A 121896-nucleotide genomic window follows, 5' to 3' on the forward strand; every position below is an offset into this window, starting at 1 on the left:
AGTCTTAAATAGTAGGTACTTAAGATAAGGTGTTGTATAGTAATCAAAGTGAATGAGGTTCAGTCGGCACGCGTTGATGTCTTTTTAAATTTTGTTTGTTTCATAGGAGTTTCTTTAGGAAATTTTGTTTTTAGGGTTCCGTACCCAAAGGGTAAAACGGGATCCTATTACTAAGACTCCGCTGTCCGTCCGTCCGTCCGTCCGTCCGTCCGTCACCAGGCTGTATCTCACGAACCGTGATAGCTAGACAGCTGATATTTTCACAGTTGACGTATTTCTGTTGCCGCTATAACAACAAATACTAAAAACATAATAAAATAAAGATTTAAGTGGGGCTCCCATACAACAAACGTCATTTTTGACCGAAGTTAAGCAACGTCGGGTGGGGTCAGTACTTGGATGGGTGACCGTTTTTTTAGATAATGGTACGGAACCCTTCGTGTGCGAGTCCGACTCGCACTTGGCCGGTTTTATTTTATTTATTGAACACAATGCGAGCTTACAGTTTGCAACCAATTCACCGACATACTACGAAAACGGATAAATTATCAAAAAATATAAGGATACATGCTAACTAATCAAGGATTAACAAAACGTAAATATTAAATACATAAATATACTATTTCATAGAAGTTTGTATATTATCATGCAATAGGTTACCCCTAGGTTGTGAAACGGACATGTACTTACCAGAACCACTTACGATGCAACCAAAAAAGTATAGTACAAGAAGAAAAAGGAAATGTTAACACGTCCTATACGGACAATACAATTAGTCTCGTTAAGTTTTTTAACATTAAAATAAACAGTTTTTGTAAACTACTCGTGACCCACTTAAAAGGCTGAAATAGACAGTTAAAAACAATCAATACAACCCATTTAAATGTGTAAACACAAAAACAACGCAAGCCGTCGGCAAAAATGCTTCCGAAACTATTGGCCTGGGATCATTTCTTGCTTCAAATGGGCATAAGTTCGTAGTGAATTGACAATTCAATTTGCCCATTTTTAAAGAAAATATTAAAGATTTTGGTGTTGATACCTCAGCATTGCAGCTTACCTTTTTGGGTTTTAAGACCCTAGTCAATAAACGCCAAAACTTTTCTGTCAGTTCCTTTCTAGAATGAATATGCCAATTATGTCGGGTTCCATTAACGCGGTACTTAGTAGATAAGTGGGAAAAAACTTAAAACGAGATCACGGTCATGTCAGAACCCTTGACGTCCCTTGAGACACGGTAGCGAGGGATCGTAGGATTTGTGAGAGTGCAAAATGGGTTCCGCGTCTCATATATAGGTATCTAGTCGGTTTCTAAAAACTTTAAAAAATGATATTGAGAAACTTAAAGATGATACATCTATTGCGTTCATATTTAATGGACTTTGCGTTAGAACTACCTACAGTTCAAAGCTGATGACATTTGTTGCCGGTCCGAATTTAAATAGTGAAAAGTAGACGTACCTACCTACAAAGTTCCTAACAATAATCAAAAATACCTATATCTGATAAAAAAATGTTACGCGGAAAATAATTGCAATTAATTAGACTCCTCTAGCCGCCCAGAGGCATTTGTTGCCGGTCCCATATTGGGATACCCTCCTCCAAGTAAGGGGGATTTAAATCTTCTCGAGGCAGGGGTTTAGGGTTGGAGCCGGTGTAGCTTTATTTGACGTTCATAAGCACCTTGTAATAATGGCTACATGAACAAATTAATTAATAAACTAACTTTATCTTATCTTTATAAGGTCTCCCAATCTAAGTATACTATTTTGAATACCTATTATTTATACAATTGTATTTGTCTTAGCAGGCATCAAGTCTGGCCGGCTAGAAGTTGGGCTTGAATGCCTTGCCTACGCAACCCCAAAAGCTAAAGTAACCGCATATAGATCTCCAAAGATAAGCGGTATTTAAAAAAGTGTCAAAGTTGTAAAAAGTGCAAGTTCAAAGCGTCGACCGACTGCATCCAATTACGCACAAATTGCTGGTTTCCTCAGGATATTCGTATTTTATCGCTATCGGGCTTGTTTGTATGTGTAGTAATTTTATGTTTGTTAATAATTCTTTATCAATTCCAGACGGTGGGAGATTTGTCACGAGCAGCGTCTTGTCACCACATTACACCAGCGGTGGAATCATGGTCGCATTTTTATCACATGTCACGCGTCACTTTTGCACTTACATACTTGTTAGAACGTGATAGGCATGATGACAGGTGATAATAAACTGACCATCTTAGCCCTACTGATCGTTAAGGCTCTCTAATTCTTTAAACACTGCATATGGTATTTCTATAAGAAAATATAAATAGGCAATTGACTACTAAACCAATTAATACAACAAGAAGTACCTAAATTCCCTTACCTGAAATAAAAATACAAGACATGAATGCACAAAATTATTTTTCTCTGGGATTGTCTAATTTTTTAAGAGCAGCCGCAATAAAATGATTTTACACAAGGTAGCAGAACGGGGTGTTAAACAATTGGCAATAATTTAACTTAATTAGATAATTACTGAAGAGATAAATCAACAAATACAACAATGTAATGTGTATGTGTAGTCAGGCAGATCGAGATTTTAGATTTTTCGTAGTTGGCGTAAGGCCCTCAGGCTTAGAACATTTAATAAACCGGAGTCGCCTTTAAGAGCTTACCCCTCTGCCGAAAATCTTGCACAGTTGTGCAAACTTTTGTATGGACTGACGTTTATCTGACATGGCTATCTGTAGGTATGTTACGTACAAAGCATGTACAAATAGCCATACATGTGATGTGCCCCTCCCCCGTAAAAATCGACTGTTTTATCAGGGGTGCGAAACTCATGACTTCGCTCAAACTCGGCTCCGCTCGGCTCAGCACTGCTCCGAGCAATTATTAGGGTTGGCACCACTTGACTTCCTTTTGCGTGCACGACCACAGATAAGATAATCATTTTATTTTTGACAACCCTAAATAGCCGAAAGGAATAGTGCCATATATTAAACAGAGACAGCATGATTCGACCCTGAACCGCTGTCAAACTTCGTTTTTGTAGGAAGTTTCCTTTCTGTACGGTAATACTATTAATTATTCTGTAGTTTTATACGGAAAATGTCAGCCAAGGCGTCTCCATACAGTTCTAAATATTGAAAACGGGGAGGGGGAGAGGCGTTTCCTTGAACGGCTTGGACAACGGTATCGGTTTCAACGCTACGTTCCGGCTGTCATCTTCTCTGTCAGACGCGGTAGGTAGCTACATAATACGGGTAATTTCTTTTTTACTTTTTTTTCTGCCGCCCACGACTTTGAACAGAAAGGCTTCTGTATTCAAACGGAGAGTGGTATGGGCGCGATTCGACTTAGCTGTTTTACGGTTCGTCACATTACCTTTTTTACAAATTGACCGCAAATATTTAGTTCGCATATGTTAGGGTACCTATACATATAATTTTGTTACCTACCACATGCATAACACAATATTCCGCTAAGTGTGCAATTAGCAATAAGCACTTGTTAATAATATCCATAGTGTTAGTAAAAAGTGTAAAAACTGGAACCTCTGAGAGGTTACCTCTCGCTCCAGGGATTTATGTTTTGCTCTATTAAGTATATACTATAGCATTAGGTCAAAGAGAATTCAGGAATTCTTGATTTATTCTTAATTAAGTATAGATAGATACTTTTTATTACGATATTGACGATTTGGAAATCTCAAAAAGGCGCAAATCCAACAGCTAAAATCAGATGAAATCTGCTCGACACATTTAAAACCATACAAGTACCACACAAGTGTACCTAAAGCAGGTAACGAAATATCAAAGCTTCCGAAACTCCAAAGTTCAACAAGGGCAAAAACTAAACACACCAATAAATATACCCAATAACCCCAATATAGCAATAAAGTATCGTTTGCAAAACAAACATTTTTTCCAAAGACTCCCCGGAGACGCGACCCACACATGCTTATGCGCGTTGCGCGCGCGACGCTTTGATCTCTACGCGCGCACTCCACTCGTAAATCTGCGCATTGAATCAATAACAGCATATCTCCTTCACCCCCCACAGACAGCCCTCAACTCTATCTAACAAGTAATAAAGTTCAAACTAGCATGGTCTTTGTTATAACTTAGGACGCTTTGTAACAGCTGGTCAGTAAATATTGTCGAGACAAATTTCGAACGCTGGGAATCATCAAGTTTACAGTTAAGCTGATTTGATTAGATTTATTAAGTGTTGAGATTATTTGATGAAAATTGGAACAGATTTCGTTAGGGTTTGAGCAGACTGGCGAGAAACAGGGTGATGTCTTCACATTACTACTGAAATTAACCTCTATTGCGATATCGGTGAAGTTTAATATTTAAAGTCCGTCTATGGGCTCTACAAATTTCTGTAACCCGTGGATTTAGTAAAAATACTTGCTTTATTCCACCTAATCATTTCACCCTGTCCTACTCTAAATATTTAATCTCAAAAGGTAGGTAAAGGTAAGGTAATGTAGGTAAAGGTAAGGTAGGTAATTAAATTATGCATGTTCACCAATATCAGTCTACAGTATTAAATTTATTTAAAATATACTCACACGTACAGATTACAATTTTATCGGGAACTAATAATATCTGATTTATCGCAATTAATAATATAATCTGGGATTTATACAAAGATAATTTTGTCAAGTAATTGTTTTTGTCTATCTTTATTATTCTTTATACAAACCTATCGTCATACTTTGTTATGATACTTGCCTATGATTTTTATACTAGATAGTGAACTAGTACAGAAATTATGTCAGTGGGTCAGTTGAGCCAGATATGTTTCTTGTATACTATAGTTAAATACCTTTATGTGTTTCGGCTCTCCTATACCACGATTGTCATTTTGTCGAACCATTCCTGACCATAATTACTTTACCATAATCAATGCGCCAAGATCTCATAACATATAACATGTTATAGATGTAGTGCCTAATTGTTTTCCATCGTTTTTTTCGTAAACGTTCGTATTTTGTCATGCTACTTTAGTCAACCATATTTTTTGTATATCGAGACCCACAGACAAAACATCCTCCAGACTGCGCTACCCCCTCTACCACGCATACGGTAATTTTACTCCACTATCGAGTCGAAAGTGTCTTTGTGTGACGTCCGTGTCTTTGAACAGACCAATCACGAAACGGGACTTCGCTCACCTCGTCCAGCGCACCCCCGCATTTTTGTCATCTTCGGTTGCTTGAAATAATTGCTCTAAACTCGGTCTAGAGGATCCCTAGTCTATGCCGAGACCTGACTGAAAGAGCAAAACACTTTCACTAGTATGTTTCCGTGAAAAAACGATGAGAGTAATCTGTAAGCGAATTCTGCACTCCACTTCGAGGGATTGACACTATATCATCATGTACCTAATATTTATAAAATAAAACAAGGAGTTTAATAAAAGGTAAGTATATTAGTAATTGCTATCATAGACATTATTTAGCCTACTTATTTTATTATATGTAAATTCCCTTACGCAGCGTACTACGTAGGCGAACAACACGCGTTCACGCGAAGCGAAGCGATGCGGCGCGGGGTGAATTAATCCTTTGATACCTAGCGTACCTCGTACCTCGTTGCCAACGTGAACGCCTTGGGCCCGCCGCGTCGCGTTCGCGAGTTGTTCGCTTACGCAAGATGCAGCGTTAGGGGAGACCGAGGTGAGTTGTGACAGAGAAGAGTTGTGACATCGTTCATTTTTTGGAATCTTTTAACTAAAAACAAGGTCGCATAGGCGCGCGTTTTTTAAGTAGTTCAAGTTACGAGCTGACAAACGCACACTGTTGCGAGCTCGCTAACAGTCATTAGATTCCAAAAAATCGACAATGTCACAACTCTCATCTGTCAAAACCCACCTCGGTCTCCCCTACTGTTATGTATATCTGTTGTTAACATCGCATATTGATCTTAAGCCTCGTTAGTCAAGGGTTCAGCTGAAGGTTGTTGGGGCTCGGCCTGGACCTCCTCGCTCCACGCTCCAGGGCAGTTGTAGTGGCGTCGCACGCGCAGGTAGTCCCAGTAGGTGACGTAGTCCTGCTGGCCCATCACTCCGGCCCAATCCTGAAACGCGTATTAGGAACGTAAGGCCAACGGGACGGGATAAAGACTAGCTCGTAAATATGAAGGGTATCTTTAAAAACTGATGAGATAGTTTCATTTTGATCCTCAAGAGTGGCAAAGCGGGACAGCACAGCAATATAATTATGCTCGTGAAACTGAGATAGGAAATGGCGTGTCAACGGTTTATACACTTTGTACTTTACTAAAGTAAGGATCAGGAGGAGTAGGCGACGTGGGCCACCGCCTTCGGCCTCGCGGTTTTTATATAATTCGGCCACCAGAGTGTCTCGCAAAATGTACTTTGCCCACATTTAATTTTGGTCTTGCGCCGCCAATGGTAAGGATGCTAAGCAGCAGGCACAGACAAAACATCCTCCAGCGTGAGTATACCAGCGCATACGGTAATTTTACTCTATGTTCGAGTCAAAAGTGTCTTAGTGTGACGTCCGTGTCTTTGAACGGACTAATCACGGCACAGGACTTCGCTCACCTCGTCCCGCGCACCCCGGCATTTTTGGCATCATCAGTTGCATGAAATAATTGCTCTAAACTCGGTCTAGAATTCTAGATGATTCCTAGTATATGGCAGCAGGATACTCCCTATCCGCCACGAGAAAAATGGTCATTATGGAGATAGATAAGGAATAGATTACTTACATACAATGCGACCATGGTGGGGCGTCCATTGACGCTGAATCCATAACCTCCGTAGTGCATGGAGCTGGCGTATTCGTAGGGTAACCCCAAGTTGCTGACTATGTTCGATTCGTACTTGTCGAAATTATGTTCCATGCCTGAAGCAAGTATTTAAAGTTAGTTACTCGATAAAAGTACTATAGGGGCAACTCCGAAAACAGGGTAATTTTGAAAATCGATAATGTCTTCTAAATCTGAAACACTTCATACATGGCAACATTTACCCAACTGAAACGCTTACCAAAGCTTTTTGCTTATTGTTGCTACAGTAGGTAGAACTTCAAGTTTTGTGCATAAATAGGTATATACATATTTTCAAACTTATCCCTGTTTCGAATTTATCCCAATGCACTTTAAATATAAGTTACGAGTAGGTATAAATGGTATAATAAGAGCACAGGTATGTGAGGATAGGAGGTAGGTTCGGCCAAGAAATCGGATTTCCATACCATTTCGTACGAAAGGCAGCCTAAATCCCGAGCAGCTGACGCTGTGATTGGATACTACTAGACAGGCCAAATATTGACTACTGTCTGTTGGTCTCTGTCTGCGCAGAAACAGGCGAGTCACGGGTTCACTAACCAGGCCAGATGTTCTCCCACATAATCCTGACGAAATCGTCCCTGTTGTACGTAGACTGCATGTGCAGGAAGCCCAGGATATGCCGCCACTCGTGCACAATGGTGGTGTGCAGGGAGCAGCTGGGCCAGGTCAGGTTGAGGATGTGGATACCGCGGGTGTACCAGTAGCAACCATCGCAGGAACAGGTGGGTCACAGGTTCAGAGTATAAACTAACCAGGCCAAATGTTCTCCCACATAATCCTGACGTAATCGTCCCTGTTGTACGTAGACTCCATGTGCAGGAAGCCCAGGATACGCAGCCACTCGTGCACGATGGTGATGTGAAGGGAGCAGCTGGGCCAGGTCAGGTTGAGGATGCCCACGTGCGAGTAGCAACCATCGCAGAAACAGGCGGGTCACAGTTTCAGAGTATAAACTAACCAGGCCAAATGTTCTCCCACATAATCCTGACGAAATCGTCCCTGTTGTACGTAGACTGCATGTGCAGGAAGCCCAGGATATGCAGCCACTCGTGCACGATGGTGGTGTGCAGGGAACAGCTGGGCCAGGTCAGGTTGAGGATGTGGACGCCGCGGGTGGACCAGTAGCCCACGTGCGCGTAGCAACCATCGTTGAAGTTCTGGAAGAATTGGAAATACTATTTTACGGGTACTGTTTCTCTTTATAGTTCTATATGATTTATAAAATAGAAATTGTGTATAAAATAACTGCCACATTCCACCACTGTGCGACACCCTGCGGGACATGTAAACAAGCATCAGTACAAAAATGCTTGTGCCGCATATTGCCGCACACTGGTGAAATCCTGCCGCGCCAACCATATTATTGCTTCTAAAAATGCAAAATTTCGTGCCGATGCACTCACCGAACATTTTTTTGTTAAAACTATGTAACTAAAAAATAACAATTCAAAACAATGATATCGGCGATCCCTTGCAACGCTTGCAACTCTTGCAAGCACAGCCGTCTTGCTCACGCTTACGCTCAGTGAGTGTACAATCTTGGACTCTGGTTTCGAAGGGAAAGCAGCTTCAATCAAACACCTTGTTATTATAAACAGAAGTATGTTTAATTTGGCACACAAATCGTCTCAATATAGAAAAATTAATTAAGAAATCTTACTCTCTTACAACCGTTCGCTAGTTCAAAACATAAAGAGCGACATCTATCGGGAAATTCAGTAAATAAAGTAAATAAGGCGTTTTATACATACCGCCCACCAAGGACGACATGTCCTTCATCATAACCGCCCACCTTGAGGTAACTAAGATAACTTTGAACTGAATACAAACAAATTTCGTGGATGCGGTTTTACTAAGTACAATTAACTTGAAACATAACATAAAACATATACACTCCTCAACAAAACATAATTATAACTCATTAAATATAAACAAGCACATATCGACAAAATGAAAAACTTGTCTATTCAGTTACTGGTAATATAATGACCTTTGAAGTCGGCCGTTTTATCAACGTATTTTTACATTTTATAGTTACAACTCTGGTTAATGAATCTGTGCCGGGATGTTTTTGCATAATTCTACCAAAAAACCACTTAGAAGGAGGAAGATCGTCTTCCTTCACCAAAACGACATCCCCAATGGCAGGTTCGGGAACCTGATGTGACCACTTATAGCGATGTAAATAATAGGTCAAATATTCGTTGGACCACCGACGCCAAAAGTTTTGCAACATATGCTGCGTCAATTGCCATCGCTTTAAATTGACAGTGTTTGAACCTTCAAAGTTCCTTTCCGGTACTGTTACTAAAGGCTCTCCTATTAAAAAGTGACCGGGGGTCAAAGGGTTTGGCTCATTTGGATCAGTATTCATAACTGAAATAGGACGCGAATTTAAGCATGCTTCAATTTGGCTAAGCAGGGTTGACATTTCTTCGTATGTGAGTGTCGAATCACCAATCACTCTTTTAATATGGTATTTAGTTGACTTAATGCCAGCTTCCCATAATCCGCCAAAGTTTGGACTTTTAGGTGGTATAAAGTGCCATGTAGTACCGTCTGAAGCTAAATTTTCTGCTATTTCCTGAATCATAGTCGATTTCTCAATATTAAATAATTCTTTTAATTCTTTCGCCGCTCCGACAAAGTTTGTCCCGTTGTCACTATGAAGTTCTAAACATTGACCGCGTCTGGATATAAAACGCTTGAAAGCTTCCAGAAACCCACGCGATGTCAACTCACTTACGATTTCTAGATGTATCGCTTTCGTGACCATACATATAAATAAGCAAATGTATCCTTTATATGAACGATGACCTCGGCCCTTCGAAGTCCTCAGATTGATGGGTCCTGCGTAGTCAACACCACTGCGAATAAATGCTCTGTCTGGAGTGACTCTTGCTGTAGGTAAGTTTCCCATCATCTGTGTTTGCATTTTGGCTTTATAGCGAATGCAGCGAACACATTTACGAATGTGTTGTTTTACCAAATCTTTTGCTCTTATTATCCAATAAGCTGACCTCAAATAGTTTAACATAATTCTTTGATCTCCATGGAGGGTGCGTAAATGTGCGTCCGCCACAATCAATTTTGTCAAATGTGAATCATATGGCAAGATCATCGGATGCTTTGTTTCTTCGGAATCTAACGTATTCTCTAATCGACCGCCAACTCGTAAAACACCGTTTTCGAGAAAGGGTGACAAAGAACGAATTTTAGAAGTCTTTGAAGATACATAGCCATTTTTACCAATCTCTTCTATATCATTTTTGAATTCTGCGTTTTGACACATTTTCACACAGTTTATGAAAGCTTCGTCTAATTCCCATTTCTGTAGATGTTTAGTGTGTTCTCGATTTCCGCATAAGCCGCGATGAATAAGAAAACGTCTACAATACGCGACAATACGAATAAGCTTGTTTAACGATGAATATTTATCCCAAATAGGTTCTTCCACAACTCCTAAATGAACCTTCGCTGATTTTTCCAGATTCGTTTCGTTGTCTTTGGGTTTGGAATAACTAATGACCGCGTCGTACAAAAACTTTGGGCCAGATTTCCACAAGTCATGTTCAATTAGTTCTACTGGTCGGATCCCACGAGACGCACAATCTGCGGGATTTTCTTTTGTTGAGACATGTGACCATTGAGATGAATCCATAGTGTTAAGTATTTCCGAGACTCTATTGGCCACAAAGGTTTTCCAATTACTTGGGTGTTTGTTTAACCAAGCAAGAACTACTGTAGAATCTGTCCATGCTTTTACATTGGGTTTGGGTATGTTCATAACCGTAGCAACTTCTTTCAGCAGTTTAGCTACGAGTACAGCGCCGCAAAGTTCCAGTCTTGGTATACTGACTTGTTTGACAGGAGATACTCTTGTTTTAGCCGCTACCAAAGCAACTTGAACTTCACCTGAAGCTTTTACTACCCGAAGATATACAACAGCTGCATAAGCAGCAGTAGCGGCATCACTAAAGCCATGTAACTCCACTAATGTGTCATTAACATTCATGTTCAGCCATCTTGTGATCCGGAAATCTTCAAGGTAAGTTAACTGTTCACGGTAAGTTATCCAATCTTTTAATATATCAGTTGGTGGCTCCTCGTCCCATCCTATTCCTGCTAGCCACAATCGCTGTATAAAAATCTTAGCTACTATGACACACGGAGCTAACCATCCTAACGGATCAAATAGACGCGAAACATCCGAAATGATTTTTCTTTTTGTTGCAGGTGGTGAAAGCGGCGGCAGATTTACTGAGTACTGAAATATATCTTCATCTCTATTCCAGGTAAGTCCTAAGATTTTTGTTACACTGTCCGTTTTTAATTCCAGGTTGTTCTTTTCTTCTTCATTTGCTATATGTTCATTTTCTTTTTTATTTATCTGATCTAACAACTCTTGTTTATTACTAGCCCATTTCTGTAACAAAAACCCTCCTTCGTTCATTAAGGCTTTCATTTCTTTGTATAGCTGCAATCCTTCTTCTATTGTTTCAGTACCAGTCATCAAATCATCCATGTAAAACTCTTTGTGAACTCTAGGTGCAGCCATGGGATATTTGTCTATATGATCACAAGCTACTTGATTCAACGCTTTCACCGCTAAATATGGAGCAGATGCCGTTCCAAATGTTACTGTCAGTAACTTGTAATCTTTGATTTTGTTTTCAGAGTTTTCTCTCCATACTATGCGTTGGAAGTCAGTATCTTCTTTAGCCACCCGCACCATGCGGTACATTTTGACAATGTCCGCAACTAAACAGACGGGGTACTGTCTCCAACACATAACGAGATGACGCAAATCTGGCTGCAAAGTGGGCCCTACCATAAGTAAGTCGTTCAGCGATATCCCTTTGTCGTCTTTGCAGGATGCGTCAAACACGACTCTTACTTTTGTTGTGGTTCGATTTTCACGAATGACAGCATGGTGAGGTAAGTATATAGCCTCCTTAAGTTTGTGGTCAGGTTCAGTCACAGGTATCATATGGCCTAGTTGCTCGTACTCCTTTATTACTTCAGTATATCTAGCTTCGAGTGTTTTATCCTTTTCAAACTTCCTCTCCAAACTGTGTAATCTTTTAACTGCGATCTCTCTTGAATTTCCCTTGCAGGTAGGATCATCGCGAAACGGCAATTTCACGACATATCTGCCCTCTTGGTCTCTCACTGTTGTAGATGCAAAAAAATCTTCGCACCTTTGTTCTTCCGTTGTAAACATTCTGGAGTCAACCTTCGGTTCTGATTCCATCTCCCAAAATCTTTTCAACATATCATCTTCATTCACCTGCGTATGTAAAACTGTCACATTGTTATTTGCACTGGTTGAACCGTCTGGGCCAGATATAATCCATCCGAGAGTAGTACACTGTAGCAGAGGAAATCCATTTGGGCCTTTGAGTGTTCCATCTGTAATTATCTTGCAGTAAACTTCGCCTCCTAGAAGCACGTCGATTTTTCTGGATATATTATAAGACGGATCGGCTAACGTTAGCTGTTTTTGTTTTAACCATCCAGGAAATGTTACTTGTTTGCTAGGAAGGTGATTGGTGACCTTGTTTAAAACATATGTCTTTACTACCGTACTAAATGTTGGGTCAACGAGCGATTGAATTTTTAATTCTACTATGTATTTAGGCACAGCAGAAGTTGGCTCGCCCCCTAACCCCGTAATTGAACTTCTGATGGGCACTTTCTTTAGCCCTAAGGCTTGTACCACAGCTTCAGAAACAAATGAAGACTGTGAACCTGGGTCTATGAATGCACGAAGCACCTGATATTCGCCTGTTTTGGACTCAGCCTTTATGAGGGCTGTGGCTAATAATATTTCTTCTTTCACTATCTCTGTCGCAAAACAGTTGACTATCGGTGTGGACTCATTTTGTGTGTTCTCTGTCGCGATATGTGTGGCTTCCTTCGAAACATCTTCAGCTGCCTGAACTACTTTCTTTGGATTGACAGTTGAAGATGAGAAATCCTTTTGGTGAAGCAAAGAATGATGCTTCCTTCCACAAACTCTACAACTAGTGGCCTTTTGACAAAACTTCACACCGTGGTTACCGCCTAAACAATTGTAGCACAGGCGATTGTTGGTTACAAATTCATGCCTTTTGTCAAAATCTTCATTTGCAAATTTTTTACAAAAACATAGCTTGTGAGCTTCGCTACAAAATTCACAAGCTAAAGCTGATGCGTTGGCAACATGAAGTGTTTGAACTATTATTGCCAGGTTTTGCGTAAGCATTGGGAGTCCTGTTGACGTTTCTCGGCTCGATGAATTCTAATGCTCTGTATCGACTCGTCAAAAAATCTTTGAATTGCTCAAAAGTTGGCAGAGCATCTGAAGCTGAGTTGGTTGTTACATTAAGCTCCCATTGCTTGCGCGATTCTGGATCCAATTTTAGCGTCAACAAATGTATCACTATTATGTCCCATGTGGAGACATCAATGCCTAAGTTAGACAGTGCACTTAAACAGTCTGTTGACGTGTCTAACAAATCCTTTAAAAAGGCGGGAGATTCAGAAGTTGCGGTCCTTTGGCTTAGTAAACGTTTTAAAATGCAGTGCGAAAGGTATTTTTTATTATCATACCGCTGTTCCAATTGGCTCCAACACCGAGCATAATTGGCATCTGAAACCGGAATATTGCGAAGCAACTGTTCTGCTTCTCCCGTGAGATAACTCTTAAGATACTGCAATTTTTGTACGCTATCTAATGCAGTATTGTTGTGAATCATAGACATAAATAAATCTTTAAATGTCATCCACTCTTCATACTTGCCCGAAAATTTGGGAATGCTTAATTTAGGAAGCTTTATTGAACTTATCTTAGCCGACACTCTTCGACTCGACGATCTTCGTTGGTGGCCTTTGATTGGCATGAATGAAAGCTTACAAATTCAGCTAAACCATCTTTAAGTTCACATCGATAATCAGTATATTCATCTTCTGTTTGGTCGTAAATGTCATTGATAATATAACCTTTTGTTTTCAAAAGTTCTAAATCGTAGGTACGCATTAACTCCTTGTGACCTAGTCTGAATTCCGACCAGAACTGTTCTAGTGTTTCCAGCCGACTCTCTATATAATGCTCAGTTATACGAGACTTAGGAGATTTTTTAAAATTAACGCGCGCCTTGAAAATACGACTGGATAAGTCATTTTGATAATTTAGTAATGTATCCATGATGTTATGACTTTTCGACCAAACAGTTTGAATTGAATGACAATCTAAAGTTAAATAAAAGTACTAAAAAATAAAATTTATAAATAATAACATTTTTGAAAATTTTACAAGTGTTTGAATTTTGATACACTTTGAGCAAAATCGAGCGTGGATTCCCCGTTCCAACAGGATTTTCTGAATTATTCTAAGTGTCTACTCTACTAAACTATTCTAAGTTAATATTCCATATAAACTACAGCCAAATATTTTCTATGTCCATGTAAACAATCGAATTCTTCAAAGTAAATATCTTCTTGTAAATAAAGTTCAAAATTCCATAGCAAAATAAACTGATATCACAAAATAAACAATTGCTCACAAGGTTGAAAATCTCTTGAGAAATAACTTTTAAAGTACTCACGGTTCGCACTTGACACAACTCACTGAACTGATGTGACGTCACACTTCGCTGAACTTCTTTTTCCAGTTGCTGGTACTAGATGTCACCACTTGACCTCTAAACTGCTGCCACTCGTATTCGCTTCCGTTTTTAGCTTCGGCTACTCGTTGCTAGATGGCGCTAGTAATCCCAGGTAGCTGGAAACTCTACCCGTCTAACCACGGGACGAAGTGGGTCCGCACTGAACTTTCAAAAAGCCGCTAGCTTATCCGATTCGAGGGACCATGTACAATCTTGGACTCTGGTTTCGAAGGGAAAGCAGCTTCAATCAAACACCTTGTTATTATAAACAGAAGTATGTTTAATTTGGCACACAAATCGTCTCAATATAGAAAAATAAATTAAGAAATCTTACTCTCTTACAACCGTTCGCTAGTTCAAAACATAAAGAGCGACATCTATCGGGAAATTCAGTAAATAAAGTAAATAAGGCGTTTTATACAGTGAGAGAGAAGAAACTGAACTCATGGCGCCTTAAATATTCTGTCAGTGTCAAGCCATTTCCGTCAGTAGAAACAAGCTGAAAATTTTAAAAATAGCTCGATAATTTAACAAGTATCATGTCCCATAGAAAATGTGAATTTCGCGCCTTTTTCTACTGAGAAAGACTTACGTTCTTTGACAGACTTTATATAATACTTACGGTAACACGGACGTAGTTTCTGTCGTTGTTGTTCCTGAGTCTGAAGCGGACGCAGCTGTTTCTCTCGATGGCCGCTATGCCAGCCAAGATGGCGTTTTGGGCGGCCTGGGCTGCAATAAACGCATATCTATTTACTAATATTTATATGCAAAAATTAAAATCTGAAAAGAGATTAGAGTCCATCACGTAGGTCCTATAGAAATGGTATACGCATGCCTCCGTGAGGGACAAAACATACGCAATGCGACACTATGATTGGTCGAATTTATTAAATTTGTTGCTCACGATAATAAGTACATACTCGGTGGGCAATAAAAAAAAATTGAGACTGAGGACAAACAATAATAGCGCTTTCTCTGCTACTCCTACTGAAAGATACGTAAGAACGGGATAGCGTTCTGTCAGTTAATTTTGGGGCGCTCCACGGGTTAAAGATCAGTTTTCCTAGGATAGCGGTGCCGTCATATAGCGGCCGTCCCCATACTAAATAATACGGCTAAATATGGATGTCGTAGTATTTGTAAGCAGACGGCCGCTAAATGACGGCACCGCTATCCTAGGAAACTAGAGCATTACCCCAAGCCAGTTGAATACTAGATTCATGATACTCACTGAAGTGCCCCTGCGCGAACTCATACACCACGACATTGTCGGGCCACTTGGTGTTCGGCCAGATGTACGCGTTGCGGCCGGCGGCGAAGTCTTCCACCATGCCCTGCACCTGCGCCTCGTCCAGCAGTATGTCGCCCTGGTACTTGCCGCTGTTCTCCCACGCCTTGGCGTGCGGGTTGGCCGCTTGGCGGTCTTCGATGCGGAAGCCAGAGTCTGGGTTGATTAGGTAAAATGTTAAAAGGAATATTCGAAAAGCTTCCTTTGCGTATTTTTTTCCATTGAAGATGAGACGATACTACAGAATAAATAATAGTACTAGATACTTAGTTACTCTAACAAAACGCGTCTGTTACGATCAGCACAGATATGGCCGCTAGGTGGCGACAGCGCCACGCGCGGCTTATGGCTTTCCCCAAAATTGGGGTGGAACGGATGTACTTTTTGCTACCTTAACAGGTTTTTACTTTTAGCAAAGCGCCAAAATCGCGGAGTGAGCCACGCCTGACGATACGTGCGAGAATCAAACAGTCGCATTAGGTCAAAGGGTTAAATTCAAGACGCGGAACCTACCCGTCGCTCAATAGTTGTAGCTGTCATAAATAGATAAGAAAAATGCAAAAATGGCGTCACAGAGGTTATATCTATCGAGTTAAGGGTTTGTTACTTAAAGGTACCTACGGGTCAATGCGGCCAAATCCGTCTACGAAAATTCCGTATGCGAGCGTAATATTTAGTTGCCTGAAAATAAATTACCTACATTTGATTTGACTTTGTTTATTTAGGTACTTTTTTTAAATCGTAAGCAATAGAGCACAATTAAAAGCAATAGTGTAGAGCGGCCAAATCCGTCTGTGGGAAATTTTGTACATGAGCGCTTTTTTTTAAACAATAGTACCTAGAGTTAGACCAAGAAAAGTCTGCAGCAGTGTTGATAGCCCACGCAGTGCAGGTTGTTATTTAAATACGTCATAATTTCACAGTAGTTTCACGTTTAAAATAACACTTGCACTGCGTGGGCTATCAAAATCGCTGCAGGCTTTTCTTGGTCTAACTCTACTATTGTTTGAAAAAAAAAGCGCTCATGTACAAAATTTCCCACAGACGAATTTGGCCGCATGGTACTTTAAAATGTAATCGCCTAGGCTGGTGGCTTTCATAGTTGCCTACTTCATCAACCTACCAGACTTGCCGCTTTCCAAGAAACTCCTAAACGCCTCGATCTCATCTCGAGACTTCGTCACGGGCGGGACCGCGGTCGCGGCAACCACCAGAAGCAACACACCAAAGCGCAACATAGTACCGGAATAACAAGTACGCATACACAACAGCCGTTTATATATGTTATCGTATGATTGATTTAACGATAATGTGATTAATTATGTAGGGTTTGTTACAAATAAACATTGTTTGATTGTTAAATTCACTCTTCTGACTTTGTCTTTGAAATGCTAATATTGGCAACCCTATTTTTCTTATAAGTAGGTATAAATTTCTTTTTGTATAATTTTTTTTTCTACAATTTTTGTGAATGCTCACGTAAGCTAGCAGGAGACATGTAACCTCTAAGAGTCATATAATATTTAAAATTATGCTATGGGTATTTCATATTTTATGTTCATCATTATATGGTCTTGATGGGTCTTTACGATCGTGTACGGGATTGTGCCTATGACGAAATTGGCCGCATTGACCGTACCGTAATACCTATATGCCTTCGTTGCTTCAAAATAACAACATATAAATTCTAAAATTATTATATTGTGGTACGTAGCTGTATTATATTGATACTTATGTATGGTCAGCCAAGAAAGTGGTCTACCACTTTTCGACTCTATCATCTGATTGATAGAGTCGAAAAGTAGTAGACCACTTTCTTGGCTGACTGTACCTATTTACCGCTTTAAAGTAGACTATCATGTTGTAACGCTTAAATGAGGTTGTGATATAGTTTTCATATAAGTTTGTATACCAAAAAACTGTTGATGCACAATTCCCTACCCAGTGCCCTAGTGGGGACCAAAAGTAGTGCCACATTTTACGGAAGGTACCTTAGAATATCAGATGATGATGATGATAAGAAGAACTACGTAAGTAGGTATTATAAATTGGGTGGGTCCAAAAATAATCCATAACTATTATAAGTAGGTACCTACCCCGTCATCAGTGGAGCAATCCATTGAAAATTAGCATTGGCAAAACTATCTAGTTTTCACAATATCCGAGTCTATATGCCGTATTCGAACTTCAAGATATTCACAAGAGACGACACGTATAAGATCCATACTAGATACGTTATAGTTTAGATATCAACTAGTTCTCTTTTGCAGCGCAATTCGGGCAATTAATGTCACTTTTACGTTAGATAGAGTAAGATATCTATTAGATGTGAATTAGATCTAACGGCTCGATTCTGAAAATGTATTAGATCTCTACGAGACCTCAACAAGTTACGATATGGATAATTTAAAGATATTTGTAAGATATATATGTCAAATTTGACGTTTCCGCGATTCTGGAGGTCCTCTTGAACGATTTCGACAAGATAGATATGTCAAATTTGACTTTTCCGCGATTCTGGAGGTCATCTTGAACGATTTCGACAAGTTATGACTTAGATATCCAAGTCACATCTAGTCAATATCTAATGTAAATCTAGTTGATCTCTATATCGTTTCTAGATCTTGTGATTATCTCGTTTCCCGAATAAGCGTGTCTGTCATATCCTGTGGAAATCGTTCAAGAGTATCTCCAGAATCGCGCAAATGTCAAATTTGACAAGTGAGATCTTAAACTCGTTATCGTATCTTGGTGATGTCTAAAATATATCTAATAGATGACTATTTCAAAATCCGAATCGGGCCCTATATCGATACCGCTATTGTACATTTCGTACGCGTTTGCGTTTAGTCTCATTTTGTATGAGATTTAGAGTTTCCAATACGTTCCGCTTGGCGCCCTGTACTGTTGAAAATCCCATTATAATTAAAATGAGACTTAAAGCAACCGAATGAAATTTATGCACACTAGGGGTTCATATAACGCTACGTCTTACGTAGGCGAACAACGCGCGAACGCGGCGCGGCGCGGCGCGGCGAAAGCGGCCGCCGCCGCGCCGCGCCGCGCCGCGCCGCGCCGCGCCGCCTGACATTCGCGTGCAAATCGCGCCGCACCGCGTTCGCAACGAGATCGCTTACGTAGGACACTTCTATGGGCATCAAAGGATTGATTTCGCCGCGCCGCGCCGCGCCGCGTTCGCGCGTTGTTCGCCTACGTAAGACGTAGCGTTACCCTTTGCGGGAGATAACTGTGGCCTATGGCGTCAAGTTCTTTTATTGATAATTTTAAAACAAAATTATAAGATTGTACGTCCCGTTTCGTAAATAATAATTTGTAAAAATGTAAGTGTTCAAATCAGTTATTGATTAATTACTCTAGATAAAGTAATTATGATAAAATGTGTAATTGAAGATGATGAATGAGACAATATCAAATTGATCTAAGTTGTGGTGCATTAGCACTGCTTTCAGAGATAATGCAATTCTAGAATAAGTAGATATACATGCGTTTTGTATGCTGTACACCTAGAGTAAATACGCGTTTACGTTAAGTGTCATTTTGTATGGGCAAAGACATATGTAACTTCGTATAAGATGAATAAAGTCTAAGGAAAAAACGTGCCTTGGAAATCAAGAAATAGTCATTCTCGCATAGATGGCGTGACAACACCGTTATTTATCACAAATCATTTATCCATATATATACATTTTTTTTGATAATTTTATACGTGTTTATTTTGAGTTTTAGTCGTGTGTCGATAGATGGCAGTAAATTTACAGTGACTACAAAATCTACTATGACAGGACCCCTCTATACTATCTATTCTCTTTGGTATGGGGTATTGAGATTCCAAAACGTTTATATAATATCTACGTTTTATATAATACGTTTTATATAATATACAATATAATCCCATGTCTGAATGAGACTTAACGCAAACGCGTACATCCGTCTCGTTATCAAATGAAAACACTAGGGGTAAGGTAAACGTACCTACTAGTGCTCGACATGCTAGTCTAGTGCTCAATAGATGACACCTTGCTGTCACCTCTAGTGACAATGACTGAATGAATGAAGTTTCAAAATGACATGTAGGACTGGGACCGCGTCGAGCACCAGTCAGTACGTTTACCTTAGTTTTATATTTATTATCTATGTAGGTACCTACTGCGAAAAAATGTTACCTACATCTCATGTTTCGTGTAATTTAAGCATGTCGTTTTCGTAACTTCGATTGTATGAGAGCGGCTTTTTCGCGGCGGATTCGTGTGACTTAAAAATTAACCCTTTTGGGTAAAGGGTAAAAACGAATTGGGTTTTAGGGAATACCTATGGGTATATACAACAAAGTAATAAAAATCAAAATATAATCCAAAAATTGTAATTACCTTTTTTCTCTATATATAAAAAAATATTTCCATAACTAAACGTTACAAAATAATAGAATATCATTACAATACTAAATTTAAGAATAACATTTTAAGCTAAAAAATAATTGGACGTTACCATTCTTTCTTTTCCTTAAATTTTTAATATAAAAATCTTAGGAGTCAATCATTCCATGCTAAATCTACATTATATTAAAGAATACAAAAATATTAATATAACCTAAAGTTACGTCTATCTTAACTTATCAGTTCATAAGTCATTACAGCTAAATGTCTTATTGTTTCGTTAAACACATAAAAATCTCAACGACAAAAGCCCTAAGTAAAAAAGAGACAAAATGTCATGCATCTCTCTTTGCCATCGGCAGTTCTATACATCTATAACTAGACCTCAGTAGAGGCATGAAGTGGCACATTAAAAATCTTAACACTAAACTTACCTGAGCGCTACTAAATTGAAGTACTTGTGCCCTTAAGGTGCGTCCACACCTGGCGAACGCGTCGCGCAATCGAGCGATTCGCTATTCGACATTCGCCAGGTCTGGACGCACCTTTACATTACATATACATAAACTATACTATCACTTTATTGCAAATGGAAATGATCAAATGCAAGCGCTTACATATAATTTACATCTATTACATACACTATTATTGTATGAAAATATTATTTTAAATAAGTATTGCATCGGTTTGCTCATAGCAATTCTAAATAGTCGGCAGTGTGGACTGGTTTATATATGTTCTTACATACTTAAAATACTTAATACTAAAAATAATACAAGCAGTATAAAAACAGGCCAAGCGCGTGTCGGCCGAAGGAAAGGGTTCCGTAGCTTCATACATTACGACACGGTTAGAAACGGGGGGTATATCAACTTTTTCTTGTCGCTCGTTGCAATGGCTACGGTCGCCTGAGTCACTCTTAAAACCCTTGTTTTATGATATTTTAAATAACCAAATATACAATTTTATGACAGTTATAAGCCCTATTCATTGGGTCATTTAGAATATTAGTAGAACGTAGCATAACATTTCTTCTAATTATTGTCGCCTGGCTGACGGGAAAAAAAGTTGATCCACCCGCCAAAAAAGCATGTTACTTTAATGGGCCCTTTTTTATGATATTAAATAAGTATTTCATGATATTATATTACTTATTTTATAGAGGCATAATTTGGACTGTCAAACTCTGTTGAAATTTTTGGGCTCATGCCTAACAGATAGAAACCTAAAAGTCACACGAGGGCCTGTTTTTAATACACAAAAAGCTGATAGACAGACAACAAAAAGCGGAAGCGTAAAAATATGGTCCCGGTTACCCTTCGGGTACGGGGCATAAAAAAAGAGTTATTCCCACCTGTTAGGTACCGCCAAATTGTCACCTATTCGCCATAGTGTTACCACTACCACCACCTAATTTTCCAGCTGTTCCCAGTGGTAACATATGCGAAGAGAGTTACAAATGGTAACAACTTGGTGGAGACATCCGGGAATAGCACATAAAAGCATGCTAATTAGAAAAATAATTCATATTGCACCAATCGTGTTACACACCGAATTATATTACACATAATTTATAAATTGGACAAATGCCCGAATATAATTGCACGGCGAATATATATAGGTGTATATAATAGATAATTATGCTAAGACATCCTACTTTAAAAGTATAACTGAAATAAGCAGCTACTAAAAGCATACAGTGCCCTCTAAGTGTGGTTTAAACTGAAAGGACAAGTATTATTTTTGAGATGAAGATTTTTTTAAGTGTCGTCATAACCGTGGTTATTCCTAAAAACAAATGCAACCTGAAATATAATCTCCTTGTATTATATACTATGAAATTAAACACATAAATATGTAAGCTTCATGAAACTTGCGTTAGGTAATAAATATCGTGATAGCACAAATACATATGTAACTGTATTTTAAAGGACCTGTCTACATATTGTCTTTATGTAAAATATAAGCTATCTAAAACATATCCTTTGTAAAAAAATAATTCATTGTATAAAAGGGAAGGTCAATTCTTTCATGTCACTTAGACTTAGATATGTCTCCTGGGTGTTATAAAGATTTCGTATGGGTTATTTCAAGGATGATCGTTCAAAATGTTTCCAACTGTGTTACTGTTGTCTCCTGGCTGACGTGGCAAGAACATCAAAAATTGTTGATCCATCAAGGGTGAAATTTTACTAAAAAAATCTTTGACTGCTCAATACCTGCAGATATCGCTTCAATTCGGATGTATCAACGTGTAAAATATATTTAACAAGCATGTGTAAAATCAAGAATTTATCTTTTATAATGCGCACATATGTCTGTGGGGTAAAAACTGGTTTATATGAACTGTATTCCTTGGGTTCCGTACGTAGGTCTAACAATTTTGTTTCTATTTGTTGCTTTATTTCATGTCTTAAATCTCTTTTAGACTCTGTTCGGAAAGAGAAGTGTCGAAATGTATCGGTTCCCATACATTTCACTTAATATTCGTTAAATGTTAGTAGTATATATGGGACGAATGCGTTATTTTTTTGAATAAGCACTAAAATTATACATGAATCCAAATAGGTTGTTACTGAGATAATTCGTCGTGGAAGAGAAAGAGTAGCAGTAATAACACATTAAGGTCAAATGGGGTAAGACAAGACAAACAGTTAATTTTACTCAGGGCAATAGTAACAGTAAGAGGATTCCCTAAAAGTGCTTCTCTCGCCCCAGTGTTTGTATCCCTCCCATCTGACCATCATAACTTTTCTCAGTACGGAACCACAGTGAGAAGTTATTATCTCATTAAATCTAGTAGTAAAACAGCAGCCTAATAGAACTACAGAAAGCGTACAGATTACATTAAGTATATGAGTTACTATGTATAGCTACTGTGAAGGCACAAGCCGGCTAGCCTTATGCCTGGGTTAACACATGACATATCTATACTATACTAAGTATGATACAAGGATGTATTACTACATAAAGCATAATAGCAAATATTAGGAAGTCACACTTTCAGATACAGGTGGATGGTCTTCTGGGTCACTCTGTAAACACTAGTTATATTAACAAATAATGCACTGCGATAATTATTATCTTCCATAATATGCCATCAACGAACAAGTAGAAGGTGGTACGATATGTCTTCTAACAAACTACATATATCACTACTGTCCCCTGACTGACGGAACAAAATAACACTAAGAAATAGTTGATCCACCCAGTATATGCCAGAATATATGCAGGTTCTTAATTATATAGTATGATATTAGATTATTGGCTAAGTTAGCGGGTTTTTTTTATTACTAATAGACCAGTGAGTGACCCTAATCACAAAAATTTTAAGTCACGACAGGGAAAACATGAGAATCACTGGTTCAGTTGTTGCTTACTAGCTATGGACTTCAGATATTTGGTGCTGATTTACAGTGTAAAATAAATTCAATATGTGATCTTAGAAGAATGAAATGTCAAGACTCCAGAAAATTCTATGCTTCAAAAGGAAATAGGTACTAAGAATATATGGAAAGACGGAGCGGTTGCTAAGCCAGAAGACTTGGAGGTAAATGTTTGACCTTTTAGGCGCCTTAGGCACCAAGTTGCTCACAGAGTCAAGAACGCACATAATACTGGAGTCAGTTATGTAACGCTGCCATACATGACCCAAAATTTTTTTATTAAGCTATGAGCTTCATCACATCTGATATTTGAGTAATTCTAAGCATTTCTAGCCTGGGAGGCAAAAAGAAGCGTGCGTCTAGTCGGGGAGGGTGGGAGATCTTTAAAATAAATCTATTATGATCCTGGTGGCTACAAGGGCAAATTTGGTATCATTTTCGTATAAACCAAAGACGTATAATTCATTGCTGATATTTGTTTTTTTCAGTTTCATAGTAATTTTACAAGAAAAACGTAAAAAGGTGAAAAATTTGGTTGGAGATTTTTGCTACGCAGAGCCGAAACTACAAAAGATAGAAAGTTGAAATTTGCACACTAGATTACATTTATAAAGTGTACAAGAGATAAGAAGCGATTTTGAGAAATTCAACCCCTAAGGGGGTTAAAAAGGGGATGAAAGTTTGTATGGGGTTCAAGTTTTATTTTAAGCTAGGAATTTTAAACTTCGTAAAACGATATATTATTAAAATACAAGTAAACTAATTTCAGCATTTTTGAAAATTCATCCCCTAAGTTGGTGAAAAAGGGGTTGAAAGTTTGTATGGATATCAAAAAAATTTTGGAACGCGGGACTTGAATCTTTGTATTTGGGGATATTATTAAAAGACAGGAAAAGTAATTTCAGCGTTTTGTAAAATTCATCCCCTAACAGGGTTAAAAAGGGGTTGAAAGTTTGAATCCATTACAAATCCGAGTAGACGCACATTTCTTATTGCCTCCCAGGCTTGAAATGCTTAGAATTACTCAAGGAACATATGTGATGAAGCTCATAGCTTAATAAAAAAATTTTGGGTCAACTTTATAACTGCCTCCGCTATAAATATCACGCGAAATCTTAATGTAACATTCGTGCTTTAATTAAGATTTTTACTAGCTGACTTGCACACATCAACTTAACGTGTGCTAACATTTTTAATATGATATGGCATAAAGCGTTCATAGCGTTAGTACAAGACCAGAGTTTTTGTTTCTAAGAGAAATAAATAGGATATATACAGATGTTCCTAATAGGTATAAAGCATTTAAAATTGCCAAACTAGCGAGGAATATGGGAAGGGTTTATGGCTAGGCAATATTTAGCATTTACTCATACTATAAAAAATTTACATACATACATTTTGACCGACAAAAATATAACTACAATAGTAATATTAATGTTTTCATCTAGGTATGTTCAGTCAATGCCTACTATTATATACATAGATAATGCACATAGATATTGCTGTATGATATGATTAGGTTATCGGGCCATTTTTGCAAAAATATATGCTATGTTATACTTAGTCTAGTATTACTTTAAAAATGCGAGGGCAAGATGCTTTTAAGTTAGATAGACATAATATCGTCTAAAGTACGTAATTCCCGTATAAAATGCATACATAGAGTGTGCCTGTCTAAGTATTTAACTACAGCCATACAAAAAGCAACGCAATTTACTACAATTCCTCCTTTACAAAACATAAATTTCAATAGACTGAATGACCAAATACATTTAGTTTATACACTTATATAGACACGTGCTATTACGTGTACCACTTTTTATATATTATACATCAATGACTATAATTTAAATGTTTAATAATAATCGGCAATTTAGCGGAATATCTCCTGTTGAAGTGTTGACTACAAATGTCTTTTACCGGAAGAAAACACGTAGAATTATTCAGAACAAGACCAACCGTACAGCTTGGCAAAAAAGAGTAGAAATTAAAAAGTGGCAACACTGTAGTGTCGTCCCTTTCAGACCAACTTATATAAGAAAACGGGACGACACTACAGTGTTGCCACTTTTTAATTTCTACTCTTTTTTGCCAAGCTGTAAATACACACTATAAAAGTTAGGCGTATTCCTAACATATTTAACAAAAGCTTGGTGTATCAGATATTTACTATTTATCGACCCTTGTTCAAAATAAAGACTTGGCTTAAAGGACTCGCATCCAGGCCATAATTGTTTAAAAAAAATCGACCCTTGTACTTATACAAAATAAATCGAATAAAAACATAATCGTTTAATGTTGTCGTTGCGTTAAATTGAAGGTCAAACGAGATGTTTTTAAAATGTTTCATGACAGGTTGAAGAATTTCATTGGGATAAAATGTCAATATTGTAGTAAAAAGTAAGATATATAAATTATTACCTTTGGTCCTAATAATAAAGATAACCTCATTGTTAATCATTAATAACAAAAAATACCTTATTTGGCCAAATTTCTTTATAACAAATGTATAGAAAATATCTTTAATGCAAAAATATAATGTAACAGGATTTTATTAAAAAAACTTTGCATTGTGAAATAATACTGAAAGAAATATAAATTTTAGTTAATACTTAGATAAATAATACGTATTTTTATTATTTAAGTGATGTGATGAAAGTCATATGACATGTGATAGTAAATTTATTGTATTCACTCTAATATAAACCTCAAGGAAAGAGTTATAGGGCTGAAAGGATAAAAATATTTAGTTACGTAAAGCATTATTAGAACTTAAAAATTAAGTTATAGCTGCCATTTTAATTAAAAGTAGGTATACGCTGGCCACGTAAGATAATTTTTGATATACGAGAATTTGATTTTTGGGATACTAACATGAAAAAAACTGAGTAAAATAGAAAGTGGTTATCGACATGAAAAAAAAACGTTTTGTAGATCAACTACACATAGCTATACTAAAACTATCATCTATACTGTCATACAAGTGATTATACACGCCAGAATTCTTTAAGGTTTTGGCAAATTATATATTCTTACACGTATGGCACTTAATAAATAGATATATGTAAATATTCGATTTCACCACACATATTGCAGCAGATAGCTTAATATTATATACGTATCAAAACATACGAGTATCTATTTAAAGTTTACCAAAATATCATTAGTTTATTTTCACATATATATACATAGCGCCATATATTTATTTTACAAAATGGCTAAAACTAATTTCACATATTCCGTGTGATGTGATTGTGAATGGCAATCTCAAGTAATAAATTGGGGCAGTTCACTTTTTTGTTACTTGTTGCCATAATTTCGCCTCCTGGGTAACACTTTAAAACCACAAATTTTGCTTTTTTCTATTAATAATAATCTTATTTAAGGTCATAAACTACTAATTATGTTATTATCGTGTGATACATCTTTTCTCTTGATTATACTATTGTCTCTTGGCTGACGGAAAAATAACAACAAAAATTTTTTGACTGGCCTAATACAATTCTGCATTTATTCGCAACAATAATGATATAAAATCTATAAATTCCCTGGTGGCTTATGCAGAATGACAATACAAATAAACTGTCTTTTCGTTGACTTATCATACATTCGCGCTGCATTTGTATAGTTAGAATCAAAAGTAGCGTATCAGGCTATGCGTCAATAATATCAATCATTATCTCATAAAATCTTAACGTAAAAGACGCGTTTCTATCAGTCCGTTTACGAAAAGGCAGTTAAGTGTTAACAGTGTATGTAACTGAACTAGAAATAGGAAAACTTGATGCCACGAAGGGCAACACTTATATGTTACAAGACCTGTGTTTTTTTTTAAGTTATAGAAATTACTTCTAGAACGGCTTGCGATTTTCTGTAATGAGCATTTGGACCCTATACTTTTACAATGTGGTTGACAACTGTCAAAGGTTTGCATAGATGGCGTCATCTTAGCTTGCCCCTTTTTCTATGAGATTTGGCTTAAAGAGCTGGCATCCAAAACATTAAAAAAAAATTGACACAATTCTAGGGATTTACGGGGCATGTTATGATGGCGCCATCTGTTTAATACTTTGACCGGCCAACCCCTTTACACAATCACCATAGTATACTTATAATAAGTAAATGGTTCTCGAATGGCATCAAAAGAACGATTTTAAGGACCATTTATGTACATAGTACGAGTTTCTTGCCATAAAGCTACGATTATAGAAATATGAACTACAATCGACTTTTAACTTTCGTGAGTCATACTTTAATAATTTTACGGTTTTATTCAAGTATTACTGGTTGCTTCAACGTACGGGTCTCAGTACTCTCCGTGCTTAAAAATGGAGACCTAGAGAAAACGCCAATCGAAAACTAAATAGAGTCGTACCAAACAAAGTCTGCAGCGGATTTGATAGCCCACGCAGTGAAAGTTTTATGTATAAAATGACACTTGCACTGCGTGGGCTATCAAAATCGCTGCAGACTTTTTACGGTCTGACTGTACGAGTAATGTATAGAAATGATGGCGCCACCTTCGCATCTGTCCCTTGTGTAAATTTCATTCGTTAGCGTAGCGTGACGTACGCGTTTGCGTCAAGTCTCATTTTGTATGGGATCATGAACAACACGCTAAACGGGATGTTGTGGAAACTCAAAATCCCATACAAAATGACACTTCATGCAAACTCACGTCACGCTATTAGAGTTAGACCGTAAAACGTCTGCAGCGATTTTGATAGCCCACGCAGTGCAAGAGTCATTTTAAACGTCAAACTTCTATGAAATTATGACGTATAAATAACACTTCCACTGCGTGGGCTATCTAATCCGCTGCAGACTTTTATTGGTACGACTATAATGCATTTTACACTAGGGGTTCTGATATATTTTTACTCTTCATTTGGCGTTTGCCGATTAATGATAGTTTTGGCATTTGGCAAAGCCCCTACCACGAATAAGGTATATTTTTTTATCTACCTCTTTATCACTCGAATATACGAGTACAAGAGCAATATTTAGGCAGATAACGAAATTACGATTTTCGTTTTTCGCGGTAGGCCCCCTGGTCTCTCCGAAGTATGTCGCATGATTAAAAATACGTGAGTTAAACTGTAAAATATTATCTACACTCGAAATAATTCCATACGATTCGTATTCGCCCCAAAATTCGTATATGTATGTACACAGCTGCTGTAGTGAATAATTATACTTTCCATTGTATTTTCACGGAAACGTACGAACGTGTCTTGCTATTTCAGTCTAGGTACAAAAAGTACTAAGGTTGACTGAAGTAGCATGACAAATACGAACGTTTCCGAGAAAGTACGATGGAAAACAATTATGCACTACGTATGTTCTATAGTATACTATAGTACCTCCGTACTATAGTATAGTATACTAGTATTAGAGTATTACACCGCTAGGGTCCGATATTGAGCAAATACCAGAGTGTACTGTCAGTGGTCTCCCCTTAGTAGCTCCATTAGCAGGTTGAAGCTGGGTCCGTCGCCATCTTTGCTTTTGTTCGCCGGGTTCAACATTTCTTTGCCGACTTGCATGAAGAACTGAAACGGGAAAGGTTTGATTAATTCACTGAAGTGGGAAAAAAAATATGATCGTTTAGAAAATCAGTTATTATGTGTTCCGCTCTACGTCCGAGATCTTGATTGAGAGTAACGCCTCCAGTGACCGATAGATGCCGCTAACGTCTATGTAGTCTATGTGCGGTGATTCTGATAAATTATAAAAAGCTCGCTATTCGGCGTTTTCATGTCAATTAAAAATATATTAAAACGGAGTATGATGATGATGATGAAATGCATGTCGGGCGAGTGTGTGTGTGTGTGTGTGTGTGTGTGTGTGTGTGTGTGTGTGTGTGCGTGTGTGCGTGCGTGCGTGCGTGCGTTCGTTCGCTCGTTCGTGCGTGCGTGCGTGCGTGCGTGCGTGCGTGCGTGCGTGCGTGCGTGCGTGTGTGTTTGTGTGTGTATGCTGCCTGCTGCAGCTCCGCTATACGCAGCAGCAGCTCTCCGAACTTGGCGGGCGTGTCGGGCGAGTGCGCCGCGGTGTACGCTTGGAGCGCACCTAACGCCTTCTCTTGTGGGGCGCGGACTTTCTCCGCTTACCTACTTAACTTTGACTTTGAAGGGCGAACTTGGCGATCATGTCGAGCGAGTGTGGTGTGTAGGTATGTATGTATGTGTATGTTACCTGGCAGGTGCGCTGCAGCTCCGGTATACGCAGCAGAAGCTCTCCGAACTTGGCGGGCGTGTCGGGCGAATGCGCCGCGGTGTACGCCTGGAGCGCACCTAACGCCTTCTCTTGTGAGGCGCGGACTTTCTCCGCTTCACGTAGCTCCGGGGCGTCTGGAAAGATAAGTCGTCGTTGAAATTGTTTTGTAATGCAGTCATGTGTCACGCATACTATTCAAGTTGATGATTTGTAGGCCTGTACACACCGGGTACCAGTGCGTAGACGTGCACGTGCGCGTAATGATATACAAACACACGGCACTACTTACACTTATTCCTTTTCTTAAAGTCATTCACGATATTCTCGTTCTCTTTATTTTAAATACATTCAAATTCAGTGGAATGTCCTACTACGACTAATTTTTACATTACTCCCACAACTTTGCAGTAGAAAAGTGATGCTTCTTTTGTTTTTTACTAAAACTTTCGTAGCAGGTGGAAATCCGTGGTCTACTGCCTACCCCTCCGGGAAATAGGCGTGATTATATGTATGTATGTACTCTTTCTTACCTGAAGTGAGCAGCACGATGACCTTGAGCGCCACGTACTCGTACCTGTCGACCCTCAGCCGCCGCAGGTGGTCCGTGAAGCTCAGCATACGCTCTATGCACGGAGTCAGGCCCAATCTGGGGACAGATGTCTCAAGTCAGCCTCATGTCTACAATGTAGGAATTCTTCCCCTGGATTACCCACTTTCTAGCACTTTAGCAGTACTACATTACGAGTAGTTCGCACAATTAGCAAAGAATAAAATACTAGTACTAGGTACAGAAGGTTCACTCTCTAACAAAACGCGTGTATTACGACAGATATAATCGCAAGGTGGCGTAAGCGCGAGCAGTCGTCCGTTCCATAGCGATGCGCGGGTACTAGGTACTACTGCTGAGACACCATAGTTTAATAAAACATGGTCTTCTCTTCCCAGAGTGACACAAGCCCACAATAACATTGCCACTTTATATAGCGCTATCGCATATTATCATATAGCGCTGTCGCATGATGACGTAGGCTTGTGTCAGTCACGTGACCACGAAAAGACGGGAAGAGAATACCAGGCGGAGTATATTATTATACCATGTGAGTCGCCAAAATTGGTTGGGACGCATGTACAGTCAACAACAGAGCTATGAATACAGGCAAAGTGTCAAAAATATGTATACAGTACTTTATTGCCTGTACATTAAGGTCGTGTATACATATTTTTGGCACTTTGCCTGTATTCATAGCTCTGTTGTTGTCTGTACTTGTCTCGACGCGACGTTATAGCGGAGTGTGACACGCCTGCTATTAGTAAGCTGACTACAACACTTACTTGGCAGCCTGGTGTAGCGTGATGCCCCTCCCTCCCCCCACGCGTACTTCCCCTGGGGTCCCCACACCGCGATAGCAGCAAGACAGTACTAGTAGCTCGCACCAACTGTTGATCAGCAAGCAGATCTGGTCGTCGATCTGTAAAAGAACGGATACTATACAACTATAGACCGGGAACGGAACAAAACGAACTATAGACCGGGCCGTGCCCGGGCCGAGGCGTCCGACATATCATCTTCTATGACGACTGATCAGTAATCACGTAGTGATCAGTAATCTCCGGCCTGGCCCCGGCCCGGTCTAGCGTGAGTCATCCTTAAACCTTATAGACGTTCCGGCAATACATTTACCGAAATATTCTTAAATAGCGGCAAGCTCTTGCACCACTTGACAATCTTGTACAGCCTATGGTCGGCAATATTGCACTCTTTGTATTGCCAGAGATGCTCCACATCCATTATACTAGTTTTATTACCCGCGGTAGATCAGTTGATCTTGTACCTAGGCAGCGAGGAAATAGGGCGAATGCCGCCTCCCTTCCTTGTTGCTCGAAGATTGTACATGAATGTTAAGTCTGAACCTAATAGACGTCTCTGCGGTATACTTACCGAAATATTCTTAAATAGAGGCAAGCTCTTGCACCACTTGACGATCTTGTACAGCCTATGGTCGGCAATATTGCACAGGTCCGCCAGGAAGTCCGGGCTCGAGTTCTGGGCCGTGATGCCCGAGGCGGCGAGTAAGGGGTTGGCCGAGGGGCTGCCCGTGGTCTTCCCGAGGCGGTTCAGCTCCGACTCGTTGTATTGCCAGAGATGCTCCACATCCATTATTTCCTGGGAAAAGAAACGTATAATAATGCATAGTTTAGTTCGATATACCTTATACTTGTAAAAAGGCAGGTTAACCATATACAGGGTAATTTTTGTACCGTTAGCCATATTGTGCGAGGTGATTAGGTAGGCCATACTGAACAACTTTTTCTATGGGACGAACTTCGAAATCACAAAAACTTTGTTGGCCGTTTCATACATTTTGGTCGAGTGGATGTCGACGTTTTCTATGGGAAAGCCTAATTTTTTTTGTGATTTTGGGGTTGGTCCCATAGAAAAAGTTGTTCGGTATTACCTACCTAATCACCTCGCACAATATGACTAACGGTCCAAAAATGCCCTGTATAATATTCTGCCGTCATTACTGTACGTAATATCAATAACCTTAATATGACAGTTAGTACTTCCGTTCTTCTTAGCCACCTTTCCCCTATAGTTGTATAGATATAGTAAATGAATCAAAAGTTACCTGCAATAACGGGGGAATGTCTGGCGTGAGTCGGCTGTTGCTGGACTCCCCTCGGCTATATGACCCGGGGCCGTTCACCTGCAAACAATAAATACTATTACTAACAAAATAATACTCATTCATATCTTTTATCTTTATATTATAACCTTCTTGGATGGCACGGATTGCCCGAAAAAATATATTAAAAAAAACAAACTCTAGGGAGTAAATACTGCTTATTATTTTCTAACCCGGCCGTTCGTGTCGATGTACCTTACACAAGGCACAGACACGCGCGGCCATGATGCCTCGGGCATGACACGTTTTGACTGACCGCGCAGCTCAGCGCGGCAATTTCCCGCGAGGCGGCTCAGTCTGTGCGAACCCGCATAGCGCCACTTGCACCATCCCACTAACTCCAGGTATAACCGGTTAAACCTGGTTACCAGTACAACTGGCACTGGCTTAACGGTTTAACCGCTTAACCACGGGTTAATAGGATGGTGCAAGTGAGCCTTTGTGTCCGGACAAGACTTACGCAAGTGAGGCTCGAGGCGTGGCGTAGCGTAGGAGGCACGGGTGCGGATAGTAGAGACCCGGTCGACACTGCTCCCGATAATGTGTACGAGCATTGGTACGTTGAGCGGCCGCCTCGGGTTCGATCCTCTCGTATGGCTGGAAACAAACAAAGTTGTTAGATATTTGAAGTTTAACCCTTTGCTATCGTGTGCGGCGTGTTTTACACCTTGTAATGCACAAAATTGACCTTTATCCGCGCGCGTCAGTTGACGTCTTTAATTGTCAAAGGGAAGCACATTACTCTTAATATTGACACTTAACTACGCATTTTGGTCATTACGACGTGAGCGAGTGACTTTAGTGCCATACCTTCAAGTTTCATCCCAGTGCCAAGACACTTGTCGAATCTACACGCCGGGCACTTTTTCCTAGTGGCCACCGTGACAGGACAACTGCCGCCGCGTAGACACATATAGTTCTTTCTGTTTTGGACGGTCCGCTTGAAGAACCCTTTGCAGGACTCGCAGGAGAATATCCCGTAGTGGAAACCGCTTATTTTGTCGCCGCATATGGGGCAGGGGCTGTATGAAAAAATAAGATATTATACCATCGTCCACATCGACAATTAACAATTAATCACGTTTACGAATATCCCTCAAAGGTGATTAGTTAAAAAACAACCTTAAAGTTTTGGCTACGTTGACTCAATATTCCGTCAAAGAGAACCGATGGGTTAGGGGTGGGCTCTGTGGTGTTCATGCTCCGTTTTATGGCAAATGATCGGCAATCACGTCATACGTTCTATAGAAAACTGACGTGTCGGGCGTCTGGGCCCAAACCTGGACCGTTTTATCGTGAACCATAGTTAACTTCTTATTTAATGGAGATATCGAAGCTAGTTTGTGTAGAACTAGCTTAACGCATGTTACATGGCGACCGCGCCCTTTACCTGTTAATGATCTGCTGATACTCTGATGGTGGTGTAGACGATCTTCTCATTATCCTCAATGTAGGCCGGCAACGCGGGAAACAGAGAGTTATGTTCCCGGTAGAGGCATATTACATGGCGACCCTTCCCTATACCTGTTAATAAGCTACTGCCTGCTGATGCCCTGTTCAACACCTGGTTACACCAACGTATAAACTGTCCTCTCCGGTATATCGTCGCGGAACAAGGGGTTCTGTTCCCGGTACAGACTTTACATGGCGACCCTGCCCGTTACCTGTTAATCAGCTGCTGCCTGCTGATGCCCTGGTGGTGATGTAGACGGTCTTCGCCCGTATCCTCGTCATCGGCCGGCGCCGCGGGGAACACGGGATTCTGTTCCCGGTAAAGACGTTACATGGCGACCACGCCCTTTACCTGTTAATGAGCTGCTGCCTGCTGATGCCCTGGTGGTGATGTAAACGGTCTTCGCCTGTATCCTCGTCGTCGGCCGGCGACGCGGGGAAAACGGGGTTCTGTTCTCGGTAGAGGACGTGCGGATGCCGACCCTGGAACGGTTTCAACGTAGTGTTATTTTCTAACTGTACGCGGTGTACGCCGTTTCCTGACTTTTCTAATTTGGTGTTTCTGGTGTTTTAATTTCCTGCATCTGGTACATTTCTAGGTACTAGAGGGATAGCTGCTACTGGCCACTGATGTTACAGTTGTATAGTGCATAATTGTTATCCATCGTATTTTCTCGGAAACGTTCGTATTTGTCATGCTAGTTCAGTTAATCTCAGGGGCCAAATTCGACATGTACAATTGTCAGATTTCGCATCCACGTCAAATCAACAGTTGATTTTATTGCATACTGAGTGTTGATTCCATCAACGGTGGATAATATCATTTGGTACAACCAAAACTCAACTCTAAACTAAGGGTGGTTCGGTTTGGTTTGCTTGTCACCCTGTGTGGATTGTTAATGTCAAATTTTGACATTGTACGTATTCGAGAACTTATGATTTTTCCCACATCAACGGGAGATCAACACGATACGTCAAACGTCGCTTGTCAAATAGGGGTCCAGTACTACTTTTTCTACCGAGACTGACTGAAATAGCAAGACACGTTCGTACGTTTCCGTGAAACTACGATGAAAACTATGCACTACATCTGTATAATATAACATGGATAGGTTATACTCATACGTAAGAAGCACAACAAAATATTATTACATAACCTACGAATGAATCTGTTTAGTTGATAATTTTCAAAATCCATTTCATTTTTGTTATATACACTCGTTGTTAAGAATATATTCATAAGCTTGTTGTATTGTATCTCTTCCTCGCTAGCACGTGCACATTTCTCGCTTGCCTAGACGCGAATCTCCATTCTAGTTGCTCTCCAGCAACTGTGCAATTTGTACAATTTAAGTGCTTCAATTTTTTAATGGCTATAACCTAGAAAATAGACCAAGAAAAGACTGTAGAAATTTTGATAGCCCACGCAGTGCAAGTGTTATTTTAAGCGTCAAACTTCTATGAAATTATGACGTATAAATAACACACTGCGTGGGCTATCAAAATCGCTGTTGAGTTTTCTTTGTCTAACTCTATCTGGAGTTATAATATCATTGACACTGATACGATAAGAAAAACAATTAATATACCTATGTAAGTCGCATATGTTAAATAATGCAATATATTGTCTCTCAATAGTTTTTTCGCTTCGTGACATACTTTGTTCGTATTTCGCTTTAGATCGAATGAAATTTGTAATCGCATGGCCAGTTATATGTGTACGGAATTATATTTGACTAGCGAGCCGCCCCGGCTTCGCACGGGTTACACAAAACTTTAACAGATAACACACTTAAACCTTCCACAAGAATCACTCTATTGATCGGCGAAAACCGCATGAAAATCCTTTCAGTAATTTTTGATTAATCGCGAACATACATACACACAGACGCGACGGGGGACCTTGTTTTATAAGGTGTAGTGATACAACACATCCAACCCATTAAGGCCTGTGCACACCGGCTTGCGTGCTGTGCGTGACGTGCGCGAGCGCTAAAATGTTAGAGCCCCACACGCACACGTCATGCAAGCGGTGTGACGTCTCTCATAAAGATATGTATACTACAACGCCGCACGCAGCCGGTGTACACAGGCCTTTAAGTGATGTAGAGAAGTGGCCCTAAAACATGGTATCAAGTTTTTTTTTTACTTTAATATCAGGATTTTTTAAATCTCTACCTATAGAACTTAGTAATATGTATTAGGTTTAGGTATGTCTAATTTAAGATCCTAGAGATAGTTCGAAAAGTGTAGACATGTTTATGATACTGACTATGTATGTATTAACAGTATGTGTCTTGGCATAAGTAGCTGTACTTAAATACTTGTTTCTTTGAGTAAAGAATAAAGTGATGTAAAAGTGGTCCATGTACAATCACCGAATGGTTTATCTAGTTTTATCTTGGTAACAATTAATTCCAAATAATTATAAAGCATTGTTGTATGTAGTATTTCAGTGAAATAAAAGGAAACATCATGAGGATTACGAACTAATACTAATCAAGTCTAGTTTACAAACATTATCGTCCATAATAGAATTTCGCAATAGGCAATATAAATCGTTTATTTTAACAAATTGAATAAATAAAATTGTATATCGCTTGAGCATTTATTTTGTGACAAACATTACTTAAGAGATAATATTGACACCTAATAAATTTAAAATATTCATGCATTTTCATTCCTAGAATACGAGTAATATCTAACATATTTTAAATAAAAACAATCGCTGGTGCATAATTCTGCATAAAAATTACATAATAATTTTATTTGCATACTGTTATATAGGTAAAATTTTTTGAACTGATCTTGTTCACTTACCTGTACTAACAATGGCATTGTTCTATTACAATCCTATTATCTGCTTTTGTTCTCGTAGGCGCCAACCAATTTACTTACAAAATAAGTTAGAAGTACATTGCATGTATATTGAATTCTAAACCTTATGTTGTGTTGAATGGGGTTAAAATGGTTTAAAAAGATAATATCATATTCAATCTTTTGGAAACTCACATGCACCTTAGCCACGACAGGTGTCGATGGCTGTTAAATGCAAAAAAAAGTTGGGTTAGCCATTATTTAGTTAGTGTATTTTGTAGTCTATTGTTTAAAGAAATAGAGTCGTTAATCTATACTAACACATGAAGGCGGTTATAATCTGCTTTTACTACGAGGGGATTATCCTAATTTGTGGTTTACCACTCAATGGTATTGTATTCTTGAGACTCTTTGAGTGAACTAGCTCAGATGACTTGATTCATACTATAATTGTGTCGCTTAACTTCAAACTCGGGTAAATCCATTGGACCCTCTCAGCAAATATCTACCCTATTACGTTTTCTTAGTACCAGAATCGCATAATCTGACAGATGGATTTACCCGAGTTTGAAGTTAAGCGACTCAATTAAAGTACAGTTAGTTATTAAAAAAAATCGCATTGCTATATTTATAGGTGCAATCAACATAAGGAATACTCAGGCGTCTGCCTAGAGTAGTAAAAACTGACAGCTGATGTAGATGGTACAGTAGATTGTACAGTCCGGTACATTAGTTTGACAATCCAGTTAAGTACCACAATTAGCGCTGTACTTTGAAATGTCAAAACGGCTACAATATTTGACTTTTTTTTGTCTATGGTAACATAATTATCTAGTCTGTAAGTGGTCTGTAAGCACAACAAGACAAAGTGTAAAGTAAGAACGCTAATCACAAAGAATTTCGTGCATTGACCGCCATTTCATATCTTTATCGCAAGCACATAGTGACGACCGATCTGGCCTAGTGGATAGTGACCCTGCCTGTGAAGCCGATGGTCCTAGGTTCGAATACCGGCAAAGGCATTTAATTGCGTGATAAACACATATACTTGTTCCTGAGTCATGGGTGTTTCCTATGTATATTAGCGAAATATTAATGTGTGTAGTGTACGTGTATTTACCTGGACAGGTGAGTGTGTGGGTGAGAACTCCGAGCTGTAAGAGTAACAGGAAGAGTGCGATGCGTCGCTGTTGTTGCGAGAAAGAGACGGGGTGTAGTGCCGCGACGCTCGCGGACTGGCCGATGGGCTGCTGTAGACACTGGAAAGAAACAAATGAATGTCAAATGGGCAGTACACAGACTAGGAATCCTCTAGACCGAGTTAGAGCAATTATTTCATGCAACCGATGATGCCAAAAATGCGGGGGTGCGCGGGACGAGGTGAGCGAAGTCCCGTGCCGTGATTGGTCTGTTCAAAGACACGGACGTCACACAAAGACACTTTCGACTCGAACATGGAATAAAACTTCCGTATGCGTGGCAGAGGGGGTAACGCGACTATGCTCAGTCTGGAGGATGTATTGCCTGTGGGTCAGTAGTACGTCTGCAGGTAGTACGTCTCGTACAGTCAACCTTAAAAATATGGATGCACAAATCATCTCAAAAATAGCTCTTATGTCAACGAATTAAGAACTATGGGACATATTTTTGAATAAGTTGGCTACACCTATATTTTTACAGTTGAGTGTACATATTAGAATCAAAGAAACTTTAACCTTGTTACTGTCGCCTGCCCTGCAATGTACAGCGAATTATAACTGTCTTACTATTGTCCACAGGATGTACACATTAGTTCTAAAACCAGTGCATGATCCGAAAATGGTTTATAAATTAAATAACTGTGTAGAAGTTATTATTACCGAAATTCGCGGTGAACTGGCATTAGGGATAACTCACGTTTCCGGGCCGGAGCTTCCAGCGCATCGTTTGAAGGCATCTCGTGATCGCCGGTCATGCTCATGTCAGTCATGTCATAGAAAAGTAAGCTCTGGAAGCTCCGGCCCGGACACGGCCCGGACACGGCCCGGACAGGGCTGGTGGTACCCATACCTGTGTGTGTACATGGAATGGACGGCGGAATCCGTGCTGGCGCTGGACTGGACTCGCGGCAGTCTGCCCAGCAGTGGGGAGCCGTGGAGAGCGCCCAGCAACTTGTCCATGCCCACTGACGGCTCGCATTTTAGCTCTGGAAAGAGACAAGATGATATTGACGACTTGTAGGTATTCTTTCATCAGTTCATGGGGTCATAATATAGGTATTGATAGCAGCGGCCGTAGCACGCAATACCGCTATAAATAGGTTTCTTGTCAAACACAGACTAAAGGCACATACATATATTTCCGCCACTTGGCCGTTCATTTTGGTGGAGATACAAGGATACTCGGTACCCACCTGACAACTCTCGACTCTCCTTCTTGATGGTGAGGTTCTGTATCTCCCCTGGAGGCTGCGGCATGGGCTGGGCCTCCATTTTGGCAGCGGGGGACGAAGGGCGACGCAGCGGGGCGCTCTCCGTTACTACCGATATCTGAAGCAAATAGGTTCAATATTAAAACAAGCTCTTAGGGATCATCCATTAATTACATCAAACATTTAAAGGGAGGGAGGGGGTAAGAAAATGTGACATATTGTGACATGGGGGAGGGGGGAGACACAAACTTTGTGACGTCACTTTAACTTCATCAGTACTTAACCGAAGATTTATTTAAATTATTTTATTCGCTGTACATTTAAATAACGCTGTTCAATTTTCTTTTCTAAGCAGTTTTGGGTTATAAAATTACTAATATTTATATCGTCAAAAACATTTTGATAAAATATTAATAATACTAAGGTATACTTACTTAATTCGATTTGGCGATTTCGTAGAAAAAATGTGACGTCACACTAGGGGGGAGGGGTTTGAGAAATGTGACAAAAAGGGGGGGAGGGGTCAAAAAACCTAGAAATTCGTGTGACGTAATTAATGGATGACCCCTTATCAATCATCACTAAACTTCTCACCGATGAAGCGCTGGTAGCCTAGCGCTAAGAACATGCGAAGTTCAATCCGTAGGTCGCAGATTCAAACCCGGCTCGTAATACAGTCATTATATGTTTTCAGACAAACAAATTAATATAGTTTTCAAACCTGTGTGACGTGATACGTCTAGGTGTACTGTTTAAAATGCACCACTCTCCCCCCCCCCTCCACCTGACGCTCGACCCCCCCCCCCCCACCTTGAAATGTGTCCCCGTTGGTAGTTTTTTGGCATTCTCACGAAAACTATAATAGATATCAAAAAAGTGTCAAGGACAGAATTAATCCTCATTAAATTTAGAACAAAAATGGTCTTATGTGTTTTATTATAAGTTGGACGGTATTCAAGCTATAAGTAATTATATAACCTTAAAATAACAAAATAACCATACTAGTATGACGAAATGCAGAATATCTTCAAAACGGCTAGACCGATTTTAATAAAATATACCTAAAAAATCACCGCAGTGAAGCCAGCTATCAAACAAAAGAAACTACATCAAAATCGGTTCATCCGTTTCGGCGTTACGAAGTCACAGGTAAACACAGAAATACAAATTTTTTTCAACTGCACCCAATAATTTTGTAAACCGATTAATTTTGATCAATTATTTTAATGGGATCATGTCCCTTGAGGTTTTAGCTTTACGAAAAGTTAAAAAACATGGAAAACGCCCCAGTATTTTTCAAATTATCGGCATTTTCCCGATTTGTGAGTGGTTTCGTGTTATCACGCGCACGAGTTGCCCTTGACCCCTATAAAACGGGGGGTAGGGGAGGGGTTGTTATCAGTCACTTATCAGAAGTTGACCGGTACACATATCCGCATATTTTCCCGTAAAGAAGACCTGTGAAAAATGGAAACCACTGAAGCTGAAGTCCGCCAAGTCGTCCAGCTCAGCTCCTGCAAGAGGGGCGTAGCCAACGTTCAGTAGCTGCCACGCTGAATTTAAGTCAATCTAATCTTTCTTAAGTCTTCTTCTTATTGTCCACTCACTGGCAGCCACTCCTCGTATCTCACGCAGACGCTGCTGAATGGCAACGCTTGTCAGGTGTCGATCTCGGAGAGATGTTGTGACAATGAAGCGGTCGTCCCTCTCTGATGTACACTTTTTGCGGCCGCTTCTTGGTCTTGAAGTAAAGGATCCAGTCCGTTGGAACCTCTGGTAAACTCTGCAAACTGTAGATTGACTTAAATTCAGCGTGGCAGCTACTGAACGTTGGCTACGCCCCTCTTGCAGGAGCTGAGCTGGACGACTTGGCGGACTTCAGCTTCAGTGGTTTCCATTTTTCACAGGTCTTCTTTACGGGAAAATATGCGGATATGTGTACCGGTCAACTTCTGATAAGTGACTGATAACAACCCCTCCCCTACCCCCCTTTTTATAGGGGTCAAGGGCAACTCGTGCGCGTGATAACACGAAACCACTCACAAATCGGGAAAATGCCGATAGTTTGAAAAATACTGGGCCGTTTTCCATGTTTTTTAACTTTTCGTAAAGCTAAAACTTCAAGGGACATGATCCCATTAAAATAATTGATCAAAATTAATCGGTTTACAAAATTATTGGGTGCAGTTGAAAAAAAATTGTATTTCTGTGTTTACCTGTGACTTCGTAAGGCCGAAACGGATGAACCGATTTTGATGTAGTTTCTTTTGTTTGATAGCTGGCTTCACTGCGGTGATTTTTTAGGTATATTTTATTAAAATCGGTCTAGCCGTTTTGAAGATATTCTGCATTTCGTCATACTAGTATGGTTATTTTGTTATTTTAAGGTTATACAAGTACTTATAGCTTGAATACCGTCCAACTTATAATAAAACACATAAGACCATTTTTGTTCTAAATTTAATGAGGATTAATTCTGTCCTTGACACTTTTTTGATATCTATTATAGTTTTCGTGAGAATGCCAAAAAACTACCAACGGGGACACATTTCAAGGTGGGGGGGGGGGTCGAGCGTCAGGTGGAGGGGGGGGAGAGTGGTGAATTTTAAACAGTACACCTAGATGTATCACGTCACACAGGTTTGAAAACTATATTAATTTGTTTCATTTTCCCATACATTGATTACATAGAATGACTCAATTATCGTACCAATGAGCTTTTCGGAACTAATGCCCGCAATGTCATTTGAGTTTTACCAGTCGCTTTTCGGTGAAGGAAAACATCGTGAGGAAACCGGACAAATCCCTCTGGGTTGGAAGGTCAGATGACAGTCGCCTTCGTAAGTAGTTAGTGCCTAAGTCTAAGCTTTCTTGGGATTAGGTGTTTAGCGGACCTCAGGCTCCCATGAGCCGTGACAAAAAGCCGGGGACAATGAAGAAAATGATAATGAACCGGTCCACTGATGACATCATAAGATAGTTTGCCCAACGCAGATAGTGGTGTTCACAGGTTTTTTTTTCGCAGATGTATGCAGATTGTGCTCTCCCGGAAAATTGCTTTAGACGGCAACCCCGGGCAGCAACAGAAGCAGGGCATCTACATGATATCCCTGCTGCCTATTCTTTCCAAAATGTCAAGGTGTAAACGTGTTAATTAGATTAAACTTTTGCGAGTGGTGAGTGAGATTTCTATATCACACTGAGGCTCCTCTGATGTGCCTGTATGGGCGTGTACTTGGTCCAATACATGATGGTCGTCCAGGCTTTGCAACTGCCCCGTTTTTAGCAGCCCTTTCGACCTTCTAACCAGGATGAACTACACCTTCAGTTGGTGATTCAGGCTCTGCTGCCCTATCTTTAGACTAGGAATTTCCAAGCTAGAGGAACTAGACTTTAGATAAGTAGGATACCTTACCCGGTTCATACTAAGGCTCCTCTGATGTGGCTGTATTGGCGTGTACTTGAGGTCCAAAACACGTTGGTCGTCGAGGCTTTGGAACTGCTCCGTTTTGAGGGGCTCCTGCTTAATGGTGACGTTGCGGAGGGTGTCTATGGAGTCCCGAGACGACTGTAGGTCCGGTGAGCTGCATGGGTCGTCTGGAAATAATTTAGGATATTGAGAATCGTGTAGTTGACAATTCTAACCCTAACAGGGTTCGTATCGTAAAACTTTGTAACCTCTTACAAGCCTCTGTCAAATGTTTCTTTCTAACCAATACTTGTATTTATAACCGGGTAAAAATGATCTAGTACTTTATGTACTTTTTATGTCAAAAATTTGTCGACGCAAACGCAGTCGGCTAGTTCAGTCGGCGTGCAGTTCCCATAAAAAATTGCTGTCTCCGTGTCCCCTGGCTCGTGTCCGCTGGACGACCGCTTCTTCTTGTTACGCATGTTTACCTGGTAACTATATAAAGGGTGACTATACTTACTCATGTTGACGCTGGTATCTATGACCATTTCGGAGTTTGACAGCTCTCCCTCCCAGGACATGGGCCGCTCCGTGTCCCCTGGCTCGTGTCCGCTGGACGACCGCTTGTTCTTGTTACGCATGTTTACCTGGTAACAATATAAAGGGTGACTATACTTACTCATGTTGACGCTGGTATCTATGACCATTTCGGAGTCTGACAGCTCTCCTTCCCAGGACATGGGCCGCTCCGTGTCCCCTGGCTCGTGTCCGCTGGACGACCGCTTCTTCTTGTTACGCATGTTTACCTGGTAACAATATAAAGGGTGACTATACTTACTCATGTTGACGCTGGTATCTATGACCATTTCGGAGTCTGACAGCTCTCCTTCCCAGGACATGGGCCGCTCCGTGTCCCCTGGCTCGTGTCCGCTGGACGACCGCTTCTTCTTGTTACGCATGTTTACCTGGTAACAATATAAAGGGTGACTATACTTACTCATGTTGACGCTGGTATCTATGACCATTTCGGAGTCTGACAGCTCTCCTTCCCAGGACATGGGCCGCTCCGTGTCCCCTGGCTCGTGTCCGCTGGACGACCGCTTCTTCTTGTTACGCATATTTACCTGGTAACAATATAAAGTTTAAAGTGACTTCCTATCGGAATTCGTCCATTAAGGAGATGAAAAAGGTGTCGAAAGTCAGTACAAGAGTGCGTTCGAAGGGTGAGTTAAGTGACGACTTCTGCGCAATCGAACTAGACTAAGTTAGAAACAAATGAGTATTGATGCAAAGTGACACACCAGTAAGGTGGTGGTACTAGTCCTCGACAATAGATGACACCCTGATGTCACCTCTATTGCCAATAACTTAAGTTTCAAGATGACATTTACTGGGACCGCGTCGAGCACCCAGTACCACCACCTTACTCCTAGTGTAAATTTCATTCGATAGCGAGACGTATTTAACGTATGCGTTTGCTTTAAGTGACATTTTGTATGGGATTTTGAGTTTCCAAAACGTCCCTCTTGGCGCGCTGCTCTAAATCCCATACAAAAATAGACATAACGCAAACACGAATGCTCGTCACGCTATCGAATGAAATTTACACTGGGGGTTCTGACATGTGCTTTTCTGCCGCAGCTACTCTTGACATAGCGTTCAGATAGTTTTGTCCACTTTGCCCTCTAAGCTACATAGATACCATCGCCCACACTGTCAACTGACAATTCGTAAACCTTATTCCTAAAGGCATAAGGCCTACCAATGGCCAAAAAAATAGTGTAGCTGTTTGTAGGTACGTGTAGAAACTTAGAAAGGTATTTTACCTCGTACTGGTGTTGCGAGAAGTCGATCTTGGATATCTCAGCGTCTGTGGAGTCCTCATCGTGGGGGTCCGAGGATACGCTGATCCGCACCCCGCTCGAACTATACGAGAATTGACCTGCAATTATAACAACACCTTAAAATGCAAACACATCTTAACAATTAGTCCAGTTAAAACTACAGCGATATAATTAGTATTTCTTCAACCCTTGGCCGTATTTAATGCAGGATGAGTATTGAAATCATACTACAAAATGGCAAATAAAATGTTGACGTAGGAACATGTGTAACATATTCGCTAACCTTTGTGTAACTTATTTTCTATACATCTCGCTCAGTACCTATAAGTCAAGCACACGCTAGCGAATGTGTCAGTGTCAGTGACAAGCTCGTGATAAGGCTACTGATGCCGAAATGTTTATCTAAGTATTTACCTATTCTCTTGATGAAACGTTAATATATTATTACCTGTGTAGTTATTTTATGAAAGAGCTTGCGTGATTTTACTAACTATTTGTACAGATTAGTACTTCCATCGTACTTTCTCGGAAACGTTCGTATTTGTCATGCTACTTAAGTCAACCTCAGTGCTTTTTGTACCGAGCCTGACTGAAACAACAAGACACTTTCGTACGTTTCCGAGAAAATACGATGGAAAATAATTATGCACTACAATGTAATTAACTAATTAGACTTCCATCCTTCAGAATCGCTTAAGGCCTGTGCACACTGGCTGCGTGTGCGTGACGTGCACGTGCGCGTGCGTCGTTGTAGTATACAGATCCTTATGAGAGACGGCACACCGCTTGCGTGACGTGTGCGTGTACGGGTCCAACATTTTAGCGCACGCACACGCGCACGTCACGCACACGCACGCCGATGTGGCTCGGCCTTTAATGTATCGTAGTGAAGTTATTAAGTGAATAACATGCGCCGTGAAACGTTAAGCGACCGGCCAATAAGTTTGATGACCGTCTAGCCGCTCAAACGAACTTCGTTAACTTCGCAGACGGGTTGGGTTGACAATAGCTGTATACGTACAGACATATCTGCCAGACAGATCTGTCAATGAGGCAGGTTCTGCGTCTCACATTTTGCTAAATGAGAGAGTGAGACGCAATGACATTGGACAAAGAAATTGGACAGGTGGAATACCACCCTTAGGCGGTATTATTCTGACGGAATACGCATCTGTTACAATGTGAAAAATAGTCTCATAGAAATAGACTTTACGGACCTGGGCCCCTATTCGGCATGCACAACTGTCAGATTTCGCGTCCACTTCAATTCAACAGTTGAATGAATCGCATGTTCATCAAGTGCGGATAATATCCTTTGGTACAACCAATAATTCAACAAATATCAAGTTTGTTTTATTACTACTTTAAGGTGTATAATGGTTTGGTCTGGTTGTCACCTAACTGTGGATTTCTAATGTCAAATTTTGACACAGGATTGTTCAGATTCAACGGAAGTTCAACGCGAGACGTCAAACGTCGCATGTCGAATAAGGCCCCTGATTTTGTTGAATTATGTTTTATCCCTTTCTTACAAATACATAAGTCTAAATGACAGATAAAGACAAACGATTATTAGCTAATTGTATTATTAGCTTATTTATTTGTTTTCTTACCATTGCTCGTCTCCGGCCCGGACATGCTGATCGTGGTCACTGACACATGCCCCCCCTCCACTTTGACCGCCTCCCCCTCTGTCGCCATCACTATTCAAACTACAAAATTCTTCCAAAAATACTTTCAAAAACGTCTATGAAAAATATCTCTCCGTGGCATCTTTCTTGTACTGTGTAAGGCAGGTTGCAGTCTTCGTTTTGTTACATGGTGTCACGAGGGATGGCTATACGTCGGCATTGTGGGGCTGGAAAGAGAGAAAAACTAATTAAGTCACATGGTATCTAACTAATTGAGCACATAGTAAATTAGTGTGGCATGTAATATAGGTATTTTTTTAGATAGCACAAGCCTAGAAGTCTATTTAATGGCTCCTCTACACGATGGGCCAGCCCTGGACCACCGAGATGGCCATGCGATGGTTGAGAGTGCGCATTCTGGAATGGCCCATCGTGTAGAGGAGCCATGTCCTAAACTACCAAAAAATGTCTACAAAAATTTCTATAAAAATTGAACTGTCATAAAGGGACCTCATCATGCTGCTGTCTCATCATACAGAATCATTGTTTTCTATACAACAGCTGATTTTTATTCGCGATTTCAGGGTTGGGCCCATAGTAAAGGTTTTTCAGTATGACATACATAGGTATTCACCCCTCAGAGTTCGGTCACTGATAGCTAAATCACCCTGTATAAAGTGTATATCAAAATGTCCGTCTACCAACCCGTCACACGTTTGTATTCGGAGGTTTCGACACAGTTTGAACACGTATGTGCGACCTTGCAGCTAGTGACGCGCCGGTACGAGGCAGATATCGATACTTACAAGCGTAACGGGCGTCTGGAAATATCGATATCGACATAATTTATACAAGTGTATAGTTTAACCCCCTTATTCATAACACTTTACGGGCCAGATTTTGTTAAATTATGTTTTATCCCTTTCTTACAAATACGTTTGTCAAAATGACAGATAAAGACAAACGATTCATAGCTAATTCATGCTTTGTAACGCGTTTATGAATAACGCCATATAAAATGACCATTTAACTATCATAGGTTAAAAAAAAATTACAATGACGGGGTGCCAATAGATATATTAGCAATGTAAATAAAAACACTAGTGGTTTCACGTGCTCCCTCACTCATACACATAGCCAAGTATTTGGTAGATGTCAGCCAGTGAGGTGATACAGATATTTAAGAATCGGATATCGATATTCGCCAGAAATCCTAGTCTCATATATATCGATAATTGCATTTAAAGCCACTTAGACGAAAGATTAAATGCCTTCTCCATAAATATAATAAATGTAGACCAAGAAAAGTCAGCAGAGATTGTGACAGCTCACGCAGTGCCAGTGTTATTTCATAGCAGCTTGACGTTCAAAATAGCACCTGCACTCCGTGTGCTATCAAAATCTCTGCAGACTTTTCTTGATTCAACTCTAAACACACAAGCTGACATTTTAAAATATGCTACATGCGGGTTTATATCAAATGTTACTTAGATATTTGATTTCAGGCGCTCTCGTGTTAGCTGTTTGATCATAGCAGCCATATCACAAATAATCCACGGTCATTTTTATATTTACTTAATGCAGCTAATCAGCGGACGGCGTCACCAGACTTGACAAAGTACGAAACACCTACGTCAGAGGAACATTTAAGTTTGCTAACATCGGTGACAACGCTGTGGCCATACGCTAGTATGGCCACGTCATGAGACGTGATGAAAGCCACATGACAAGAGCTGTACTAAACATAAGGGAGGGTAGCCGAGGCCGAGGACGACCCCTCACAACTTGGAGCAGCACCGTTAAAAGAGACATGGAGGCAGCAGGCATAGATAAAAGTATGACAGCAGACCGCATAAAGTGGCGGAATGGTATAAGGAGGGCCGACCCCAACTAGAGATGGGAATAACAATGGCCAGGAAGAAGAAGAAGAAGAGACTTAATGCAGCTAATCGTCACACCAATGTGAGACATCAACTCGAACACATAAACGATACGTTTGTACAAGCGACCTTGTCGGCCGCATCGTCAGCATGCGTAATAACCGATAGGCGAAGTCATTGGCACTGTTTACTGAGATAGCGGTTATCGCGGAGGCAGTTTCCTAGTGGCTTGTTTTGCTTGGGTAATGTGTACGAACATTAATGCAACTATTAATGAGTTAATTACAAATACTTTCATAGATAAGGTAAGGTCGTTAATATTGTGATATCGTGATAATACCGGTGAAAATAAGAGTATTAGCACGTAGCCTGTTTTATAATTTTCATAAGCATATTAAATTAAGTTAGTAGAAAGTATTTAAGCATCAATTTTATTAAGTTTTATGTACTCTTTCTTTTACCTAAGGACAACAAGTTGAAAAACCTGACATAATTTATCATACAGCACGATTAAATTACTTAGATGAATAAGTAGCACTAAATCTGTTTCTTTTAAAACAAGTATCTTTGGAGAAATATAAGAAATCAGATTTATTATAACCTACAGATTATAATTGCCCCAACTGGCACCCTTAAAATGTGTATATAGCCAGACCGTAAAAAGTCTGCAGCGATTTTGATAGCCCACGCGTCATTTTAAACGTCAAACATCTATGAAATTATGACGTATACATAACACTTACACTGCGTGGGCTATCAAATCCGCTGCAGAGTTTGTTTGGTGCGACTATAGGCTATGATGTTATTTATTGTCCGTATCACATGCAACAACAAATATACCACATTATAAAAACTGAAAAACGAGGAAATATTGAGACATATTTATTACGGTTTGCTATGTATTCTTAATTCCATGAACAGGGAATTGAAGTAATGTGAAACATATCGCAAATTTTACCTCTAGCCGCCCACACAAAAAGGTCTCCCCCCATTCCGTTGTATTTCTTTTGAATCTTCATTTTGGAAAAAAAAACGCTGTTATCTTGTCAAATTGTACCCCCTTCTTCATAAAACTAAGAAAAATCTTTCAAACCTCTAACGCACAGAAATGTCTTTAGGACTGATAGGTAGGGATAGGGCGCAAACGATTATCAACATTTCGTTAGATTTGACAGACACATAATTTGTAGGTGGCTCACTCCGCGATTTCGTCGCTTTGCCACAGGTAGCTAAAACTCCATCCGTTCGACCCCAATTTTGGGGTTTGCCATAAGCCGCGCGTGGCGCTGTCGCCACCTAGCCGCCATATCTGTGCTGATCGTGACAGACGCGTTTTGTTAGAGAGTGAGTCTTCTGTACCTAGTACTATTATTTATTCTGTGCTAGAGGATAAAATTTTATCGATACAGCGGTGTCGCGTCACTAGTAAGGGGCGGTGGGGAGTCGGCCTTCGAGATCCGGTTGTTCAGGCATTTCGCCTTTCGAGTCCGCTCGGCCGAGAGGTAAAAAATATCGAGTTTGCGGCCAGGCTTAAAATACATCGAAATATAGCGATAGGACACGTGCTGTTTTTAAAATATTGTACGTACCTAATACCCTTTGTGCTGACCAATTTTATCGAAATTAGTAAAGATGTTTCACTTCGCGTTTCATGTCAGGTCAACCGACAGGTAAAACATTATGTGCTTAAAATATATACTTCAAAATATAGCGGTATCGAGTTTTAAGGCCCCCTAGCCAAGTCGGCAGTGACCCTGCCTACGAAGCTGGAGGTACAATTCCCATCGTTACTCTATATATGTACCACAGCATCAAGTTACATGTCTATCCGAGGGATTTGACAAACAACATTGTAAACAGAAGTATACTTTCAGAGTTATTAAGGTAAAACGTTAAAATCCGCGCAATCGCCATATCTTCTGTCCCAAGTTTCGCGCGGCGCACCACATCTTTTATTTCTTTCTAATTTCCTGGCTTTACGAAAAATTTGGCAGTCTGAATCAATGGTATTAGAAATATAATTTTTGTTTCGTTTAAAATCGAACGCCACAAAACAAAAGCAACTCTGTTCCTGTTAAATAAGATTTAAATTGCATTGGAGGTAATTTGTAGTATTTTAGACCTTGGGACACTAGGGATAAGGAACCCAGAAGGCGAGTCTGATAGTATTAGGGCCCACGGGACGCTAGACTAGGATAAGGAACCCTGAAGGCGAGCTTGTCTGAAGTTGCAATTATCTGCTCCGCTAGATGCTATTAAAAACCAATATGGATTAAGGCCTTTATTATGAGATTAGAGATTACTTTCCGCTTGATAGTCTGTGAAACCTCTTTAGATATAATCTAATTAATTTTTACTGGAATATAATCTTTCCATTCTAGAGAAAGTATTTCATACTTATTTATTACTTATACCGTAAAACCACCCCACTCAACTATAATACTTCGTACTATACGTACGACTTTAATATCAGTGTACTTTTTGGATTTGCCAGAGCTTTTCCTTCCATTTCAAGAGCTACCCCACACTAGCGCATTTTAAGCGTCGGTGTCTAGTCAGCGGTATGAAAAATGGCGTCACTGCGCAGTTGTGCCAGCAGCAGCCAGCAGTTGACTACACGTCGACGCTCGGGACGCTAGGGCTGTGGGGTGGCTCTATTTTGTGTTGGGAAGTTGTGAACTATAGTTGCGTAGTCATACGGTACGTCTGACTGTATATCAGAGGGGTTTATGTATACTGTATATTGACTTACGGTAAACTGTATTAGGTACATAGGTGATTGGATTGAGGACTAACGATGTGAAAATAAATTGCATACATGAAATAAACCAGTAGAAAAATATTGAAAATACACAGACCACACTCATTTTTACAAGCTTTTATTTAGTTTTACCTGACCGTTGTCTGTCTGTGTGCATGTAATCAAATGTTGCAAGTTAAATTTGATCCACTTCCCGGTTTCCGATTGAGCTGAAATTTTGCATGCATGTATAAATCGGATGACAATGCAATATTCTGCGAGCTGATCTGATGATGGAGACAGGAGGTGGCCATAGAAATTCTGTGATGAAACAACGCAACCTAATTGTGTTAGGGGTTTTTAGAATTGTCTCGATGAGTATTATATAGTTGTCTGTAAGAAAAGTACAGTCAGCTATAACAGCTTGTACCAAAAATGAAATTTTTGCCCAAAACTTATTGAAACCCAACTTTCATAATAAAAAGTAATAAATGTAATAAAATTAATAAATCGGAAAGAACTTCAAAAGTCGGCATCTCGTCGTGCTAAACTACATGACGTCAAGTTTGGTATTTCTAGACTACTCGTACCATTTTGACAGTTCTAAAAAAAAAGCTTTTGACTAAACATGTCATTCATTCCTATTGCCGCTTTATAAATATGACTAATGAGTCGAACGCTTCAATCAAACTATTTAGATTACTAGATTGGCGCGCTTACGAATACATATAAATTGTTTTATATCTCAGTCGGTGTTATACTGGTATATTCACTAGCTGACTCAACGCAATGAGAATACTCTGTACCATCGTCGGGTTAACTGACCAGTCGTATACCTTATGGCATGGAATTAAGGTCTATAAACGGTTACTTTACTGTTAGTAGTAATGACCGGACGGCCTTGTCTAGGCCACGATGACGCCATCACGCACAGAACTCCTTTTATTGGGACACAATATTTTGGTGTCCCGTTCACACTTTAGGAAACCACGTTGGTGCGAGAGGAACGGGAGATATTGACTAGGGAATTTAATTATAGAACGGCGGACGGCTTTTGCAGGATTGTTAAATTTTGAAGGTTTGCTGATTTTTTGATTCAATTTTGTTTCGTTAATATTTTTATCTACACACATATCATAAACTGTCTATGATGCCTTCAAAATTCGTAAATAATGGCCAACATTACGATAAACTATTTTGTTACAGCAAATTTCTTATCTGTGAAAATGTGGTAATAGCTTCATTACTATATCAAATTCATGTACCCTGTATATTCTTAATAAAATTGGTTTTACATTTGGTAATGCATTTCAAATTTCGAACATCTCTGAATAAAAAGCAATTTGATTTGACCCCTATTCTAATATCAGTTGAGATGACGTTTTTTTCGAAATCAAATGACAATTGCATACAATATTGACAAATCTCGCATGTAAGTTGGTATCGGACGATATGGTAATCGACCCCGACTCTAGTTTGTCTCTGAATAAAAAAAAAACTACGGATGCGTGACGTGCGTGAAAAAAGTTTTCATTTGCCGCCATTTGACGTACAGTTTATCTTTTAATTAGTTAATAAGTAAAAAAATAATTTGTTTTGTTGTTTTTAAAGGAACTATAACAAATGTTTCGTGTAAAATGTGCGATAAAGATATTTGGGAGACGCCATCTCATATCCGCGAGTTCCGCCAGAGAGCAAAGTCGGCTGTAATATGAAGTTAGTGAATATATCATAGAAAGTTTATAATATGTGTGTAGATAAAGCAGTGTATGTAACTGTACATAATTAGGCATTAAAATACTCGTGTGATACTATTATGAAACTCATTTCATTCGTTTCATAAACCCACACTCGTATTTTAATGCCTTTCATTATGTAGCAGTCACATAAACTACTAATAATCAATATCAGCTGTTTTATGCATACGGTTAGATGCATACGGCAAGCACTTACAATGCAATGCAAACAAAGCAATACAAAGCAATGTATACAAAGTGAGGCACGGGCCCATTTCTCAAACAATATTAGTCTAATATTATTTAGTGTGTTGCCATAGTAACCCATACGTCTTGACAGTTCGTGGACTAATAATATTAGTCTAATACCGTTCGAGAAATGGGCCCCTGGTCGGTCAGCATTAAAAGTGGAGTAAATAATACTTTTGCCACTATGCGTCAAATCTTTTCCTTGTTTTGAAGTTACCATTCTCTAATAGTTTTACAAAAAGAGATAGTCCTTGCGGAAAGAGAAGAGTCATATAATTATAATGTATTGGTTCCCTTGCATTCCCCGACTGTTCCCTTTCCGCGCAGACTCTATCGGCTCGATTCGGGAAATGAATTAGAGATTCACTAGATATGAAATAGTAAAGATATGTGACGTTCCACGGAAAAAGGTACCATTCCCCCGGCTGAATATTGGAGCGTCGTTAATAATAGCGTAAGCGCCAGCCGCCATAAGGTACCTTTTGCCGTGGAACGTCATATATCTTTTCTATTTCATATCTAATGAATCTCTAATTCATTTCCCGAATCGCGCCGTATGTCTTTATGTGCAGTGCAATAAATATGTGCCTGATAGTTCCGAGCGCGTACTGTAAGTAAAAAAACATAATAGTCCGATACTGACTGTACTATAACTAGAGATGCCCCGAATAGTGAATTTGGCCGAATACCGAATATTCGGCGACCGAATATTCGGCATGAAATGCGAACATTCTGAGTCACATTTATTATGAAAACTGTTCGCCAACAAATCACAACGTTTGCTAACATATATTTTTATGTTGAACAGAATCAATTAATGTAGTTAGAGTCAATTAAATCAGACCCATGATAAAAATAAAATATTCTATAATCAACAAATGCTCAAAAACGTACCATGTTATTTAACTAACTTTCCAAGAATACATTATATACCTAGTTTTTGGTTATTTTTTTGTGTAATTTTTCTTTTTAGGTATGTGCAACAGGTATTCGGCCGAATAGTAGGTAATATTCGGCCGGCAAAATGCCGAATAGCCCGAATACCGAATAGTTGCCGAATATTCGTGGCATCCCTAACTATAACTATGGTCCACAAGGACAACAAGCTCGATACGTAATCAATTATCAATACCGGTGTTCTTTTTCGTGTTGTCTGAGTTTTTTCTACATGTATAAACAGTACCGTCTTTACCATAAGGGCACACGGGGCGCGTGCCCAGGGCCCCTATCCTTAGGGGGCCCCGAATGACAGATAGTAACAGTATATTTGATTAGCCATAATAAATAGAAAATCATAGTAGAAAAATGTTAGTTTAATTAGCTTTCTTTACTTTCCAAAAGGGCCCCAAATTGGTATATGCCCAGGGGCCCCAGCATAGTTTAAGACGGCCCTGTGTATAAAAATATTTTATACACAGGGCCGTCGTTTTATACACATGTATAAAAATACATTAGCGTCTGCCGAGTGTCGGCGTCTAGTCTACTCTATGGCTGCTGCTCCACGCAACTGCGCAGCGACGCTATTTTCTATAGCGCTAACTAGACGCTGACGCTCTAAAGACGTTAGTATGGGGTGGCCCTTAACTGCGCCATTCATATAAAAGTCACCCTAAACGATACGAGTTGATTTTGGACCATATTTGGGAGCTTTTGGACCAGGTACTTGTATATTTAGTTGGGTGGTTTTAAGATTGACATATTTTAAAAATATTGTTAGCTGTATCTATGTTCTAAATCTTCTAATGCAAAAATTACGAAACCACTGAAACTGTTTTATCACGAGAACTTTGATACGTACGATAAAGTTTGAAGTGTTTGAATAGTTATACTTCTAAAATAGCGATAAGAAATGCTTATTATGTTATTTAAAAGAGTGTATATTAAAACCCGCCGCCGCTCGGGTTTCTAGGTTTACCTCAATTACTCTGAAAATGTATGTGTATAGCATATTGATGATATATTATACATTTACAGAGTAATTGAGCTAAACCTAGAAACCCGAGCGACGGCCATAAATATTTTCCGTCGCAAGTATCGGCATTTTTCTTTTGCTTCTACACTGAGAGAAAAATCATCACCAGGAATTAAAAAACAGTTCTGTACTGGGGGAAAAAATGAAGTTTTAGTAATAATTAATGGACGTTTCACTATTTCTGTAAAGTTTATTTATTTCTACAAACAGCTCAGTAATCCCAAATATAATTTCAACAAACAGATAATAGAAATTGCAAGAACTAATAGGAATTGCAAAAGTCAATTTGTTCCTATTAGTTAACTCTCCTTGTCCCCGGATTAAGTTTATTTTTGTAATTTTGAGTGTATTTTTGTTGTACTTTTCTCTGAGTGTAATTTCCTGGCTTTACACCCCCTCTTACAAACATTCACATTACATTACTAATATTGTTTATGTTTATCATATCATTTCTGCACGATATAGGGAGCGAGCAGAAACTATAGGCAGCAGCAAAAGGAGCCCCTTGTTAAGTTTCCGATGCCGACCACAAGATGGCAGAACTGCGGAATCTACGACGCGCAAGGGAGCGTGCGTGCACTGAAGTGGGAAGCACGCGCTTTGGCGTGAAGTGTCAATGTCAAGTTTTAGTTTCCGATGTAGGCCACAAGATGGCAGACCCTGACGACCGCGACACAAAGGAAATTTCGCACAACCCATTTCTATATTAGTGACGTCGTTGCCGTTATCGATGGAGCGACGACCGATAACTAGAGTCTGGCTAGCCAAAAATTGTTGACAGATATTTCGTTGTTGTATCACCAATTGTCTATGATTTGGAAAAAAGCTAAAAGTCAGTTGTCGATTTATGTCATTCATTCAAATTGTTTGCGGTTTTTATGGGGTTTATTTTAAATAATATTAATCATTTCTATGCTGAGTGAGGTTCACAAACTATTATTTAAGCTCGTAAATAATTACGACAATGTGCGAAGTCGACGTGTAGCGTTGTATAATGAAAAAGTGCAATGTTTACAACTTCTAACCAAATGTAAACAAAATACGAGGTTGGTGCTCTATAAATATTTTGATACTTTAAGTACTAGTTCTAACATTTGCCGATTACTTTGATTAAGTACGTGAATTTATTAATGCCTGAATCTCATAAATAGGACAAGTGTATAAAGAAACGGATAAATTAAAAGTTCTGAAAAATATCTATAAAATCTAAATATTGGAACGTAAACATGTGTGTTTGTCGTTGACTGTACTTTAAATAGTGGTAGAAATTATGTGAGCTGACTTTGAGTGCACTTAAACGTTTATTTAGCTTATTTCCTTAGGTACCTTATTTGTGCACAGAATATCAAAGATATTGTCTAGTATCAAAACTATAATTCCTACTACACAAAGTGTGACCAGCCCAAGATTTTTTGAATTTCCCGCCAATAATTTAGGTAAAATTTCAGTAGCCAGACTCTATCTGAAGGTCACATCAATATCTGTGACGTCACACCGTGCATTCGCTGGTGCATAGTTTCAAGTATTTTTAGGTTGTTTATTCATTGTGTAGATTAAGGAACTTTGCCATACTAAGGTTAAATTCATATTAACTCACACTTATAGGCGGGTCTATCGCGAATTTATCGTGGGTTAGCCGCGACCCCGACTAGTGAAACCTGGCCTATAACCGCGAACATCGAAGTTCGCAAATTGCGGGCATTTTTCTCTGTCACTCTAATTACGCCTTCATTGGAGTAAAAGAGAAAGATCCCCGCAATTTGCGAAGTTCCGTTTTCGCGGTAGCCCCTGTGTGTCGAAACTCGTTATTCGTATTATTTCTTACGCACACTCTTTTGCTTTGCTTGTCAAAATTGCGAATTTTCTACATGCTAAAATAGGGAGAGTCAGACCGAGATAAATCTGAACGATTTTGATAGCACACGCTGTGCAAGTGTTATTACGTCAAAATATTATGAAATCTGTCTAACTCTATCGCTGCTTGTCGTATATCGGTGTCGTAACGGTTTGGAAATTTAAATTTTCCATTTCCCAAAATGAAAGGTTCCTTTGTTTTATGTGGAATTTTCCTGAATTACCAGAGATTTTTTCGAACTTTTAGGACACTTTCCGAACTGGCACATCTAGGCACCTGTGCAAGCATGGAACAAGTACGATACCTATGGGGAAATATGGTGAAATGTTCATTTCAGTTATTCATGATCTTAATTCTGACCCTTTTCTGGCATATAGGTAGGTACTAGCAAAGACATATGTAACTTCGTATAAGATGAATAAAGTCTAGGGAAAAAACGTGCCTCGGAAATCAAGAAAAAGTCATTCTCGGATAGATGCCGCACACACCTAGCCTATGCTCGGCTAGATGGCGTAACGACGCCGTTTCATATTTAACAATTTTAACACATGGATATGAGTGAATGAACATAAAATGAAAATAAAATCATTTATCCATATATACAATTTTTTTTTGATAATTTTATACGTCTTCATTTTGAGTTTCAGTCGTGTGTCGATAGATGGCAGTAAATTTACTGTGACTTCACTTCAAATTCACAATGACAGGACCCCTCTATACTATCTATTCTTTTTGGTACCTATATAGGTATCAATAATATTTCTATCAATAACATTCAGTCAGTTTTCGCTAACTATTTTGAATTTAGAAACATAAACAAGTTTCAAACAGCAACTCAAGACTAGGTATCCTATATAATTGGTATTCTAACGAGAGTTCAACCTTCTGACTGAAGCATTAAAGTTCAATTTCGCTAAACGATTTGTACATTTTATGTCCAAAACCAACGTCGAACGATTGAATTTCAAATTTGGCATTCAAACGGGTACGGCTGTTCGGTATAAATTTAAAGCGCAAATGCCTCAAAACACTCAATATCCAAACGATCATAATTAATATCAAAACTAAAGACGCTTACGCTATTTTAGAATTGGCACTATCAAGCACCGCAAATTTATCTATGCAGGTGGTTAAATCTGGAACCACAGTAACCACGTAATAAGTTGTAAGATGTTACTATTATAGCGACACGGTGATCCGCAAAGTTAAGTTGGTACGGCTGTGGATATCCCGTATGGTTTGTAAATAATTTCCTTATTATTCTGAATAAGAGACTGAATAAGTGATTATTCGCTTTGGTAACTTTCGTGACATTGACATGTACCTACACTGCTAATTCGCATACAAAACGTTGTTATTTAAATATCTTTCTATTCCCGTACCAAATAATTTATAGGTAACTTATTTACATACTAGTCCATTTTAACGCTTTTTTACAGTCATGTTTAAAATTTTCCGCCATGTCACGAATCATCATCAGAAGAAGTAGAATCGGCCCCACGGTCAACGCCCCTCGTCTTCGGCCATTTCGCAACGATTTCGCGTCACGCGTCCTTGACACTGATGTCTAGACTATGTACTCGGACTGACAGTACCGACTGAATGTGGACCCTATATGTTTAGTCTTAAGGTTTATGTATTGTCAGTGTGATGGTGCCTGGCCCCTATTTCACCAACGTGACAGGTGCGACAATTCGACAAGTCTCACTGTTGCTGACGTCACAGGCATCCACGGGCTACGGTTATCGCTTACCATCGGGCGGGCCGTATTCCTGTTTGTCACCATCATTGTATTATGTAAAAAAACTTTATTATATCGGCAAAAAACAGGTATTTCTCTTGTGATGTTTATGATGATAATGATGACAATTGTCACAAGATTTCAAAGAACTTTCGGTAATTCTTGACAGCAAATGAGTTCTGTGTCGGAATTTCGTGACAATTGTCGTATTTCTTGTGACAATTGTCATTAGCTTCGCAAAATAAATACTTATTTACTGGCGATATAGTAGAGTTTTTTTTAATTAACATGTTGGCGGCAAACAACCACACCACCCATCTGATGGTCAGCGGTTACCGTAGCCTATGGAGGCCTGTGACGTCAGTAACAGTGATGTCGACAAATGTGACATTTGTCACGTTGGTGAAATAGGGCCCAGATGGTACAGTCGCCAACAGATATATCGGAGCGGCTGAGGTGCTCAAAAATAATGATCTGAACACGTAGCGCTACCTTGACAATGGGCGTGTTTGGATATTTGTGAGCACCAATGCGGCTTCGATATATATCATGGCGACTGTACTCGGACTAAAGCTACTGAATGAATGTGAAACTTATGTTCTTCCCCGGTCCTCAAACTATTTCCATACTTTCTCCATACCTAACAAATTTCATCTTAATCGGTCCAGCGTTTTAAGCGCGAACAGGTAACAGACCGACAGTGTTACTATCGCATTTATAATCTGTATTAGCCGTGCGCGCCGGTCGAAAAAAATCGGGCGGCGGCGCGCCACGAAAAAATACACGGCGGCGGCGTAACGCCGGCGGCGTGGGATTTTCAACTTTTTCAATATACATATAATGAGAAACCAAGATTAACTCTTAAATCAACACGGGAAAAATCTCAAAAAAACTGTGTTACATCATTTTTTTGGTTTATTGTAGAAATATCATGAAAAAAAAACGTATGTCACTATGTTGGACGTTGCCAGGATCGGTGTAAATAAAAAGATACGCCGCGTAATGAAAAGACGTCCAGTATTTTGGACGTTGCCGAGAATAGACTACCTATTTTATGTGCATAAGGTTTTTTTAATCTAATTCATGTTTTTTATAATAAATATAGAATAATTGCATTTTTTAATTAGAAATAAACTTACTGATAATATCAACTTATGTAACGAATTGAAGTAAAACCTATTATTTTTATATTTTTGGAATAACTTTATAGCTCGTAGGTGGTAAAATTTTACCAGTCATTGACGTCATTTATTTAACATTAAATCAAACAGCGGGTTATGCTAGGAAGCAGTAACATCTAAGCAATGGTGTTTACAATAATGCATGCACTTTTATCAAAATTTTCCTAACAAATTTCTCAAATGAAATCGGGTCTGTCTCTTGATGAAAACAAATCCACATACAAACAGGAAACAAACAAACATAAATAATAATAATATATTGGAATAATGTTCCAATTCAATTTCATTTATCTAATTTTAAATTCGATATAGACTGTACCTGACGTGTAACTTGGCGTTATTAATAAAGTATTTGTATTTATAAACACGCACACACACACACACACCACATCCACAGGGAAAAAATCCATAAAAATATTTTTTTTTTATTTGGTTCATTACTTTTTTAAATGTTTTGAAACACCTAACATCCCTCTATTTAATTTATTTACCACAAAAACTACCAGAAAAATTAATAATTTTACTCCGCGCATACTTGGCAACGTCTAACATATTGAACTTAGCAAAAGTGCCGTGTTGTCGATTACAACGGGCAAAATACTGGACATTACACTTTTTACACTTGTTTTACCCATTAACAAAAAACATTTTTATGTAGTTCATATTGCCACGTAATAAACAGACCATTTAGTAACCTATTACACATTTTATTTTAACGCTGCTTAATACCGTAATATAAAATAATTTGGCCAAGTCCGAGATAGCTCGAGGCATTTAGTGTTCCGTACGGCTACCATCAGTTTGGCATTGACATAAACGATATCGTGAACGTAATTTACTTCCTATAGGTATATCTCTTTCGCACTAATATGTCAGTACGAGCGAGATGCATAGAAAGTAAATTACGTTCACGCCCACGGTAGCGTTTATGTCAATGCCAAACTGATGGTAGCCGTACCGCTCGCATCGTTACATTTTACAGAGGTTGTTTGCCTGTTTTTAGGGTACCGTATTCAACTACACACACAGAACAATAGTACAAAGTGTCTAAGTGCGAAGGCCGAAGGCCGAGCTTTAGCAAAATGTCATCGCTTTAGCACAGAGCAATAGTACAAGTGTCTAAATGTGAAGGCCAAAGGCCGACCTCCGCGTAGCCCGAAGGCCCGAAGCGTCCAGGATGTCAGTGCTTTAACACAGAACAATAGTACAAGTGTCTAAATGCGAAAGCCGAAGGCCGAGCTCCGCGTAGGGCCGAAGGCCCGAAGCGTCCAGGATGTTAGTACTTAAACACAGAACAATAGTATAAGTATCTAAATGCGAAGGCCGAAGGCCGAGCTCCGCGTAGGGCCGAAGGCCCGAAGCGTCCAGGCTGTCAGTTCTGTGTTTAACCACTGACATCTTGCAGGCGTCGGGCCTTCGGCCCTACGCGGAGCTCGGCCTCCGGCCTTCGCATTTAGACACTTGTATTAATTACCTGTGTTTAGAACTGACCTCCTGGATGCTTCGGGCTTTCGGCCCAATGCGACTTCAGCCTTTGGATCTTGCGACTTAGACACTTGTACTTAAAAATACTTGGAAAAGTTACGGGAGGCGCGCGTCTGTCGGACGCTTCGGATCTTCGAATCGCTCCTTCGGCCTTTGCATTTAGTTAGATTCTTGTACTATTGCTGCTGCGATAATTTTGTCGCAGAAATGCAATGTATGTGTTTATATGTTAGTGCGCGCATATGCGACAAAAAAATCGCAGCGATTTTTAAATTGTGATTTGTCACATTTTTCCGCAATTGTTCGCGACGCGATTGTCGCAAAGTGAATTGCAGCATGCGGAGTTGTATGGCCCCGCGCGCACTATGATAATAAAATCGCACCCCGGCCGGACCTCAGTCGGCATTTCGCTCTCCAAACCCCAACATCTCGGCACCTGCACCTCCAATGGAGTCTCAAAATGAGACGCTAGATGTTGACCATTTAATTATGGAAATAGACGGGGATCACCTTTTGTGTTATAAATGCTCAAAGTCATACAGCAATCGCATATTAAAGACACGTTTCATGACAAGCGACTGGTCGACTTTTTCATTTTCATCGCAGTGCGCGCAGTGAATTTTCTGCGATATATTACAGCGCGATTCTAAAATCGTGTCGGAAAAATTTATATCGTGGTGCGCGCTTGGCCTATAATACCTTAAAATGTAACATAACTCCTTCAATTTGAATTTAGAACTCATTATTATTTTTTATTTGATTTTGTTTCTAGTTCTATGCCATATATATAGACTTTAATATTATTTAGAACTGCTTAAAAACAAGATCGGCTTACTTTAAATATTTCGTCAATTTTACCTTTGTTTCTAAAAAACTGTGATATTTAACTGTCATATAGGTACTATTTATTAATGTCTTCCAAAATTATTTTCTCGTAACAGGACTGAGGGGCTACCGCGTAAACCGAAATTCGCAATTTGCGGGGATCTTTCTCTTTTACTCCAATGAAGGCGTAATTAGAGTGACAGAGAAAAATGCTCGCAATTTGCGAACTTCTATTTTCGCGGTTATAGGCCTGAATCTTGTTCCTCACCGATCCGTTCAAAAATAGACATAAGTACTGAATATAATTAATAGATATTATAATTATACAATTAATACAGAAATGTAATGGTACTTAATGAAAAGGAATATTGTGTATATTGTTTCGACGAATCAGATACTCTCAATAAAATCTATACATGAGGCCAAAGCTGTTCATAAATATTAAATGACTTTATTATCTCTATACGCCTTACTAACTCTATGTGTCCTATTGTGGAAAAAAACACAACGACAGTCAAGAACGGAATTCTTAATTTGAATTTTTCAGATTTTTGAGATGCTAGTCCATTGCTTGGAAAGCCCGTTCGAAATTGAAACTTATTTGCAATATAATAAGGTCGTATTTTGTAGATCTCTCTCATACTTATAGTAGGCTATTAAGATAAAATTAAATATCCCACAAAAATAAGCAAGCAGAATTAAACTTTATGTCAAAGACATAAGTCATAAATTTCAATGCCAAAGTTTTAACTAAGGATGTTTCTCGCCTAATATGAATTGACCAGTGTAAGCATCAGTTAGCTAGCCCTAAGCAACCAAAGGTCAAGCTGCAGTTGAAAAACTAATAAAGATAAAGTTAAGCTGATAATTTTCCCGCCGTCTCCATGCTTCTTTAAGTTGGGTATTGACTGGTCAGCTGCCTGTTAGCTATAGTTTTCGCGAAAATCGCCAGGACAGAGGTGAAAATTTTTGTATGAAAACTTGCAACTTTAAATGCATTTTTTGACGAAACTATTGCAGTCTAAAATGAAGTCAAAATCAGTCCATCGACTCAATTTTTTGCAAGCTTTCTAATGGTACCCCACACGATTCTTACAAATGAAAAAAGTTTCAGCTTACCCCTCTCAACCCCCTAAATTTCCCCCTTTAATAAGAAATAAGCAGTTTTGACTTATTCACAATATGAGTGGTGGTAATTGCTATAACTGTTCCAAATTTTAGGTATCTATGTCAAACGGTCTCTGAGAAAAACGTATTTAACTGATTTGCAAGACCGAAGTGATCCCATAAGTGTTCCGTAAACAAAGTTTTGTACGGAACACTAAAAAATGAAATATGGGTAAAATGTCAGTCAGTTGGATGCTTCCTTGCAAGTTCTGCGTTCTATAGGACTTTGACAAAAAGATTATGTTCACACTGGTTCCCAATATTTTCTTATATACTCATACTTAAAAATAACATATCATTCAAGTACCATTAGTAGTAGTAGTAGCTTCCTGGTAGTGTAAGTACGCTACCAGAGGAAAGTAACGCTATGCTTTAATATTTGGTGCAGAATTCTTTTCTTGGAATGTCCATTATAGTGGACGTTATTGATTTAAGGGTTAAAATAAATAAAGCAATAAATTAAAAAAAAACTGAACAGTCGGAACGCTAAAGCTAGGCACGTCGCACGCGCTTTATGTCCATTTGATTTTAAATTTGTACTCTTGCGGGCTTTGTCTCGGCGCGAATTTTAAACTACCGGCGGCGGCGGCGGCGCGCTGACTCCTTATGGCGGCGGCGCGCCGCGGCGGCGCGCACGTCTAATCTGTATAACTTGTATAAGTAAGGATCATGGAGTATAGAGTAAAAGGAGTGAAATCTCTTATGGTAGCATAGTTGAACAAGTATCCAGCAGTCAGCAGTAAATAATAGTTCCAAATCTCTCCAGTAGCGCTAAGTATTAGCTAAGAACGTAGGCGTTTTTGATAGAGTGAAGTGCTGTCAATGATTTGAATTTTTTTATCAAAATGTTCTAGGTATTGTGGCGCCATCTATTTAAGGGTTTTTGACTGACAGTTTTTGATACATGGAGATTGTTTTTCTTACCTCTACAACTCAATTCATAACTTTAAAAAACCGGGCAAGTGCGAGTCGGACTCGCGCACGAAAGGTTCCGTACCATAATGCAACAAAAAATTAGCAAAAAAAAAAACGGTCACCCATCCAAGTACTGACCACTCCCGACGTTGCTTAACTTTGGTCAAAAATCACGTTTGTTGTATGGGAACCCCATTTAAATCTTTATTTTATTTTGTTTTTAGTATTTGTTGTTCTAGTGGCAACAGAAATACATCATCTGTGAAAATTTCAACTGTCTAGCTATCACGGTTCGTGAGATACAGCCTGGTGACAGACGGACGGACGGACGGACGGACAGCGAAGTCTTAGTAATAGGGTCCCGTTTTACCCTTTGGGTACGGAACCCTAAAAAATCAATTCCTCATCTCTTCACACCAAAAGCAGTCGCTGGTCACTGTGTCGACCAAACTGTGTAACCAGTAAGAAAAAAAATCATCGAACGTCGCCGTGACGTATGGATCTAAGATGGCCGAAAGAGCCAAAGAGGTGAACAGACTTCGTTCCTTTGAACTCGCCGAGCATGTGGCGGAATTCGGTACACAGTTCTACCTTCTACTAGACGTCATCGTTTAGATCTGATGTGACAATATTGTTTTTTTAATCAGCCGTCTAAATATTCTAAATCTGTGCCATGTTTTTTATCCCAAGCCAAGAGAGTCGTTTAAGAGGGGGGAAGAAAGTCGTTTAGGCTGCGTTTCGACCAGATATTGTTTGTTAAGCACCAATAGAATCACTTAATTTGTTTTCCACGCTCAAAGTGCAGTGATACTATTGGGTCTTAAAAACACATCCCTCGCAACGCATCCTCATCCTCGCACATCTCTGGTCGAAATGCAGTCTTACCCCAAAATTGCAGTTTTTACATTCAATTTTTACACGTTATAATTACGACCAGCCCCACTTGCACCAAATCACCAACCCGAGGTTATCCGGTTAAACCGTTAACCTAGTGGCAAATTGTACTGGTAACCATGGTAACACCAAATTTAACCGGTTAACCAAGGGTTAGTGGGATGGTGCAACCACTTGCACCATCCCACTAACCCGTGCCCGTTAAGAGCGCTCTTACAAGAAAAGTCGAAATAATGCAAAATTTATGATATTACTCGATGAAATTCAGGACTTTACTTCAGGACACTAGGAAAGTTTTAAGCAGACTAAATTTGCATCAATATATTCGGGTATTTTTTCCAGTTTTGTTCTAGACATCCATTATTAAAGAAACAATCGTCGCACGTAAATTAGTCTGTAGACGTTGTTTTGCGCGCAACCGGCATCTGTGCAAACAACTGCCGGCCAAGACAACTACCGAAACTATTATTGCTCAAGTTAATATATCGTTTATTACGGACAAGCTTAGCGCCACTTGCACCATCCCACTCACCCAGGGTTTACCGGTTAAACCGTTAACCCAGTGTCAAATTGTACTGGTAACCATGGTAACTCCAGGTTTAACCGGTTAAACCCGGGTAAGTGAACGGTGCAATTGGCCCAGACGAAACAGGAGCTGAGTTTTAAATATTTTAGGTAAATATACTCGTCTCGCTAACGAAAGCGCCTCCTAAAACTAGTGCGATAAGGACAAGGCGAAAAATCCCGCGTAAAAATCTCAAAAATAGAGGTTTCGTACTCGACTGTTTCCTCCTCTAAAACTTAACCAATCCTAACGAAACTTGGAAATCTAAATGATCATGAAATTATCTGTGTCGGACCGTTTTGCTTTTTTGGCTAATTGATATCAGTTTTGAATACTACGCCTCTCATTGCCGCATAGTCAATTAAATAGGCCATTTTGGCCATTTTTGAAGGGCTGTAGCGCCTTAAAATACAAATATATCAAAAAAAGCAAAACAGTCCGACACAGATATTGACAATATTAATCTGTGTTGAAAAAATCATTGCTCTAGCTTCAAAACCAACGGAGGAAACAGTCGAGTACGTTTGTATGGAGAAATGACCACTCCTGCTCTTAATCGTGTAAAATTAAGAAAATTGTAGGAAGTATCTTGCGTTGCGTTCTTACGGCTTTATTCATAAACGCGTTAATGACCTGAATTAGCTATGAATAGTTTGTCTTCATATGTCATTTTGACTCATGTCATGTATTTGTAAGAAAGGGATAAAACATGTTAAGCGAGCGAAAGATATAAATCAATATTTTCAACAGTGATGCGTTTTGCGCATCTCGAGTTCAAAAGCATCTTTCGCATGGGCAATTCTAGTTGATTTTGCAATGAGTTTAGTTTAAAATATCTACTGTTATCCCCAGACCCAGCCCAGAGCGGGTGACTAACAAGACAACCATGAGCAACAATGAGAAAAAAATGAAAATATAATATGTACCTTCGTTGCACATGTACCTACAGTTTGTTTTTTCCTCAGTCTGAATACAACAGGTTAAGTAGGTATAAGGCACGTTACTGACATACCTATATATTTAGTCTACATAAACATTTTTATGCAATACCAACAAACGCACAAAGAAAGGGATGGAAGCTCATATCGCGACGGCTCACAAACTAGTTACGGCGGTCGTCGACCCCGAGCCCTGTCTAACGGCACCCAGCCTCGCTAAATTCGTTTCATTCACAGAATTTTCTACTATAAACACAGCACGTGCACTTAAAAACAATTGCTTTTTTCAAATTTAGAACGCTGCTAGTTCGATTAGTTTTTGAAATTGGATTATAAATATTAGCACGAGCGGTTAAACAACGCAAGATATACTGCGCGGCTTGCACCAACCCAATAATCCGGGGTTAATCGGTTAAACCTGTAGTTACAATGGTTATCAGTACAATTTGACACTGGGTTTATTGTTTAACCGGTTAAACCCGGGTTAGAATATGGTGCATGTGAACATAACTGTTAAACATCAAATAAATGAAACCCAAATTAACGTTATTAAAGAAATTTTCCGGACAATCGTTCGTTTTTTTAGCATTAGAAAGAACTCCAGAGAAGCACGCGTGCAGTTTTTATCAGGCTCTTTAATTTTCAATAATTATTGCATTATCTAATCTATTGTAACATGGTCAATACATATAATTTACTTCAAATTATTACCGCTAAAAGTGCTGGATTTGGAACCACACGCTTACTTCTGCGAAGTTCTGTCTAATGCCAAAAAAACGGACTACAGGCTAGGAGGCCTTTACAAAAATTAAAATAGTAAAATATCCTCAAGTATTCGACTACAACTAGCCAATGAAAATCCACGGGCAGAAATGTCTGAAACGCGCCCGAGTAAATGTTGTACACCTTGGTTAACTAATTGAGAGGCATGCGGGCTTATGGCCTTAGTCAGTTGATGCAATCTACACAGATTATACTAGTGAAAAATGAAAAAAAAAAACCTTTTTTTTTACAAGGTTTTATTTAGTTTCACCTGACCGTTGTCTGTCTGTCTGTCTGTGTGTAATCAAATCTTGCAAGTTAAATCCACTTCCCGGTTTCCGATTGAGCTGAAATTTTGCATGCATGTATAAATGTATAAATCGGATGACAATGTAATATTATGGTACCATCGAGCTGATCTGATGATGGAGACAGGAGGTGGCCATAGGAACTCTGTGATGAAACAACGCAACCTAATTGTGTTTGGGGTTTTTAGAATTGTCTCGATGTGTATTCGCTGTCTGTCTTAAGAAAAGTACAGTCAGCAATAAAATCTTGTACCAAAAATGAAATTTTTGCCAAAAGCTTATTTTCGTGTAGGTAATGTTTTATTTGAACTCCGGTTAATTTAGACCGGAGTCCTTGTAATTGTAACAGCTTTGCACTGACTTGAATAAAGTGGAAAGAGAAAAGTCGTAGAATGTATTACCCCATACATTTTACGACTCATCCCTTTCAGCACAGACGACATCTTATGATTTTTTAAAGCTTTAGCGTAAATAAAACTAAATAAATTCGTTACGCCAATTTTGAAACATGAAATGACATTCTAGGTGTAAAACATCTAAGAAAATAAATCATATCAAACTGAGAAACGTAGAAATGTTACTTCTCTGTTACAAAAACATTCAGGTTAAAATTAGGGATGTACCGACTAGTCGCCGACTAGTCGGGAAAGCCGACTATCCGGACACATTTGTAGTCGGCGATTAGTCGGCGACTAGTCGGCAAAAATAGCCGATTAGTCGGCACTTTATTAGTGAAAGAAAAAAAAACCAACAGTCAACATTTACCATTATGTTTCATGTCTATTTTACCAAAATACCTATTCAGGGTGTGAAAACTTTTGTTCATGTAATTCTCAGGTCGATCTCAACTGATTCTCGTGTAATTTCATAGAAGTTCTATACTTAAAGGATTTTATTATAATTTTATTACAGTTTTTTTTTTTAATGGTGGAGCCATGGGAAACTATTAATGTTATTGCAAAATTTAGAGACTTATAAACAGGGCACGTTGCTCGTAAAGACGCTGACCACAGGGGATAGGTTCTTAACTGGCGACTACGTACGAGAAATAGAGCCTTGGAAATACCTCGTACAAGTTGTACCTACTGACGGTCTGCTCAGGATCGCAAAATAAAAAAAAGACAGAAATTGAACGAGGATTCTTGTGATAGGTCTCTGAACCTGTAGAGAACACCTTTTAGCCAAGCTAATATATGAATAGCGCAACCAAAAGAGCAAAACTATTGTTTTTCACCTGAACTTATACGAAACTAATGATCTGGCCGACTAGCCGACTAGTCGGCCGACTAATCGGCCATTCGAGCGCCGATTAGTCGGCTAGTCGGCTAGTCGGCCAAATCAATAGTCGGTACATCACTAGTTAAAATACTTACCTACATCAAAAGGAATACATATATTTTTTTTTACTCGTAGACCTCGTAGTCGTTATTCAAAATAAGGAGATTCCTAACAAGCATGTAATTTTTTTTGTGTTGCACTTGAACCATATTGGCTGATAAAATAATTACCCACATCCGTTAAACAGCTATAAAACCGGAAACCGGTTTTCGAAATTCAAAATAAGAATTGAATTAAGTACACGATAATATGTTTTTGAATGTCATTGGAATGTTACATTAAGGCCCACTTGCACCATCCCACTAACCCGGGGTTAACCGGTTAAACCGTTAAGCTAGTGTCAAATTGTACTGGTAACCATGGTGACACTCCAGGTTTATCCAGTTAACCCCGGGTTAGTGAATGGAGCAAGTGGCCCTAAGAGGAAACTTTAACTGGCGTTACGTTACCAGAGAGTAGTAAATTAATCACGAGTGTTAACCTCCATACAAAGTGCCTCCTCTTTGTTGTAGGTGGCGCTATTTACTTTACGCATTTTAGTATTAAATGAATTTTTATACCGGGTGTGGCCTGTAACACGAGCAAATAATTAAAACATAGATTGTACTCCTCAAACGGTGACACTTTTGACAACAACTTTTAAATGTTATGAAGTATGTATTCCCTATTTTTCATACAATTTAAATATTATCTTCAATGGACGCCATCGCCACGCCATTATTATTGTGATTGACGTTGCTTGTCACGCCTTAAACATAACAAAATTCGCAATACATAGCGTCTTAGAATAAACTTTAAAGTGTATTAAAAATTAAACCACAAGTTATTTTTAAAAGTCGCTGAACAAATGTTGGTCAGTATGAGGAGTAGAGCCGACGGTTTAATTTTTTGCTCATATTACAGGGCACACCCGGTAGATACTTATTTGTAATTTTATTAGGGATAGCATGTGAAGAGTTGAATCCCGAAAACTTAACAGCTTTGAGAGAATATATTACACTCAAGTGTAATATAATATTATATATTGTGTTGACAATGGTTGGAAAAAAGTTACAATAAATTAGCATAATATACTTCATTTTTCATTCATAAAGTTTTCATTCGCACCAAGATTAAATGCAAAACATATTAAAAAGCGCCACCTACAACAATAATGAGGCACGCGGGTCATTGTTTGGAAGTTGTCAGTTTTTTTATGTTTACTAGCCCTTGGTTTATCCATTAACTTGGATTTCAAGGTTCCGTGCACCACTGTATAGTCTGTTTCACGACTTCTGTTTTTAAATGTACTTAAATAAATGAATGTAAACAAGCAAAACCAATACTTTATCATTTATGATTCAAATAGTCGTCCAAAAATTTATATGTCATACGCTTTTTTTAATCCTCACAAGTTGAATATTACGTACATTAAGTTACATTAAGTATTCTCAGACAAAAAAATATAAAATTTATATAAAATTAATTTAAATTAAAAAATTTTATTAAATTTATTTATTTGTATAAAATTTTTTTTGTCAAAATTTTCATTTTTGGTACAAGCTTTTATCGCTGACTGTACTTTTCTTTCCACAGGCAACTAATGCTCATCGAGACAATTCTAAAAACCCCAAACACAATTAGGTTTCGTTGTTTTATCACAGAGTTCCTATGGCCACCTCCGGTCTCCATCATCAGATCAGCTCGATGACACCATAATATTGCATTGTCACCCGACTTACGTATGTATGCAAAATTTCAGTCCAACGGAAACCGGGAAGTGGATCAAATTTAACTTGCAAGATTTGATTAATGATTACACACAGACAGACAACGGTCAGGTGATACTTAGGTACTAATTAAAAGCTTGTAAAACGGAGCTAAGGAACTTGACTTTATATTAGCCTAATGGCAATCAGCACCAATTATGAAAAAAAATTTTATTATTATTTCTGTTCCACATTCAAATATCAAACCTCAACATTTATTCAGCAAATGGGCTACAAGGGCACTTTTACAAGTGAACATGGAATTTACTTACAAGCAAAAAAGCAACAAAAATTATACGAGTATAATACATCTGACTAAATTATGTAGATATTGATATAATATAACAACACCGGTTCCGTTTAGTACAAAATTAAGTCTACTTGCAATTTGAACAGGCCTATGAATCACTACTATTTGCATAACGCCATTCCAATGCAGCCGGTAACCAAAAAGATCTATGTTGTAACACAAAATGTGTCATATTCGATCAAAAGGAACCGGGCGATTGGCGCATAAGTTTTAAGTTGCTAAGCATCGTAAATTTTAACGTAAGCGCCAACAGCGTTAAGGGTCATTTAGGATTAAACACGAAACACTTAGGCTTATTCATTAACGGAACGATAAGTGCTGAGAGGAAATTCCTTAAAGTACCTACAGACATTAGAAACTAGGTTATCTATAAGATCTTAATACAATAAGCTTCGTTCATTTTGGTTCATTACACAAGTTTGGCCGAGAGAGACCTGTCTGTAGTATCTACAAGTTAAGCAGATTCTTCTAAAAATGTGATCTTAAATAAAAGCTTTGATTTATCAACAGTGAAACAAAAAGTACATAGGTATATAGTCCTTCGAGCTCTACACCAACGAAAATTGTCATTTAAACCCTGATGGCCTAAGCACCCAGTATTCAAAGAAATTTTCGTTATACTCAGGATTCGCTAAAAAATCGTGAGTCATTGGCTGACAATCTCGCAAGTCTTCCAATTACGGCAATATATTCTGGGCACCGGAAGACCCACTCATAGTTTAGCTGTGATCTTGAATTCTTGAATCATGGCTTCTCAGTTGGCAGACTGTGACCACGCTACCTTTATGGCTCCTCTTCACGTTGGGCCAACGCCAACGCCAACGAGGGACGCATTTATGCGTTAGAGGGAACAAGTGATATTGCTATCTCATTCTACCGCATGGCTGCGTCCCTCGTTGGCGTTGGCGTTGGCCCAACGTGAAGAGGAGCCTTTACACACTTGGCAGTAAAAATGCGAACATATCAGTACCTATAGTGTAAATTTCATTCGATATACGTGACGGGGACATACAGTCTTATACTTATATATCACCTTTTTCTTATTGAATATTTTGAGTCTCTTTAACTTTGCTTCTCCGCCGGACGATATCGGCCTGTGAACAAAATTTTGACAGTTCCGAACAACAAAAGGTAAAACGGGACCCTATTACTAAGACTTCGCTGTCCGTCCGTCCGTCCGTCTGTCTGTCACCAGGCTGTATCTCACGAACCGTGATAGCTAGACAGTTGAAATTTTCACAGATGATGTATTTCTGTTGCCGCTATAACAACAAATACTAAAAACAGGATAAAATAAAGATTTAAATGGGGCTCCCATACAACAAACGTGATTTTTGACCAAAGTTAAGCAACGTCGGGCGTGATCAGTACTTGGATGGGTGACCGTTCTTTTTTTGCATTTTTTTTCCGTAGTTTTTTCATTATGGTACGGAACCCTTCGTGCGCGAGTCCGACTCGCACTTGCCCGGTTTTTTGTTTTTACTTACTTATATTTTTGTCTAGTTGATATCATACATAAAGAACCTAATATCCATATGCAATACATGTGTTTAATTTGTATGTCTGTTTGTAAGAATTTTTTTACCGTCCCAATGTTACTTTTTTTGTTAACTCAAGCGTCACACTAACAGATTTTAATAATATGTACCTATTATCAAATTGTTCCACAACCATTAGTTATTTTTGATGAGTCAGCAGCTAAAAAAATGTTTCGTACCTGCCAATGACTCACTCACTATTATATATCTTGTAGTAATTCGATCGAATGGCGATTTTACTATTTGAGTTAGAGGATACAAATTTAATAGTAGGTACATAAGTACATAACATAGGTTATTTATGGCGTTTAGGGGACATTAAGGCACACTTGCACCATCCCAATAACCCGGGTCCCGGCGTTAAGCAGTTAAACCGTTAACCCAGTGTCAAATTGTACTGGTAATCATGGTAACTCCAGGTTTAACCGGTTAACCCCAGGTTAGTGGAATGGTGCAAGTGGGCCTAATAGGGGCACTAATAGGGGCATTCTAGTGATTGGCGCTTACGTTAAAAAGTCATCATTTTTATTGAAGCATTGTTTTTATAATAAGTAAGTATAACAAGTTTCACCTACACCGGTCACCTGTTACAGGTAGGTATATGTTTGTTATTAGATATTTAAAGTTTTCGCTTTCCTAAATACAATGCAATGTTATTATTGCACCATCAACCTGGTCTGATGATCGTGCACGATCGATTTGATCACTATTAAAATATTCACAAACAATAATAAATCTTAAGTTTGAGAAAACCAAGTAGAAAGTTCTTTCATTAAGAACTTTTGAAATTTGTGCTTAATTATTAATGTAAGTATGCATATTTAGCAACAATTAACGTCGTGAATAAATTTTATTTACAAAGGCTTTTAACTGTCTTTTCAATCTTATTGATTTCAGTTAAATAGTTAAAAAAATCGTCTTCTCGATTATTTCGATTTGGATTGACAGTTTCGTTCGGTAAACTTGAATCATTGGACCTTTAAATTGCTAAAATTCATAACTACCTTAGCCAACGCAAACTTTACCGTAACATAACGGTTGAAAGTTCAAAATCAAACAGCTATCCGTAAACATAAGTCGTATCAGCTCCAAAGATCTTAATCGTTGTTCCAAATTCAAATTTCTCCAACGTCCCTGGACCCGTGAGTCACCGTTCCGCGAACAAGCGGGCCGTTGCGAAACTCAAGGGCTGATTCACAAAGCTCACCAAGCGCATCGCCTCAGAGGCCCCAGCGCACGCACGATTTCCGATTACACATACTTGTAATGTCTCGAGGTCAAATAACGCTAGAGTTAAACGAACAGACGACGCAAGTACTTTTGTGAATTACCAGGAAGGATGTATCACACAACCGTTCCGATTTCAAAAGCCTTATACTTGTGTCTTGTATTAAGATATGATTTTTTAATGCAACGGCCTCGGCCTCGCTCGGGATTGAGAAAGTATGCCCAGGTACCATTGCGAAAAGGTCGCCAGTTAAAACAATCCGTGAGAAAGTCATTCCATATTTAAATAATTATATACAGATTTATAGACTGAGTCATAATAATTATTTACAAAACCTTGAGTGACAGATATTAGCAATAAATAAGTCTGGCGAACCATTTTTGTCAGTACTTATACAGTACAAATATTTTCGTATCATCACAAAAAAAAACAGTATGTTCATGATCAAACATCGTACATTTTCCAGCATTTTTGGTGGAGCAGATTTGTGTTAACGGAATTGGTATAGATAATTTCAACTGAAATGGTAAATTAAGGTTAATATTACCGTAATTAACGCTAATTAGGGCTCAAATTATTTATACCAATTCCGTTCACCACTCCGCTGCACCAAAAATGCTGGAAAATGTACGATCACTCTTCATGATTCATTTTAAATTTTGTTTTTTTTTCTAGATTTATTTTCTCTGCTCTAGGTAATTATATTCGCATTTGGTCCTGAATAATTAACAATGTAGTACATCTCGCTTGCTTGCCATTTGACGCGAATTTAGAGCCGCCATAAAAGAAAAAATCACCAACTGTCAAGATGACACTTCATATAGTTTAGAGCATACATACACTGATTGGGAAGTAACCATGGATTCATGGTTACTTGAGGAGGGTGGGGGTACCCCTTATTCAGGACCAAATGCTTCATATAATCAGGATTGAACTTCACTTCAGGTAAGTTCGTTTAATCCTATCATTATATTCGCATTTGGTCCTGAATAATTAACAATGTAGATGTTTAGAGAAGGGAATTAAATAATTTGTAAAAACCAAATATCTCAAAAAAACTACCCAAAAACAAGCACTTGTATTTTTGGCAAGAATGTATATATATATATTCTAAATATCTATCACCGATACCTATCTGTATATATCAGCAAAGGTCACAAAGGTATACTAAACATAAGTTGTCATGAGAAATCTTAAAGTAGATCAATGTTAAAATAAAACTTCTCCCTCCTATAACATGAGAAATATCAACAATAAAATTAGAGTCTGAACTAATCATGCTATTTTAATAGGTAAGTAAATACTTTGTGAATCAGAGATTCACAAAGAAATCTCAGAGAATCAGAAATTTGTGTACAAAATTTTGAACATGTAAAGAAACCTAATGAATATCTAACAAAAGTAGCAGACTGATTATCTGGAGCCTCCTTTCGTTATAAAACATTATATTCACTGGTGAGACCTGCCCTTATGATCTTTACCTTAACCAATGTGAGACATGATAATTCCAATATGTAAAAATAGAAGAAAATAATTAGAATATGTAAAAATAGAATAGAAGAAATTATAGAGATATTATTACTCCCTCTTTTAGTACTAAGCAGCATCTAAGTAATGTACCTATATTATGGTACTTATATAAATATAAAACTTCCATAAAAGAAAGAAGACATGTGAATGGTTACTATTTACATTAATACTTTCTTGTTACTTGTCTAAGATACGTAAGACAAGGTTTTAAGATATTTTGATGCCATATTTCTTTCTTATATTGTATTCGTTTATTCCAATCAATACGTATATCATTTCCTTCCTTTAATTTATTTATTCATAAACAAATGTGTCTGAATACTCATATTTCTATCTCAGGTCTTTAAAGAGTACTTATTGCTATTCTAAATAAACATAAAGAGAATTGTACTATTTGTTGAAATATGAAGTATCTAGGCCTGTAATCTTAGTTTCAAAATCTCAAGTTTTTTATTCGTGTCATACACCCTCAAAATTAAATAGATTCGCATTGCTTCTCATGTATGCAATTAAGCGTAATATATTGCATGTCCATATTCTAAAATCCGGATACAACTCTTCTTTCCCCGGTTGTAGTATCTTGAGACATGTATGGAGTTGTTTCAACTTATTATAGTAAATTTGTTACTACATGGTGACTTATCACTAGATAGTTTATGTTGGAAGGGATTTAAGTACCCTTATTTAACAAAGTTGTTAAGTGTAACCACTTAACTAAGCTAACTAAGTAGTCACTTTCTAACTATGCTAAAAGGGTATTACCATATATATATAGCCTACACTTAAAACACAATAAATCGCTTTCTTAGCTACAACAAGTTTCACTTTGTATCATATTTTAATATTTTATTTCATCATCATCATCATATCAACCAGAGGACGTCCACTGCTGGACATAGGCATAGAGAATATTTTATTTATTTATTATAAAAGTCTAGAGGTAAGTACTTATATATAAAGATGATCCTGTTGGGTATCATTCTTTCAATTATTTGTTCTAGTATTTCTCAACCACTACATAATCTAATAAAATAAGCAATTTGAACCAAAACAACATGTAATTAGGTCAAATAATGTAAAACATTTATTTAGGACTGTGTGAAATTATAACCACACATACATATGTGGATCGGTCTGTGACGTTTCGTGCACTATCCCATAATAAAAACCACAAATCACTTACAACATGTGCATCCACCTCGAGAATTCTAAATAGGTACTAAGAATAACAGGAAATGACATAGTTATGAGTTATTAATTATGGATCGAGTTAGTCTCGAATGCTCTGTTAAGTGACCAAAAATATCTTCAACAATCAGTTTGGACAGTCGTAAGACTGCTGAGAGGTGTCCCTATCTATCCACTTTCTGTTGAATCTTTACTGATCATATTCGTACAGAGAGTATAAAGAAAATCATATAAATGCAACAAAATGATCTGTTGTAAATTTTATTATACTTGTGAAATTGTTTCAATTCACTACTGATTATTAATACAATTATAATTGATTAATTACATCATTAGAGATAAAAGAAAAATATCTATTGCTCATTATGGCATAAAATGGGCATAAAGCATAATTTTACTTTCGGAACCCAATCCTTCTTACATTTCAGCTCTGCTATCGATAATCGTCTCCGATGGACCTGACCCATTATCATTACCATTAGCCCCCCAACCGTTCAAAGTAATTTTACAGTACCAAAAGGTATCAAACATTCAAACACAAGTATAAATAAATACCTAAGTAATAATATTATTTCATTTTATGTTTTGGCCTTAAAGTTAGCTAAGACCGTTACTATTTTAAAATCTCATGGATTCCGCTATAGATTTGGTAGATAAAGCTTTCTCTTGGCCCTTTAAAAAACAAATTAAACAAGGTAATGGGGACACTAATGTTCAAAAGTTGGGAAATGTAATATTAAATTTAACTATTACCTGCATACTTACCTATGAACCTAATTATCTACCTACCTACCTACCTACTTATATTATATTACCTACCAACCTAACCATTTCTTCTATCTTATCACAAATGTATTCAAGTCTGCTTCAATGGGCATGAACTTGTGCTAAACTGAACCCTATCATTTTGTAAAAGGGTTCCAAAAAATTAATAAAATTTACTAGTTATGTATTTTATACAACATACTGTTCATTATCTTACATTTGAGAGTATTAATAAACTCTCAACTTAAATCAATATATATTAATACATTTTTCTGAAGTAAATAGAAAATATGTCATGTTTCATCATTTCCACCGAAGGCAATTGGGCTTCAAGAACTTAAAATTCCATTGCTCAACTGACTGAGCTATCCGGGGACATTTCATAATTTTGTTCATGTTATAATTGTGACATTTTCAATTATATTTTTATGAGGGTGGCTAAAATAAAATAGTAACCCTTGAAGGGTTATCTTTATGATATTAGAATTTATTAGTAAACTTGTATGGCAATTTACCAAACTGCCTGAAAAGGGAAAAAGTTATTCATATTCACACAGTATGATATTATGAAACAAGCTCAAGCTAGTAAACTTGTAAGTGTTAGTGAAAACAGTATTAATAAGCAATAAACCCCAGGATATGACCTTCACAATAAGGCAGTGGATTGGATCTAGTCCTTATAAAGGCTGTTAAATATAGCATTCTTTTGTACACTAGTATATGTGTATGATGTACACTGCCAAGTCACTTATTTATTTTATTGTATTAGTGCAGGTTACAGAAGTTTTGACTAAAAAAGCTATAATAAAAATGGTAGGCCATTCTTAAGCCTTAAAAGGGTTCAGCATATATTATAAATGTTTAGCATAAACATAATCCAGAGACATTATTCCAACAGAATCCAGAATATTGTTATTATTTGTAACCAGTAAGTAGATACTTAATTAGCATACAATTTTGTTTAATGCCGCTAGCGGGCTTAGATAGAAAATGATAGAATATCATTGTCTATATTAGAATATGCTTGTGTGATTTATTTAAAGTATGTCCATGAAACAGGATCATGTTCATGACTGTGACAAAATTCTTGCGCTGAACTTCAAGTGCTAATGTCATTATAAGAAATTATTAGGTTAAGTATATAAAGCAATTCACAATTTATCATCCCACGGATGACGTATTTCTTCACATCATTCACATGTAATCCATTTTATTATTGAATAGTAGATACTATTGCTCGTCCCAGGGACGAAGGGCTTAGTGCTATGCAAAAAGCCTTATATTATAGTTAAAGTGAGTCGAAAAAGATCTGACCTTCGTTCCACGAACGAAGCACAATGCCGCTACGCGACATGTGGATATTTTGCTATGCTATAAGCCTTATATTATAGTTAAAGTGAGTTGAAAAATATCTGACCTTCATTCCACGAACGAAGCACAATGCCGCCACGCGACATGTGGATATTTTGCTATGCAATAAGAGTTAACGTGAGTTGAAAAAGATCTGACCTTCGTTCCACGAACGAAGCACAATGCCGCCACGCGACATGTGGATATTTTCAAGCCAATATTTCAAACAATGTCCCACGGACCTATGTCTATCTTCTCTATAGAATGAAGCACAATATGTTGTGAATATCTTTAAGCCAACACCTCCAACAATGTCCCACGGACATAGACAAACTAGTCCCACGAGAATGTATAAAAACTTGATAAAAACTTTGTATAGGTACTCTATAGTAAAGTGAGGTTAGGTACACAACTATTGTATTAGACTCCAAGTTTCCCCACGGGAACACTTTTAGCACGTTATATTTGCAAGAATTTGGAAAAAGAACCTTACTTAGTACTTTTGTTTACCAGCTGAACACAAATGCTGATTAAATCATCCGTAAAGATGTACAATGCAGTACATGTGATGCTGATATACTTACGTTGCGATATTTACAAATTTCACTTTCCATGTACACATTGCACTGCATATCTACTTTTTGGGTATAACTGCATGGGAAAAACTAGTAATTACTCGATAAAACTTAATTTACTAGCAGTATGCGACAGGTGCGTGCCGGCGCGCAAACAGAATATGAAATGTCAAATGGCAAGCAAGCGAGATGTACTACATTGTTAATTATTCAGGACCAAATGCTTCATATAATCAGGATTGAACTTCACTTCAGGTAAGTTCGTTTAATCCTATCATAATATAGCACAACTGAGTTTGAATTGAACCCACAAGTTTGACCACCACACACATGAAACACAAAATGAAAAAAAAAATGTTGTTCAAATAAATTATCCATGACCAGGTGGCCATGATTAGAGGCGATCAATGTGATCATTATAACTCGCGTTATTGTCTTAGCCGTGCAATTATTAAAAATAAAAAAATGTTCTGATACAGCCACGCACCTGTTCTTATAATATCTAGACGTATATCTACACATAGTACACATACGTTACGTACGTGTATGTGTGTATGAACACATATGTTCCACGATGCGCTGGCAGCCTTGAAGCATCGGCCGTCAAAACATGTCTGCCTCTACAAGTCTACAGTACGTATACCAAGAACGCATCATGCGCAATTAATATAACTGACTGGTATATTATGTGTTGTTTATGGGACCTTATATCTCTCGCGTTGAATGATGGTCCCTATGAAAGTTCCTCCGAGTCTCGTCTGGTTAAGATTACAGAAATATGTTTTTGAAGTATTCTTATTAAATACTTTAATTAGTGTCCGACCGAAACATGTTGTTTTGCCGAAACCGAAACCGAAACCGAATGTTCGGCTTTGGCTCTAGTTTCGGCCGAAACCGAAACCGAAACCGAAACTTTTGTAGACTTGTTAAAATCGTTGAAAAAATGTCATAAAACCCCTTTTATACACATATTATGGGGCTGTCAACACCCAATATCCTTGAAATTGATGTCACTTAAGCAGTTTTTTTTTTTAAATTACTAGAGTTAGACCAAGATAACTCTGCAACGATTTTGATAACACACGCAGTGCAAGTGTTATTTTAAACGTCAAAACTTCTATGAAATTATGACGTATAAATAACATTTGCACTAGTTGCACTGCGTATGCTATCAAAATCATTGCAGAATTTTCTTGGTCTAACTCTATTCATTCACCAGTCAAGTTAACATGTCAACCAAAAAACCAACCAAAAACGCGAGCACAAAATTTTTTGTTGATGATCGCAAGGTCGGGTACCAATCTTCACCTGGGCCTAAAAGTCCGAAGTGCCCCAGTGAGGCAAACTTTCATGCGAAGTCGCCGTGCCGTGCTTTAGGCTTCAGGATAAGTAGTTGAGCACAGACTCCAACCAATGTCCATTGTATTAAAAAGCGAGACCGCAGGCCGAGCATGGCGCAGCGAGGCCAAAGGCTAAGCTGAAGTAGAGGACACGTGGAACACAAACCAATAGTAAATTGAGGTAAAATCACTCATTTACACCGCAAAAATTAGACAGTGTGCGCGTTATAGGTATTGATACTGACAGCCTCTTAAGACTGCGTCGACCGTCCAGTGGCGCCCTCATTAGTGGAATTGTGTTTTATAATAAACCAATTAATTTCTGTACCTATACATGAATCAGTATAATATGTAGGTATTAATATTGTTGTCCTACTTATTCCCCAATTAACTTTTGGTCTTATTCCGAAGTACCATTTCGTAAGTTTCGGCCGGCCGAAAGGTTCGGCCGTTTTTTGGCCGAAACCGAAACTACAGCCGAAACATGTTCTTTTGGCCGAAACTGGCCGAAACCGAAACCGAAACCGAACCTTCGGTCGGACACTAACTTTAATGTTACATTTCTAAATAAAAAATGCTAAACTTTTACGATACTACGCGACGTAAGCGCCATAAGGTACCTTTACCCGTGGAACGTCACATAAGTATGTACACTAATAAAATTAGTAATGGTAATTGTAGACTGTTATTTTGACCCAGAGGGCCTTGTTTTGCAATAGTAAAAGGCAAAACGCAATTAATTGTTAAGCAAAACTTATGAAAATATTGAACAAACTCAACACAATTGTCTTGTATATCTAATAAAAATAATAAATTCTACATGACATGACATGACTTCAAATCAAAGGGCCTCTACGTGTTGGATCTATGTCTCCACGCAAACCTATCAAAAGACCGGGAATAATAGGCCCGTGAAATCCAAAATGGAGATACAATAATAAATAATTAAAATAACGTCATTTATAAAGTACTCATTATCGAAGTACGTTTGACTATGTACTATACTATAATTACTATATTTATATAATATACTTACATATAAACTTCCTATACTTTGTAAGTTGTAGTTAAGTACTCGTAATAGGTACAGTACCTACGTGCAACCAAAAATTCAAAGCTATTATTAATTATTATAGCTTTTTAACTTAGAGAAAATTAACTTATTATTCTTAAATAATTCAAAAGTAAAAGAGGAATATTATAAGTACCTATTCTAAAATGAAACGCAAAAACCGTTTATTTTAAACATGTTCGTTTTCGTGCTGTTTGCAATAACAATTGCAAGAGAGTGCAGTCGCAGCTTTATTCCGAGAACATTGTGATGTCTCACGGGTAAAGGTACCTTATGGTAGTTGGCGCTTACACTATTTTTAACGCATCTCCAATACTATTGCGGTGTTCTGCAGCGTAAGCGCCAACCGCCATCATGTACAGTATTTTTACTTCCCTCTTTTAGAATGCAGTCTATGCAATACAATATAATGTACTTAACGTACTGGCTTTCTTAGCTTATAATAATTTACTGATATATTTGTAAAACTACGTATACAAGAAAATAAACATCGTATCATCATAAAAAAGGTCGATCCTTAAAAGAGGCCCTTGGCGCTTACGTCAAAATAATAAAAATTAAAAACACGAATATTGAACTAAGTACTTATGAGTAAGTTAAATATATACAACACAGTTAAACATATATTTTAAAACTTTCAAAGCTTTTGATACCCTATTTCATAATTTTAGAAGATTGTTTTTATTGTGACGTCACATATTATATGACATACCATACATCTATTACATTGAGAGGCATTCATCAGTGTCTAAATATCGTTCGTCATATAATATACTATCGACCCGCCCCGGTTTCGCACAGGTTACACAAAACCTAAACACACTATACACCTAAACCTTCTTCAAGAATCTCGCTATTGATAGGTGAAAACCGCATGAAAACCCGTTCAGTAGTTTTCAAGTTAATCGCGAACATACGTACACACAAACAAACAGAAGTGGCGGGGGACTTTGTTTTATAAGGTACTTTAAAGGTTAACAAATTATACACTTTAACCTTCATCAAGAATCACTCTATATTGAGTTATTGACAGGTGAAAACCGCATGAAAATCTATTCAGGAGTTCTTGAGTTTATCGCGAAAAAACACACAAACAGACAGACGCGTCAGGGGACTTTGTTTTATAAGGTACTGTAGTGATCACTAAGTTTTAATATCACGTATTTGTTAAACCTAACCAAACTAAGGCCCCGATTCGGATTTTCGGAAATAGACATTTATTAGACATCACCAAGATACGATAACGATATGTTTAAGATCTAACCTGTCAAATTTGACATTTGCGCGATTCTGGAGATACTCTTGATCGATTTCCACAGGATATGACTTAGAGATCCAGTTCACATCTAATAGATATCTTACTCTATCTAACGTAAAAGTGACATTGGTTGCCAGAATTGTGCTGCGAAAGAGAACTAGTTGATATCTAAACTATAACGTATCTAGAATGGATCTAGTACGTGTCATCTCTTGTAAATATCTTGAAGTTCGAATACGGCAGTAAGTCTTAAGTTAGCTAAAGCATGAGCCCGAGGTTGTTGTACATTCTCCTGATTTCCATACGCGTCATGTCTGCTTTATCAAGGTTAAGTACTTGATACCTACCTACTTGGCTTAGGTATAGAGCTCAGCGGAGTATGCGATTCGAGACTTAAGGGGCCCGTTACCAGTCCGCCGGACGATATCGGCCTGTAAGAGTAAAATTTGACAGCTCCGAACAACTGACAGGCTGATATCGTACGGCGAACTGGTAATCTGTGGCCCCTTTAATCGAATACTCCCAAACAGCGGTCGGCAACAAGCGGCCCGCGAGCCTCCCTGGCTAATTTTGTATGTAATATTGACAAATGACAATGTCTGATAAAGTCATAAATATTAACAAAGTGCGGCCCGCGTCCACTTCGTTAAGTACTATGTGGCCCTTGGCTGCCAAAAGGTTGCCGACCACTGCTCCCAAACAATCGCAGTTGCGCTCAGTGTACTTAAAACCACACGGACCCGCCGCCTAAAAGCCGCTCCCATATATAATCTAAGTTACGCGCTCAGTTTACTTAATCATCGTCATCATCATTATATCAGCCCTTTATCGCCCATTGCTGAGCATAGGCCTCTCTTTTAGTACGCCACTTATCCCGGTCCTGAACTAATCTCACCCAGAAGTGATCCGCAATTTTCCGAATGTGTTACACCCAATTATAAAAATTTTGAAAATATGTTCTGAATTATCGGGGCCCACTGATTAGCAGTTCGCTGGACGATATCAGCCTGTAAACGGGCCCACTGATTACCAGTCCGCCGGACGGTATCGGCCTGTCAGTTAAACGCAAAATTTGACAGCTTCGAACAACTGACAGGCTGATATCGTCCGGCGAACTGGTAATCTGTGGACCAAGTTATGTTGCCAGCGATTTTAATAGCACAGACTGTGACAGTGTTATTTTAAACGTCAAACCACAGAATAAATAATAGTACTAGGTACAGAAGACTCACTCTCTAACAAAACACGTCTACGCCTCGGCTAGTCTGTGGCCATGAGTAAGCCCATTGATAAAAAAAAAAACATAACGCGTCTGTCACGATCAGCACAGATATGGCCGCTAGGTGGCGACAGCGCCACGCGCGGCTTATGGCAAACCCCAAAATTGGGGTCGAACGGATGTACTTTTAGCTACCTGTAGCAAAGCGACGAAATCGCGGAGTGAGCCACGCCTGGTCAAACTTACATGAAATGACGACGTATAAGTAAAACTTGCGCAGTATGTGCTATTAAAATCGCTGTCAACTTAGCTTGGTCTTAGTCTAGACGGACTCTAGCCTCTAGACATCCAGAGACCTATAAAAAGGTCCCTTTTCCATTCTAATTTGAATATTTGTTTTGACAAATCAAAATTGCATTCTTAGGCCCACTTGCACCATTCCACTAACCCGGGTTTAACTGGTTAAACCTGGCGTTACCATGGTTACTGGTTACACTGTTACCAACTGGGCGCCGTCCTGTTGGTCGTCCTAAATACCGCTGGGCAGATAGAGTGGAGGCAGATCTCCATGAGCTCAGCGTCGGCGAAAGCTGGCGGGATACCGCTCTGGACCGATCAAAGTGGCGTGCTCTTGTGTTGGAGGCCAAGACTCATTTTGGGTCACCGCGCCAACAAAGTAAGTAAGTAAGTAAGTAAGTTACCATGGTTACTAGTACAATTTGACATTAAGTTAATGGGTTAACCGCTTAACCACGGGTTAGTGGAATGGTGCAAGTGGCCCTTATTGGCAAGTTTTTATATCTGAGCGGATAGAGGCTAGGCAAATTTTCATTTTCTGGTAGATTTAGCACGTTCGCAAGTTGGTAACACTGTAAGGTCCCTGCTCCGACAGACGCGGTTGAGGTTGAGTCACGCTTCCGCCCGATAGCAAGGTCACCGCCCGCACGCACACGAAAGTAGTGAGAGTACCACTACTATTAACAACGGTTTTATGTTTATACGTTGTTTAACGAATTTTTGGGGGACATGTTTTCGGTTATGTTATAATAACTTATGAATATTTTAATCGAGTTTCGATAATGCATAAGTACCGCGCAATTGGCGTTCACGCTATTACGCTCGCTATGGCAAAAAATTACAGTTATAGTGCGACATATAGAAATTAATAAAACTGAACTAAAAAAATACCATACTAAATTGTGACAGTTACGTAGGAAGTGGCGCCCTCAATATTTTTTTCAGTTTCTTGTTGGACTATACTTCGTTTACAATAAAACAAACTACTTTTTGGTGTTATTGATTGATATTATTGATAGAGTTAGACAAAGAAAAGTCTGCACCGATTATGATAGCAATGCAAGTGTTATTTATACGTCATAATTTCACAGAATAGACGTTTAAAATAACACTTGCACTGCGTCGGCTATCAAAATAGCTGCAGACTTTTCTTGCTCTAACTCTATCAGATTATTGCATTAATAGTTATAATATTTGTGCTGTCCTGTAAAAAAAAATCCTAAATATTTACAAATCGCGTTTACGTTATTTTTAATCTGTGCATGTGTTATAGGTACAGTATGTGGCAATAGATCTAAGGGGTTCTTTTTATAAGGGTGCGACACAATAGTAGTAAAATCCTAAAAAAGTTAACTTCGAAATCTTAAGGGGAAAGGATACTCATATAAGGTAAGAAAGGAACAGGAAATTTTCATTTTTCACATCTCTGTCAGCAGTTTTGGTTTAAAAATTAGATTTTGCCAGGACTTAACAAATTGTCATCAGGCACGCACGGTTACAGATGTGCAACTTGCACAAACTTTCCGAAAACTTCTTGGAAGTTTCAGGAAAATTTCACAGAGAACAATGAAACCTTTCATTTAGGCAATGGAAAATTTGGATTATCGATAAATTTTCCAAGTGGACATTATGATATTTTGGAAACATTCCGACGACATCAGTAGGCACGGGAAAGTCTAGCTACTATATGCGTCAAAACGTGAGATCAATATGTGAAGTTCGAATGTCGCTCCCCGTTGTACGTACGTTTGAATGAAATTATAAAAGTCTCGTCAATAGCAAGGTCACCGTCCGCACCCACACAGACGTACAGCGAGTGTAGACTGTTAACTGATTGTGAATCTTATTGGGAAGTGATAAGGTCCAACGAAGATAGGTTCAAGTTGGATCCGCAGACTCCTGCGTGCGAGGGAGACATCGCAATATGCATGTTTGCATAGCGCTTTCTCGCTTATATACCGTAGCGGCATGCGGGTCCGCATATATTGTAGGGTTGCCATACATCAGGACTTTTGGTCCTTTGTTAGGATTGCGGGGGAGCATGGCAACTGTCAGGGTTTTTCGGACACCTCAACTAACCATCAGAGCTATCTAATGGCTCCTCTACACGATGGGCCAACGCCGGCCACTCCAAGGGACGCAGCCATGCGGTAGAATGAGATAGCAATATCACTTGCCTCTTGCCCCCTCTAACGCATAAATGCGTCCCTTGGAGTGGCCGGCGCTGGCCCATCGTGTAGAGGCGCCATAAGGTCGGAGTTGGGCAATGAAAAGGAAGGCTATGCTGTAGGATTTGTAAACAAGGAGAGCATGAATGGAACAGCCACTCGGATCAATTTTAGGTTCAAAAATATACCTCGGTAAAAAAAGTGTTAAAGTCAAAAGTATAAAAAAAAAACTTGGAGTTAGAGGTCTTTAAAGAGACCATGGGAGAAATGAAAGACCAGGAAATGTCAGAATTTTCAGGCTGATGGGCGGACTTCTGCCAGGATATGCCATTATTTCAATTTCATTATTAAAAAAAGTGATTTTAAATAACTTTTATAGCACGGCGGCGGCGCTTTAAAGAATGCAAAAAGTCAATTAGGTATATACAGGGTGATTCATGAGACGTGAGCAGGACTAATCCTGCACACTCAGTAACTGATAATTGATCGATCACCGTCGTATTTAGGTGAAACAACCACACTTTTTCCTATTTTTTAACTTTTTGGCGAGGGCAAATGTATCATCGTATCTGCCATATCGTAAAATGGGCTGTAATCCTTTTCCTGTACCTCTCAGCTGTTTTAGACGAAACAGGAGCTGAGTTTTAAATATTTTAGGTAAATATACCCGTCTCGCTAACGGAAGCGGCTCCTAAAACTAGTGCTATAAGGACAAGGCGAAAAATCCCGCGTAAAAATCTCAAAAATCGAGGTTTCGTACTCGACTGTTTCCTCCTCCAAAACTTAACCAATCCTAACCAAACTTGGAAATCTAAATGATTATGAAATGATCTGTGTCGGACCGTTTTGCTTTTTTACACGACTGCCCAAAAAAAAGAGTGTATTGTTTTTGGCTAATTAATATCAGTTTTGAATACTACGCCTCTCATTGCGGCATAGTCAATTAGGCCATTTCGGCTATTTTTGAAGGGCTCTAGCGCCTTAAAAAACAAAAATATCAAAAAAAAAGCAAAACGGTCCGACACAGATATTGAAAATATTAATCTGTGTTGAAAAAAACATTGCTCTAGCATCAAAACCCACGGAGGAAACAGTCGAGTACGTTTGTATGGAGATATGAACACTCCTGTTGGCTCTTAATGTAATTAATTAGCAAACTATAAGAAGCGGCCACTAGGTATCAAAAACCGCAAAAACTCAGTCAAAACAAGTCTATTTCCGTTTAAAAATCCCGAGGCCGCACCGCCTCCTAAATTATTTGAGCTGCAGCGGAGAAAAACACATTTAATGACCAATTAACTGAATTAACACGTTAAGACACGATAGACTAATTAAATACATATATTTTTGGATAATATTGGGTGTGTATTGAAAAAAAAAACCGTACCGTGAAATCAGTTGCGCTTGAGATGGTTTTTAGGGTTCCGTACCCAAAGGGTAAAAACGGAACTCTATTAGGTACTAAGACTATACTGTCCGTCTGTCTGTCACCAGGCTGTATCTCATGAACCGTGATAGTTAGACAGTTTAAATTTTCAAATATGATGTAGTTCTGTTGCCGCTATCACAGAATAAATAATAGTACTAGGTACAAAAGATTCACTCTCTAACAAAACGCGTCACGTCACGCCACGCGCGGCCTATGGCTAGCCACCAAAATTGGTGTGGGACGGATGTACCTGTTGCAAAGCGACGAAATCGCGGAGTGAGCCACGCCTGGCATAACTTCGATTGTACGCGAGCGCCTTTTTGGCGACGGTTCGGTTCGTGCGCCTGAAGTTCCTTTTGACAAGCCCTAACTCGTAGTTTAATTGCAAAATGCATGCAAAACAAACAGCTGTTGCGAAATCTGTTTCAACATGGCGGCGTAACTGGTAAACTAACTCAATACCATAAACTAACTGTCCGAGCTAAACTACTAATTGTGGTCACTAGTCCAAAATAGAATAGAAGTTAGTATACCTATCCTACATATACACGGTGGCCGGCGGTACATAAAAAATAAGTGCATTCCCGTTGCCAGGGAGGTTTTGGGATTATATTGAGCAACTTTTACTATGCGACCAACCCCGAAATCGCGAAATTAAAATTTACCCTCCCTTAGAAAATGGACCAGACAAAATGTATGAAACATCCAAATTTTTTTTAAAATATACCGCTAAAGATGACGAATCAAACCATTATTTTTTACCGCACGTCGTCAAAATGATGATACAACACCATTTGGGATTCACCCTGTATAGTGTATACACCCTGTGTCTGTGGTTGAAGGCTCAAGGGGGATGTAAAGGGGATATTAATCTGTCAAATACGCTCAAGACGCAAATCGACTTGTTTGATTGTTACAATCCCATCTGTCGATTACGTTTTTATATAATTAAATTATTTTATTTTAAATTTTTAAGTATAGGATTTGTAAGTAAGAAAAGTATTGAATAAAAATGTTTGTAAACGTATTTTTGGGCTATGGGCTATTCCGTATAATATGCCAAAAATGCTCGGTCATATCATATCACAGGGAATGCTACGTCACTAGAAAATGTGAAATGGACCCCAAGGTGGTTTTCATATGTATTCTATAGATTCTATAGAATATTCTATAGTATAGAATGATGCAATTAAGCTAGCGATTGCAAGCACTGTTACCGGTTTTTACCTGTAGTTACCTCATTCATGAAATACAAGGTGGTTCGAAATACGATCATATTTTTGATAAATTTTTGTGACTTACACGTACATATTTTTATATTTTAACGTTGACGTTGTTTTATATACTGTACTGTTTTATGCAAAAAAGTGATGGTTTTATTCGATCTCTTCCCAAAAAACCTATCTATTATCCGAACTAGTCTCGATCCTGACCAGTTCGGATATCAAGGTTCTACTGTACGTCAATTCAATTTTAAAAAACCGGGCAAGTGCGAGTTGGACTCGCGCACGAAGGGTTCCGTACCATAATGCGAAAAAAAAAACGGTCATCCATCCAAGTACTGACCCCTCCCGACGTTGCTTAACTTTGGTCAAAAATCACGTTTGTTGTATGGGAGCCCCATTTAAATCATTATTTTATTCTGTTTTTAGTATTTGTTGTTATAGCGGCAACAGAAATACATCATCTGTGAAAATTTCAACTGTCTAGCTATCACGGTTCGTGAGATACAGCCTGGTGACCGACGGACGGACGGACGGACGGACGGACAGCGAAGTCTTAGTAATAGGGTCCCGTTTTACCCTTTGGGTACGGAACCCTAAAAAGTAAACAGTATACCCAAAAGCCTCAAATGAGCTTTCATGTACAGTCGCCATCAGATATATCGGAGCGGCCAAGGTGTTCACAATATCTGAACACGCGCTCGAACGCCTTGACAATAGGGGCGTGCTCAGATATTTGTGAGCGCCTTGGCCGCTACGATATATCTGATGGCGACCGTTCCTATACCTATATCGTCAAACATTTCCTCTTATACAAAGTTATCCGAGCACGGTGTCGCCTATAACGGTACAGTACCGTATTAAGTACTATACGATAGTTCTAATATTAGCCTATAGGTGTAGGAGCCTAGCCAAGATGACAATCGTACACCGGCAAACGCCAAATGAAAAGTCACTTGCCTAGGTATTTCCATACGACAGAGTGTGCAAGTGCCACCATAAACACCACTTCTTTCACGTTTGAAAGGGTACGATGTAGTGCATAATTATATTCCATCGTTTTTTCACGGAAACGCACGATCGTGTCTTGCTATTTCAGTCAGTTTCGGCACAATAAGTTCTGAGGTTGACTGAAGTAGCGTGACAAATACGAACGTTTCCGAGAAAATACGATGGAAAACAATTATGCACTACATCTGTTCCACAAGTTCTAATTAATTTTTCACTTCAGCAGCTCGAACAAGGGTACTTTGCACTTAAAAACAGTGAGCAAAATGCAAATTTTCTCATCTTTTACGTACTGTTTGACAGGGTCCACACGCGAAGCTGTAATACCTATATATTTTGGTACCTTACGATATCTTATCACAAGAGATGCAGATTAAGATTACTTGCGATACATGGCTCGGTATATTTCGGCCCTCTCACATTGTAGGTGCTAGACAGATAGCGATATATATTTTGGTATCAAGGCGTGTGTGGTGACTGTGGTGCTTAACGATATTATACATATAGTCGCACCAACTGCGTGGGCTATCAAAATCGCTGCAGACTTTTCACGGTCTAACTTTATCTATGTATTATCGCTCCGTCTGTGACGAGCTTTAACCTCTAGCCGCCCAGAGACCTATAAAAAGGTCTCCTGTTACATTCTAATTTGAACTTTGTGTTGACAAAATAAAATTTAATTTTGCTTGGCAAGGTTTAACGTATGGGCGGCTAGAGGTTAACTTTTTGTTGTAAACAGACTAATATATTTTTAAAGGCTATTTATTAGATTAGTCACGGCGGATTCAGAACTGGTTCCACTAACCAGTTTTGATTAGCAATGCTTAGAGACTGCACAACTAATTACAAACAACATTAGGGGACATTTGATAATCGCATCGATATACGATTTGAAAATGCGAATCGCTAATGGGCCGATTGTAATTTTGATGTCGATTTTTAGAGCTCCGCACAAAAGTGTTCGCGGAGCTCATATTTTATTTTATAATCTACTTGCGAAATATGATTTTTATGTAGAGTTTGTGCGAAAAGAGAAGAGTCGTAGAATGTAATGGGTAATTTGGGTACCAGACATTTCACGCACACTCTTCTTTTTCCGCACAGACTCTAGAATCTTTGGATAGATACGAGTAAGTATATTGTTTAGACAAAGACGAAACAGGAGCTGAGTTTTAAATATTTTAGGTAAATATACCCGTCTCGCTAATGGAAGCGGCTCCTAAACTAGTGCGATAAGGATAAGGCGAAAAATCCTGCGTAAAAATCTCAAAAATCGAGGTTTCGTACTCGACTGTTTCCTCCTCCAAAACTTAACCAATCGTAACCAAATTTGGAAATCTAAATAATTTTGAAATTATTGTGTCGGACCGTTTTGCTTTTTTGGCTAATTGATATCAGTTTTGAATACTACGCCTCTCATTGCAGTAAAGTCAATGAGGCCATTTTGGCCATTTTTGAAGGGCTTTAAAAAACAAAAATATCAAGAAAAGCAAAACGGTCCGACACAGATGTTGACAATATTAATCTGTGTTGAAAAATCATTGCTCTAGCATCAAAACCCGCGAAGGAAACAGTCGAGTACGTTTGTACGGAGAAATGACCACTCCTGTTGGCTCTTAAGGATTCCAATAAGTCCAAACTGGTGCATCAAGGTGGGGTGCATCAAGGTGGGTTTTATATTAAAATTTTGTCAAGTGGACGAAAATTAGAGTCCTCATTACACATTTTAGGTAGTAGTTTTAAAAGTCATTGGTAACGCAAGGCTGTCAAGCCAGGAAAGAAACCCAAGATTATTGATAACAATTGGAACCCTGAATGTTGCGAAAGTTTCAATGATGATTGTTTTTTTAATGTTGGTAAATAGCGCCTTTCGATGGCAAACTGTAAAATATTTCTTATATATATAACTTATTATAGGGATAACTTTCGTCTTTCATTTTGTTACTGTATATTTTCTACCTATGTATATAACGGTTACATATGTAAAATAACGGTAAAGTTCCTACATTGCTATTTTATAGCCGTTTAGATGTGGTTTAGATTAGATAATAAACAGAATAGGTAGGTAAAGGTTGTCCCAAAAATATGTACACAAAGACTTTTTTACTACGCATATTGTTGGTAGGTAAAATAATTTTAACAATCGTATGTGTATCAAAGCTAAATAATAATATTATGAAGATAATACGTTTTGTTTTAGTTTGATTTTTTGTTTTTAGTTTATTTTTAATGACATTTTTTTAATTGTGAAAGATGTGTAAGTTAGAAAAATATTCCTATCCTACACATTTTTGACAACGTATGTTTATGCCATCCTGTATCTACCTATTTGTATACTGTACTCTGTTCATAATCTATTAGTGTTACCGATAGTTATCTTGACCAAAATTACTTGGTTAAATCGTTAAACTCAAAGAGAACGCTATATTCTGCAAGGTTATTTACCTTCGTTTCTGCCAGTAAACTGGTTAAAGGCTAACCGATATAAAATATTGCATCATACGAGTTGCATTACAGATAGCAATCATTAAATCCTGTAAGAGAACATTCGCAAGGCAAAGCATATTAAAACACATGAAATAATGCGTACATTTTGGTCGAACCTCCTCTTTTTTCAGATAGAAGTCTAATTGAATTCAAACAGGAAAAGGCAAAAAAAAATAGTCTCGAAGTCAGCGCTTATGCTATACAGTTAAACATAGAATGAATCGTAATAACTGTAATAAGTATCTAATACTTAGTAGATTTATAATTAAAGTACAAAGCACTCGGTTTTTTTACCTTTTACTACTGAGCGTGTAAAGAGGAGTGCCCCGCAACGGGTGTGGACGAGACATGCGAGTAAATATCAGGCGACGGGGGTGCTACCCTTGTCATGTGACGACGCGACCTTCAGTCGGCGCACCGACCTTGAGCGGCGCTCGCCCCGCGGGTCAGAGGTGAATGCACTTCCCCGCGCCCGTCGCGCCCCGCCGCCCCACGTCTAACGCCACCACTCACCTCGCTTCCTAACATTCCAGCTGCTAAACTCCCGACTCGCAACGCCGAGCTCTACTAGCCAGCACCCACCCGACAGGTCTCGGCACGACGCGGCACACCTTTCCCATTAAATGCCACCGACAAGTAAGTATATTGACATCGACGCCAGACAGTTTCGACTCGGAAAGTTGTTTACCGGTCACACACGCGCACGCGATATATTAAAGTTAACACGAAACTTGGGAAAAGAAAGTTGTATTCACACAAAATATAGATTTAACAAGAAAAACATTGTATACGGCGAACGGCGAGCGGCGAGCGACTACGACGCGACGACCTCCCGTCTCCGCAAAACAAAGCGGAATGAACTCAGTCAAGCGCACGAACGTGACATCTCGCGAGTCGGCGCTCCGAAAAGGAATAGTTTGGCCATCTAGCGGTGAAATTGTGTTCTAGAATGACATCCCAAAAAAACTATTCGTCACTTTGAATACAATACTCCATAGATGGCAGTATAAAACTTGTTTGTAATTATTGTTTTGTTGTTGCAGTTTATTCCTCAAAATAGTAAGTAACGTGTAAATTTTATTTATAATTATTATGATATGTTACTACTTCATTTTAACCTAAATATTTATTGTAAATAAAGTACCAGTAGTGCCATCTAGGGAGAATTAGACCTAATACATAGAGTAACTCGGGTTTCATGATGTGTGAATTTTGCAATAGATGACACTTTTTACCATACGTGTACGTTTAAGAAGACTTACGAAACCTTTTATAAAATTATTAATTTAAGTAATTATTATAGTTATACAATGAACTCTTATCTTGAGAGCTTGTATAATATTTTAAATATTAGCATACTACTATTTCGTTCCAATGGCAAACGGAAATTAATCAAAATCGCCAATTTTGTAATTATTCGCTGTCAAAATACGTCTGCTCAAACTTTCTTCAGATTGACAATTAAATCTGACATTTCTTTAAAGATTACTACACATTACTGTGTTTGATTTGTGTAGCGAAATTAATTCGTGAAATCGATCAGCTGAGCACAAATACATTTCTAATAGAAAACTGTGCAAACGAAGTAATACTTTACAAAACGCGAACTTTCAGAGCTCACATCAAAGCTTATTATAACGCCCATCATATTGAGTCATTAGTCAAACACCAGTAAATTTAACACTTGCTTTCAAGGTTGCATCAATAAAAAACCTAAACAGTTCTTGGAATATAATGGTGATATTTTAAAAATGGCCGAGGAAAACGATCGTGATTGCGGGAGGAGCGGACCGAAGAATTGTTTGCTGAAAATCGTGATTTTGGGAGATGGTGGGGTAGGCAAGTCCTGTCTAATGAGCCGATTCATTTCGAACCACTTCGATGATCACAGCTTCCATACTATTGGTGTGGAGTTCATGAATAAGACCATAGAGGTGAATGGGAGGCAGTATACTTTACAAGTAAGTGGATTCGTAGTTTTAGTTTCTTTGGTTAAGTGCAGGCAGGAATAAAGCGGCAATGGTTTTGAACACTAATGTTCTAAGCAAAGTCTTTTAGGCTCGGTACAGACAGACTGCAACCTGACTGTAATTTGTATGGGAACTGGCAACGGCGGCGTGCAGTTTACAGTTTTAGATCTCAGGTTGCAGTCCGTCTGTATCAACCCTTATGGCTCCTCTACACGATGGGCCAACGCCGGCCACTCCAAGGGACGCATTTATGCATTAGAGGGAGCAAGTAATTTTTTATTATTATTATTACAGCTTTATTTATTTCAGCGAATATATATAAATATAAATATAAAAGCCCTTTATTCATTGTAAAAAGTTTACATAAAAAATTTAAAATAAAACTAAGACTTATATAATATGTGTTTTACTAATGAATCCCTAGTGGGTATTTCAGCGAATATAATGTTTGTTTATATGTTGTTGTATTATTTGTTAATTCTTTTCACTGATCCCTATTGGGTAAAAGCCTCCTCGAGTCCCTTCCATTGTTCTCTATCTGTAGCTAATTTTGTTATCTAATTCTACCGCATGGAGCAAGTAATATTGTTATCTAATTCTACCGCATGGCTGCGTCCCTTGTGTAGAGGAGCCATTAGAGTTGTGACTTGTGAACCGCTGAATATTTGGTGATCCGATTGTTTTGGTTTTTCTTTGGTCATATTTAGTGACTGGCAATTTGAATGCAACTTGGAGTGAATGACCTTAATTGTTATGCTATTTATATTATAAATATGTGGGTTCAATGTGTGTCACAAAGATTACAAACTACTAGTTTGTTTTGTAATGTAAATACAAATGTTAAAACCACAATACAGCAGGGAAATCCCTGTAAATACAATTTTACCCTCTGCTTGGCGAATATAGTCATGATAAAACATATTCATTACTATAAATGGTAACACAACAGAGTATAGGGACAGTGACAGATAAGCACCTGCAAGGATTTACCCACAGGAACTCTGTAACCTTTTTCTTTGTGTTTGTTGAATCATTCGAAGCACAATACATGTGGGGTCATTTTCGCGCTCTTCAGAGTTCTTTAGTTAATATTTGGTGCTGTGCTATTGCTGCCAAGCGAAATTGATACAATATTGTAATAATAATTTATTTATTTAGAAATTTAAATCAGGCAACAAGGCCCATATGGGCATTCCGGTTAGCAATCGTTACAAAATGTCAAATCCCATAAATTTTGTCAGGAATGTAATGGTTAGACGTTACTGAAACACGACTTAAGTCGCGCTTAACTTGTACAAGTTAAATGAAAATGCCACAAATACCTTACAAACGAACATACATATTTATATTATAAACTTAAAACTAAACAGTATTTAGTCAACAAAACGGTGTGGCGCAGTTGCATCTACTGCTCTTGTGTTATATTCGGCAGTTTGCCCCGGCACCTCCTCCTCCCTCCTCCTCGGGTTTGGTTCTTGAGTGAAGAGTATGAGCAGCAAACTAATGAGTTAAATTTTATTTTCTCAAGCTTTTCAAACTGCTGTTAATTTAATAACCCTTTTATAGACTGCACCATTAAAAGTTTTCAAACAACAAAAATTAAATTCTATGATAGTTATGTTTCTGTGATATATTCATTAATTTCTACTTCTCAGACAAGCATATTTATGAGGAAGGAAACCCAAATCTCTATCGCACATAAACTTCCTAGTTACACGCAAAAGTATGCTTTATGATAATGTGATACAGTCCATTTTATATGTTAGCACTTTGACCTTAATGTGGAAGGTTATATAATTTAAGGTGAATTAGAATCTCCAGATAAGGAAAATGTTATGCTGTTGTAGATTACATATTTGGATATCTTGTGAGGTTAAAATGTATCACATCACAAGGCACTTAATATTGTTATAGGTACTTTTCATACAAGTAAATCGGTATTTGAGTTTCTATCAGTTGATTTTTAGGGTTCCGTACCCAAAGGGTAAAACGGGACCCTATTACTAAGACTTCGCTGTCCGTCGGTCCGTCCGTCCGTCCGTCCGTCCGTCCGTCCGTCTGTCACCGGGCTGTATCTCACGAACCGTGATAGCTATACAGTTGAAATTTTCACAGATGATGTATTTCTGTTGCCGCTATAACAACAAATACTAAAAACAGAATAAAATAAAGATTTAAATGGGGCTCCCATACAACAAACGTGATTTTTGACCAAAGTTAAGCAACGTCGGGAGTGGTCAGTACTTGGATGGGTGACCGTTTTTTTTTGCTTTTTTTTTGTTTTTTTTTTTGCATTATGATACGGAACCCTTCGTGCGCGAGTCCGACTCGCACTTGCCCGGTTTTTTTTAATATCAAAGAAAATATTATATGACGCTTACTGTACACTACCGTTGCATATATTTCGTTGCAAGAAATTGCAGTTTATATTAATTAAAGCGAGTGCAAGTGTTACATACAAAACTAACTCGCTCTATATTCTTTGTATAACAATTTTTAGCAACGAGTACCAGACGTAGATAACGTAGATATGTGTAACGTAAACGTTCATGTCAAGTTTCATGTAATTTAAGCGACGCACGCGACTTCGGTGTGCGAGCGGGACACCGCTATGTACATACAAAGCCTACGCTCACACACCGGAGCGCCTTGCGAATCCGCATCAGTGTGATAACCGCGTAACCCTGGCTACACACGTTAACTATAAATCGTAGCGATTAAACTGTGCAGTCCGATTTGCGCAGTTTTATCTACCGTGTGTATGACAAATCGTTACGGTAATCGACAGCGATTTCTCATACACAGGGTAGATAAAACTGCGCAAATCGGACTGCACAGTTTAATCGCTACGATTTATAGTTACGTGTGTAGCCGGCATAAGTTACAGTACACCTGTTTTATAATCATAAAGGTATCGTCACGTAAAGGCGCGGTCCGCATTGTATAAGTTTCATTGCCACACAGATAACGGCGCGGCCTTGCGTGCTAACATAAAGGAGGTTTTCCTTTTACAGGTACCTACTATGTTATGAATATTGGTTAGTAATAGTTGTAGTATAAATAATATGGGCAGATTTATATTTTTAGGTTTAATTAATATGTATAGTCCGTTTTTTTTAGCATTAGAAAGAACTTCGCAGAAGTTCGCTTGTGGTTCAAAATCTGGCACTTTTAACGGTAACTATTTGAAGTCAATTATATGTATTGACTATGCTACATTAGATAATTCAATAATTATTAAAACAATTAACGAGCCTGGTACAAACTGCACGCTTACTTCTGCGGAGTTCTTTCTAATGCTAAAAAAAACGAACTATAGGTGAAGGTATACTCTACGGGAGGAATGGCGACGTGTCGTTAAACAAGTCGCTCAAAAGTCTACATAATGGCCACGACCACTCTGTCAAGAGTGTAACGAAGAAGAAGATACTCGTACGAGCCCCGATGCAAATTATTTCGTCTAGTTCCACGCAACAATTTTGTTTATTTTAATAAATTTTACACATGAACATAAAATGACCCAGTAATGGGAACCATAATAGCAATGTTTAATGTAGTTTATTTTGATCGTATAATAAAATTGCATGAGACTTTTATTGCTGAAAAAAAGGACTTTTCAAAAACGTTGTCCAAATCATATTGTCCTCTCCTACAGCACTGCTGCATGCATGGGCTCGAAACAAAATTGTCAGTACGTTGGCAGAGCCCTATTGCTTTCCCTAGTAATAGCCCTTTTCACATATGTTGTAATCATACCGGTCAATAAAAAAATATGATTTTTTTCCTTTCAGTACAAACGGTATTTCTTGTGTTTGGATTTAGATATTGCAGAGTATTATCGTATAAAATTAAATTACATTAGTATAAGCATTAAATATTAGTAATTTTTAAACAAAAACATTATTTTTGAACAAACGCGAGAACCTCAAAAAATGGTCTCACTAGACGAAAACATATGCATCGGGGCTCGTATTATGACTATATATTATGAATAATTTTCGTTGAAAATTGAATGTATTTTCCAAGAAATATATATTGATTATTAAGATTGTTAATAGGGTACATATTTCGACCCTGAACGATTATTTTAAAGAATTTACACTTTAAATTTCATTAATCAAATCATTCATCATTCATTACCACGCCGCAGCGCTTATATTTAGCTCCAGAGTTTACAATTCTCATGTTCGAACTGTATGCCTCATAGATTCTGTGTAAAGTTATCCCATCAAAAACATAAATGTAAAAAAGGAGAGCCAAGTTCAATACAAAAATTATGCTTGGCTGTGGGATTCGCCGCAAAAAGAATGGAGATCTAAATGAGTGCCAAGTTCTATGCAAAATCCAAATATGTATTTATAGGAACAAAATAACATTATAAACAAGTATTAAACTCTATTTCTTTGCTTTATTGGATACCTATAATAACAATTACTGTTATTTAAAAAAAATGTGAGATCTTAAAGCAGGTTAGATTTGACTTATCAGCACAGATATGGCCGACAGGTGGCGACAGCGCCACGCGCGGCTTATGGCTTTCCCCAAAATTGGGGCGGAACGGATGTACTTTTAGCTACCTGTAGCAAAGCGACGAAATCGCGGAGTGAGCCACGCCTGACATAGTCGAGCTAAAGTTACCTTTTCTTCTAGGTATGGGACACAGCAGGCCAGGAGCGTTTCAAATCTCTCCGGACGCCGTTCTACCGTGGCTCGGACATATGCATACTAGCTTACTCTGTGGACGACCGGAGTTCGTTCCAGAATGTCAAGATGTGGCTGAACGAGTTCTTACACTACGCGGCTGTGAAGAATGGCGTCGAAAAGTTCCCGTTCATGGTCGTAGGAAACAAGGTAATTTTATTAGGTTTTTTTAAAATCACTACACCTTATGAAACAAAGTCCCTCGCCGCGTTTGTATGTTTGTATGTTCGCGATAAACTCAAAAACTATTGAACGGATTTTCGCAACCCCGAAACTTTTGAGAGTTCACTCCGTTAATATTTGAAAGTTTTAGAACGATAAAACAGATTTTCAGTAACCTATCGATTCTTCACATTTGGTAGTAGTATCTCTTATGGTAATAATTGTTGTCTCTTTAGGGTTCCGTACCCAAAGGGTAAAAACAGGACCCCATTACAAAGACTCCACTGTCCATCTGTCTATCTGTCACCAGGATGTATCTCATGAACCTTGATAGTTAAAATGTCGCACTTGGCCGGTCTTTTAAGAAATAACCTGGCACATGAATTGGTGCTCTAATGATTAAAAAAAGACATAACAATGAAATCTCATTAGCTTTAAATTGTCTCATTGAATATAGAACAGAATTATTGCGGCGGCGCTTGTGGTGGCAAACCGCCTCTGCCTTGAAAATTAAAAAATATACAATCATTAGACGTAACTGAACTTTTTTCTTTTCAGTCAGACGTGACGTCACGCGAGCGAGAGGTGACATACGAGCAGCTGAAGCAGCTGTGCGCAGAGAACAAGATAGCATCGTACATAGAGACATCGGCCAAGAGCGATAACAACGTCATCGAGGCCTTCACTATGGCTGTTCAAAGGTAACCAGGGTCGCCATGAGAAGGGGCAGCCTCTACCACAAGTACAGTCAGCAGCAGAAGTTGCTAAGCGGGCCAGGTGTCCAAAATGATCTTGACGCGACTTTATTGTTCAGAGAATAAGAGTGTGTCAAGGTAATTTTGAACACCTCGCCCGCTTAGTAACTTCTTCTGCTGACTGTACCACACAAGTAGTACAACAGTGTGATCGCGACATACGAGTACTGATGTGCCGTTGCAAAGTTTACAAAATTGTGAAACTTCCACAAAAATAAATTTTGGAAATTTCTCACATTTATGTATGAAAGTTTTCTTTAAATTCTGTGAGCAAGTTTCTAAATTTTTTGAAAATTTACACACCCTGTACATACGAGCAGCTACATATGCGGAGCTTATATTCAAAGCGTGATTTGTCATAGTAATGTCAAACTGAGATTAATAGAAAAAAACTATTATTTCGTATTACATTGATATGTAATAATAATTACGTAGGACTGAACTGGAACGAGGCCAAGACGGTTGCTCAAGACAAGAAGGAGTGGTAGGATCTTGTGGAGGTCCTATGCACCTCCGAGGTGCCCTAGGACAGACAACAACAACAACATTGATATGATTTAAACTTTGCTCTGTTAGTAAAAAAAAAGTGTTTTTCCTTAGGTAAATGGCGGCAAAATAGACTAGCGATTGGCTAAAGTGACAAATCAGTTTTTGCATGGCAAATTGTTCTGGACAAAACTATTTTTGCATAATGACACAGAATAAGTAATAGTATTATCATACAGAACGGACACGCACCGCCCCGCCCCGACTCGGATTACCTCGCCCCGCGACTGAGTTCTGACGGACTCCTGACGTACGCTCAGTTCGGCTAGCGACGCCGCGACGCGATGACGCAACGTTCAAAATGCCGGTGTATTGTGCGATGTATGGGTAGTACGGATACCTACTTATTGTAGAAATAAATAATAATATAGTTTTCCAAAGAGACGAAATATGTATCAGTAAATAAGGCTATACTTTTGCGTAAAAATAATAATATCATATGAATTAAAACCCGTTCGTTGAATTTGTGAATGTTAAGCCAACATTTAATATTTAAAGTACTTACCTAAGGTAACTAGACCTTCTACACAGATATTCCACGTAAATGTTTTATTTATAGTTTAACACTCTTTTCACAAAAAAGAACTTGTTGGTCGCGGGACATTCGCGTTTGATTTTTAATTTAATTTTAAGAATTTAAGAAATAATTATGTACGTTATATAAAATCAACAATAAGGTACATTTAATAATGGCGTGTTGAAAGTCCAAGTACGTGCAGGACTATAAACTGACAAAGCCAATTCAACAATTGGAGCGAAATAAAACGTAAACCTATATTTTGTTAAACATAAACCTATATTTTGTTTCTTTACGTATTTCGGTCGAATTATGCAACGCAGCGGGCCGCTCGTCGTGTCCTTCGGCCGGCCTCGGCAAACCTCGGCTTCGCCTTCCCCGCGCGCCGCACGAGTCAGCCCTAAGCCACTTACTCACACAATGACGCGTGTACAGACGTGCCGTGCACACATATAAACGCAAATGATTTTCGATGTATGGCGTGTCCGCCCTGTGATAATGATTCCGCTGTATAAAATTATAATACTATAGGAAAATAAGAGTTATGCAGTAAGGAAACGTTTTATGTAGGTGCTATTTTTAATGCTCTATAGATTGATAACATTAACTCAATTTTGTTTTTGTGACAAATATTTGTACAAAAGCACCATGTTATACACGGCTGTTATTGGAATAACCGGGCCAGTGTACACCGATTTATAGACACCTTCCTAAGGGCTGATTTACCCCCTTATTCATAAACGTTTACTAAATTTAACAAGCCGATATAATAATCGTTTGTCCCTTTCCATCATACCAATACGTCGGAAAGGGACCAACGATTATTATCGGCTTGTCAACTTTAGTAAACGTTTATGAATAAGGGGGTTAGACGGCGAGGGAACTAGCATGCGATTTTAGTTACATTGCGGACTGTTGGTTAACCGACCGATCAAAACCCGCAATATAATGAAACTCGCATGCGAGTTCTCGCATCGTCTAAATAGGGCTTTATACTATGACCGGGCTTCCAAGGCCGTCCGTTTAATTAATACACAGCCAGCGAATGCTATCCCATTCGGCGCCTCGACAATTTGAAGCTTAGTGGTGAGTCCCCGCACTATGATGACTAATAAAACTCGTAAGTCGATAATTTGTACGACTTACAGCGTACGGTGATTCCCTGTAGGCGGTATACTTACTATTTATACTGACTAAAGATCGGTTTTCCTAGGATAGCGGTGTCGTCATATAGCGGCCATCTCCATATACTAAATAATACGGCTAAATATGGATGTTGTAGTATTTTGTAGACGGCCGCTATATGACGGCACCGCTATCCTAGGAAACCAGAGCTTAACTCACTCCTTCTGCTTTAACGATCTTCTGTGGGTTGAGTAGGTGTACAGTCGCCATCAGATATATCGTAGCGGCCAAGGTGCTCAGAAATATCTGAACATGCCTCTATTAATGTCATGGCGTTACAGTACGTGTTCCAATATTTTTGAACACCTTGGCCGCTCCGATATATCATATGGCGACTGTACAAAAAAAGAGCTTGTGTAGACGGTCTACCCTCATCGACGGTCTTTCCCACATTGACTTTGCTATAACTTTTAATATTTTTTCTTTTCAGATGGGTGGAGCTCGAGCAAGTCGCCGAAAAAGAAATGGGCATGCTCGAAAACCCAGACTCCATCACGTTACATGGCGACCGCGGCGCGTCGAACCTGCGAGCGACTTGCTGCTCTCGCTTCACCGACGCTTGAACCTTGAAACCAGTACATTCCGCGCCGATCTATAAAGGTTATAATCCCTTGCATGTCCGAATGCGACGTAAAGATAAGTGGTAACTTCGGCGAAGTTTAAAACTTTCTTACAATATTAATAATGGTTGCCGATTATTGTCCCATTTAAGGACCATTTTGTATAGTTGAGGTTTACTAGAAAGAAATGGGCCCGTTACATTACATGGCGACCGCAGCGCGTCCAATCTGCGAGCGACATGCTGTCTTCGTTCAGCGACGCTTGAAAGTCATTTAGATCATTCCGCGTTAACCTCCTAAGGCCCAAGGTCCTACATATAGTACCTCTTCAGTTGGATGAAATTTAAATCCTATTCAATTGGAACAGAGTCGCTTTTACTTTGTTTCGTAAAATTTTCTAACAACCCAAAGGCAACTCTATTTCCTACATTATGGGTTCAGATTTCAATGGTAAATTTAGGATTTTTCGTTTGTATGGCTGTGTCTTAGGAGGTTAATGTTATAATCCCTGGCATGAATTACCGAATGAGACATGTTCAATTGTTAATTTCGGCGGAGTTAAAAACTGTCTTGCAATGCTTTAAAGTCTCCAATTCGGCCTATGAAAGAATTAAAATAGACAAGACGGTTAAAACCGTCTGCGGGAAATTCCGTACATACCGACAGTTTTTTGTCAACTGTCCGTTATGTTTTTGACTGCTGGAACTTAAAGCATTCGATTATTATGGACGAAGTTAAAAATAGTGTGTGTGTATTTCCCTCAGCCGAATTTTCCAAGTAGACATTACTTAGAAATTTGATTATAATTTCCTTTAAAAATTGTATGTAAAATATTACTTCGCTGCAATATTTTATTTCCACGCTGACCAAAAACAAAAAGATGAGTTAAACTTACTTATATTAGTATATTGTACGTTCTGGTAGTGATATGTGATTCAATCACGGGTTTCGTCAAACGAAACCGTTTGGTAAAATCTATTTAAGCTGAGATAATGAATGTAGGCTTACACATTCAATGCCAGCGACCCGCTATGCGTGTTCTCTGCTCGTAGGCGCTTTTCGCTACATACGGTTTTTCCCGTGTTACCGGCTACGCTCATAGCGCGTAGCTCGCGCTGGCACTGAATGTGTTAAAAGAAATTGAGGGATGATGTTTGGTTCATACAATAACTTCGATTTTGAAGTTACTTTCTCTACAGTCTAATTTTCAATGAAACTAATATGTATACATAATTTTTCAGACAGTAGTGTACAATAAGCAGACTTTAATCTCGTTTTACACCTACGGAAACTTTGTATTTTGGTGTTACTCGGAAAATAAAAGATTGCGATTTTTATTTTTAGTTGGTCGGATTATTCGGGTCTACCTGTATAGAAAAAAAAGAGCTTGTCTATTAAAAAAAATCGTTCAAGATTGCAAGAGAAAGCAGTCGTGAACACAACAATAATAAATGTATGAACTATAAACTCCATCTTATAATTCTTTTATACTCGATATTTAAGATTTTTAATTAGTGGTCTAACGGACCCCAGGCTCCCATGAGCCTTTCGCGCGGATAACGGCAGTAGAAGGGGATTTAAGATTATTTTTATATGTAGGTTATTATTTGCTTCATATAGGTTGTATTGCCAAGAGTTTATTTACTTATTTATTTGCACGCTTAAGTCAACAACATTAAATGTATACTCTTATATTATATATACCTACTTATTGCGTTTAGGGTAAGAGGCTATTTTGTTTGTGCACATGATTGAATGAAAACATTACAGTTTTCTGTATAGATAATAGATTTGTTCTTATTGAAACTGTTTTCGAATGCGTATTAATGTTGTTGATTATTCAAGTATAGGCACATTGTACATAACGTAAGAATGCCGACCCCAAGTGAATGGGAAAAGGGCAAGAGAATGATGATGATAACGTAAGAATGTCGTTTACAATACAACTGACACTAATAAAAAAACATTTAGGGGAGATAGGGGACTATAGGGTATTATACTGTATTTAAAATAAATTATATTACACCAAGCATGAAATAAAGCACCAGATAATTATTAGAAAAACACAGATAAGAGTAATGTTTAAACACAAGTTCTGTTTAATAAATCGGATAGAAAATTTAAAAAGTAGGTGAGTTGACCGTGACGTCACGACGTAATGTTTCATATAAATTCCATATTAGCAAATCGTTTTGATTTGACAGTTCTAAAAAAGTTACTGATTTGACTAGTAGGAGAATACCCTATTGGGCAGTCGGGACGCTCCTTGTAAATCGTCCTGTAGCCGTACCATGAGTCACTGACTGTGTCAAAACTGACATACGCTAACGCCTAAATAATTTACTTACTACACATCCCGCTCGCACTAATATGCGAGCACTAGCGAGTCAATATTACACTGTGTTAAACGTCTATAATACCCACGGTTAATATATATATCAACAAAATCCATTGATCTAGTTATTATTAGCATTCCTACTTAAAATATGAACCCCAATATTGAGACCAGAACTATCGCTTAAATGTAATGTATATTTTAAGACTCATTGCATAGCTACAGGGTGTTGCTGACCATCGGGTTTTAAATCCAGGGCTCGATTCTACTTACTAAACTGAGCTACTTTTATTATGGCACCAACCCCGAAATCTCGATTTTTTTTACTGTTTCATACATTTGGTCTCATCAGATGTCGACGTTTTCTATGGAGAAGCTAAAAAAAATTCCCCGATTTTAGGGTTGGTCCCATAGTAAAAGTAGCTCTGTTTAGCGAGTAAAATCAAGGCCTGGAATTAAAGCCCCATGGTCCTACACATACTGTATATTATCTATATTATGTATATACATACTAAGGGCATACTGAAAATTCCTGGACTGGCCACTTAGAAAAAACAAGTCCTCAGAATCCAGAAACTTTCAGTATGGCCCACGCATAGACTAGGAATCCTCTAGACCGAGTTTAGAGCAATTATTTCATGCAACCGATGATGCCAAAAATGCGGGGGTGCGCGGGACGAGGTGAGCGAAGTCCCGTGCCGTGATTGGTCCGTTCAAAGACACGGACGTCACACAAAGGCACTTTCAGCTCGAACATGGAGTAAAATTACCGTATGCGTGGCAGGGGAGGTAGCGCGACTATGCTCAGTCTGGAGGATGTTTTGTCTGTGGGCCCACGTAATAAATCCCGTTTTATAACAGGGTCTAGCCTAAAGACGCACATGCTGTATATCACGGATTAACATATCATTGCGGAACAAATACTGCGCCTAAGATGGCCTACTTGCAAAATCTCATACTTTTATATTATACGTGTGAATGGATTCAAGTAGTCGTTATTGCTCTTGAGTGTACCATTAATTTATAGAAAATAATCTCAGAACTGAAATAAATAATTAGCGAGGCTACTTAAACCCTTTCGATTATTTGGATCTAAGCAAATTATAAACGGAGCCAATAAAATCTTTTATCTTGGCAAAAATACCTAAAAATAAATGTTTTATACCCGTTATACGCGGCGAAATTTTTACAATTTTACATTTTTTTTTTTGCGTGCTTATTGTGTATTTCGGTTGTGAACGCGCTTAAATTGTTAATTAGGTTATGAGTTTTTCATCGTTAAACTGCACCAAGAGATTAGGTTTAGTGTCGATTCGAGGAACACTTGTGATTTTCTTAACATAAAATCTAAGAATTGTACCAAAATAAACATTCCGTTGTATTTGACATAGACTCGTAGTTATTAAAAGCAGGAATATTACTTATAAGCTGTACCTACTGTAATAATAAATGATGGCGATCTAAGTAAAATAATGCCAGGGATACACGAGCCGACAAATGTCCCACAACTTGTGTCGACGACAAGTCAAACGAAATCCGCGCGAGGTCGTAACACAGTAGCGACGTGTCGCGCGCTGATTGCCAGACATGTCGAGAGAAGTCCGGTAATGTTGCTGCGCCTAACTCACCCGACGTCGCTGTCCTCTAGTGTAGCCCTGGCTTAATGTTTTAATAAGACTCCTCTTTTTGGAAGTTGGTTAAAACATTTTTGAAGGTACTTAATAAACCGTGTCTATTTGTAATGTAATAGATACTTACAAAGTTCGTAAGTGGGTTAATTTTGGAAATCGCTAATATCTTTTAAACCCAATTTCATGTTTTGGCAACACAAAAGGTGCAACGTTTATAGTGCGACATAAAATAGTAGAAATTAAATAAAATAGAACTAAAATTTACATCAAAAATGTGACAGTTACGTAGGAAGTGGAGCCCTCGATAATTTTCTACGATTTTTGTCGGAGTATAACCAGTAGGTTTCTTGTTACTGTTACTACAGTAAAAAATGTATCCAGTTTATTAGAAATTTTCAATTCAAAATTATCTCGGTTTCTAAGTTATCCCAATGCAAAATTAAAATAACTTTACTGTCTTTTCACGTAGATCACATGACTGGTTGATACATACTTTTAAGTACCTATACTATTGTACATAATTTACTCTTCAGACAATATGATGATGGTGTTGAGGGCTTAATATAATTTTACTTTCCATATTAAATATGGCAAAAGAGCTTATCAATGTATTATACTCATATGGCTTGTATAGCATAGATGTACCTAATGTATATTAATATTTATATGTATATGGATAATCAATGTAATCTCGAAATGAACCCTATGGATTTGCATCAAAAGGACCATTTCCGTGAGCAGTCAAACCCGGATAAGTGAGTGATTTTATTTATGTTCTGAACAATTTTTATATGACATTATAAACTCTAAACATGATCAGATTCACCATCAAATCCTTTGGGTTGCTCGCAAGTCCCTATAATGTGTATTCAGGTAATTTCGAAAATGATTACGGGTGGTTTTCGAAATCACCCGATATTGTGAAGTATTCGGATTCATTCTTATACGAATACTGTACAGTCAGCAGCAGAAGTTGCTAAGCGGCTGAGGTGTTCAAAATTAACAATAATGCCGCGTCAACATCATTTTGAACACCTTGTCCGCTTACCAACTATTGCTGCTGACTGTACCAGCCAATTAAGTCACCTTCGTGTATTATCTTTTGTAGTTACTGTTTTGTAGTTGTCGCGAGGGACTCCATACGTCTAACGCCCACTTGCACCATCCCAGTAATCCGGGATTAACCGGTTAAACCGGTAATCCAGTGTCAAATTGTACTGGTAACCATGGAAACTTTAGGTTTAAGGTTAGGCTTTTGGTGCAAGTGGCCCTAAGTGATTCAAATATTCATATATCTGTCACCGGTAGTAGGCTTTGATTATGTAAGCGAATGTTGTTAGTTTTGGTTTGAGTCTTATCTCTTTCATGTGTGCGATGTGTGTGTGTGTGTTTGTGTGTGTGTGTGTGTGTGTGTGTGTGTGTGATGCGTGTTACTTAAGTATATGTTTTTACTACATATCTATTTGCGAGTTCCTGTAATTGGCTCTATATATCTATTTATGATTCCATTGTCATTTAGTTAGCTGTTGGATCTCCTTATGTAAATAAATAAATAAATATGAAGATTATGAAGTTGCTCGCGACAACGCAAGTCCTACTAAAGCCAGCATACACAGCACACACTGTCCCAGTCCATTTGTGTCCAGTGCGTGCACAGCATAGGTACAGTCGCCATCAGATATATCGGAGCGGCCAGGGTGCTCAAAAATATCTGAACACACGCTCTAACGCCTTGACAATAGAGGCGTGTTCAGATATTTGTGAGCACGTCGGTCGCTCCGATATATCTGATGGCGACTGTACACTGGGCACAAATGTCCCGTGTCGCCACAGTGACGTCGAGTGAAAGGACGCGACGTTGCTGGACTTCGCTCGACATGTTTTGTTTGCAACAGCACGACACGCAATGTCGCCAGTGTCATGACCATAATAGCGACATTCCATTTCCAACGACAGCAGCACTACCATTCATTTTACTATAGAAATTGACAATAACACCGACGCGTTCGTACTAGTAGTGCAGCTGCGGTCAGAAATGGAATGTTACCCTTAGTCGAGCGATGTCGCCAGATATATCAAACGAAATCGCTCTATTTGTCGCCGACACATGTCGCGAGACATTTAATTGATGCCTAAGTGTATCTCTGGCTTAATCCTTCGTATGCCTTTGCCAAAAATTTGGCACTAATTTAATAACCTTGAAATTGTATGTTACAGTTGTGTGGTTTGTACTTCCATTACTGTAATTTATTTTTGTAAACCTGTGTTGTGTACAATAAAGTGATTACTACTACTACTACTACTACTACTACTACAGTCCAAATTATGTGGTACATGCATCTCAGGACTGGCCTTACTGGCAATAAGTATGGGGCATGAATGGGGCCAGTACAGCGCAGCGGTGTGACACCGCTGCAGCGCGATTGGTTGACGAGTTTGCTTTAGACTGCACATTTGGCTCGAATTCGTGAGTGACACCGCTGAACTAGTACCATTTTTAGTGCCCGAAAGGCCCGTCCTTAGACATAAGTCAATGGTGGTACGTATACGGGACAAGGCATAAGAAAGGTTAACCTCCAGCCGCCCAGAGACCTATAAAAGGTCTCCTGTTCCATTCTAATTAGAACTTTGTGGTGACAAAATAAAATTTCATTTTGCTTGGCAAGGTTTGACGTATGGGCGGCTAGAGGATAAGGTACCTAATGTAGAGGTGTGCCTAATGTATCTCTGTCTTAAGCGGTCGGAATATATCCGAACCGTAGAAATCTCATGTAAATAAGCAATGTCTAGAAGATTGTACTCGTACATGTTATCCAAGTCAATAAATGCAATGGTAATGGTAATGTTTAGTGTTTGATTTACTTTTTCAGTGACTGTCAGTGTACTAGCCGTGGGTTGGTCTCGGACTGTCTAGAACACAAAATGACTAGTGTAATATTTTGCCTATATCCCTTTTACGCAAACGGTCTAGAACACAAAATGACTACAATTATTTAGACCTTTATTTACCTACATTTCGTCGGTTTATCTTTACGTTAGCGATGTCGACGGAGCCCCGCTTCCGCGGGGCTCCTATTTTTGTGCTGTTTGGCCTTCGGCCATTTGAAGAAACCTAACGAACCTAACCTACCTATATATAATATGTGGTCATTTTGTGTTCTAGACCGTTTGCGATGTAGACTAAAAGAGATATAGGCAAAATATTAAGCTAGTCATTTTGTGTTCTAGACAGTCCGAGATCAAAGCCTAGCCGTTCGCTTACCACGCCGCAACCCAGAGGGCGTACCTTCGCGGCGGTTGGACATGTTGTCTCCCTGTCACACTTACGTACGAATTTACAAGTGCGACAGAGAGGTAACACGTCGAACGTGGTTCACGGTAGGCCCTCAGGCCCGATTAGAACAGCGACGATATTATGCAACGGCCAACTCAAAGTGAACACCCGTTCACACCTCGATACATACATACCCATATATATATCACGGTTCGAGTATGTATACTTAGGCCCACTTGCACCATTCTACTAACCCGGGCATAACCAGTTAAACCTGGAGTTACCATGGTTACCAGTACAATTTGACATTAGGTTATTAGGTTTGACCGCTTAACCCCGGGTTAGTGGGATGGTGCAAGCGGGCCTTAGTATGATTAGTGATTCAACTTCACTGCTTCTTGCAAAATGTGATAATTTATGTTCTGGTTTCTACAATAAAACCCAAGTTAGACCCAAACTTTTTTTAATAAATAACTAGGCTTACAATGATGCCTTCGGCTCGCACCGATGGGATCGAGACATTAGTTACATACATTTCAATTGATCTCATTCTATAACTAACATTTAGGTATCTAAGCGCTATTTGCGCCTTCCAGGGTTAGCCACTAACTCGGGGTTAACCGATTATACCCGGAGTTACCAGTATAATTTAACCCTGGATTAGCGGTTATCCGAGTTAGTGGCTAACGCTGGATTGGTGCAAATGGCCCTAACATATACTTGTGTCGTTCCCAGGAAAAGAGGCCTTAGTTTCCTCAAACATACCATTTATAAAAACATGTAAAGTGCTAGCTGCTGTAGTCCCTTTATCATGACAACGACACATTCTACTATAACAACATCTACTATTACTAATGTATCCATAAGTAGCACGATGCGATATGGTATACCCCAGCTTTCCTTATCCTATAATATAGAGTTAGACCAAGGAAAGTCTGCGGAGTTTTTGATAGCCCGCGCAGTGCAAGTGTTATTTATACGTCATAATTTCTTAGAATTTTGACGTTTAAAATAACACTTGGACTGCGTGGGCTATCAAAATCTTTGTAGACTTTTCTTGGTCTAACAATTTTGGTATTTTAATTATTTCCTGGGCAACTTACAAGATAAGTTCAATACGATACGGGTAAGTGTGGCATATACGGATAAGTGTGGGTAGGCTTCACATTCATACTGTCATACTGGCCCACTAAGATCGGCCAGCGTGTAGAGAGGGTAGTGGTGTCGGACGGCTAATGGCGCGGCGGAAAGGCGATGGGATGGCCACGGTGTCGATTTTTCATCCGTCCAAAGGTAGTGTGCCAGCGATGATGCTTCTACACGTGGCCCATAGGTACCATAGTGCGTGCTCTCAACCATCGCATGGCCATCTCGCTGGGCCATAGTGTGGACGAGCCATTACACACAGTGGCGGATTTGCAGTCTTTGCCGCCCTAGGCCCCAGGCCCTGTAGTCGCCCTTTTTTCAGCAGTGTCAGCACCCATCATATTGACTACATTTTTAGTTATTTCATGTTACCATCAGCGAATTTTTTGTCATAATTTGCCGCCCCTAAATATCTTGCCGCCCTAGGCCTGGGCCTACTGGGCCTTAGGGCAAATCCGCCACTGATTACACATTGATTGCCTTATTGAGCTAAACACACGTAGCCACACTTAAACCACAGCTACACTTACTCGTATAAACTTACATTGTTTCGTTTTCGCAAATTACTTTTGCTTTATTAGGCACATTCAAATTATTAAAAAGTGTCAACAAAACAATCTGTGTTTTAATAAACAGCAATTGACCCTTTGAACGTGGCGCCTATCGTGCGCGGTGTGCCATAGTGGACCTTGTTACAATGCACGAAGGTTGATACTATTGGCATGAAGTCGCGTGAGTCAGTTAACACATTCATTACCACTAAGTGCTACGGGTTACGCTCGTAGCGCGTAGCCACGGTTTCGCCGTATGTAGCGCGTAGTCGCTACGAACAGTGTACCCGACAGTCGGGTTCTTGGTGTTGAATGTGTTAACCTTGCTAGCATGAGTTGCGTTCTCGCGAGTACACAGCTCTATGTGGGAATCGTCTCTTCTTTACACATTGTAAGGCGCTGTACAGTCAGCGTCATATAGTAGGCAGCATCCAGCATTCAAATAGTTGGGTAGGTACACCATATAATTTGTATGACGTACCGAACTATTTGAATACTTTGGATGCTACCTACTATACTGTAGAACGCTCTATCAAAAAATTATTCAACATCGTACGTATTAGTTCATTTTCTATTTTATATAGTAATTATTTAACTAACATCAACATATCCTTAAATGTAACATTTGACACCAGCTACCATCAACATTATATTAAAGTAACAACAGAAAGTACACACTTGTGTAATTATGGCATTATATTATGATCAGATGATATTATGTTCCCACTAAGCTAATGGAATAAGAAGAATGGCACTAAATATAAAGATATGAAGATATATTTATTACAAAATTGTGACGTTTTCGACCAAAGGTACCATGGTCGGTTGTCAATAAGGTTGATTTCAAATTGAAGTTACATATATGGAAATAGCGACTTATTGACAACCGATAATAAACAGGTAGCCTTTTGGTTGAAAATGACACAAATATGGCTTAACCTCAAAATAAGACCAGGAGCAGTTATTTGTTTTTGGGTCTTTTATTTCTATAAGAGTTCAAAAGTCGATGAAAATTGTACTTGTACAAGTACGCGGGAACTTACAAGGTTAATTTTGTCTCTTTTTGCATTAATTTCAATTTTTTTTAATAATTTTGCTAAGTTACCTAGCGCAATATTCGCTCAAAATAAGACCAGGAGCAGTTATTTGTTTTTGGGTCTTTTATTTCTATAAGAGTTCAAAAGTCGATGAAAATTGTACTTGTACAAGTACGCGGGAACTTACAAGGTTAATTTTGTCTCTTTTTGCATTAATTTCAATTTTTTTTAATAATTTTGCTAAGTTACCTAGCGCAATATTCGTTGTGAAATGTTACCTAAGTGATACTATAAGAAATGAGCATGTATCAAATATGATACAAACTATTTCAATTTTCACTTGTCCATCATAAGATTCATAAGCTTAAAGAAAATAATATATACGCCAATTCGAAGTAGGATATAAATTCATCAATTTTTCTACCCTTTTCGCCTTCGCTTTATCCTCTAGCTGCCCAGAGACCAATAAAAAGGTCTCTTGTTCCATTTTAATTTGAACTTTGTGTTGACAAAATAAAATTTAATTTTGCTTGGCAAGGTTTGACGTATGGGCGGCTAGAGGTTACAATTTGCCCACACATACTTATATGATTCATTTCATTTTACACCATATGGGTGAATATTATATTAATTTCATGTATGTCTTTAAAAATATCTCAATGCGCTAAGTATCTGATGATAGTAATACAGGGTGGAATAATTTCATAGGCCCTGATCGATAATCATCTTAAATCGTTTATTTTTCTTAAAGACTATTCTATTATTCCTAAGGTTAGGATTTCTGCAGATACTCGAACTATTTTTCATGTTCAATATTTGACGCTACCGAACATCAATTAACAGGGATATAAAATTAGACCAAGAAAACTCTGCAGCGATTTATATAGCCCACGCAGTGCAAGTGTTATTTTAAACGTCAAACTTCTATGAAATAATGACGTATAAAATCAGTTGTACTGCGTGGGCTATCAAAATCGCTGCATACTTTTCTTGGTCTAACACTAGACATGCAATAGGTATTGTGCTAAATGTTTCCTAAATGACTAAACAGATTCACTAAGGGTTTTACACCATGACACCAACACGGAATCTTATAGAAGGTGATATTAATAAAAATAGGACCCGCTATTTTCCATCTCTGTCGCACGCGCCCAATTACCCTATTAGGTATATTATTAATACTGTCCCGCCATGATACCGGCGTTCATTGCCGCTGTGCGAGCGGGACAGTAATATAATTATACGCGTGCAATAGAGATAGGAAATAGCGGGTCATTGTAACAATTTCTTCCAGCTTAGCATTGCTACTTCAGAGACGGTAATCTCCAAAAATAACACCAATAGATCATAACAAAAGCGGTATTGGGATATCTTTTTAAATTTCCAAATAGATAAATAATAGGTTCATTTTGACACATCTCTACTTAATATCTTTGGTTTTGTTTTTGGATTTTAAACACGATGTTTCAGTTCGATCAACAAAAAGTATTATAGGTATTTTTCAAAATTATGCCTCACAATTTGCCAACACAACCATAATTCTTTCGTCACAGATCTTTCGTATTATTTATGTTATTATTCGAAAGGATTACATAATGTACGGTTTCCAAAGAACGGGCGGAGTCGGCGCGCATTTCACATCGCTTCTGCCATACATAATGTCACTGCACAACCTCTCTGATTTACCTAAAGGTTGACTGGTAGAGAATGCCTTATGGCATCCAGTCCGCCTTTTCTACTGTAAGGTTTTCTTCTGTGCAATAAAGGTTAAATAAATAAATAATGTATAGGCACGTGCTTTCTACACGGTCGTCAGAGACGCGTTGGACAGAAACCGGTGGAGACAGATCATCCGCTCCAGATGCAACCCTGATACTGACCACGATCCTCAGACATGAGGGACCGACCAAAGAGAGAGGCACGTGAAAATGCGCTCCTACGCGGCCCGTTTCCAGCCGGTCGGTGGGAATCGTACATGAGAGTTTACCTCATTACTTTAGTTTTTCTTCGACGTGGACTGACCCGGCGCCTGCCGTTTCGGCCGACTCGGTCCGGCTTGAGTCTTCCGCTCCTGCCGCTGCCGCGACTCGGTCTTCTTCTCCTGCCACGGCTTAGGCCTCTCGGGCTTGCGGGTCTCTTTAGGCTTCTCTTGACGCTTAAGTTTGACGGGGGGCGGCGGTCGAATGTTTAAGTCTTGCGGGCGTTGGGCGGTCTGAGTGGTGGGGGTGTGCGACTCCGTGATTGGTTGGGTGTTTGGCCGCGAGGGTGTTTGGTCTCACAAGGGCCTCCTGGCCTTGACCATGTCCTCGGTGGCCTGCCACAGCTTGGTCTCGACGTCCTTGTCGAAGGGATATTTGGAGGTGTATTCGACGCAGTCGCGGTAGAACTTGCCGGTTTTTCCCTCTATGCTGTAGTCGGTTGCGCAGAATACGACCGTCTCTGAACCCTGGAAATCAATTTGTTTCGTTTGCATCAGATTACAGGCATTGCAAAATCGACAAAAACCAACTTTAAGTTTAATTAGACTAGCATTTACATACGTTTACCTCAAACAAGGCATAATAAATATTTTTTAAAGTGACTAGCAATTCGACTAATAAGGTGGGTTGAAATAATTGTAAGTAGGTACGTAATACTTGCCTGCTGGGATGACCTCATGAACAGTAAAGCGATAGGCGCCATCACAATGAAGTGATACCATCTCAGTGAATCTCTGAAACAAAAATAAATGAATAGAAATCTAGGAACATATGCCAATAAAGAAAAATATAACCTTTTTACCAACATGTCATATCCAAAATCATTGAAAAGCATGTGCAAATGTAGAACATATTTGTTTCCCATCGTATATTCTCGGAAACGTTCGTATTTGTCATGCTACTTCAGTCAACCTCAGTAGTTTTTGGATCTAGACTGACTGAAATAGCAAGACACGTTCGTACGTTTCCGTGAAAATACGATGGAAAATAATTATGAACTACATCTGTACTATAATTTAGTAGTCTTAATGCGTACGTAACTCACGGACTAGCGATAAGAAGGTCGGTTTCTATCAGTTGAACTTAGATACTGTGACATTTTACATTATCATCGCAACATAGTAATTACTAATTAGTAAATACATGTTTAAGCTTGCATAATATGCATATACTGCTAAAACTGGGAAAGTGGAAATTAGGTAGATAAATTCAAAGCACTTTTGAAATGATGCGTTTTAAATGCAGAATACATGGGAGATAACAATTTTATCTCTATACACGGTGTAACATGAGTAAACCGAATAATTTTAACAGCGTATTCCTGATCATATTTAGAGACAAAATTGTCCTATAAACTTTTTTGTAAGTCGCCTAGTTTCAGAGATATTATTAATTAAAAAAAAAGATAGATGTCAAAAAGTGACAAGTAACACTTTGCAAAAAGCAGGTTCTACGAAAAAAAATGTAAAAATCAATTTTAAGTGACAAGTTTACCAATAACATTAATTTTTTATGTACAAATACATTCAAAAAATTGAAAAAACAAAACAAAAAAAAATTTTTTTTGGCGAAATTTACCTAAACTCGTTTTACATTTTTTACTTCTTTTGACCTCAGAAATGCGTGGTTAAAATTATTCGGTTTCCTCATGTTACACCGTGTATATGTATTTAACTATATTAATTTTCCAACAAAATGAATCGTTTCTTTTTAGATATCCCCAACTTTATCTCACATGAGGCTCAGCCGCGAATAAAGAAAATCGTTATTTCTTTATCTGCCTCTCTATCGCTCGAGTATATTGCAAGAGCGATAGGAGGCAGATAAATAAATATAGTTTGAATATTTACGTAAGAGCGATGGTATGGAACCTGAGGCCCGATTATCAAAAGCCTGTAATATCTATAGTCTTTATCTTTAGGTATTTAAAAAAAAGTGTGAACAAAATCTACCCTCAATTGGCTTCTTAAGCCAGCCAGCCAGCCATGATCAAATACTTAGGGCATACTGAAAATTCCTGGACTGGCCACTTAGAAAAAATAAGTCGTCTCATTTATCAGAATCCAGAGACTTTCAGTATGACCCAAGTGTTGTAGGTAAAAGTCAGGTCAGGTTTTGTATTTCGATTAGAGATGTAACGGATAGTTGTTTGGCCGGATACCGGATATTCGGCCTGACCATCGGCCGAATATCCGGTATCCGGCCGCCGGATATTCGGCCGGCGGAACTATACCTACATTTCGGTTATTCAGGTGCGCATTCTGCAGGTTTGACCCGTTTCCTAGTTAGTGAACGTTCGCGCGGATACATTTCTAGGTTCGAAATGAGTGCGCGTGCAAGTCAGTGGAATGGTTAAATTGTGTTAAAATAATAAACAAGTACGATAATGACCGTGTCTGATTCTTAAATCCAATTTGTTTTATCCAAAATCAAGCAATGTTACTATCCGGTATCCGGATAGTAGGACACTATCCGGTATCCGGATAGTAGGACACTATCCGGTATCCGGCCGGATAGTAATATAATGGCCGGATACCGGATAGTAACAGGATATCCGGTGCATCTCTAATTTCGATGGTTAATCAATAAATGGTATTAATATATATATGATCAAACGTTACTTATCATGTCAAATATCGTCTTAGCTTTATCAGAAGTGTTAGAAAGATAGCTGACACTTTTCTGGAAGGCCCCATCATGACAAAGAAAAAGAGTATTTCACCTGAACAGATTAGTATAGCAGAACCCTGGGCACACGGTGTGCACGTCAACTCCTGAATCCTTGAGCTTGTCAGCCAGGGCGCGGCCGAAGTACGCGTTCATCAGCTTGGAGTTGCAGTAGCCAGGGTTGTGGCGGCCTTTCAACTTGCCCTGGAAGTGTAACGTAGGTACAGTCACCTGCAATAATATGTGCCCCTTCGAAGGTCGCAAAAATATGTGACACACTCTTATGGCTCTAAGGACTGTATCGTTTGTTATGAATACAACTTTACTTAGCCGTTTTTCCTGGTATTATATTTTTATTAAAAAATTACACATATAGTTTAATTTGTGCTTTAATAATAAGTAACATTTCGTCCTGGGAGATCACGTAAAGCATATGGTTTGGACAATATTTACCCAATCCTCCGGATTAACTACAACGATTTTGGACAAATACTACAAGAAAATTAACGGTTTACGAACAAGACGAGATATTACACAAAAAAATCGTACTATGTAAACAGCAATTACATATGAATCGTAAAGCGAAACATCTGGGCATAGTCTAATCATTTCTTTTAGTTGGAAAAAAAGTTTTGGATCTGTGCTTGGTGGCCTTTTAGAGAATATGGCATGTTACTTACGACAACCCCGACTTTGGTATACAATATAACCATCATGGAGCGTTTCTATCGACCTGTTCTAGCCATGGTTCAACGCCATGAATGTCCGTTAGGCTTTGGATTTCCGTAGATTCTTTTAGCTGTTTCCCTCATTTCGCTGGCGTCAGAATTTGACGGGAATCCAAAATGTTGCATAAAAAGTCGCTTTCATGTAAAGATAAAAATTCACCACATTTATTCTGTGGATGTTCAATTGAGCAATCATGAAAAGGACACTTAGATGGCATATTTTGGCAGCATATTAACCTTTTGTTTCTTTAAATCGGACCAAGGAATCGGTGAAATAGTCTCAAATTAAGTTCGATAGGCTTGTCCGAATTACATTTGCTAGAGGGTATTAAAATCATCATAAAGTCCCTAAAATAAAATAAATGTAAAACCTTCTTATATCAGATATGGCTTAAAAATACCTCCAGATTATACCTTAAGAACATAGTAATACAAAATAATACACAGGTCAACAGTTAGACCAGGTTTTATCTGTATTTATAATAAACGATACAGTCCTTACAAACAAGATCGTGTCAGATATTTTTTGGCCTTCGTTGTGTCACATATTATTGCACATGACTGTACATGGAAAATGCACTTAATTACGTAGGCCATGAAAACGATACTCGTAAGGTGTTCTTCTCGCACTCTCATTGAGCGTAAGCGTGAGAGAAGAAAGTGCCCGGGAGCGGGCATATCATGTTTTTTTTAATTTAAATTTATTGTACGTATAAATAAAATAAAAAGTAATCCGAAGAAATTACGGCAGCCGTATTAATTGTGATACAAAAAAGCACTACGACTTTTTTTACATTCCGTTTTCTGAACCTACTGTACCTTAAACGTATGTGGGTGTAAAGCGGGAAGGTTTGCGATGCGGTTGAGTATACTGTATATAGCGGGGGGCGTGGTGGGCAAACAGGTATTTTGCTTCATCATATATTATACCCGGACCCGGGTATGTCCTTAAACTACGTCCAAGACCACCGGTGGACGGGCAGCAGCGTCCCTCAAATTCGGTGTACTCGACTGCGATCGCCAACCCGCCTGCCAAGCGTGGCGATTATGGCATTCACCCCCCATAACAAGGGGGAGGCCTATTTTCAGCAGTGGACGTCTTATGGCTGAGATGATGATGATGATGATATATTATACCTCGTGTTCAAACTGTAAGGTTTACAATATGCTTACCTGGACAGCCAATTCAGATTCCTGCTTTAAGTTCAAGTCATTAAAGTTGATATTCCCTTTCTCGTGTAGCGTGGAAGACACGATCACGATTCTGAAATAAAATGTAAATAAAAACACATTACGAACTAAGTGAATTTAACAAAATTATACCTTAAAATGTTTAACATAAGAACTAGATTACGCTTCTGTTATATCCAATAACTGTACTGATATAAATATGTTTCACGTCACAAAGAGATAAAGTAATTTTAGCAATGTTAAAAATAATGTATTTTTCTTCGCCTTGCATGGTAAAATGTCACGATTTTTAACAACAGGCTGACATCCTACACCACATAATATTGACCTGAAAACAGCACTTATTTGCGGTTAAATATATATTATCTGCTACTCTGCTAATCTGTCATTATTTGAGACATTCCAGCAGATTATCACTTAAGCATACTACTAAAATGTCATTACCATATAGACTATATTGCGAAATAAAATTGAGTAGAAGTAAATGATATTTTATTAGACATATTTAATTTTTTATGTTACTAACCATAGTTTGAGAAGTCTTGTAAATGTGTCATTACTAACAATTTTATGAATATTTATGTCTGAATTAAATAAATTGATTGAATGATTGATTGCAAATGAATTTTTGTCATTTTAAGGACCAAATTTGGTTGTATCTTTATGCAAATAACTTGTCTCAGTGTCCTTATGGCAAGCGACAAAGTCATACCTTTTGCTTGAAAATGGCACAAATATGAAGGATTTTAGACATTTTCTAATCTACAGCAGGCGTGGCTCACTCCGCGATTTCGTCGCTTAGCTACAGGTAGCTAAAAGTACATACGTTCGACCCCAATTTTGGGGTTTGCCATAATCCGCGCGTGGCGCTGTCGCCACCTAGCGGCCATATCTGTGCTGATCGTGACAGACGTGTTTTGTTAGAGAGTGAGTCTTCTGTAGCTAGTACTATTATTTATTGTGTCTACAGTCTATATGAGTAAGTGTGTCTGGCCTCCACTTTGGGGCATGTTTACACATTTATTAGTGTTCATGGAGAGTCATACATTTGCTCCTAGCTCCAACTTGAGTTTAGTGGCAAATATATGAACTCACTATAAATACAAATTAATAATAAATATCTGGGAAACCGAGCTTTGCTCGGAAAAAGTATAAAAACTCAAAAATGCGCGTTTTTCCCTCTTATCTCTATAAGACCTTGGTAGATCGATTTATCGCCCCCGAAAACTCCCATATAACCAATTTGATAGAAATCGTTAGAGCCATTTCCGTGATCCATGAAATATATATATATTTTAATAAACAAGAATTGCTCGTTTAAAGGTATTCGATAAACATACCTGCTTGGAGCAGCCCGTTTCAGGTGATCTAACAGCAGATTAGTAAGATAGAAGTGCCCGACATGGTTAACACCAATGTTAATCTCGAAGCCCTCCTTAGTCTTCAGACCGAGGTTCAACGGAGTCGCAACCCCTGCATTGTTGATCAACACGTCAATCTTGTAGAAGCCGGCTTTCACTACTTCTACGAAGTTCTCGATGGATTCAAAGGATGCAAGATCCAACTGCATGGGGATCTGTGGAGATTATAATAAATGAAGTATGCTGTGGAGTAGTATCTCAGGTGAAAAATGGTGCTAATTAGTTTTTTCCTAGTCAGTACATAATGTGTATTAAATAACTTTGTAGATAACAGAGATGAAACTAAATAACTCAACATTGGTTGCTTTCTTACTTCATAAAATAGAATACTAAAATTTGCAAAACCTTAAAACATTCACTATCATCATTTATCAGCAAAATAATATTTTCCATTTATCTCAACTAACACAAATGTGTCTAATATACTTTGATCATAACACATTAAAGTGGACTTTTGAACTCAGGTTTTAAATCATGAACTGAACTTTTTTAAGCTAGTGAGAACAGTTTACATTCATAAATACGTATATTGATAATTACATGTATGTGTACATCTCTAAAAAATGCATAAAAAAAAGCCATTAAAATTTTGTAAAAAAAAGTTCGTTACCAGTTCGCCGCCGGTCGGCTGCGCTTTCCTTATTTGTGTGATCGCCTCTTTGGCCTTCGCGATATCCCTGCACGCGAAGATCACCCTAGCCTTCCGCCTCACCAGCGCCTTGGCCGTCTCGAACCCTATCCCGCTGTTCGCACCCGTAATTAGAAACGTTTTACCCCTCAAACAAGTGTTACTTAAGCACTTCCCCCATTTTCTGGACCTCCATTTACGTATCAGTCCAATAGCCAATACCACACCCACGGGCACCGCCGCCGCGTATACCATTTGCTGCGAAACCATCGCGAGTACGAATACTTAGCTGGTATCGGTTTGGATAGCTTTTTACTTCACTTTTCAGTTATCTCAGATAGCGCAGTGGAGATACGGCTCTTGCATGAGAAAATATAAATGTCAAAAGTGACATTCGGCCAAAGGTCAAAGACTTTTCGTTCGGAAACTCAAAGTGCGACGCTGCGATCTATTGGGCCGATTCATGACCGATTGGACGTGGATCGATATCGAGTCTTATTCTTTATCATAAACGAAAATGAAAAGATAAAGATAGATCACTTTAAAAATAATCAATATAAATGGGGTATTAAGTAATAATTACTATTATCCACGAAACTGATATTTTCTAATCTGCAATATTTTA

The 121896-nt window shown here is 38.6% G+C and overlaps 4 protein-coding genes and 1 long non-coding RNA gene across 6 annotated transcripts; 1 reads left to right on the forward strand and 4 right to left on the reverse strand.

The window, feature by feature from the left end:
- Positions 1-5920: 5920 nt before the first annotated feature.
- On the reverse strand, positions 5921-17017 carry LOC134678131 (zinc metalloproteinase nas-4-like). The gene is made up of 6 exons (XM_063536581.1): positions 16878-17017; positions 15698-15910; positions 15086-15195; positions 7773-7971; positions 6731-6867; positions 5921-6073 (listed from the first exon to the last, which is right to left on the reverse strand). Exons 1-6 carry the CDS (start codon positions 17014-17016, stop codon positions 5921-5923), a joined length of 951 nt encoding a protein of 316 aa, XP_063392651.1. The 5' UTR covers position 17017.
- Positions 17018-28940: 11923 nt separating this feature from the next.
- On the reverse strand, positions 28941-93181 carry LOC134678630 (nuclear hormone receptor FTZ-F1 beta). Of its 2 annotated transcripts, XM_063537275.1 has the most exons (17): positions 92801-93181; positions 45986-46230; positions 44355-44470; positions 43049-43175; positions 42532-42713; positions 39099-39234; positions 38756-38891; positions 37827-37965; positions 34242-34372; positions 33248-33459; positions 32898-33034; positions 32381-32458; positions 31690-31914; positions 31083-31219; positions 30281-30396; positions 29730-29884; positions 28941-29086 (listed from the first exon to the last, which is right to left on the reverse strand). In XM_063537275.1, exons 2-17 carry the CDS (start codon positions 46071-46073, stop codon positions 28979-28981), a joined length of 2223 nt encoding a protein of 740 aa, XP_063393345.1. In that variant the 5' UTR covers positions 46074-46230; positions 92801-93181; the 3' UTR covers positions 28941-28978. The 2 variants fall into 2 exon arrangements, with proteins under 2 accessions (XP_063393345.1, XP_063393346.1); XM_063537276.1 differs by lacking the exons at positions 43049-43175; positions 44355-44470; positions 45986-46230; positions 92801-93181 and adding an exon at positions 43208-43334.
- LOC134679402 (uncharacterized) lies at positions 77990-78485 on the reverse strand. The gene is made up of 2 exons (XR_010100327.1): positions 78371-78485; positions 77990-78175 (listed from the first exon to the last, which is right to left on the reverse strand). It is a non-coding gene; the product is annotated as an uncharacterized LOC134679402 (long non-coding RNA).
- Positions 93182-93781: 600 nt separating the features above from the next.
- LOC134678202 (ras-related protein Rab-9B) lies at positions 93782-109492 on the forward strand. Its single transcript, XM_063536667.1, has 4 exons — positions 93782-94248; positions 98908-99108; positions 99679-99821; positions 102554-109492. Exons 1-4 carry the CDS (start codon positions 94039-94041, stop codon positions 102684-102686), a joined length of 687 nt encoding a protein of 228 aa, XP_063392737.1. The 5' UTR covers positions 93782-94038; the 3' UTR covers positions 102687-109492.
- Positions 109493-110369: 877 nt separating this feature from the next.
- Positions 110370-121625, reverse strand: LOC134678213 (retinol dehydrogenase 14-like). Its single transcript, XM_063536681.1, has 6 exons — positions 121254-121625; positions 120563-120798; positions 119205-119295; positions 117359-117507; positions 115298-115370; positions 110370-115103 (listed from the first exon to the last, which is right to left on the reverse strand). Exons 1-6 carry the CDS (start codon positions 121539-121541, stop codon positions 114933-114935), a joined length of 1008 nt encoding a protein of 335 aa, XP_063392751.1. The 5' UTR covers positions 121542-121625; the 3' UTR covers positions 110370-114932.
- Positions 121626-121896: the final 271 nt, after the last annotated feature.

Source organism: Cydia fagiglandana, chromosome Z (genome assembly GCF_963556715.1).
Source record: "Cydia fagiglandana chromosome Z, ilCydFagi1.1, whole genome shotgun sequence".
Classification (NCBI taxonomy): Eukaryota; Metazoa; Arthropoda; class Insecta; order Lepidoptera; family Tortricidae; genus Cydia; species Cydia fagiglandana.

What these genes read in the sequence shown, in the direction of transcription:
- LOC134678131 (XM_063536581.1), bottom strand. Translation starts at nt 17,016, where the DNA reads ATGCGTACTTGTTATTCCGGTACTATGTTGCGCTTTGGTGTGTTGCTT. An exon ending in CTTGGAAAGCGGCAAGTCTG is followed by an intron (nt 15,911 to 16,877) that starts GTAGGTTGATGA and finishes TAATCAACCCAG; the next exon opens with ACTCTGGCTTCCGCATCGAA. An exon ending in GTTCGCGCAGGGGCACTTCA is followed by an intron (nt 15,196 to 15,697) that starts GTGAGTATCATG and finishes CGTTTATTGCAG; the next exon opens with CCCAGGCCGCCCAAAACGCC.
- LOC134678630 (XM_063537275.1), bottom strand. Translation starts at nt 46,073, where the DNA reads ATGGCGACAGAGGGGGAGGCGGTCAAAGTGGAGGGGGGGCATGTGTCA. An exon ending in GGAGCCTTAGTATGAACCGG is followed by an intron (nt 39,235 to 42,531) that starts GTAAGGTATCCT and finishes TATTTGCTTCAG; the next exon opens with ATATCGGTAGTAACGGAGAG. An exon ending in AGGCAGCAGCTCATTAACAG is followed by an intron (nt 33,460 to 34,241) that starts GTAAAGGGCGTG and finishes TTTTTCATACAG; the next exon opens with CCCCTGCCCCATATGCGGCG.
- LOC134678202 (XM_063536667.1), top strand. Translation starts at nt 94,039, where the DNA reads ATGGCCGAGGAAAACGATCGTGATTGCGGGAGGAGCGGACCGAAGAAT. An exon ending in TCATGGTCGTAGGAAACAAG is followed by an intron (nt 99,109 to 99,678) that starts GTAATTTTATTA and finishes TTTTCTTTTCAG; the next exon opens with TCAGACGTGACGTCACGCGA. An exon ending in TTCACTATGGCTGTTCAAAG is followed by an intron (nt 99,822 to 102,553) that starts GTAACCAGGGTC and finishes TTTTCTTTTCAG; the next exon opens with ATGGGTGGAGCTCGAGCAAG.
- LOC134678213 (XM_063536681.1), bottom strand. Translation starts at nt 121,541, where the DNA reads ATGGTTTCGCAGCAAATGGTATACGCGGCGGCGGTGCCCGTGGGTGTG. An exon ending in AATCTGAATTGGCTGTCCAG is followed by an intron (nt 117,508 to 119,204) that starts GTAAGCATATTG and finishes TTACACTTCCAG; the next exon opens with GGCAAGTTGAAAGGCCGCCA. An exon ending in TCATGAGGTCATCCCAGCAG is followed by an intron (nt 115,104 to 115,297) that starts GCAAGTATTACG and finishes ATTGATTTCCAG; the next exon opens with GGTTCAGAGACGGTCGTATT.